This window comes from Heloderma suspectum, chromosome 9, assembly GCF_057233095.1.
Source record: "Heloderma suspectum isolate Gila_16-S chromosome 9, 16-S_ref, whole genome shotgun sequence".
Taxonomy (NCBI): Eukaryota; Metazoa; Chordata; class Lepidosauria; order Squamata; family Helodermatidae; genus Heloderma; species Heloderma suspectum.
In genome coordinates, this window is record NC_139466.1 from 42572695 (window position 1) to 42700490 (window position 127796).

A 127796-nucleotide genomic window follows, 5' to 3' on the forward strand; every position below is an offset into this window, starting at 1 on the left:
CAGGGGGTTGGACTCAATGGCCTTGTAGGCCCCTTCCAGCCCTACTATTCTATGATTCTATGATTCTAAGGTGTATCTATGTGTTCTCTCTCTCTCTCACACACACACACACACACGCACACGCACACACACCAGAGCTGCCTGCCATTTGGACTCTCTTGGGGCCGTGGCTATAGGGACTGTCAGGATGAGGGCCTGCACTTCAAAATTACCACTACACTACTGCAAAAACCACAATACCAAACCATGATTAAGGGCCTTCTCAGTAAGGGGAATGGTATACTGTCTTGACGATTTAATTGTATGTCTCCAAAGACTGTAGGTAGGTCCAGATGCAGTCAGATTCCGTGTATGTAGACTTTCAATGCAGTTTTAGATTTCTTACACATTATTTCCCAGAGAGACAAAGGCCAGCTACAATGGCCCTTACCTTATTTTAGTCTCACAGTGACCATGTGAGCTAGGTTACGCTGGGAGATGCCAACTTGGCCAAGGCTTCCCAGGAGACTCCACTGACTGAACAGGAATTAGGACATCTGCCTACCACATCCACCTCTAATCCTGACCAAGGTATCATGCTGATGTTTGCATTTTCATCATTGCTTGCTGTTATTCCAATCCAGTGGGCCCAATTCAAAGTGCTGATATTAACTTTCAAAGCCCTAAATGGGCTTGGGACCAGGTTACCTAATGGATTGTCTCTTCCCATTTATACCTGCCTGGACCCTAAGATCGCCTTCGGAAGCCATTCCCTGGCTGTTTCCACCAAATGAAGTGAGTGGCTACTAAGGACAGGGCCTTTTCCATTGTGGCACCCTAGATGTGGAAGGCCCTCCCAAAGAGACTCTCCTGGTGCCTATGTTGTGATCTCCTTATTTTCCTAGGCATTTTAGTTTTTCAGTTTCTGTTATTTTTAAATCTGTTACTGTAGTTTACACTGCAGGTGGTTTTTACTTTGGTTTTATACTGTAGTTTTAAATGTTAACATTTTTTATATTGTGTTTTGTCATGTTGTTGTATTTATGTTGCTAAATTGTTGTGAGCCGCCCAGAGAGCTTCAGCTATTGGGCAGTATAGAAATGTAATAAATGAATGAATGAATGAATGAATGAATGAATGAATGCCTGTTTCCACATCAGTTTACAATTTTTTTTAAAGTCTGCATGAAAATTCATATACATTTTTGTACACAATTTCCCTTAATATATGCATTTTTTCAAGTACTTTCCACTTATATGCCTTTTTGTTGCTACTTCCACTAATGTCTGCATTTTTCAATTGAAGAACTGCATCGCAAAAATTTGGAGAACTATAAAAATGGAAGGATTTGCATATTAGTTCACAAAATGTGAACCAAACAGATGTTGCCCCATCCATAGAGACATGACAGTAACCAAGCATCAAGAACCCAAATGATGCATACACAACTGTGTACCAGCCGCATAGCGGAGTTCCTCTTGCTATCCCCCAAATAGCAGCTAATTTATTTGCTTCTTCATGCATTCCCTCCCCCTCCTCCACACACACACACACACACACACACACACACACATCCTTGTCTATAACCATGACCACCAAATATTGACTCCTCCAGTTCACTCAGTTAGAATCATGTCAGTTTTATCTCAGTGGTCTGTTAGGAGAAAGCAGAGACAGAGAGACACACACAGAAGCCATCCTGAAGTATTTCCCTCATTTATCTTTCCTTGAGGAAAGGCAGGTGAGGTCATGAAGGCAGATCTAAGCAAGGAAAATAATTTGCTGCAGAAATACATGTCCATAGAGTATTTGCTACCCTTGCCCCCACACAACCCAGCCAAGAAGAGTCTTTCCCACATCAGCTGCTTCTCTCCAATCGGCTGAGATGTTTAGCTGGGCACACTGGGACAGGCAGAAGTTGAGCAACAGTCCGAAGCTGGCAGGAGGCGAGTCAGGTGGCCTCGCTGAGTGGTCAATTGCCCAAAGGCTTGGGGCGCAGCTGATCTAGGAGTTTTCTATCACACGGTGGCACTGGATTGGTCCTCTGGTGCCAGCTGACGCCCTAGGTGGCTGAGCCAGGAGGATTCCAGGCTGTTGTGCGGAGGTCCAAGCTGGAACTGCCTGCAGTTCTATCCTCTGATCAGCCACCACAGATAGAAGCACAGGAGCTGAGGAGCTCAATTTGAGCCCTGCGGCACCCGTCACATAAAACCATGATGTCTACAAAGGGATGACATTGGACGATAACAACACATTCAGGTGCTTGCGGGGAATGTTTCTTGTTGAACTCTTTTGCTGAGAATAATGCAATTGCTCCCATCATGATCTGACCCACCCACTCCAAAAGGTATTCTGGGATATTTCCCCCTATGCATAGCTAAAAGGCCACAAAGAGCTCCTTTCACTCCCTTCTAAAGCTCACGGTTCTTTGTAGACATCAGCTTGAATCCTTCGTCCAGTATGGACCGCCTGTTGCGTCTCAGCCTCTTTTGCCTCTGGAGATAAACGATCACACTCAGAAGGATGGCGGCAATGAGGAACAGCACAATCCCGGCAACTGCAAGAAGAATAATTGTGGCTTCTGCTTCCCCTTGTGCCAGTTTTGAGCCAAACAAAAGGATGTGATGGGAAATGTCTTCCTCTTCAGGAGATTCCTCTGAGAAACAAATGGATGATGGAAAAGTCATATTTTAGGAAAAGGAACCAAAGTTATTTAAGGAACATAAGACTTGAGGGAAACAACAACAGTAAAAACTGCTCTCCTCTCAGCGTAAAGGTCTGGTTATTTTTTAAAAGGTGAGTAAATCCTCCCAGTATTGTACAGTGTCAGATGCGGGTGAAAGATTGCATATTAAACTGGCTCAGAAATGCCCTGCATTAAAAAAAAAAAAATCTAGGTTAGGAATAAGGCTAGACTAGAACTCTTCTCCATTACATGCTAGCTTTCTACATCTGGAGAGATTTTTTTAAGTTGGAGGAGAACATTCAAACATAATTTCCCCAATGGTACAGTCCCAGGAGAATATCAAACTGTCCAAAGGGGTTGAGGAGAAAGAAAGGAAAGTGATCTTTGCAGTGCGCCATTGGCTTACATGTATATTAATGTCATTGGTAGAATTATTTGCAGTGGAAACTGCTGGCTCTGATTTCGGTGGGGCCGTGAATCCATTCCAGGTTTCAGTCAGAACCATCCAGAACTCTAAAGGAGCTATCCAAGGTGCTAATAACTAACCCTAAAATATATTCAGCACCTTGAATAGCTCCTTCAGAGTTCTGTTTGGATCTGACTGAAACCTGGAATGGATTCACAGCCCCACCGAAATCCGAGCCACCAGCCTCCACTGGTTATTTGTAGAGTTCAAGGTATATTCTCCAGAACAAGAATTTTCTGAAGTGGATGTATTTCTTAGAAACTGTGCCATCCCAACAAAGGACAGGATAGCTTGAGGTATCGGAAGACATTTCCGTTAGTGCCAATTTCTGCCAGCACGTGGCAGCCTGGCTTTTATAATGCGGTTATTCTGTCCTTGCAGCATGGATGAAGCCTTCTGCATGCAGCATCCGCACGATGCCCATCCCTACCTAAGGAACCCGTATAAGCCCGAGAGTGATGGTTGGTTCATCCTGTGCTATCCCGGGATTCTGGCAGGGGTGTCGCTGCCGCAAGACAGCGAGGCCAAAACAGACTCTCAAGAGACCACCTTGATGGATATTGCTCCTTGACTCCATGCTGACGTCTCTCATGAGCCAAGCGGCATGTCCACAAACTGGGTGGAATGTGGCACGCCCCCCAGCAGCCCCCATTTTCACCAGAACATCACACAAGCAGAATTCCAGCTTCTGCCCGGGCCAGAGCATTCACAGAACCCGCTCTGTTGGTGTTGAATGACTGCCAGCCCATGCAGCGGAGGTCTCAGGAGCGGCTTGGCGGGCACTCCGGTTGTCTCCAAGAGCCTCTTGATGTGACAACAAGCAACTCCAAGGGCCCGGAACGCCCTGTTTCAGGGCAGATGCAACACCGGCCCCCGACAAACCAGAGTTTGCGCATGTAGCAAATATTGCTCTCCTATGGAGGAAACTGCCGCTGCCGAACAGAAACAGATCCCCATGTGCCCCATATTTCTCACACTTGTGATGTAGAACTCTAATAGAGTGAAAACCTACTGGAAAGTTACAGATATGATCCATTAAGAATTTTATTTTGTAGCTCTCACTTCCTCCGTGGGGAGTGTCAAAGGAAATCTTTACTGCTTCTTGGCCAGGCAGCTTGGTTCCCTCTAGATGTTTTGGACAGCAACTCCCACAAGCTTCAGCCAGCATGGACAATGGTCAGGGATTGTGGGAATTGTAGTCCCAAACATTGGGCAGGCACAGGTCACCTACCTATTTCAAGTACTTGAAAGTTTGTCACAGAGAAGAAGGCCAGGATCTCTTCTCGATCATCCCAGGGTGCAAGACACGGAATAATGGGCTCAAGTTACAGGAAGCCAGATTCCGGCTGGACATCAGGAAAAACTTCCTGACGAAAATAGAACCAATGACCTAGGGAGGTGGTGGGCTCTCCCATACCGGAGGCATTCAAGATGAGGCTGGATAGCCACCTGTCAGGGATGCTCTGACTTGGATTCCTGCATTGAGCAGGGGGTCGGACTCGATGGCCTTGTAGGCCCCTTCCTGCCCTACTATTCTATGATTCTGATTGTACCCCGGCTCTAGACTGCACCTCTGCTCTTTCAGGCTCCTGGTCTGCTTGTGTGTCTGTTGCTCTGCATGGCCCGGTTCAGATGTAATGCTAAACCATGGAAGGGGAAGCAGGCTCCCGCATCCAGGGCGAAACTGGCTGCCCACCTGTGAGTGAGCCTGCTTGAGCCTCAGCCTTGGGTGCTTCCTCCTCAGGCCCCTGCCAGATGGGAAGCATCTCACTGCCGTTTGTCATTATGTCCTAACCAGGAGCTGTGGTGAATTTAAACTGTGGCTTATATTGGAACAAAGCAAGATCAGAAACGATGGTTTGATCTTGGCTTGTTCTAATAAGCCATATCTAAACCAGCCTTCCCCAACCGGGTGCCTTCCAGATGCTTTGGACTACAACTTCCAGCATCCCTGACCTTTGGCCATGCTAGTTGGAGGGGATGGGAATTGAAGTCCAAAACATCTGGAGGGCAGCAGCCTGGGGAAGGCTGGTTTAAACAAACCACAGCTCCTAATTAGGATGTAATTGCAAACCATGGTTAGTTTAAACCTGGAAGTGGATGCTGCCAAACATCTCCTCTGGCACAGCAAGGGGGGACTGTTTAAGCCCAAGGCTTGAGCAGGCTTATTCACGTAGCACTAACCTATAGTTTGCCACCACAGCCAAGCTGGGCCTAAGTCTGTTTCCATGAAGCTTCCAACACTAAGAGGCTTGGTGAGGAGCCTGTAATCCCAGACAAAGGATGGCCACTGACATCTCAGTGAGCGTTACATTTGCACCAATGCAAGCCATACTTAATGCTCAACTATGGCGGGAGTTAACAAGAGTTTGAAGTGGGCTTGCAAAACATGGGTAACTACAAGGGAATCTTGCTAGCATCAGCCATGGTTAGTATCAGTGCAGAGGTAACAGAAAACCACCGTTGAAGGTGACAAGGGAACTTGCACTCGATAGGAGAAAAGACCTGCAAACCACGATTTGCAAGGAGCCAGCAGTGTGTCTGCACTGGACTGTGCAGTAGGGTGAACATCACGAACATTACAAGAATAAGGATGGACAAAGGGGACACCTTACTGGGGCTCAAATCAGACATGTCCCTAACAGTATGTCAGAGGAATATGAGCCCATGGTGAAATGAAAGCCATACCTTCATCGGAATTGGTTTTCAGAAGCTCCACATCTGAAAGGAAATAAATGACACAATCAGTAGCAAGTTCTTGGGCAGCACAAAGAAGAACCTCTTGGCACCTGTGGAAGGCAGCAGGGCGATGCAGGTGTACGTCTGGGCACTCCTTTGCATCAGCATCAGGTGTCACATGCAGCCCCAGCACGTTTTTTGGATGAAGACGGGGCGGCACACCCCTATCTGGGACCCCTGTGTTATGTCTGTGAGAGAGATTTGCCTTGAAATGAGCAGAAGAGCCCTGCTAGGCTCTCACTTCAGAGGGCTTTTACTCTCCAGGTGCCTGAGTCTCTGTCCGCTCCTTACAGCCAGGGAGGCGCATCTACTCTACTGCCTCATATCTGCTGCCCCACCTGAGTCCTTCAGGCAGGCAGCAGCCGTTCCGGCATGCTGTACTGATGGAGATGACAGGGGGAAGTGGGGCCATTCCACCAGCCCTGCTGAATGACTATTTTTTCCTCTTCCCTCCCCGTTCCTTTTTCCTTGTGTGTCGTGTCTTTTTAGATTGTAAACCTGCAGGCAGGAACTGTCTCCTTTTACTGATTATACGTATGGCGCTCAAGGAGCCTCTTTGGCTGAGGAGTGGGATAAAAATACATTAAATAAATAAAAACTAAAAGGTAAGATTGCCCTGTCTCCTTGGCCCTTATCTTCCTCCACCTGTGTGGTGCCCTGTGTTCATAGTTCTGGGGTCTTTCTGCTGATGGGGCTTCCACCCTGACTGTGTTTATGGCCGATGTGGTGGGGGGTGCCCAACAGGCAGGCTGCCCTCGTCCTCGACATCTGCTGCCACCTTACCTGGCCTAGGTAAGATGGTGAAAAGCGTCTCCATGCCAGCATGGATGTGGTCAGCCACGTGACAGTGAAGCAGCCACGTGCCAGGGTTGCCAACCAGCATCTCCACCATTTCAAAGGTCCCAGGGAAGAGGTCCACCACATCTGCTCTGTAACTCTTGCCGCTCTGTCACACAAGGGATGCAGAGAGTGAGCGTTAGTCTGGAACAGTGTGTGTGCCTATAAGGCAGATCTTTAGCTACTTGCCAGCACCAAGGAAAGCTGAATTTCTGGGCCAGGAAAAAAGAATTCTGCAACCTGTCTAAATTAGGAAACTTAAGCAAACTCTTCCTTGGATTGCAAAACATTATTCTGCAGTTTTACAGGTTTGCTTGATTTATTCTGCTTCTGATAGTCATAGGTCGGGGCAAGAAATTAGGCAGAACACTGGAGCCCCCACCCCAAATCACTGGAAATCTGCTGAAAGGCTTCTTTCTTTTTCAAATTATGAAGAATGGCAGAGCACAGATGTCTTGGGGGTGGGGGTCACATATGCTCTTCTGCTCACTAATCATGTGGAAAGCTTTGCTAACTGCACCAGCTAAAATTCAAGAGGGCCACACAGGTGCTGGTCAACAGCTGGGGATTCTCACCCGGTATACGAACGTCTCAGCGTGGAAGTGAACCGTGTGCACGTCAATCTCCTGGCCCATTCCCAGCAGATACCAGTTCACCCAGTCTCCTTCATACATCGTCAGCCCAGGCAAGTTTGCATACAGCTTGCCGTTGATGGCTAAGAAAAGAAGGAAGGATGGTTTGTTCACTGAAAATCACGGACTGACTCCCCACACCCGCTTGCTCATGAAGCACCCCGAAGTGCAGTTAGGGAGCAGGGGTGGGGTTTCTGTGCTTTAATGGGCAGAAGGGCCACGCCATCAGCACCTGCGAGCCAGGCAGAAACTTCAACAGCAAATACCGTGAAGGGGAAAGCTTCACCAGCTGACTTCTGCCTGTTACACAGCTGTTAAAGGTACAGAGCCACTGTCCATAAAGATGATGGCAACCTAGCTGGAGGCTAAAAGCCACAGGTTAGGCTGAGATGTCAGTCCATCCTAATCATCTGGGGTTTTATCAGTCTTGTATTCATGGAGATGCTGTCTCCATTTCTTGGCTGGAGCTGGCAGCAGGGGGAGTTTTAGAGGAAGAATGACGGGCTGGAATAGGGTAGCGCACAGCTGGCCCTCCACACCCTCTTTGATGCAAAGTGGGGCCCGCCGAGGGTGCTTTGCAAGGAGGGTTGCAGGGACTTCGCTACGTGCAGCCATGATGCGCTGCATCGTTGGCCCCAGGCAGGCCATGATGCCACGTGATGTCCATCAGGCGAGAGTTGGGACAGGCCTTGCCATGCGAAGAGCTTTGGATCGAAAGCCATTCTGCACACGGAGGTACGGGGATCGGTTCTTCCGCCAAGAAGGCGCAGGCTCTGGCCCGCCAGCTGGAGGAAGGAGGGGAAACGCTTCCTGCGCCAAACACTGGCATGGCAGGCTGCCGAAGTGTGGGGAGGGGCATGTGGCTGGCATGGTATGTGTGGCCCCCACTGCAGCCCCCGCAGCCCACCACTACTGTTAACATGCAGGATGGTGGTAAAACACACACCAGTCGAACACAACGGCCAAATGTCGCTTGCTCTCAAGTTAAATTTGGCCATTGTCGTATTGTGCAGTGGTCTGCTGCTGCAAATCACCAGCAAAGCAGCAGGTTTTTTGGCACCGCTGCATTCCGCAGGGCGCCAGTGGCAGGAGTGCAGCCCGGGGGGGGGGGGGAGCAAAATGGCCCCTGTGTTATAGAAATTTCAGTTGTAATATGTTTATTATCCCATGGTTTTATAAGCTAGGCTATGTCTATTCTACCTCTGTGTGAAATTGTCATGCTAAACAAAGGCACAGTGCCTTATCAGAGACTCAGGAATGCCAAGAATGTATTTACGTTAGAGTACATGACTATCTCTCTGCTGCCTCTCTCTTCGCATGCCTGAGTCCCCCCAGCTAGACAAAGAAATTAGTAGAGAGCAGGCGTAAGACAGCCCCCAGAGACTTTGCCTATATAAACTACATTACTTGATTGTGATCTTTGTTGGAGCGTTAGCCCCAAAGGTTGCCTTATTCTGCAGAATAAAACTCGTTCTTGGTAAACAAATTGGATAAGTCTACCAGAGACAGAACACAATTTTTGTAACACCTGGACCTCCTGAAGTCGCCCACCCCCATGCTAAACGTACAGGAGCAAAACCAGCAACAAAGGTGGCAACCATGTTTCCTTTTGCCACATGGTCACCCCTGGGAAGAATACATCTGAAAAGGCTTTGGCAGACATTTCCAGCTTTCAGTTCCCCAAGGAATAAGACAGGTGTGGCTAGGGATGTCAGAGAATTTCGCCACGAATCTCCGGGAGGCCGAATGCCAGTGCACTCGGCCCCCTGAAATCGGTGGTGAAACGGTCTGCCCCGCCGCCCCCTCCCGGGATGGGACTTACCTTGGGCGAATCTTCCTGGCTGTGGCGGCTCCGGTGGCGGTTCGGCGGCAGTTTGGCAGCGGCGGCTGCAGCCCCTGGTTTTCCGACCGGCTGCCACCGTCACCATTTCCAGTAAAAAAAAAAAAAAAAACATGATAGGCTACGTAAATGTTTACGTAGCTTATCACGGCTAGATTTTTTAAAAATACCGTGATAGGCTACGTAAATGTTTACGTAGCCTATCATGGCTGAGTAAAAAAAACACACAAAAAACGCGCATACGCAAATGGCGGTGCCCATGGGTGCCACCATTTGCGTTCCTTATTTTGGCACGTCTAGTCTACGTAAACATTTACGTAGACTACGGCGAAAATAAGGGGAACGCAAATAGCGCAGCATCTACGCTATTTGCGTTCCCCTTATTTTTGCCATAGTCTACGTAAATGTTTACGTAGACTAGATGTGCCAAAATAAGGAACACAAATGGCGGCGCCCATGGGCACCGCCATTTGCGTATGCACGTGGGTTTTTTTTACTCAGCTGTGATAGGCTACGTAAACATTTACGTAGCCTATCACAGCTGACTGCAGGGACGCAAACGGCGACGGTGGAGCGCCTCCCCCCCACCTCGAATCAAATTTCGTGAAAAGGTAAGTGACTTTCGTACCTCCCTAGGCGTGGCTAAGTCTGCCAAGAGGCGGAGGCTTTTCTAAGGCTCTTCTCTGTGGCCTGGAGTGCAATTTTATTTATTTATTTATTTGTTTATTTATTGCATTTATATCCCGCCCTTTTTCCTCTTGCAAGGAACCCAAGGCGGCTTACATTATCCTCCTCCTCTCCATTTTATCCTCACAACAACAACCCTGTGAGGTAGGTTGGGCTGAGAGTCTGTGACTGGCCCAAAGTCACCCAGTGAGCTTCCATGGCTGAGTGAGGACTAGAACCCGGATCTCCCGGCTCCCAGCCCAACACTCTAGCCACCACACCACACCCAAGGACCCAGGCATTTATGTGGATGTAGAGACAGAGCGGACACGTGTCCTCTTTTACAGTCCTCTACTCGAAGGGCTGCCTTTCCCATTCTGGTTTAAAAACAAAGAACCCAAAGAAGGGAGAGCAACTGGGGCCCTGAAGCTGCCCATCAACAGTTCGCTCCTGGACAGCAGACTGAGCAGGCAGGCACAGCTCACCTGGCTACTGTCTTCTGAGCTAAGGTGAGGTTTACTGTATTTAAATCATAATAGTTATTTCTAAATTTGCATCTATACATATAAATCAGCATATGCAAATTTCATGCAATTGTGTGTCGTCTTTTGTCCTCTGTTTTGGGGAGCCATTTCCTCTTTCTTGGAAATTCATACGTCACCACCCCAGGTAGAGAATGTAGTACCGATATCTGCATGGCTATAGGGTGAAAGACGACATATATTGGATCTTAGGGTGCTTGCACCCTACTGCTTCTGAGGCATCAGGAACTGCTGCAACCAGCAAAAGGGTGTTGGGTGGCCTTGAATGCACCCAATTACTTTTCTCTTGGGGTGTCTGTGCGGATGGCTTTCTGCCCCTTCAAATGTGTGATCTGGCTATCCATCCTATCTGGAGCCAAAAATGAGCTTTCTCCAGGTCATGCTGGCCTGTAGCTCTGTGGTAGTGGGGGATGATTTGCCTCCTCCTGCAGCTTGGCTCATCTGTGGGCCGTTTGCCCGGGAAGCCTCCGTCCTTCGGCAGTGCGCCCACTCACTGCGTGAGGCTGGCTGCGCTTTGGGCAGCACGGATTGATTTCCAGGAGGGCTGATCCTGCCGTGCAACTGGGGGGGCAGGTGTCTGATCTCAACAACCCTTTCCTACGTTTCTCACTCCGCAACTGATTCAGCGACAGGGAATTCAAGCCACAGCCGAGAGCGTTCCCTGAGTCTTTCACAGATTCCTCTCAGGAACTAATCATGTGTAAATTGCCACCCACCAGGTTTTCATTTTGCACTTAGTGACAATTAGAGCCAAGCCCTGCCTGCAAGTGAACAAGTCAGCCTAAAGCAATAAGGGTAGATATAAGGTGGCAGCTCATCCCCAGGGAAAGGGTTCCACTGAGGTAAAGAGAACAGCGAGTCGTTGCAAAGTGGCGGATTCTGAGATCGGCCAGGGGTGTCTTTTCTGAGAAGAGGGCCTTCGTTGTGAAGTCTGAGAGACTTCCTTGTTCCTCCCTGCGCAATGTGTGTGCTCAGTGCTTCTGGAGACAGAGGGCCAACTCTCCCTTTCCCAGGTGTGCCACTGCCAGCTGTGGGAGGTTAACTGACAGGGAAGTGTTAGAAAAAGACGCCACAGTCCCCCACACTGGCAGCCCTGGGCTGCCTCTGTACAACATCTAGTACAACGCGCTACATAGCCTCACATCAGCATGTGGCATGTCTCTCCACTCGCTCTTGACAGCATTGGCTGCTGCCGGTGGAAGCAGGAAAAGTCACAGTATAATGATGGGGAGAAGGCGGTGGCTTAAGAGAGAGCACAAGCGTTGAGTGCCAAAGGACCCAGGTGCAATTCCCAGCACCTCTGGTTAAAAGGATCAGGTGGCAGAGGATGGGGAAGAAGATCCTTCTCTGCCTGAGATCTGAAGCGCCTCTGCCAGTCAGAGGAGACAATACCGGGCTAGATGGACACATAGCAGCCGTTCAGACAACACGCTAACCCACATTCAGTGGTTGAGTGTGGATTGTTGTTGAACTGTGGATTGTTTGTTGAACCGTGGGTTATCTTCTTAAGCAAGAAAGGAGAAGTATCGTCAGAAAATGGAAGTCTTGCCTAAGTGAGGAAAACAAAAGGGAGCACCAGCTTGCACAAAGGCAATGCAAGCAGACAATAAGAGATGCAAAAAAAGCATTTTGAATAGCATATCGCTAACAACATCCAGGCCAACAGTAAAGAATTCTTTAAATATATCAGAAGAAGAAAACCAGCTCGGGAGGCAGTTGGACCATTGGATGACAATGGAGTTAAAGGAGTACTGAAGGAGGACAAGGAGATTGCAGAGAAGTTGAATGAATTCTTTTCGTCCTTCTTCACTGCAGAAGATATAGGACGGATACCTGTGCCTGAACTGATGTTTTCAGAAAGGGGGTCTGAGGAACTGAGGCAAATAGTGGTGACAAAAGATGAAGTTCTCAACTGTATTGATAAATTGAAAGCGAATAAATCACCAGGCCCAGATGGTATCCATCCTAGAGTTCTCAAAGAACGCAAATATGAAATTACTGATCTTCTAACCAAAATATGCAACATGTCCCTAAAATCAGCCTCTCGGAAGATGGCCAATGTAACACCAATTTTCAAAAAGGGATCCGGGGGGGATCTGGGAAATTACAGGCCGGTTAGCTTAACGTTGTTCCGAGTAAATTGGTTGAAGGCATTATTAAAGATAAAACCAGTAAGCATATAGAAGGACAAGCCCTGCTGAAAAAGAATCAGTACAGCTTTTGCAAAGGTAAGTCCTGTCTCACTAACCTTTTAGAGTTCTTTGAGAGTGTCAGTAAACATGTAGACAGGGGTGATCTGGTAGACATTGTTTACTTGGACTTCCAAAGTCCCTCGCCAAAGACTCCTGAGCAAACTTAGCAGTCATGGAATAAGAGGAGAGGTCCTCTTACAGATCAGTAACTGGTTAAAGAACAGAAAGCAGAAAGTAGGAATAAATGGTAAATTCTCCAAATGGAGGGGAAGTAAACAGTGGGGTCCTACAGGGATCTGTATTAGGACCAATGCTTTTCAACCTGTTCATAAATGATCTGGAATTAGGAGTGAGCAGTGAAGTGATGAAATTTGCAGATGACACCAAATTATTTAGGGTGGTTAAAACAAAAAGGGATTGCGAAGAGCTCCAAAAGGATCTCTCCAAACTGGGAGAATGGGCATCTACATAGCAAATGTGGTTCAATGCAAGCAAAAAGACATGTTGCAACATACAACATGATGCATCTTGGGGCAAACCCCCCCAACTTCAAGTAAAACCTGATGGGCTCTGAGCTAGCGGTGACCAACCAGGAAAGAGACCTTGGGGTTGTGGTGGACAGCTCAATGAAGAAGTCAACCCAGTGTATGGCCACTGTAAAAAAGGCTAACTCCATGTTAGGCATAATTAGAAAAGGAATTGAGAGTAAAACTGCCAATATTATACTGCCCCTATACAAATCTATAGTGCGGCCACACTTGGAATGCTGTGTACAGTTCTGGTCACCACACCTAAAAAAAGATATTGTACAGCTGGGAAAAGTAGAAAAGGACAACTAAAATGATCAAGGGACTGGAGCATCTCCTCTATGAGAGAAGGTTACAACAGCTGGGATTGTTTATCTTGGAAAAAAGGAGGGTCAGGGGAGACATGATAGAGGTCTACAAAATTATGCATGGTTTGGAGAATGTGGATAGGGAGACATTTTTCTCCCTCTCTCAAAATACTAGAACCCAGGGTCATCCTATCAAGCTGATTGGTGGGAGATTCAGGACAGATAAAAGGAAGGACTTGATCACACAGCGCATAGTTAAACTATGGAATTCGCTACCACAGGATGTGGATGTGGTAATTTGGATGGCTTTAAAAGGAGGTTGGACAAATTCCTGGAGGAAAAAGCTATCAATGGCTACTAATCCTGATGGCTATGTGCTACCTCCAGTACCAAAGGCAGTGAGCCTATGTACACCAATTGCTGGGGAACATGGGTGGGAGAGTTCTGTTGCACTCATGCCCTGCTTGTGGGTTCCCGGTCGACAGCTGGTTGGCCACTGTGTGAACAGAATGCTGGACTGGATGGACCCTTGGTCTGATCCAGCAGGGCTCTTCTTATGTTCTTAGGGGCCATAGTTCAGTGGTAAAGTACCTGCTTTGCTCTATAAAGGTATGTTATATCCCTACATTTGCTGAGCTTTTACAGTGAGAGCCCTAAAGAAATGAATCTGAACATTTTTTTTACAGATGAAAACATCTTCACCTAGCAGAAACAGGGAAAGAGAGTGAGAAGTAACATCCTGATTTTTCATCCTGACAATTCCACACAATTCTTTTCAAACTGCAATGGCAGTAATGAATGGAGCTAATGCAGTATGTAAAGACTGAAGCCAAGTACCGTGCATTTTGTTGCTTTCTACAAATTCTTCATCCTGGCGATGGGAATGGTTCCAATCCCCTTTGGCATAATTTTTCACATTCTCCTCCAGGTACCAAGACTGATTTTCATCAAAAACCAAGAACAGGAGCGCATACTCCTTGCTTACACCTTTCCTTCTCCCATCAAGATCCAGAGTTCCTCTATGGCAGACCTTCAGGGGGCCAATGAGGCCGCTAAACATATCCTGGGGGAAAAGCACAGGGAACAGTGGAAACGCTTTCCTTGACTCTTGCATGCCACATGGGTCCTCACAGACAGTGCTGCATGCAGGAATTCTGCCCCAAAGTCTATTTCTGAGGGCCACAACCATGGATTCCCACTGAAAATCCACCCACCCTATCAGATTTTGACGGGTTCTCTTTACCACACCACCTTTATTTCTAATCGCTCACTTGCAGTTACAGGTCCAGGAGGTTTTCCTGCATGCATAGTTCTTCTCTCTAGGGGTGCTTCCAGACGAGGCTTTTATTATGCAATCACCCTGCCTCATTCACGGAATGTTACAGGGGCCCAGATAGCACCATCTTCTGTTTGTAACTCCTGATGTTCTCCCACTACTACTTCAGCCGTTTTTCTTTCCACAAAAAGATGTTAAGGAGGAAAAGACAGAATAGCTGCACAATGTATTTTGATTGGTAGCACTAGCCGTCCTCCATCTGGGAGCCACCAAAGTCACACTGCATCATGGGTTTAAACTAAGACTACAGTAGTTGATGCAGGCACACTTCCAGTTTTCATTCAAGCCCATTTCATTCAGTCACACCACAGTACACTTTTTAAGGCCGCATACACATTTGGCAGGTGCATGCAACCTTAAACAACTAAACCCATGATGTTGTACAAAATAAACATGTTTATGTTGGAACCATGCACAAGTGCAACACTGCAAATTACAAATACAGTGGTATATAAATGAGTGTGTGTGTGTGTGTGTGTGTGTGTGTGTGACAGAAGCAGGACAAAGGCAACACTCAGTCATAAAGGTGACAGATAAGCTGCATTCACCTGATCAAAGGCGAACCATGCTTAGGACACCTGTGGGGAAGGAAGTATCTTTGGAAGTAAGTATCTCACTTCTGTACTGTTCATACATAGAGTGCAATATCATTCACAAAGGGAAAGAGAAAAGCAGAAATACGTCGTCCTCTTTAAGGGAGGTTCATGCACATTCACTTCTCTCTCGTCTGCCTTCTCTTGTTGCACAGATAGTGAGTTCAGGGCTTCTGCTTACACACTGGCCACGCTGACATGCTAAAGTATGCTGGCTTATTATAGAATCATAGAATCATAAAATCATAGAATCATAGAATCATAGAATAGTAGGGTTGGAAGGGGTCTGCAAGGCCATCGAGTCCAGCCCCCTGCTCAGTGCAGGAATCCAAGTCAGAGCATCCCTGACAGATGGCTGTCCAGCCTCGTCTTGAACGCCTCCAGTGTGGGAGAGCCCACCACCTCCCTAGGGAATGGGTTCCATTATTGTATTGCTCTAACAGTCAGGAAGTGTTTCCTGATGTTCAGCCAGAAATTATGAACTAGCCAGCACACTGGTGCATGCATGCTGTTCAGTCGCTCCCACTTGGCTCCTCCTGCAAGCAGGAGTGGCTAAACAAAGCACAGATCTTCTGTCCGTAGCTTGTTTATTGTGATGTGTGAACCAGGACCTCTGACTTGTCTTTCCCCAAACAAGCCAAAGTCATAAGCCATGGTTTGTTCTTGGCATATGAATCTAGCTTGGCCAGAGAGTGACAAGTCAGAGCACCTGGTTCGCACGTCATGGTAAACCACAGATGGAGCGCCTGCAGTCTGTGTAGCCATCCCCACTTGCAGGAGGAGCCATGCAGAAGCAATCCAGCAGTGAGTGTGCACAAGCAGGCTGACTCATCCATGATACGCCAGGATTCTTGTGACGTGTGAGCCCAGCCCGCAAGTGCTTGTGCAGATATAGGCCTAATCTGAATTAACATCTTGGTGGGGAGTTTCATCCCATGGTGGCATCTCCTGCATCCAAAAGGTAATGGAAAACTGCAAACCTTTACAGGGTCCACTCTGGAGTAGTAGATCCAAGATACACAGGCAGAATCATTTGGTCCTGGACCAGATCTTTCAGGAACATCCCACCGATATGTTACAATTTCACCTGAGAAAGAAAGGAAGAGAGAGAGACTTCAGGAAATGAAGTCCTTCTCATGGGTATTTCCCCCACAAAAGAAGTGGGCAATCACCATGTAACAATTTTTAAGAGGATGTGCCGGGCCAGGAGATGGGGTGTTCAGAATTACGACAGCAACTGCATACAGTGGCAGCACCTACAAGCAGGGCAAAGTTTGTCCAAGGTTCTGGGAGCTAGTTCTGCAACACCTGCAGTTTGAGCAATAGCTTGCCTACCCTCCTGTTTGATGTACAGTTCTCTTAACAAATCGAGGCTGCATTTTATTACTTTTGGAACTGAGTTGAATTACTTTCAGCAATGCTACCCTAAGACAAATAGGGTGTCTTCCGGCCAATTTAGTATATTGTTCCCCAGTACTGTGCAATTCCTGGGCGGCTGGACCACAGACTCACCAGGCATGGCTACTTCTGAGTCGCTGTTGCTCTTTTCCAATACTCCGTGGGCATGAATGGAATAAGGCCGGGTAGCATGGTTCCTAAACACAATGTTGAGGACATCTCCCACTTCTGCCCAGATAAAAGGACCTGGAGACAGGAAGGAGGAACTTTAGGGAATTCAGATAATGTCATCAGTACAGTGGCGAGGAAAAGACAAAAAAAGATGCACTCCTGAAAGCAATTCATAAGTGACAGAATGGCTCATGATAGAAACAGTATAAATTTTGAAAATCTTGGGAGTTGTGCGTGGCTGTGCAAAGACAGCACATGAATTGCACATACTCATTCCATGCAACTGGAGGTATGCACACTTTCAGAGAATCAGTGTCATAGTCTGGATGTTCCTATACACGGGGGAAGGGCAGCGGTGCAGCAGAGCCGGGACTCGCAAAGATGCAGCTCCAACGCTTTTTTGTTAGCAGGGATGTCATGTGCTGCCCCACTCAGAATCCCCTGTTCCCTCTGAACATAGCTGCAATCCTCACAGCAGCTGGGGGAAATTAATTTTCCCAGCAAGATTATATTGTTCCCTATTGAAATGCAAAGTATTTTGGGGTGGCTTTGTCTCGAATGGGCAAGTAAGATCCATCAGCTTTACCAAAGACCTGCTCCTGGTGGAGACGAAAATGGCTAGAACGGATTTGTTGATATTGATCCACACAGCAGCCTGAATGTTTGGACTCTCCCTGGGGGTGTGGCCATGGGGGCTGTCATGGGGAGTGCTGCGCCTCCAAACTGAGCAGCACTACACCACTGGAAAAGGAGCGTGGGCAGGGAGAGCTGGGATGGACAGAACCACTCCACAATACATAGTGCATAACAACATTACATCACAACCCACACCAAAGGTTTTTTCAGAGATGTATGCCTGTGATGGAATAGAGGAGAAGCCATTGAAAAAAACAGAGCAGAGAGAGATGTCTGGACTACTGCCTAAATCTGAGCAAGCATTACAAAGACTAAAAAGACAACCCCCACCCCAGTGTCTGGATGTCCAGTCATTTAAAAATCTGGAGTCTAAGGACATAATCCTGATGATAACTTTATATTTGAGTAACCCAGCTTAAGGTCTGGTTTACACATGCAGAGAAATGAAGTGGTAACAAGGTGGCACATTTCTAATAGATTAGACTTCAAACCGCAGGTGAGGGGATCCCATTTTTAATTTTCCTAAGAAAAACACTAGTACAGCAGGAAATGAATCTTTCTCCATAATGTGTTAGATTTTACATGCAGAGACTATTTTATATGGGGAGCATTCAACAGCGGCATCCCCCACCTGCACTCCGAAATGGTGTCATCCATTCTACCACCTCAGAATCTTTAGCACTGCATTCTGCTGCATGTGTTAAAACTCAGGGCTTCAACACATGAGGCTAAAATCCCACACCCTTACCGGGACTGCTGCTTCCAGATTCTTTGTGGGATTACGGGAGTACAGTCAGCAAAGAAAGCGCTTCATACTAGGAAAAAAAATCAGACTTTCCCTGCGCTTTATACAGGGGGGATAAAGGTCATAAACCATGGGAGGGGCCCTGGAGGTTGATGACTTTGTGTAAAGGACCTGCAAACTTCCATGAGTAACCAATCTTGATCATATGATATAGCCCTGTGTGGAGAAGCCCACAATCTGTAGTGAATGAAAGCAACCCCCAACGCATGCCCATTCTTACCCAGTATCCCAAGATGCTCTTCGCCATCGGTCCTGTTCTTTAGGGTCTCGAATGTCCCATCAGTGTATTCCCTGTAAATGGCTTTCTTGTACCTGGACCCAAGGAGTCCGTTCTCACAGCTGAGAAATACTTTGCCATAGCTGCGAAAAGTTCCCTTTTGTGTTAATGATGCTCTGTTGGCATTAATAAAACAACACGCCCTCTGTGCACAAACCAGCTCATTGCTTTGGTTGGATTTTATCTTAGGCTTCCACAGATGTGAACCAAGCTGAGAAAAGGGCTGCACGGGTTGCCAGGGAGAGGTTTAGCTTATCAGGGAGACAGTAGGGATCTGCAATGCGCTGGTGGGAATGAAAATGCTAAAATTCTGAACTGTTTGTTTGCTGACTTTGGAGGAATGACTTTGGGAAACCCTTAGGCCATGGATGGGGAACCTCTTTTAGCATGAGGATCGAATTCCATTTAGGAGAAGCTCGTGGGGGCGGGGGGGGGGCATTTCAGTGGCAGGGGGGGCAAAGGCTAAAGATTAAGAGTGCAATCCTATGGATGGTTAGACAGAAAAAAGTCCTATGACTCCCGCATGCCCCAGCCTCCCTGAATCTGTGCATGCAAAACACAAAAGGACGTGCCTGTGGCTTTTCAAAGTATGGAACTTTCCTCCCTCCATTGCTTCCCAGTGCTGCAATATGGAGGCAATACTTGAGGCCTCAGCTAGGTGGACCACTTAGGCGTGATGGCCTAAGGAAAGGGGGCAGAATCAGGGGCCAAATCCTGCCTTCCAGAGCTCCCCAGAAGGCCACTCCTTTTTCCCCATTCTCCCCAACCATTCATCATTTGGTGGATTCTGGGCTCTTTTCTCCCATTCTGAAAGGTTGAATTGCCTCTCTTAAGGCACAGATACTGGCAGGAAGAGTTTGCTGGCTGGGGGATCCTGGAAGTTGCAGGGCCTTTTCTGTCTATATATACATAGAATTGCACCCTAAAACTCTTCCTGCCAGTATCTGTGCCTTAAGAGAGGCAATTCAACCTTTCAGAATGGGAGAAAAGAGCCCAGAATCCACCAAATGATGAGTGGTTGGGGAGAATGGGGAAAAAGGAGTGGCCTTCTGGGGAGCTCTGGAAGGCAGGATTTGGCCCCTGATTCTGCCCCCTTTCCTTAGGCCATCACGCCTAAGTGGTCCACCTAGCTGAGGCCTCAAGTATTGCCTCCATATTGCAGCACTGGGAAGCAATGGAGGGAGGAAAGTTCCATACTTTGAAAAGCCACAGGCACGTCCTTTTGTGTTTTGCATGCACAGATTCAGGGAGGCAGGAAAGGTATGAAACCAGGAGAACTTGGAGGCCGCATTTCAGCTGCAGCTCAGAATACCCCAGATGCTTTGCCACCAAGCAGCCAGGTAGAGTGGGGCAGGGGAAAATGTGGGAGGGGAGGAGAGACCTCACTTGCGCTGCTCCTTCGGATAGGCTGGCTTTCAACTGTGAGGGGGGATGTGGGCTTCAGGGTTAAGTATGTGATCTCGAGTGTCATCTGGCCAGCAAGGGCAGGGGGCTGTCACTCAACCTTGTCCACTGCTCCTGGCCACATGCAGTTGTTCCTTAGGAAACATCCATATTAGTCAGGGAGATGTCCCAAGTTTGAGGCTATTGGAAGGGAATTTGTTTGATGTTTTCTGACCGGCTGAATCCAAATCTGCCTGTCCTGAAGCAATGCATTCTAGCTTCGACCCTGAAACCAAGCCGGTTGATGCCAACTTCTGAGCAGCATAAATGTACTCTTGCAGCCACACAGTTTAACCCATTTTCATGAAATTTTGAGTGGACGCTAATATTAAACCTAACACTTATCCCAAAGCCTTTGAGAAGCCTAAACTGAAAAACTACAAAATGAAATGTATCGCCAATTGCAATTTATTTTGGACAACAATGCGGTAGCAGCACAATGGACATTATGAAATCACCATGTTTCCAACTAATTATGGATTCATATGGATGTTTACCATCCCCCCAACCATCTTCATTGCCCTCCTCTGAACCTGTTCCAGTTTGTCTGCATCCTTCTTAAAGTGCAGCACCCAGAATTGGATAGTCCTCACTCACTAGGCAATTTAATAAATGTGCCTTTCAGCAGAGGGCCTGGAGCAGATTTAGGGGCAGGGGGAGGCCTTGTGAGACAAGTGTTTCATTTCAAGGAGGTGAACCACAAACGACCCCTTCCGAAGCAGCCATTGTACCTTTCCTCTGCCGAAGTGTTGTGTCTTTCCAGCTCCCAGCTACGATCTTGAGCATAGTCCCACTCCAACTCCTCCGCCATGATGTAGAAGGTCCTCACCCTCTCGTACTGTTGGCCATGAAACTTGGGCGCCTTCTTCCCACACTGCTGAACTGAGTAACGTCCCCTCATCCCAGACTGGTAGTGGTTGCTGGTCTGACAGTACACCTCAAACGTCCCTAGAGGGGAGCATAAACAAAGTCACCAGCGTGGCAGACACCTTCCTTCACCAGAGTTATGCTAGGGCAGCCTTCAGCAGCCTGGTGCCCTCCAGTTGGGTTGGACTACAACTCCCATCACCACCACCCACTGGGGATAATGGGAGTTGTGGTCTGACATGTCTGGAAGGTACCAGGTTGGGGCAGGCTACACTAGTGCAAAGAGGGCATCTGTAATATCTCAAGAGAAGTCACCTGTGGAAACCTCCCTTGCTCCTGACTTTTCCATTTGCATAAGGACTGATCAACAATGCTTCCAGCAATCTGCCTTAAATGTTGTTTTCAACTGCCTCAAGTACCTTAATATGGTTATCCTTTGCCTTTTTTAAAAACAACAGCAACATTTGAAAAAAAATTGCAAAACCTCTCCAGGGTTTCTGGGGAGTTGAGAGGTATTTGGGTAACATCTTGGGCACCAGCCAGTTGGTGCCATCCACAGAGGACTTGCAGGACTGTGCCCCCCCCCCAACCCCCAGCTCAATTTTGGAGAAGAAAAGTTCTGTTTGTACCAAACATGTTGAGAGAGCTTCCAACCTGCCCCCACTGCTCTACAAATGTTATGTCTGCCTTCATCCTAAAAGTGGTATAGGAAACAGCTCCAATGTGTGAACCTTAGCGAGAGACAACCTACTATTGGAAAAGGGCATTTACCGTCATTATCAGGTTGCATGAGTGCTGTGGCGAAGGTGTGAGGGAAGAGATTGGCTCCACCTCGCCTCGTCCCGCTCATCAAGACTGTGTTTCCCTGGAAGGTGACTCCATGGACGTCAGCTTCACCCCCAAGTCCCAAGAGGTGCCAGGAAACAGTGTCTCCCTTGCATACATCCAGGAGCGGCAAATTACTGAACATGAACCCATTAATGGCTTTAACAAGAAAAAAGAAGTATTAGAAACAAAACAAACAGTTATCCATCGGCTATGAGATTCTAAGAGCTTGTCCAAATCTCGTACTACTAAGCAGCCAGGTTTTCTTGGGAACGCCAGTATCTGTGGGCTTGGCTTGAGCTCATTTCCTGAAATCATCTCTGGCTTATGCCTCTGGGCCCGAATTCTACCAGTCTCCCAGGCAGTCACCCCAACAACGGCCAAGCAAACAGTTGTTGCTTCCTCAGCACGAGGATTGGAAGTGAAGCTCATGGTTGCCAAGATGGTGTCCCTTGTTGTAAAGGTAACATCCCTTCAGAACATCATCATCCTAGACAAATGCATCAAGGCGGTGTCATGCTGTCCAGACCGCACATTACTTTTGCATAGTCAGCGCTTCTTCACACAAAACGTAACGGATTTACAGAATTTGCTACCACAAAAAACTGGTGAGGGCAGCTAGCTTAGAGGGCTTTGAAGGGGCTAGGCCCATGGCCATGCTGGCTGGTGTTGATGGGAGTTGTAGTCGAACACCTCTGGCAGGCTCCCGTTTGGGGAAGGCTGCATTAGACACAACTGTGGAGGAGGTGAGGTCCATCAGCAACTGTTAGCCATGATGACGGCAGGCAACCTTTTGGGGCTAACGGCACCTTTGGCAATCTGGGAAACTGTCCTAGGGACCAACAACCGATGGCTGTCAGGGGAGACATGGCCAGGAACAAGTAAGCTGCCCCAGAGCCTGAGCATAAGGCCCCACCCACTCAGCCACTCCTTCGAACCCCGTTCACAGCACCCACAGGAACCTATTTCACAATCCCAGCTGCTGGTAAGAAAATGTGCTCATTTTTAAAAAGGGGGCGGGGCGGGGCGGGGCACCAAGGGAGATGTTGGGAGTGCATGGATTTCTGCGGGCACCACGTTGCCTGCCCCTGCGACAGGGGGCCTCCAGGTCCAGAGGCAGCTTGCCAGTTGCCACTGAAAAGCTGCTCTGGGGAGCAACGGCAGCGAGAGCCATCACCCGGATGTCCTGCCTATGGATTGCCCAGAGGCATCTGCTTAGAGAAGCACTGTGGGAAACAGACTGCTGAACGAGATGGGCCTTTGGTCTGATTCAAATTACTTCTCGCGTTCTTATAATTTTCATCTGATCATGCCAAGGGAATGTTCAGATTGGAAAGCATCAAATACCTCTGTCAGCCCAAGGGTGGGCAGAAGGTAGATCTCCAGGCGTTCTGGACTTCGCATCCCGGCATTCCTGACCACTGGCCATGCTGGCAGCAGCGACCTGGGAGTTGAAGTTTAAAACATCTGGAGTTCTACCTCCTGCCCACCCTTGTATCAGCCTCCCCGACCTGGTGTCCTCCAGATGTTTTGGACTTCAACCCCCATCATTCCTGGCCAACATAGCCAATGGTCAGGAATGCTGGCTGTTTTTCTCCAAAACATCTGGAGGGTACCAGGTTGGGGGAGGCTGACTTGTGTAGACACTGACACACAGCCCTGATCATCTAGGCCCCATCTACATGGCACCACTTTCACCCTTCACTTCATTGCAACTGCACAGCATTGCAGCTGTGAATTAGCCTCTGCTGCGATTCACTCATGATTTACTGCGGACTTCCCCAACAGAAAACTCCACTGTGACCTTTTTTAACTATTATATTTTAATGCGCAGCTGTGCAGGCACATGAGCATGGGGGTGCAATACTTAAGTTTTTAATGGCTGTTGTGTATTTTAGGGGTTCTGTTGTGTCTGTCCATCCCTCATTCGGTGAAATGTGGGTGATCTGTGCTACTTCATTTCCACGCCAGCTGTTTGGCAGTTCCCCAGCCTGAGACTCTCGCAATGGTTGAGACTCTCGCAATGGTTCACACTCACCAGGCATGAGAGGTACGTGCCTACCCATCACTCTGAAATGGTGACTGGAGCGAAGTTGGTCCTGGACCTTCTGCTCCGCCGAGACAACCCCCCCCCTGGCCCTTGGGCACTGACTCCAAAGCAACCATTGCGAAGATACGAAGATACGAAGCTGCAAAAATGTGTGAAAGTGTGATTAAATTAAAACGCCTCTCCATGCCTCTGCAACTGCGCAGCTGCGAAGGGCCAGGGGAGTAAAGGGGTGTCACAGAGTGATGCAAGCACTACGCACACCTACAACACGCCCACCACAAAATCTGAAGTCAGTTTGGGGAAGGGACAGACAGCTTGCAACTGCAGAAAACCTGCAGCAAGCCAAAACCATCGCAGCAAAATATCTCCTTGGAAATCCGCATTTTCCAGGAGAAAACCACAGATGGTTGCGAAGTGGCAACTATGTTGTGTGTCCCGAAGGACCTTGACTTGCAGCTGCCCCAGAGTAAAAGACTCGTGTAGATGGGGCCCTAGTCCCTTTTCCAGTTCTACCAACCCCCCCACCCGTATGTGTTCAGATATTTGTATCCATCCCTACAGTGTTTGATTGCTACTATTAATATCTAAGTTATTCCATTTTTTTTTATCATTCCTTGATCTCCCAGAGTGGGTGCAGGGACATACCGTGCATCCTGTTGGACTCCTCGAAGACGTGATCCTCAAGGATATCATCTTTCCTCACAGCATATTTCAAGTATTTCAAATTTGCATCCAGATACCAGCTTAGGTTTTCATTAAACACACCGAACAAGAGATAAAACTCCTTATCAACACCTTTCTGTGACGACAACAACACACAAGATTTCAGGTTTTTGAAATATTCATATCCCCATGTGCTCAGAGATCATTTGGTTATAGGCCACACCAAATTCTTATTTTTAGCACTAAATGGTGAAATGAAGAAATTGTGTCTCCCAGCTGCTATTTGCCCATAAAGGTGCTGTTTTGTGTTCACAGTACTTTGTAGTACTGATTCCGGCTGAACATCAGGAAAAACTTCCTGACTGTTAGAGCATTACGACAATGGAACCAATTCACCTAGGGGAGTGGTGGGCTCTCCCACACTGGGGGCATTCAAGACGCGGCTGGACAGCCATCTGTCAGGGATGCTCTGACTTGGATTCCTGCATTGAGCAGGGGGTTGGACTCGATGGCCTTGTAGGCCCCTTCCAACCCTACTATTCTGTTATTCTGTTTCATAAACATTGCACACACTGTTCCAGACTAGTCATGCTCAGAGGAGACCACTGACATCAGTGGAGCAAGTGATGACTAACTTAAGTCCTGTTGATTTCAATGGGTCTACTCTAAGTATGATTAAGTCTGGAGCCAATCAATAAGTATTTAGATTTAAGCCAGTTGGTAGAACCCAAAGCATACTACATACCAGCAATGCTCATGGGATGAGCAGGGACCTCAGAAACAATTGATCTTTGATCATTATTTGATTGGCCATAGTTACCCGGTATCCAATCGCAAATAGCCGAAGAACTGTCAACTATCATTTGAATGTCTAGTAATTAACATTAGAATACTAGCTTATCATTTGCTTATATAATTTTTAAAAACTGCATAAACATCACACATTTTTCAGCAAGTATAGTTCAGTGGACCAACGTTTATGGCAGCGACTGAAGAGAAGTTCAATGTGCTTTCAAGTCCCATTGATTTCAAAACCGGACTTAAGCAAGGTGCAACTTTTTCTAGCTTGCATCATGTAAGGTACTATGTTTACTGCAAACAGCTCTTTGGGGGGGCTTCACTCAGCCACCTTTATCCCCAGCACCTTTTTCTGTCTCGCACATAGTACTTTTAAGGGTGCAATCCTATGCATGTATAGACAGCAAAAAGCCCTACAATTCCCAGCATCCCCAGCTGGCTTTTTCTGTTTAAACATCCATAGGGCTGCACCCTAAAATGCTGTTTACTGTGTTCTGTGTGTCTAGTATTATGCGACTAATTGTATAAGCACTTTGTTTTGTCTGTACTGATTCTCCTGCCTACCAATTTCATTGGGTGACCCTCGGTATGACGAGAGAGAGAGAGAGAGAGAGAGAGAGAGAGATGACTCTCTATTCACTTTCTCTATCCTCACTCTCAATTTCTCTCTATCCCTTCTCAGCAAAATGCTGGATTGACTGCACGCCAAAGGCTGGTTCCCTCATGCATCTGAGCTCAGGCAGGTGACAATTGTGGGAAAAGTATTTTCAGAGGTCTAACACACACACCTCGCAGCTGTGGAATGCTCTTTGGCACCTATTCTGATAAGTTTCATGCGCCAGGCCAAGATCTTTCTTTTTGCCCCAGTACTTGAATTTTATACGTTGTTCTGGATTTAATGGAAGATCAGAAGACGACAGAAAGCTTCCTCATGCTGAGTAAGACCCTTGATTCATCTAGCCCAGTACTGGCAACACTGACTGGCAACAGCGGCTCTCCAGGGACTCAGGCAGGATTCTTTCCCAGCCCTAACTGGAGATGCTGGTTATTGAACCTGGGACTCTCCCCAACCAAAGCAGGGGCAATACTACTGAGCTATCACCCTTTCTCACATGCTGCGGTGTTTTAAGCTGTTATTCTTAGTTGTTCCATACTGAAAACTCATATTTAAAAGCCGCTTTTACAAATACATGCACACATTTGAGTGAGTGATGTGGCGTTTCCCTGTGCTTCCAGTGTCACGTGCAAAGGGGAAGGTTTGCTGCAGCACCTTGTAGAGAGATGCAAGGGCCCTGATACAGCTTACAGCTCACTTGGTTTTCTGTTCTAATAATACAAGTGATTTAGCTTTCAGATAAACAACTCTGTGCCTGTATCTGCTCCTTCCTTATCCTCCCAGGAAAAGCGACTTGATGCCAAGGGATGAGGCAAAGACAGAAGCAGAATGAGCTCACACAACCCCACTTTCCCTCCCTGTAACCCCCTCTTTGTGGAGAGAACATTACTATGGGGTCTGGATTAAAAGAGTCCAGCATCAGATGAGAGGGAAGAATGCCAGGCCCCCGAAATAGTGTACAGTGCCTCCAGCCCCCTAATTTCCTGAAAGGGGGAAGGAAGGGGAAAACAACTTAATATAGAATAGAAACCCCCCCAAGAACTAGGATTTATTTATGGGGTGGGGGGTGGGGGGCAAGGGAATGGAGTCTTTTCTCCTATGCAAATTGCAGGTGCTGGGGCCCCGTCGGGATTTCAGTAGGAGGCAAAGGATCAAAGCCTCCTATGCCTACGCTAGGGTATGATCCAGATTGGCTCCCCCATGATTACCTTTCAGTAAGGGGAAAATACATACTTGCTAGCTATGCCCTTTAAAAGTACTGTGTGGTTTGGCCCTTACACCTGTCCCCAGCTACACAGCCGTGGGGCAAGATCCTGCTGTGGGCCACAGCCTCTCACTCCCTTGGCTGCAGAGCTGCTGCTGGATGGGTCACCGTGTGAGGTCAGGGGGAGGCTGCTGTTGCTGCTGTTCTTCCCCGCCCCCATGTCTTCTGTGGGTGGTTCTCTTTTAACTCCCATTCCTCCTGTAGTTTCCCCCACCTTCTAGCCCTATTCAGGCATTATGCCTGAACAGGGTATATCAAGGCTGTGCATAAGGGCCACCGTGGCCACTTTCTCAGCGCCCGGCCTCCCTGCAATGCTTCCTCAGGGCTTCGGACCACGCAGAGGTTTCTACTCGCATTAACGTGAACACGGGTAGAAGCCCTTGTCAGACCCTTCCCCTCAACACTGTAAGGTTGTGGGCTGAGCGGGTGGCATGCACAGGGACATTTGGGGCAGGACCAAGGCACGTGCCTGAACAAGGCTTCTTTTCTCTCTGAATCTCCTCAGAACCACCTCCCACTCTCCTCAGAGAGAACCCCTCCGTCCCCTGCAGACGGCAGCTCCCAAAGGGACTGCCCTCCAGGCATCTCCCGACTGCGCAGGGTCACACACACAGCTCCCCATTCTGTCGTCAGGAAGAATGCCTGCAAAAATGCAGCGTGAGCTTCAAAAGGAGAACTTTCCTTCATGGTGTCAGTGGACCCCCTGAATGATAGAAAGCCCTGCTGCCCTGGATTAGCCAGGCTGGAATGACACATCAGGCTCAGTTGCGTGGTGGGGACTGCCACTATGTGGGGACACAGGAGGCTGCCTTATAGAGTCCGGCCCACTGGTCCATGCTCAGGCCTGCTGCTGGCTACTCTGACCGTGGCTCTGTGAAGGTCCAGCTCCGTTAACTGAGATCCTGCAACTGGAGAGGTCAGGCTTTGAGCCTGGGCCAAGCAGGGTTTGAATTCATGCCAAGCGAGCGTCCTGCCACTGAGCTACAGCTGAATTGAGAGGAACAGCCCCGTGTCCTCTCCTCTTCCTGGGGCCTGGTATGGCAAAACACAGAATGTGTGTGATGCCCTCCCGCTGCAAGTCCTCCTGCCCACGGCAAGCCCCAGCCAATCGAGTGGAGTTGGGAAACCCAGAGCTGGGGGGGCTGGCATTTTGTCTGGCAGTCCTAACAGAGTTCAGGTCCCCGACTATTGCCCTTCTCTCCTTCCTTCTGCTGACACTGGGTCATTGGCGTAACAGAACAACAGACAGTACCTGCCGGTTTCTTTCATTGAGGGTTCCAGGCCTACAGACCAGCAAGGGGCCTGCTAAGCCAGAATTGGTGTCTCTGGTGGGATCCACTGCAGAAGAGTACATCCACGTCAGGCAAGGAGGGTCTGTGGCTGTGGGCCCGACATGCTGTGGTACCATCCAGCGGTACGTGAAATTCCCCGAGGGCTTCACAAGAGCTCCGTTCCTGGACAAGCCTTTAAAGGGCAACAGGGATTATGCCACTTGTACATCTATTCTCAAGTCTGCTTTCATGGGAACTTCAAATAATCTCAGAGGGAGGCAGTGTAAACAACGGGAACTACTGCAGTCCAGCAGGTGGAGTGGTGGACTGAGACCCAGGAGATCCAGGCTCAGTTCTGCTGGCTGATTTCAACCGAACTCTGTATTCTGTTGTTCTATTGTCATTTTAATGGTTGTTCATTTTTACTGTGTTTTGATGTGACTATAAACTTCCCTGAAATAGATTCACATAGGACAGTCTGCATGTGTGTGTGTGAGTGTGTGTGTGCGCGCGCGCGTGCACGTGCATGCATGTACGCACACAAACCTGCTCAGCTGTAAAAACTTACTGGATGACCTTGATCAACAGTACGTTCAGGCCAGTCACTACCTTTCAGCCTAACCTACCTCACAGAGCTGTTTTGATGGTAAAAGAGAGGGGGACCATATATGTTGCTCTGAGCAATTTGGAGTAACAGTGGGGTAAAAATGTAATAAATAAAGTTATTATTTTATTTTACTTTGTTGTTGTTCAGTCGTTCAGTCGTGTCCGACTCTTCGTGACCCCCTGGACCACAGCACGCCAGGCCTTCCTGTCCTGCGCTCTCTCCCGGAGCGTGCTCAAGTTCATATTCATTGCATCCGTGATGCTATCTAGCCATCTCATCCTCTGCCATTCCCTTCTCCTTTTGCCTTCAGTCTTTCCCAGCATCAGGGTCTTTTCCAGGGAGTTTTCTCTTCGCATTAGGTGGCCAAAATATTTCAGCTTCAGCTTCATTATCTGTCCTTCCACTGAGCACTCAGGGTTGATTTCCTTTAGGATGGACTGATTTGACCTCCTTGCAGTCCAGGGGACTCGTAAGAGTCTTCTCCAGCACCACAGTTCGAAAGCATCGATTCTTCGGCGCTCAGCCTTCCTTATAGTCCAGCTCTGACAGCCATACGGCCATACAGCTGTGAGAGCTGGACTATAAGGAAGGCTGAGCGCCGAAGAATTGATGCTTTCGAACTGTGGTGCTGGAGAAGACTCTGATGAGTCCCCTGGACTGCAAAGAGGTCAAATCAGTCCATCCTAAAGGAAATCAACCCTGAGTGCTCAGTGGAAGGACAGATACTGAAGCTCAAATATTTTGGCCACCTAATGCGAAGAGAAAACTCCCTGGAAAAGACCCTGATGCTGGGAAAGACTGAAGGCAAAAGGAGAAGGGGACGGCAGAGGATGAGATGGCTAGATAGCATCACCGATGCAATGAATATGAACTTGAGCACGCTCCGGGAGAGAGCGCAGGACAGGAAGGCCTGACGTGCTCTGGTCCATGGGGTCACGAAGAGTCAGACATGACTGAATGACTGAACAACAACCAAGTAAAATAAAATAATTACTTTATTTATTACATTTTTATTTTACTTAGCTGCATGTCACTCAGAAAGCTCAGAGGCTTCCAGGTAGTCTCCTATACAGGTACTCACTAATATGTGGCACACTTAACTCAAATAACTTAACTCAAATAATTTAACACTTGTGCTGCTCTCAGAGCCATTCTAGCACTTTCAAAAATGTGCAAGGGCTACTTGGCATATTATCCACCCATCATCACTGATGGGCACCTTTGGAGGTAGGCTGTGCCTTATTTCTTATTGAGCTCGGCTTCTACCCCCAATCTCTCTTTCTCCCTCTTATCCTTCCATTGAATGTAGTCTGTAAGCTACTCACCCATGATTTTCCACAATTCAGGCTGCAGTCTTACTGGGAGTAAGTGCCATTAAAAACAGTGGGGCTTACTCCCAGGTAAACATTCATGGGATTATGCTGCACACCTCCATTTTCCACTCTTTTATCCATGTGCAATGTTGCGTCCTTAGGAGGCAGCCAGCAAGAAGCAGGGCCGGCCCTATCATTAGACAGGGTGAAGTGGCTGCCTCAGGATGCAAATGCTGAGGGGTGGAGAATAGCAGTGAGGTGCTCAAGGAGCGAGCTATGTGTGCCACCCGGGCTGCCCTTGCCCCTGGCGCCAGACTCCTACCCTCAAGTGTGGTGGAGGATGTTGCCCTACCGCCAGAGTTCAGCTGTCAGCCTAGATGGCTTCTGTACATGGAGGTGGGGGGGAGACGCATCATCCTGTCCTTTGCCTCAGGCAGCAAATTGTCTTGGATTGGCCCTGACAGGGAAGGTCTCTGGCTAATAGCAACTTCCAAGGTGCAAGAAATAACCAGAGGAACTTCTGTGCCTTACACATGCCTGTCTAAGGAACCATTGACTTGAGGTGAACATTCCTACACCTTGGGGCAGTGAGATCAGATCTGTAATTCAGGGTGCAATCTTATGCATGTTTAGACAGAAAAAACTCCTGCAACTCCCAGTATTCCCCAGCTAGTGGCTGGTACTTTTTTCTGTCCAGACAAGCATAGGACAGCACCCTTAATTATGGATTGTGTTCAGAATTACTTTCTTCTGCCTGTTCTGAACTGACTGCTGATCAATTTAATTTTGTTCTAGCATTACGAGAGGGAGAGAAATATTTCTCTATCCACTTCTGTTAAATCATCCATAATTTTATAAACCTTAATTGTCCTGTTTCTAAAAAGCCCGAAACATTATACCCTCTCCAAAGGAAGGTTCTCCAACCCCTGATAATATTGGTTTCCTTTTTGTGCATCTTTTTAGTGGCATCTTATTTATTTATTTATTTATGCATGCCATGTATAGGCTGCCTTATAAATGAGTTCTTAGAGCAGCTTACAAACAAATAAAAGAAAATTAAAAATACATACAATATACTTTTTTGAGATGGGATGATCAGAAGAATTGTACACAGTATTCCAAATATTGGGTGCACCATCGATTCATATAACGGCATTATGATACTTGCCCCTTTATTTTCAATCCATTTTATAATAACTGGAAATAACCTCTGGTTTCCCAGCCCGCGTACTTCTCTTGCCCAGACCTGTGTAGCCCTAGGAAGGATCACAGTTTTTATGTGACTGTGATTTTATCACTGAGCTGACATTAAAATGAAAACACATGAGTAAGAACAAACCGTCGCGATACGGGGTTCCTTCCCACTCCTTCCCATAAAACACACCATGGGGCTGAATACTGAACGGCCAAGAGGCTTTGTTTGCGAATGTAACCTGGATGGTATCTCCTACTTCAGCTTTGATCACCGGTCCTGCGGGAAGAAAGAGGGGAGTGTGTGGGTTGCAGCAGGAAGAGGCTTGCATGGGATGAGATCCAAAATCACTGAGAAAACCATTGCCAGAGGGGTGGTAGCCATGTTGGTCTGTTGCAGCAAAAATGGCAAGGACTCTTGTGGCACCTTAAAGACTAAGTCATTTATCATGGCGTACATTTTTGTCTCCATTTTATCAGATCTAATGAAGTAGACTCTAGTCCATGAAAGCTTATGAAAAACACTTCAACCAAAGGCCACTTTGTGATACCCAGGAGTCATCAGAATAAAATGCGAACAGCCACCATTAAAGGTTTTGGCTGCTTGGCCCTTTGCTTGGTTGGTTTGGAGGACACGGAATGAAAGATGAGTTATGCAATAAAATTATTTTTTTTAAAGGCAACGCAGACTAATAAAATTTGACTCAAATTGCTGCAGGCTTTAATATCAGCCTCCCTTCTTGCTCACACAGCTGTGCACGCCCTTGCAGGCTGGGAGCTGATTCTCTGTGGGATGATCTCGCGCGGCAGAGGGGAATGTGTGACGTTAGCAGGCACAGGCCTGGGGCGTCTGCCAGGGGTGTAGTGGAGCTGGGGCTCACAAGGACTCGGCGCTGGCACTTTTTTATTAGCAGGGACACTGATGGCATCTGCCACCCCCACCCCCAGAATTCCCTGTGTCCTCTGAACTTAGTTGCAGTTCCCCAGTAGCTTGGGGGAGAAGGGGATGAGATTGTTCCCAAAGTATTTTTCCAGTGGCTTGGCCTTTAATGGTCCATCCAGACCCATTAGCTTACCCAAAGACCTGCTCCTGATGGAGATGAAAACCACTAGAATGGGTTTGTTGATATAAATCATTTTTGAACTCTCGCTGGGGGGTGGCAGCTCTGGAGACTGCCATGGTGAGCGCCTGCACTTCAGAGGATACCACTGCACCGCTGGACACTGCTTCCGCAGGGTTCCGGACTGTGCTGAGGCTTCTACAGGTGTGGAGCTGAACATGCGCAGAAGCTGCCTCTAGGCCTTGCTGCTCAGCAGTCAGGGGCAGGTCAGGGGTGGGGAGTGAGGCCGCTGCACAGGGGACATTGGGGGCAAAGCATGGTCTCATCCCCCCTACACACATGGCAATTCCCGGTTCAGACATAATGTCTGAACAGAGGTATTGTCAGCCTGTTACGCTGCAGAGTTTTCTGTGCGATCTTCCTCCCTTTTTCCCAGTCTGATCTGTGACCAATTTTGTGGTAACATTCAATTGTAGCACCAACTTATCTAGTGGACCAAAATGTCCCCCCAGAGCCAAAAATGTCCCCCCACACTTTTGTGGGCCCATTTGCAGGGCATGAAAATGGGAATGAGTGGGAGTTCAGGCACATTTTGGACGGGGCAGGGTGGAGGGCTGAACGGAAAAGCAAGGGCAGCAGAGGCTTTTCCCTACACTAAAGAACACACGACTTCTTTGCTGTGGTGGTGGTGGTCCTCTAAGCATCATGCCTCTGGACAGCACTATATTGTGAGTTAGCTTTGTTCACTGTTGGGCAGAAAACATTGTTGCCTCCTTCACCCACTACAAATTTTGCGATTTTTCTCCCATCACTGAAAATGTCTTGCTTTTTTCACCCACCCACCGACCCCTTGCATTTCACTGGGAAAATATATCTGTGGCATGTTCAGCCTAGTTCTAATGTGGGCAGGCAAAACACTATTGAGGCTTTGAAGGTCTCCTGTGCTGTTAATTTTAAAGCTTCCAGTTGCAGTTCCTGCCTTTTTCATTGGTTCCTGTTGGAAGACTAGTGATGAATTGCCCCTTAATTTTTCCTTGGTTAGCCTCTCTTAATTGCCCCAATGTTGCTTACTGTTCCTACGGGGTGAGGAGTAGGCATTTGTTACTGATTTACTCTTGAACCTTAATGAGTTACGCATTATTTTAAAAATTGATTTTCATAGTTTACTTATTGCTTTTACAGGGGTTTTACCCTATGAGGTTTGAGCTCTCAGTTTGTTATATGATGATAGATGACATTATGCTTACTGTCCATTTTAGTTCTCTTGGATTTTAGTGTTGCATTGCATCTGCTTGTATTATATGGATACATGTTTTTAAATTGTTTTAAATTGATTGATTGTACATTGCTTGGAGAAGTAACAAATATAATAAATAAATAATCAATCCCCGCTGCAACAGAAATTAAATGCTGTCATATTACCAAGTATCCCAAGATGCTTCTCTTCTTCCGTCTGTTCTTTCTCCACCCGAAAAGTTCCATCTGTATATTCAATATATTTGGCTTTCCAGTATGTCCCTCCAATCCAAATGGAACTCTGCTTAAAAAACTGCTCTGAGAAACTAAACACAAACATGCATAGGTTTCATGGATAACCTTCTGCAACATTCACATTTTGCAGCATTCTTTCACAAAGGGTCACACTATTCCTTTTGCAAATCAAGCTTTGTCAAGGACCACAGTATTTTTTCATCCTGAACTATGTAAAAGACCTTCACAAGCCAACAGGATTTTTGTGCAGAGGCTTCTTGACTTTTTACAGTGGAAGTTTGTACATAGCATTTCAATATTCTATAAAATCTATGAAAGGAAACCAAAAACAATCCTAGAGCTAGTTGAACATGCAGATCAAGATTCAAAAACCCAAATCTATAAGGTTAGGTTTAGAAACCCAAAATGTTCATATTCATCAATATTTTCATTTGACCTAAAAGAAATTTTGACCTAACAATGGGATACCTGGGCAGAAGCCAGCTCAACCTCACCAGAGCTTGCAGGTGGAGACACAGGGGAGCTGGAGCTAACTTTTCGGGGAGATGGGCAGGGCTACTGTACAGTATATAAAGGCTGACTGTGCACCTGGCCCGGGAAGGACAAAAATGCCAGCTCAAGGCCTTGAGAAGAAGGGCTGAAGTCCAGCAGCAGAGCACATGCTTTGGATGCCACAGGCTCCAGGTCCAGCCCCTGGCATCTCCAAGTAGGAGGACTGGGAAAGACTCTTGTCTGAAAAGCGGGAGAGCTCCTGCCAGCCAGGGTGAAATGTGCAATACCGAGTGATACGGACCAGAGGTCTGATATACGCGGGAGGAGGGCAGGCTGCGGTCCATTTCCCCTTTGTGCTTCGGCTCATGCATGATGCAGGACAGGAGGGCTCCCAGTAACCACAAACCAGTAACATCCTGTGATTTCCTCAAATTAGATTTGTTTAAATGATACAAAGCTGGAAACATCCGAAAGTAAAGGAAACAGCCCCTGCATAAATGGTGGCCCAGTACTTGATCCCCAAGAGCTGTTACTGCTGCTGACGTCCCATTTATTCGTTTTCCAGTTTTGCTTATTGTTTCATGGTTTGTAGTTTGAAGGGAATATATTTTAAATCATTGTTCAATTTGTTCCGAAAGCCAGCTAGAGGAGTTGTAATTATAAAGGTGGGATATATCTATTAAGAAAATAAGTAGATCATTAAGTAGGACAATTAGCTATGTATAAGGGCTTTCTTCACACAGAGCTTTTATCCTGCGATTGAGATGGCTCCTTCACAGATGTTTGCAGGCTCTTTACATGACACTGTGACCCTCCAAGGCACTAAATGCCCTTGGTTCTGTTTTTAAATCCATCGCAGATAATGAGCTGTCAAATTACCCCGCTGTGTTCCGCTTGAGTTCCCTCCATGAAAAGAGGAAAAGCGGCAAGAAGAGGAGCGAGGTCAATGAAAGATAATGGAAGACTCAGATATGGGGAGAAGGAGGGGGAAGGGGGTGGGGGGGAAGGAAGTGGGTGAAAAAGGGAAGCAGAAAGCCCCGTTTTAAATGCAGGCTTTTAGGCTGGTGTAGAGATGCCCAGGTGAGTTTGGGCAGAGTTGACAGTTCATTGAATGTCCTTAGCAACTTGAAAACAACAGGAGGCAGCAAAGAAGGTGATGTGCTAAAAAGCACCCAGGGTGGTTTGCCCATTTCTCCCAAATCAAGACCAGGGTGCTCATTCAGAATACCAACCCTGAAGGAAGATGCCCTGATAATGTTGGTGGAGCTGATGCCTGGATGCAAAAAGTGTAGCTGTTCAGTAATTGCAAAGAAACTTTGTAGAAGAAGAATTTGGGAACAGGAAGGGAAGAATAAACGAGTGAGCCGAAACTGGGATGCAGAGCCAACCACTCTGTTTCCTGCAGCTGCAAACACTAGAACTCCGGGGAACTGAGCTGCACGAACAGAATTTGGGCTGCCAGCTTTATTTGTATTCCTTGCTCACTCTGTCTGCCAGGAGACCATAAAATATTCATTAGCTGGTGTTTACAAGGATATGTGCACATGTCTCTGTGTGTACCTGCAAAGTGTTACACGAGAGCTTTCTGCCCTGATGATCTATTCCATATAAAGTTAAAAAAAATTGATTGCAATTTTGAGTTTGCATTACGGTTCTTTTCCTGTTGAACTGCCAGTCTCACCCCTCTCCTCCGTGTTTATTGGCCTTGCTTCTGTAGTGCTGTGACTAAGAGAGTAAACTGTGTGAACCAACTTGTTTAATCTTTTCCTGAACCATGAAAACGCCGGGTGGACTTAGGAAAGTCACTCTTTCCCATCTCCCCCGTCCCCATCTGAAATATGGAGAAATGAACGAATGAAATAGCGCATTTTTCAATGTTCCCAATATTTTAAACAATCCTACTTAAAAAAAATTAAAAACTAGCATAGGAGGGAGAAAGATTGTAGCCGGACCCTTTTCCTGCTGAGCTGACTATACTGCTTCCAGAAAACAGTGTTTTGTTTCTGTTTGTTTAACATTGGGAGCATTTAAAAAAGGGATCCCCTGCCTGCATCCTGCAGGGCTCCAGTCCATCCATCTCCCCTTGGGAGTCCACTACCCCATTCTGCTGCATGAGTAGATCCAGCCAACACCTGCCTTGCTGGATAAGGCCAAGCACCAAGCGCCACCTCGTCCAGCACTCTGTTTTCAGCCATGGTGCCTCTAGAAGCCCATGAGAAGACACGTAATGAGGAGCCGCCATTGGTGAATTTCCCTGCATGGGTTCTTGCTGCAGTGGCCGCCATTTTGAATATTCAAGCCACAGCAGGGGCACACCGTAGCTTCTCATTATGTGTGAACCCGGGGAGGGTGAGTTATTGGGCTGGTTGACAAGTCACCCAGAACCCATGGGCTGTTTTAGGGTTGCGAGTGGCTTGCCAACCACCCTCACCAGGTTCACACATAATGAGAAGCTACAGTGCACCCTGAATATTCAAAATGGCACCACCACCACGAGAAGCCCTGCAGGAAAATTCAAGGATGGTGGCTTCACATTTCGTGCGAACCAGGGCCCTGTTTCCATGACAACGGAAGAAGAAGGGAGGAATGGCTCACCTGCATTTTTGTAGGAGCCTCTTTTGGTCCAGGCAGGGCTCCATGAGGGTGTACATCGCACCATTCTAAGTGGCTTCACATAATTTACTTCCAGGTAGGGGAGTGGGGTTGAAATGAACATCATCTGAGTGGCAGGGGCTGCTCAACCAGTAAGCGAGGCTCCCCCCCCCCCGCTCCATAAGGAAGGTGTGAAGTAGGTACTTCCCCTTGTACACATTTGTAAGACAAGCCTCCCAATGAGCCCCAAGCTTCATTGAACACAGTGGGTGTTACTTCTGAGTAGACACTATTTGGTTTGTGCTGGGAATCACAGGGACGAGAGACAGGAAACACCCCTTGACTGGGGTCACTGTGAAAGGCACATGCCTGGGCAGGGCCAGCGTACTCAAGCTAAATGTGGAGGCTGGGGCATACAACAACTTTACCATGGAGAACCTGACTTAAGGAAAAGAATCGGACTTTAAGCAGTCTCAGGAAATCTGTTTTTTCCCTGATAAGCTCCGGGGCAGCTGCTGGATGGCCACGACGTCATCTGCCCCTATCAATCTCAATATGCAGCAGGCTCAGAGTAAATCGCTGGTGGAGGTCATTGTCACTCAGGCTAATGCTCATCATCCCATCTTGTGGAAATGAATGGAATTCTGGAAGTTAATAATTATGCACTGAAGGAAGATATAATTCGGCTTGCCAGTCCTGAAGCAGCCACCTGTTATCTTTCACTGGGTATCCCTTACAGAATCATAGAATCATAGGGTTGGTAGGGGCCTCCAAGACCATCAAGCCCAAACCCCTGCTCAGTGCAGGAAGCCTGATTCCCAGGCAGTCTCCCATCCAAGTACTAACCAGGGCTGACCCTGCTTAGCTTCCGAGATCAGATGAGATCAGGCACATCGGACTGACTGTGGCTGACCTCTTGAGTTACGAGAGAAAATAATTCTACAAGTAGCACAGCCATTCCCAACCTGGTGCCCTGCGGATGTGTCAGACTACAACTCCCATGATGGCAATTGTAGACCGACACATCTGCAGGGGACTTGCTTGGGGGAAGGCTGGTATAGTATAAGAATTGTTGGGATCCAAGCAACAAAGAAACATCAGCAGAACATGTCTGCCACCCCATGTCTGACAAGGGATTTGCTGCTCGTGAGCATAGATCCGCTCTGCTTGTTTCCGAATCAAACAGAGGCTGGCTGGAGGCCACAGGAAGTTTTTAAAGACGTTGACGGTGGTGTAACAGAGTCGCTTGTGTGGTGCACACACATTTCTTTTGCACCACCATCTCTTGTGAAGCAGGTTTTGATTGCCACATAGCGGAGCTCCCCCTTTTACTTGCCTGAGAGCAGTTGAGAGGCAGCTGCAGCATCATAGCTTTATGTGGCTGAGGAAATGGTTGTGGGCCACCCTCCCTCCTCCCTGGAAGTTGTGCCTGAGGAGGAGAAGAGCCTAGGCCCTTTAAAACGATGTAGTCCTATGGAGTCAGAGAGCATCACAAAAGATTGGGCTGCAGGGCTCCCCAAACCTTTTCAGCCACTGAGTGGATTTAGAACTTTGAAAAAGTGTCATGGGCACAGTCACAAAATGGCTGCCATGGGAGGCATGGCCATTTACAAAATAGCTGCTGTGGGGGGCAGGGGCAGTGAGATCTAGTAAATCAAAAATGGATCATCATGAATATGCATGATTTTTACATGGGGAAAATGTGTCTACAGACTGCACAGTAAAGATCAACAGCCTTACTGCACCACCATGAATATATGAAACCAAAGCATGGACCCTCGTGGCTCTTCACATGGGTTGCCAACAAAACCACCATGAAACCACACAGAGCTGTCCTAGGTTCTTTGGGGGAAGGAGGGTTGTATGACGACACATAAGGATCTGTGCCTCACTCAGACCCATGTTTTTCACCATGGCAGCACTGGAAGGTGCCAGAACTGTGATTTTTACAGTTCGGTCCATGGAGACAGATCTGATTTGATAGTGGGTGGGGTAGGGTGGGGGTCCTGTATTCAAATTATGTGAATTCAAGAGGATCTGTTTAATGGCTAGAATGCAAGTGGAGGAAAACTTGTGCCGAGTCTGACTGAACACAGGTGAGAGCTCATTATCGAGCCTACTCTGTGGCGGCAAGGGTGGCAACAAGGGATTTCTTTCCCACCACCATTGCATCTTCTCAGTGTTGTTCAATGGAGCTTTTCCGAGTGGTTCATGGCCTCCTGCAATCTGGGCCAGGAAATGGTGGAACCCTCAGTAGCAAGCTCTGATAAGTTTGCACCCAGTATAGAGATAAAGTCACTCAAATCCTTCACAAATTGGACTCCACAGTTACTGCAGTTCCAATTAGCAGAGGTGCCCAGAGCATCGTCTGGTCCAGTTTTTTGGGATGCATCAGTTGTTGAGGCCTGAGATGCAGACAAGGTGCTTGGCCAAGTCCAGTTGACCACCTGTGTCCTTGACCCTTGTCCTTCATGGCTTATTACACCTAATAGGGAGGGGATATCAGGCTGGGTCCAGGAAGTTATCAACTCCTCCTTCAGAGAGAGGGAGTGGTGCTGGCCTCTTTAAAGGATGCGGCAATTAGGCCACTCCTGAAAAGGCTTAACCTGGACCCGGATGATGTTAACAACTATAGGCCAGTAGCCAACATTCCCTTTCTAGGCAAAGTGCTTGAGTAGGTGGTTGCTGGTCAACTCCAGGCACTCTGGAATAAAACTATTTATCTAGACTTATTTCAATTGGGCTTCAGGCCTGGTTTTGGAATGGAAACTGCCTTAGTCACCCTGTGGGAGGACCTTTGGTGAGAGAGGTACAGGGGGAGTGCAACCTCGTTGATTCTCTTGGACCTCTCATGGCTTTTGATGCCATCAACCATGGTATCCTGCTAGATAGGTTGTCTGGGTCGGGAGTTGGTGGCACTGCACTGCAGTGGTTCCGATCCTACTTGGATGGCCGACTCCAGAAGGTGGTGTTGGGGGAATATTGCTCTTTGCCTTGGCAGCTATGCTATGGGGTTCCACAGGGCTCTATTTCATCCCCCATGCTGTTCATCATTTACATGAAACTGCTGGGACAGGTTATCCGGAGGTGTGGGCTGAGGTGCCGTCAACCCAGCTCTATCTCTCCTTTTCTTCAAATCCAAGTGCAGAAGTAGCTGTTCTGAATCAGTGCCTGGGCACAGTAAGGGACTGGATGAGGGCCAATAAGCTGACACTCAATCCAGAGAAGACGGAGCTCCTGTTAGCGGGTGGTTCATCTGCCCGGCTAGGTGATGTTCATCCTGTTCTGGAGGGGGTTGCACTCGCCCAAAGGATCAGGTTCATAGTTTGGGGGTGCTCCTGGACCCAGAACTGTCACTTGAGGCACAGGTGAACTCAGTGGCACGGAGCACTTTTTATCAGCTTAGGCTGGTATACCAACTACGCCCTTATCTGGACAGAGATAGCCTAGCTACAGTTACCCATGCTCTGATCACTTCTCGTCTGGATTACTGCTATGCGTTATACATGGGGCTGCCTTTGAAAACGGTCCGGAAACCTCAGTTGGATCAAAATAGGGCAGCAAGATTGCTAACAGGGACTGGCCAGCGAGCTCATATTACGCCAGTACTTTTTCAGCTGCAATGGCTGCCAGGGCACATCCAGCGCCTCAGAAGCTCTGCGGGCAGCACTGTGGCAGTGGCTGTGGCAGAACGCTGGAGGGCCACGGTGCCTGCAGATGCCCACCGTGCACTAGAGACAAGCAGCTGCTGTCTGGTGAGAAAGGCGGTTGTTTCTCTAGGTTGCTGTGACTAGGGGCAAGGTTGTTTTTTTTTTTATAAATATGTACCTAATGTTCTGTTGGCTGAGGAAGCACAACACATCAGATTAGTTCATCTTGTAACTTCTGGCTGATTTCTGCATCCAGAAAATCATAAGCCATTCACAAAATTCACAAAAGCCCTACAAAAATTGGCACACACACCCTTTGTCATATGCAAAGAGAGCCAGCATGATGCAGTGGCTAGAGTGTTGGACTGGGAGCCGAGAGATCCGGGTTCTAGTCCTCACTCAGCCATGGAAGCTCACTGGGTGACTTTGGGCCAGTCACAGACTCTCAGCCCAACCCACCTCACAGGGTTGTTGTTGTGAGGCTAAAATGGTAGGATTATGTACGCCGCCTTGGGCTCCTGAAAGAGGAAAAAAGGCGGTATATAAATGTAATAAATAAATAAATATTGTGGGTTGTATACACACCACAAGTCACAAGGCCTCTCTCATGTCACCTTCACCACCACAGTCCGTCTTGAGCCACAGTGAGGGCTGACAGATGATGGGGTTTGGGTTTGGATTGGGATTTAGATTTGTGAACCAGCCTTCTTACTCCTGGGGAGTAATGGAGTAGCTAGGGCTCGGCCGCAGGGCCAAAGTCCACCCACCCCCGCCACCCCCGCCCAAGTGACTACCCAGAAAGCAGCAGGTGATGGAGCAGCACCAAGCAGACCCCGTGTCAGCACCTGGGCTGCCATGGGGGTGCTGCCGGCCCACTGAGATTGATGCTGGTTACTGCAGCACCCTTTCTTCCTCATTTAAAAAAACAGTCCGGGTGTGGCCAGCTGGGCATGTACATGGACCTATGAGGAGAGACTGAAAGAACTGGGCACGTTTAGCCTTGAGAAGAGAAGACTGAGGGGAGATAGGATAGCGCTCTTCAAGTACTTGAAAGGTTGTCACAGAGGGGAAGGCCAGGATCTCTTCTCGCTCATCCCAGAGTGCAGGACACGGCATAATGGGCTCAAGTGAGAGGAAGCCGGATTCCGGCTGAACATCAGGAAAAACTTCCTGACTGTCAGAGCAATACGACAGTGGAACCAATGACCTAGGGAGGTGGTGGGCTCTCCCACACTGGAGGTATTCAAGATGAAGCTGGACAGCCACCTGCCAGGGATGCTCTGACTTGGATTCCTGCATTGAGCAGGGGGTTGGACTCGATGGCCTTGTAGGCCCCTTTCAGCCCTACTATTCTATGATTCTGTGGTTACAGATGTTCTTTCTATTATTTATTTTTATTTTAAAGCATATTATTTTCTACAACAAAATGGTGCTTATTCCCAAGAAAATGTGTTTGTATCTGGGCAGCAGAAGCAAACTCCATTTTATTCCTGCAGTCATGGTGTAGCTATAATTTAAGTGAGCTCAAAATGTGAACCTGCACGTGCTCAGAGTATTTCTTGTTGATCAAGGTTGGCGAGCAGTTTTTCTCCTCTGTAACATATCAGGAACGTAGACTTGGTTGTAAAGCATGGAATGGCAGTTGAGGTGGGGGGAAGAGAAATGTTGCTGGTATGCTTCACGACTGAAGTAATACACCTGGCCATCTGAAGCCGGGGGAGGCTGCAACACCATTCAGTCCAGGGCCTAAAATTGTTACCTAGCTAGACCACTGCTGGGGAGACAAGGCAGCAAAACTACATTTGGGTCAGTGGAAGGCCAGCACAGCAGCAACCCTGGGAGAAGCATCCAACACCTTTAGCCACCACCACTTACGGAGTTAGGGGCAGACCTGGACTAGAGGTCCTGATGAGCAGCAGTCCTCTGTCCCTCTTGCTCTTCTCTGGGCATCCCTACACCAGCCTGAAATCCTGCATGTAAAACAGGGCTTTTTGCTTCCGTTTTAAATGCAGGATCACAACAGACTCCTTTGACATGCTCTTCCTTCTGCCCCTCCTTTCTCCCCTCCTTTCCCCCTTATCTGAGTCTTCCATGTGTTTTGTTATACAGCCGCTAGGTGGCGCTGTGATCTAGTGCCTCTTATTGCAGGTTTTCCTCTTTTCATGAGGGAACTCAAGCGCTGTAATTGGATAACTCATTACCTCCAATCTTTAAAAAAATGGAGTAAAGGTGATTTAGTGCGGGAGATGCCCTGGAGGTTGATGAGGTCTTCTAAAGGACCCGCAGACTTCCATGAGTAATCAATCTCAACAACAGGATAAAAGCTCCTTGTGAAGAAGCCCCTGCCCCGGGAAGGAACTACAGCTCTCTGGACACATCCTCTGGGAGGACTGGGGAACTCAGGCAAAGTGCAACTGGAAGAAAAGTACTGAAGGCATGTCTGCATTGCTGTTTTAAATCTGTTCCAAACCTGTTTCAATGATCTGGATCCCAATCATGGAACTCAGGAAATTATAGTTCTGTGAAAGGGTTAGGGAGCTTTCAGCATTTGCAAAAAACAAACTCTACAACTCCCAAGATATGGCAATTAATGGCTACTAGTTGTGATGGCTATATATTACCTCCAATATTGGAGGCCGTATGCCTCGCACAGTCCCAGTTGCTGGGGACCACAAGTGAGAGAGTTCTATTGCATTCATATCCAGTTTGTGGGCTTCCCATGAGGTACCTGGCTGGCCTCTGTGGAAACAGAATGCTGGACCAGAGAGGCCCTTGGTCTGATCCAACACAGTTTTTTTGTTCTTATATTAGGCTGCTAAACTAGTCTCAAAGTGCTTTACATTTACTGCACAAGTTTCTGCTATCAGCCCCTCGTCTACCATACCACAAAGGTTCTCCCGACTGTGCTGGGCTGAGAATTGCAAACCAACCTCTGCAAGGTTTAGCAGTTAGCACAGGTGCATCAGGCAATCCACATGTTTAACTACTCAGTTGAAAACGTCAAGTCTTCTGTGAATGGCCCCTTTCCACACTATAAATGCATTCCCAACTGAAGCGTACAAGCTTTGGAAGTCACCTTACCTGTTTGGCTCCTGTAGGCTTTTCCCAGTGCTCTGGTCTCGTCCCGAGGGTCCGTAATCCCAGCGGACATCCTTAGCTGCTATATAATATTTCCGAAGTTTCCCTTGCAGGGCAGGTTCTGAATTTTTATAAGAGCAGTTCTTGACTGTATAGAGAGCCTCCATCCCCGCTGTAGAAAGCATAAAAGAGACAGTGATAGATAAAGGCTCATTTCTGATCTGTGAACTTATCAAGGGGGGGAGGGGAAGGAAGCTTGGACAGCAAGTGGAGTGGAGAGAGTTTTCTGTGCTGGTTTATAAGGCTACCTAAGTGTAAATGGGACACAGTACAACAGACTAGCAGCAATCCAGGGTCTAGGTTTTAGCAGTCCTGACATGCTTGACTTTGGTTAAAATCTTGGAGCCTGCTTATATGAATACCACAGGTGATCATTTCTGTGGAGGTTTCAAGTTTTTTCCTATATGAAAGGTGAGATCTTTGCATGTGCCATTACTGAATGCTTGTATCAGACACATTTCCACTCATGGGGTAACCAAGGCAATGCACAAAGAAGAAAGTAACAGCGCAGAATTGGCTAAAGCAATGGAAGTATCAACCTTCTCCCAGAACACCTATGCCAGGGGCAGGGAACCAGTTTGAGGTGGGGTGCCAAACTGCCCCTCGCCAGGCCCTCCAGACCAGATGACATCAGTGGGCATGGCCACAGCCACTGCTCCCCGCCCCCATCTTGCCTTTCTCCATGTTGAAAGAGGGATAGAGTTTGTTGCCTCTCAGCACGGAGAAAGGGGCTCAGCTGGACATCAGGAGAGCAGCCAAAACTCCCACCACCAGCCGACTCCCAGCTTTGCACAGGGCATGTTGAATTTCAAATGCGAAATGAGAAATTTGTTATAATGTAACATTTGTGAAATTTGAAAATATCACTGGATTTTAAATGTGACATTTGAAAATGCCAAATTTATCTGCTCAGATTTTGTCAGTTTTCTCATTTTTACCTCCACAAAAATCAACTCTGTATTTAGCCGGTTACAGTCTAATCCAGGGATAGGCAACCTCGTACCCTCTGGGTTTTTGGACTACAACTCCCACCATCCCTGACCACTGGCCATGCTGGCTGGGGCTGACAGGGTTGTAGTCCAAAATATTTGGAAGGCACCAGATTGCCTACCTGTCCACGTTCTGTGAAACAGGAAATCATGGCTCGGGCAGCTGTACGCCCACTTTCTGCAGCGGTCAAGGAAGACAGAGAAGAACCCGTGGCCAGAGTGTCAGGGGGAGGCCATTTCAGAGGCTGCCTCACCTTGCAGGTGATCGTGGACCTCGCAGCTCAGCAGCCATTTCCCGATGTTGCGGGGGATCATTTCCGCTGCCACAAATGTTGCTGGGAAGAGGCTGGCCACATCACTCCTGTGGCCCCGGACAATTAAGGTCTGTCCATGGAAGAAGGCAGTGTGGACATCAGTCTCGCTGCCCATCCCAAAGAGATGCCATGATACACGATCCCCGGCACACATGATCATCTCAGGCAGGTTCCCAAACACGTAACCATTGATCGCTGCAGAAACAAAGTTCAAAACAGCAGTCAAAGAAGCGTCAGCATCACTTCAGTATTGTTCGTGTGTGTGTGTGTGTGTGTGTGTGTGTGCGTGCACGCGGATGTATGTGCGTGTATGCATGTATGTGCTTGGTTTTATTTTTAACTACTGCTACCTCCCTGAGCCCTTGGATGGGGTGCGATAGAATTTATTTATTTATTTATTATTACATTTATATCCCGCTTTTTTTTCCTCTTGCAAGGAGCCCAAGGTAATGTACATGTTCCTCCTCTCCGCTGCATCCTCACAATAACCCTGTGAGGTAGATAAGGCTGAGAATCAATGACTGGCCCAAAGTCACTCAGTAAGCTTCATGGCCAAGTGAGGACTGGAACCCAGATCTCCCAAGTCCCAGTCTAACACTCTGACCACTACACTATACTAGTTCTTATTGTATTTCAATAAGTAAATATATGAATACAGAGCACTAGGGTTTTGCATATATCTCTGCTCTCGCATTGCTGCCTTACCTTACTGCAGCCCAGTCCCTTTGGGGACTTTGGTATGCTTTCTGAGAGGACCCTGTCCAGCTCAATCATGGAAGCCCTGGTGTGGGGCCCAGTAAAAGCTCAGTTGTGAGATAACTTACAATGTAATCAATGAAAGCTAGTACAGCACCTATTTTGAGGTTTTGAACGTATGCAAGTGATTTACATTAATTTGTTGAGGGAGATGGACTAATCCCCTAAAATTCTCTCATGGCTGGTAGCCCTACAGTTAACTCATCTCCGCCCTTTCCAATAACAGAGTTTCTGAAATGCAGAGATGACGTGAGCCACCTCTACTCGGATATCAAGGGAAGGAAGAGCTGAGCACCCACCATGCATCTTGTTGCTCTCCTTGAAGGCCTTGTCCTCCTCATCCACAGAGTCTGGCTCTCTGCAGAAGGAGGCGATGTTTTCGTCCAGGTGCCAGCTTTCATTCTCATCGATCACGCTGAACATCAGAAAGAAATCGAGATCCACATCGTGGCGGTTCTGAGAAAGGCTTTTCAGAGTTCCTGGCCCAGGAGAGGACATGGGTGAGGACAGGAATCTCCTGAATTTCCCCCAGCATGAAAGCCACCTCTCTTGCCACTGAGGTAACCCACTTCTGCTCACAAAGCTAGCCTGGTCAGGGACCCAGTTTCTGGCTTTGTACAAATGCACACAGTGTCCCTGTGGGGGAGCTTCTTTCCAACGTTCCACTGCCCTGTTCCTATGCCAGACCCAGTCTCCACGAAGTGATGGACTGAAGGGTGCTGCTGGCGTCAGCGCTAGAGCGTGGAAACTGCTGCAACGTGTGCTGCTCTAACCCAGTCTGAGCCATGTAGGAGGAGCTGACGCAGCAGCTCCGTCCTGTGCCAGCATCAGCCTGACTGGACAGTGGTGGAGCAGCAGTGGCGCTGGGAGGTGCCAGAGAGCGCTGGCTTCTCCAGTGGGGTCCGGATCTTCTGGGGCTAGCAGGTGGGGGTTGGAGAAGCGTACAGTACAGCAGCTCCCACCCCTACAGGTGATGTTAGATGGAACCTGAAATGGAAAGCGCTGGGACTGCACGGGGAAACACCATGGCTCAGTGGCAGAGTACATGTCTGGCACGCAAAGGCCCAGGTTGAACCCCCAGCATCTGGCTGGGAAAGACGTCTGTCTGAAACCCTGGAGAGCCGCTGCTGCCTGTCAGAACAAACAGTACTGAGCTAGACAGGCCAACCGTCTATCAGGCTGCTTCCTATGTTCCTTTCGGTGCCTATGACACTGCGGGTGTCATATTTTGAAAATATGGGTGTCTGTAGCTGGAATATAAGCATCTCCCTAAGCGTGCAAAAAACAACAACTGGTGTACTAGATTATTACATGCAGGCATTTTATTCTAATGTGGTTCTGCCTTTTGGCCTTGCCTCTTCCTTTTCCACCTCTGGGATTTCAGAACTAGTGGCATGTTTCCTACCTTTCTGTCCTTTGTGGGATTGCTAGAATAAACATGGACTAGAAGCTTGTTTAACTCACATTAAACCTGAACTGAGGAAGCGTTAAGGAAAGCTTTGTGGCTTATTGCGCCGCCTGTGAGACCATTTCAAAACAGGCTACAAGACCCATGCCATTGTTCCAATGGCAGCCTCACCTTCCCTGCATATCAGCAATGGTCCAATTAAGCCAGTGGCAATATCTTTTGGTGCATTGACGTGAGAATGATAGATCCATGTCAAGCAGGCTGGATCGTCAGCGGTTGGGCCGTGGTCCTTGGGAACAGTCCAAGTATATGTGTGGCTCCCTCCTGGTGGGATGGCATCATCCTTCTTAAGATCCTGTGAGGACATATCAGGATATAGGGACCCTGGAATAGTCAAGCCATTATAGTATCCATTCAGTAGCTTGTACAAGAAATCTAGTGCACAACGTATCAACTTACTCCATCCCTTTATACTATGGCATGGTACAAATCCCTGTAAACTAAACAAGTCATATTTTTATGATATGCTTCCACATTTTAGCATGATTGTCTAAAGACTATCACTCAACAATCATATTTGTGAAAAGGAGCCAGTGTGGTTCTCTGGATGGTGCAGGACTAGGGAGATGTTACCGAGAGGCTCGGCCTCGTTAGTGTTTTAACTCTCTCCCTTCAACCTTGACTCTACAACCTTCATTTTGTCCAGGAAACGCCTTAGGCCTGCAGGGCAATAAACCAGACATGCACTAGCTGTCCTCCATTAACGCAGTATCTGGGACTGGGAGTGGTTCTCACCCTCTGGCTTTAGGGATGTCTGGAATATGCAGGTGCCTTTCCCACTGGCTTGCTCCTAATGCGGTCAGGCCATCCAAGGTGCACCCGTTGGAGCTGACCACCCTAGAGCCGTGACAAGGCACAGCTCCCCGCCAAAGGCACTGCGACCATCAGGAAATGCATCAACCCCCATTAGCATCTATCAAGGCCCCACAGCGAGAAACCAACCCCTCCCTTCACCATGGCCATCCCCTTTTGATCCTGGGGGGTGGGGGGAACCTCCCGCCAAACCAAGGGTTCAGAACAGTGAGCAGAGAGTCTGCTCAAACAGTCCAAGTTTGGACTACCTCAGGTCCATAGCCCCCTCTGAAGCTAACACCATTCACCCTCCTACCCTTCTCCCCCATCGTTCCTTCCCCACCCCCCTTTTTATTATTTTGTATTCACCCTTGCCAGGGATCCAGAAGGACACACCGCCTCGTGTTCCCCTGCCAAGCCTGTATCCAAGAACGGTACGAGGCTTAAGGGACATGCCAGGGCTCTGCTTGCCCTCCGTTCCGCACTGCACAGTTGCTAGGGACAAGCTTAGCAACCCCAGTGGCCTGACACCAAGGACAACATGGGAAGCTGCCTTCCACTGAGTCAGACCATGGGGCTGGGCCCATCCAGGCCAGTATTGTCAACACTGGGTGGCAGCAATGGATCCCCAGGGTTTTAGAGCAGGGCCTTTCCTAGCCCTGCCTGGAGAGGCCAGGGATCAAACCTGAGGCCTTCTGCATGCAAAGCAGAGGCTCTGCCACTGAGCTATGGCCCTCCTGATCCACTACAGCCCCCCAACGAAGAGCTTCTTCTCCCTGCTGCTCTGGAACAGCCAATATCTGTGCTCTGACTACGCCACCCCCTTGCTTCAGTCTCATTTCCGTCTCCCTAACATTCCCATCAGGTGAGCCACGCTGCCTCTAGCAAAGCGTTGCTCACACTCTGACACCTCTAACCCCATTAGGATCTCCATGTGTCGGTCTGGCATCTGTCACCCCCTTCTCTTTATCTGGCATCATGTTCCTTCCACATCTACCTCCCCTTATAGATGTAACCACCTATCAGCCAATCCAGTCTGAGTACAGCTTGTGTAATTAATCCTTCTCTTTTGAGATCAATGGCATATTCTTTTATTCTGAACTCTGGCTTGTCTGTTGCTCTTTCCTCAACTGGGTGCCCCTATTATGGCACAGCACACCGTGCGTGACTTTTCATTAAGTCAAAGACCTTTGACAGGTGTCGCTCAGATGTATGTGCGTGGATAGTCATGCGTAGATGAGGACACCTGGTAACAGAGGCCTGGACTCAAGGCCTTGCTCAGTCGTAGTGTTCATTGAATGGCCACATTCAAAGAAGAGGGGCCCAGGAGCACCCCCCCCCTGCACGGAGGAGCTCTATATCAGTGTCCACGGAGCGCCTTCTCGCACTCACAAATGTGCAGCCAGCAGGGGAGCATTTTGCCACCTTCACTTTCCCACTCAACAAAGGACGAATGTTTCTCTTAACACCTTTCCGCTCTCGGCATAATCCGCCTCACACATCTGTTGGGAGGCTGCTCTGAGTCTGAGGTCCCTGGAAGAAGGTGGGATATAGAAGGCCTAAATGGCTTCGGGCCGGGCTACCTGAAGGAGTGTCTCCTCCCATATTTATCCGTACGTCGTCTGAGGCCCTCCTGCAGGTACCCTGCCAAATGAGGCGAGGTGGGGAGTGACAAGAGAGAGGGCCTTTCCAGTGGTGGGGCGCCCCATCAGCCGAGCGCCCTCCCCAGGGAGGCTCAGTGGTGCCTACCTTAGGATCGTTTCAGCACCAGTGAAGACCTTTTCATTACAGGAACTGCTTTTCAGTCTTTACACAGTTTTATTTCTGCTGCTCGCTTTACTTTTGGTTTTCATATGTACTGTTGCTGGTTTTATCTTGATTTTATCTGACCTCTTTTGTCATTGTTTTACTGTTATTTTGTGTTTTATATTTTTAATTTGTACACCAGAGAACTTTGATTAGCGGAGGGAATTATCCTATCTGGGGGACATTCCAAATGCTTGCTTGCTTGCTTGCTTATTTATTTATTTATTTATTATATTTCTATACCACCCTATAGCTGAAGCTCTCTGGGCACCTGCCATCTAACTGCTGGTGAAAATCTATTGCAAAACCAGAATTTCCTTTGAGGACGGGTGCTCATTTTGGGGAACAAAAAGTATTCCACAATTTCTGTTCACTGAAACTGAACAATCTTGCACGTGTATGTACACACACACTGTGAACCTTGATTAAAAACTGTTGAAAAATAATACTCTGCAATATAGGGGGAGACTTCCATTTTTCCCCCAACACTCCCTATGTGGACAATAAAGATACATATTTTTTCTGCCTTGCTTGTGTGACAAATGGTGTAAATTTCAGTCTGGACAACTCTGGGTGCTTCCAGCGCTACCAGTCACAAAGCAACGTGCAGCTACTCCTTTCTCTCCCTCCTCAACTGTGGTTTTTTTTTCCCCCTGGTGTAGCAGATTGGGTTCCCATAAGTTTGTAATGTAGTGGAGTAATATAAGCAGGAAAAGAAACCCAGAGGGCTTGATGAGAATGAATTTGTATATTCCTAGTTTAAAGTGTTGATTTATTAAAGTATAAAGAAAAATATATAATGTAAAGTAACGTTATACTATGTGGTGTTATGGTCTGGGAAGAGTTAACCTGGGTTAATTGGGAGTTAATGTGGGTGTGCTCATCCTGATCAGGTGTGCATGTAAGCAAAAGGCCTGAGGCAGTGAGGAGGGAGCATCCCTGTGGCTTCTGCTAGTTCTTGTTCAAAGGATGCGGAGAAAGAAGGAGAGAGCATGGAAGGCTTCATAAGGAAATGAGGAGAGTCGTAGGAGGAGTCTGCATGGAAATGAAAGGAGAAGCACTTCTGGTATTATCTAGATTTTCATGAAATCACTTTTGGTCTATCCCAGGCACATGAAGCAAAAAATGTGGAGTAAACACAACTTTGCCATGTGGTGTACTGAATGCACTACATTCAGCAGGAAAAGGGCATGGGGCAGGGCTGGGCTGGGGTGATAACTTTTGCTGGACAAGCCTCATTTGCTATAGGCTCATGAAAGTGGTCAAATCATGTGGGCATGTTCCTGAGGTAGAGCGGAGAAGAAGCTCATTTACCTTGGAATATGCTCTGGTATAGAGCGCAATATAAATTTGTATTATTATTATTATTATTATTATTATTATTATTATTATTATTATCACCTTCTGAATCCTTCTCGTAGAAGACACCATGTGGATGGATGGTGAATGGCCGCCTGGCAAAATTTTTCAGGTGTACGATGATGGTGTTGCTCACTTCAGCTCTTAGGATGGGCCCAAGGAATCCCAGCCAGGCAGGTTTGGGTACTTCTGACGTGTACGTGGAGTCTGAGTATTGCTTATAGACAGATTTCCTGTAGATGCTGCCTACTCTGTCCTTGGCAGGCTGGAGGAATCCAGAGGCTATCCTAAAAAGGAGGGGAGAAGAACAGTGACCACGCTGGGAGCATCAGCTTCCATGTGTGTTGAGTCCGGAGTCCAGTCCTAGTGCTGGCATGCGGAATGCCCCTTTGAGCTTCTCTCCTCCTGGTGGCATGCACCGCTGCCTGTTTTTGATGCAGGAACGGAATCCTTTTGAAAAAGAACATGTGTCAAATTCCCTGGTCTCCTCCATTCACAGTCACACACTCCAAGGCACCAGGCTTCAGACTCAGTACTTTATTAGTTAGCTACCAGGTTCTTTACAAATGCAGATCCTTGGAGACTCTCAGGTTACAAGGAAAACAGCTACTCCACGGCAATTACGAATATCCACAGAGGAGCCAAGTGGGAATCAGAGACGATGCCCGCCGGCCTTTGAACAAGAACTTGCTGGCCAGAATAACTATGGGGGGGAATACCCCTCCCTTACCATTGTGCCCCCCTACGTAGGCTAACATGCATAGCCAACAGGGTGGAATGTCTGAGCTCACCTCTAACTTTTCCCGCTTTGCTCTGCATCGGACTCTGGCACCTCTCAGGTCGTACCACGCACTCTCCTCCTCCTCTGAGACCTGGGTTCTCACAGGGGAGGAAAGAGGGGGCCCTTCAGGTCGAGCCATCTGTGAGCCAAGTTCCTGAGAAGAATGCCTATCCATATCTGAGCTCACTAGGGAGGAAGCCTCCCCCAGTTCTGGCTGTTCCCATTCTAAGCCTGAGCTGCTAACTATCTCCACACACTCAGGATAATTCCTGACAACATGCACTCTCACTCCGCCTTCCCCTACTGGTGTGCTTTCCAAATGTGTTGGACTGCAACTCACAGCATTCCCAGCCCATGTGGCCTATAGTCAGGAGTGCTAGGAATGCTGGGAGTTGCAGTCCAACACATTTGGAAGGCACCCGGTTGGGGAAGGCAGCTCAGACTAATATAGGCTTACATCCACACCACTAGCACAGGGAACATAACCCCCCAGCTCTGACTTTTATGTGAGAAATGCCTCCGGCGATGCTGCCTGGAGAATCCTCGCTGTCCTTTGATTCAGAGGGCGCTCTGGCACTAAGCCCTCCAATGGCACCAGTTGCCAGGAGAGTCCCCACAGACAAACACAAGGAATTGTTCACACCGAGTGTCACTGGTTGACAGGATTGAGCGCCACAAGATGTGTGAGGGGCTGGTAGGTTAGACGGCTTTAAAGGGGGGATCCCAGAAATTCAACAACGATCAGCCATGATAGTTACATAGAGCCCAGCTGCAGAAGCAGAAGCCCACTGGAGGCAGCTGTGAGGAAGCGTTCGTGCCCGTATGCCTTGACTGAGGGTTTCCCAAGGAGGGGAAGAGTATCTGGTGGGCCGCCATGGAAAACAGGAGGCCAGACCATATTAGGGATGGCTGAGAATTTCATTTCGGTTTGTTTTTGATCAAAACTTGCACATTTCTCCATATACAGGATGGAAAGAACCTGAGAGTTAAAAAATTATGTGAGAAAATCCTGAAGCTGACAGACTCCTCCAACCAGGCCCAGAGCATTGCGTGCTTAGCTCTTTGAAGTCTGGGTTTGAATCCCTGTGCATTCATCCATGCTGGTGGTGCTGAATTACAGTTGCCATCTCTACATTCTGACAAGCTCTTCATCTTTAACAGCTACGTGGCAGGCAGGTGCATCCTAGCTATCTCCATGTACCTACTGAATTTGGCCAGTGCAGGTGGGTGAGGATTTTGTTTCCAGCCTTACTTTAACACTGGTGATGGGACAGCACCATCCACCACACCTGAGGACAGCATGCTGACTTAGGGAGTGCAGGGCAGGGATGTTGGAGAATTCCGCCACGGATTCCAGGGAGGCCGAATTCCAGTGCATTCGGCCCCCCGGAATCCGTGATGGAACGAAGCAACCCCTCTTGCCACCCCCCAAAATGGGCCTGGAATGGAGCCTACCTGTTTGCGGCCATCCAGTGCTCTGCGAATGGCTGCCGCGCCTGCAGCCGCCATTCACCTTCCCACGAATGGCCGTGATAGGCTACGTATTTACATAGCCTATCAAGGCTAACGCAGGGACACCATTTGCATCCCTGCGGAGGCCGTGATAGTCTACGTAAATATATATGTAGCCTATCATGGCAATAGGCAGGAATGCAAATGGTGGCTGCTAGGGATGTCAGAGAATTCCGCCACGGATTCCAGTCAGTGGAATCCGTGGTGGAACGGCCTCCCACCCCCGCGGAATCCCCCCGGGACAGAACTTACCTGAGGCAGATGCGGCGGTGGTGGCGTGGCCATTTGCCACGGCCATTTGCGTGGCTGCCTTTACCTTGATAGGCTACGTAAATACTTACGTAGCCTATCACGACAAAGAGCAGGGGTGCAAATGGTGTAATGGCCGCCATTTGCGTCCCTGCTCTTTGCCATGATAGGCTACGTAAATACTTACGTAGCCTATCACGGCTGCTTGCAAATACGCAAATGGTGGCTGCTACAACGGCCGCCATTTGCAGCCGCAGCAGCCTGGCCGCGGCCGGAACTCTGGCTGTGGCCAGCCCCAGCCGGCGTCTCCATGGAGCCGCTGCGGAGCGGAGCTGGCCTGGGAGGATTCCGGGGGGAGGGACAGAGTGCCTCCCGCCCACTGCGGTTGTCCCTGGACGAAACCAGGTAAGTGTTTCGTACATCCCTAGTGCAGGGCAGGGCACGTAGCAGTTCTGTCCTCCAAAACCTCACCACTTCTACCTGTCCTCCCCCGCTTCCCCCAGCATTTGCTGCCTGAGGCAGCTGACACACTCTGCCTTATGGCAGGGCCGGCCCTGCTGCTCTTTGGCAGCACTTGGATGCGAAATTCACATGGTAAGCAGAAGAGCAGCAAAATACATCAACTATAGTCACCTAAGTTATTTTAAATGTATATACAATATATGGATAGTTTAACTCTTGATTGTACTGGCAACTAACAAAAAGAATAAATGAAAGGAACTATTTATTTTAAGCCCATTATCCCAGAATAACACCGCTTCCAGATGGATGTCTCCTAACACTGCCAGCCAAAAGGTTTTTCCATCTTTTCCTCCTTACCAGATTTTTTAATGGAAAGAAAAAAGACGGAAGAAATGGCAGGAAAACACAGGAGGATTACAAGAGGAAAACATTGTTGTCAGGACTCTCTCCCGGCTCCCTAAAATTTCATGACTGAGACAGGGGAATTGCACAATAAATTGTCTGGAAGCACCCTAGGGGACATTGCATGCTTTTCAGTGAGATCTTAGAGCAGAGATGCACTAACTTCTGTCTTTGTGGGGTATTCCCCATGGTCCACCAATGTGTTTTAAATTTGCAAATGCAAGAATGCACATTCAGAATTGCTTAAAGCTTGAGGCATAACAAATCTGTGTTTGGTAGATTCCGAGTGCACTCCTGTTGCGTAGGGACATCAGAAGTGCCTCACTGAATCTTACCAGAAGGCCACCTACTTTGCCGCTCTTTGCAAGAATCCTAGTAACCACCAAGGGGGCCTGTGTGTGTGCGCGTGCGTGCGTGTGTGTGTGTGTGGGGGGGTACACCAGAATTTGGCCAGTGGTCCAGCAGTTGGTCACCCCCTTGCCCCGCAGCGTGAAAACACCAAGGGAAACATCAGGTTCTGCAGAGAACAGTGTGACCTCGTCTGTCATTAATCCCTTTTATCAGAGTTAAAACACACACTGGAAGTCCTAAGTCCAGGCTAGCGGTGGTGTGCTTTTTATTGCTATTTGCAGGTGAGAGGTGAAGAATCAGTGTACAACCATTAATGAGTCAGACCCTGGAGTGGGCTGAGTGAGTGAGTGAGTGTGTGTGTGTAGGTTGCTAATGAACCCAGAGAAAAGAGAACCAATCTTTTACCCTTGTCAATGAGAATTGGGGTCAGGGGGATGGAATGGCAGACAGGACTGCTCAGAGGAAGAGCACCTGCTGTGCATGCAGAAAGTCCCAGGTTTGATCCCCGGCTTCTCCAGGTAGGGCTGGGAAAGAATCCTGCCTGAAACCCTGGAACGCCCTTGCTGCCAGTCCGTGTCAATACGGGGCCAGATGGACCAAAGGTCTGGCTCAGTAGAAGGCAGCTTCCTAAGTTCCTGTGACTCTGCTGTAGTTTTCACAGTGGCGCAAAAACTGGAGTTCCAGGTGATGCATCATTTCTCACCCCCACGTACAAACTTCACTGGCTAAAACTCCGTCTTACATACGGTACAGGAGCCCTGCTTCTGCTCTGTAGGTCACTGGGGATGGGCATGCATTCATAGGCCTATCTCAGCAGTGTCGGGAAGGCTCTGTCTGCAGGCCCTTTTCTGATAACTCTGCTGCCCTTTCTTCCGACGCTGCAGCATTCCTCTTGAGAGAGGACAAGCCACGCAACCCCTCCGTGGCAGAGGGCCCTCAGAAGAGGCCTGTTCAAGACGGATGGTCAACTGCAGTTCCAGAGCGATAGTGGACGGGCCTGGAATAGCATGAGAGCCCGATTCAAATCTTGTTTGCCACTGACTCGCTAGCTGGCGACGGGCAACCCATATTTCTCAGTCTGCACACACACACACTTCCTCCAAGTGCAATATTAGGAAATACTTGTTTGTTTGGGACACTGAAGGCCAAAATGAGTTGTTTTCAGCAGTTGAAGGGCCCCCCAAATGAGAGTGCAGCCACAGTGAGCAGAGTTTAACCTTTTCCCCTGCACTGTTTTCCCAATTAAAGCCACCCACTTCCCTGAAGCCATTATTTGCCGACAGGGAAAAACCACAGGTACTATTTGATATGTGTAATCTCCCCCCGCCCCAATATACACACAAGGCAAATAGCTGTTTTGGGAAAGGGGATTTTAATCAGTCAGTTGTTATGGGGGAAAGGGTTCACCTCTCCACCCAGCACTGTGGCCCAATTCCTATTCTCCCACCCTGAGGCTATTAATACAAACCATGGGCTGCAAGGGGCCCCTATCACCCTCCCAGTGCAAACCCTGCTGCCCACCAAACTTGGTGGCAAAATTTGGAGGGTGGATGAAATGGTGCTCCATAGCATCTAAGGAATGGACGCTTCTACCGAGCAAAATTTGACCCTTTAAGAGCTCCATAGCTGCTACAGAATGCTAAAAGGGTCAAATTTGACCCTTTCTGATACTTTTTTTCATGCAGAGCCCCATGGATTAGGTGGCACCCTGCGGAGTGCAGCCTGCAAAGGGGGGAGGGCAAAAATAGCCCCCGGACCACTCACACTATGATAAACGCAAGCTACCCTGATATAAACACAAACCAACAAACCCCCATGGGGGGATGCTAAACACAGCTCTCCCCCATCACATCTGAGGTCATGTTTATGAAGCTGTTTGAATGCCCAAATTGTGATACTTGTTGGAACAGAACAGCTTAGCTCCAGGATATAGAGCTGAATAATGTCACTGTGTCATATGAGTTTGACCATTCCCCCGTAACAGCCAATAAATATTTTGTAGGTTACATGATCACAATGTGGAAATTCTTCTGTTCCTGAGATAGAAAAGGTTAACCATTAAGCCAGGAAAAGTCAGACCCACGTCAATGATATATAATCCGTTTTGATAATTCGCCTCCATTTTGTGTGCGTGCGTGCAACTCTGAAGTGATCAGTGCAACTAGATGAGGGTAGGCCCTGGAAACAGAGAAATGAAACTCACGGGTCATTTGTAATGTTTTGTCCTGTGACTGTGTTCTTTCCCAAGGGAGCATAGTTCCATTCCACTTCACAGATACCCAGATAGTAGACTCTGGTGGTGCCTTCAGCCAAAACAAGTACGAGGAAGTGGACGCAGAGGATGGCGTGCAACATTTGCTGACAGGAGGCCATCTCAGCTGTTAGAAGGTCTGTTCCGGAGTCAAGAAAGGGAGGAAATAAACAACAAAAAAGCATTGTGTGAGTCATCAGAACAAGAAGTAACACAGGGAATGGCCTTATACTGACACAGACCATTGGTCCTTGTGGTTCAGTATTGTCTACACTGAACAGCAACAACTCTCCACCGTTTCGGGCAGGAGTCTTTCCCATCCATACCTGGAGATGCCATCGATTGAATCTGGGACCTTTTCCATGTAAAGCATGAGATCTACTGCTGAGCTACAGTTTTCCCTGCAAAAATGAGTGTTGACAAGACCAGCAGTACAGCTATCACACTCCCTGAACTCAGGACAATGATCCAGTGCAGAAGCTCATATAACTTGCAGATTTGGTTTTGCTCCTGGAGGAGTGAAGAATCAGAGAATGTGGAGCAGAACCATCCATTTCATAGCCCCAGGATGTAATGGCACAACTACAGGGATGCTCTTACTCTCTTGCAAGGGTGCAGGAGCTCTTTCAGTCTGAGGGCCAAATTCCATTTTGGAGAAGCTCTCAGCATGCCTCCAGCCCATCCTCTCATGGAAAAGCCATAGCACTCCAGCCAAGACCAATCTCAGGGGTTCATCACAAGGGGGAGAAATCCGCATCGATACCGGGGCTTTCTCCATCCAGTTCCATTGCAGAATTAGATCAGGCTCCTTTACACAGTTGTTTCTGTCTCATCATATTGTGTTCCTTACCCTTCATGGGTAAGGTTGTTACTTTTCCACGAAAAGCCATTACACACACTGGGCGCACCGTGAAATTTCCTCCCTGGTTCCTGCCCCTTTCCCTCCCCTCGCAGTTTACTGGTGGTTTGGTTGTGATTGACACGCAATGCGGGCGGACAGCAACCTCCACCGAACTGCCCTAACCCTGCCCCCACAGGCACCGGTTTCCCGGCAAACTGCTGGAACAATGGCATGCTGGCCATCCTGTGTTGTGTTGTGGAGTAAACAGCTGAAGTCAGGAGCAAAAGTTGGTGCATTGCATTTAGTCCTGGCATGGCGGCAAGCTGGGATGGCAGCAAGCCAGCAGGTCAGTATACTGACACGCCCTTCCCCCGCATGTCACTGCCGGCGTCATCGTGACCATGCCCCCAACAACCCCAAACAAAGCAAGTTTTTCGTGCTATAGGAGAAGTACATAGCTAGGCCATGCGACTCCTGCTGTGCGGGCTGTAAAAATACTGCATTTTTTCCCGTTTAGGGATAACACAGGATAGCTAGGGGGAAATGGTGGGAAAATCACTGGAGGATTATGACATCACGTAATGGACTGCAAACTTCCATGAGTGGCCAGTCATGATTATGTGATAAATCGTAGGTGTAGAGATGCCCTCAGTCTTGCTAGAACTTGTACCTCAAGCTGCTTGCATGCTTATGGCCCAGCACAGATGACAAGGGTGCACGTGCACACACATGTATATCTGTAACTGCCACTCTTGGTATCCACTTAACATAATAGCTACTGATGAGGGTAGAAGCTGAAACCTTTTTCTCTAAATATATTTTGAAATTACTCTGTTGTTGATCTGTCTGTCTTTCATACATATAAAAAGGTAAAGGTGTCCCCAACCAGTCGTGTCCGACTCTAGGGTGCGGTGCTCATCCCCGTTTCTAAGCCGAAGAGCCAGCGCTGTCCGAAGACGCTTCCATGGTCATGTGGCCGGCATGACTGAACACCAAGGTGCACGGAACGCTGTTACCTTTCCCGCCGAGGCGGTACCTATTTATCTACTTGCAATTTCTTGCTTTCAAACTGCTAGGTTGGCAGGAGCTGGGACTGAAGACGGGAGCTCACTCCGTCACGCAGCACTCGGGTCTCGAACTGCTGACCTGCCGACCTTCCAGTCTGCAGTTCAGTGTCTTAACCACTAGTGAGAATCTGTAGCTGAATGAATGAATTCATTAATTATGGTCACAGACCAGCAAAATCAATGTAAAACATAAAACACAGTTAAAAGTAGCACAAGAACAAAATACAATTTGTGAGGTTCTTTCTCTCAAGAAAATAACATCAATTCTTTCTAGTTTGCATTGAAATCATAAAAAAAACCTGGCAACCCTTCCAGTAACCCAAGAAGACACATCCCTTAACCAAATGGATACCAAAGTGGTGGAGCTACTTCCTAAGAAGGCTGTTAATAGTGGGGAAATTAGCTTTTCTCTGCATTCCCTATAGAGATCACAATGTAAGAGAACATGTTCAACCGATTCTGTTACTCCAGCACCACAGAAACATATCTGTTCACTAACCAGGATCTTACTAAATTGTCTGTTTAATAATGCCGATGGCAGCACATTAAAACGGGCAAGAGTAAATGCTCTTCTATGCTTTGGAATGGTTAATGTATACAGATTTGGAGCTGCAGTGATTTCATAATTATTTAAATTATTGTATTTAGTATAGAGTAATGGAGATCAGGTTTTATTTGCAACAGTTCTCATATACTGTAGATCTAAGTCTATTAGGGTGCAATCCTATCTAGATAGGCGGCCGCCTCCAAACTTGGAGGCAACAGCTTATCCTAAGAAAGGCAGGAGAAGCACGGGGGATATAATTCCCTCTGTGCCTCTCCTGCCCTGCTTTTTCTGCTAGACAGCCGTTTTCAGCTGTCTAGCCACAGGGGGGCGGGGGGAGCGGGACAGGAGGCTGCTGTATGACACATAGGATGTGTCATACAGGCAGATCCGTTCTCCCTACCCTGGAACTCCCCCAGCCCCACCCCTTTTCTGCCGCTCCGTGCTCCTGTTCCGAGCACGGAGGATGGGGCTTCTCCATGCTGCCTCATGGGGGGAGGAGGTCAGTTTTCCGGGAACTGACTTCGGAGCCTGGAAAACAGCATACCCTATGGTCGACTAGCTGCTGTCTAGCTGCCATAGGATTGCTCCCTTAGCCTTTGAACAAGAAAATGGGCCTTCTCAGGCCCATCATAGCCCACAACTTCCGCAGAGACGCCTTGCCTATGTAATTTCTTCTCTATTGCTCTCTTCCAGCAGGTAACATAGGAATCTGAGAGCAGTAAGGAGAGATAGCTACCAGGAACTGCTAAAAAATGTAAACGTAACCAACCACTTAAAGGCATCAACCCATATCTTGCATTCAACTGATCAGATACCCACTTCCAGATAGACTGCTGCATTCCCCACACAAGAAGGAAGGCCCAATAGCTTCCTAAGAAATATAGACTGGACCCTTTCCATTTGGGAATTAAATCCCAAAATCCAAATAGGAATACCATAAGTGAGTTGGGCCAGGGCTTTGTAAATTTGAATTGCAGAGGGCATAAATTGGCCACCTTGCAGAAATAAAAATTCATCTAAGGTTTGCTGAATCAGTTGCCTGCTTAGGTTGTTTGGAGGAGAATCCAGTGCTCTATATTTGTATGCCTAAGTATTTTATATGAAAGACTTGCTTGATGGTATTACCATTTAAAGTCCATTTATACTGTTTATGGGCTTTTGAGAACACTAAAACTTTAGACTTGCTTTAATTAATAGTCAAACATTTCTCAGAGCAATAAGTCCCAAATGCAGACAATAAATAAGCGATTTAACCCACTTCTGGAAAGTGACAGCATTACAGCATCATCAGCATACAAAAGTAGAGGTATCTTAGTTTAGGACAGTTTGGGAGCATGGGAATCAACATTACAGAGATAAGAGGCCAAATCATTTAAAAATAAATTGAAAAGAAAAGGGGCAAAAATACAACCCTGTCTTACGCCCCTTGTAACAGAGATTGTATTAGAAACTTGTCCCTGCTGCCCACATCTAACTTGACTAGAAGTCTGATCATACAAACATCTAATGAGGAACAGTAGGGGCTTGTGTAATTATAGAACGTTTGTGTAATTTAGACCATAGCAATTCCCTCGAGACCAAATCAAAGGCAGACTTAAGATCAATAAAAGCAGCGAAAAGCTTCCCACCAGGAATTGAGGTATATTTCTCTACCAAGTGAGCTAACACAAAACAATGATATAAAGTTGAACGGCAAGAAGAAATTTTACAATCATTAAAAATATGATGAACGGTATTTTAGAAAAGGGGGAGGTACCAGAAACATGGGAAAACAGCATATGTAACATTAATACCTAAAAAAAGACAGGATTCAACCTCGACAAAAAACTATAGACCAATCTCATTATTCAACAATGACTATAAGATATTTGCAACAATTTTGGCAGAAGGCTCAAGAAAATATTGCAGGAGTTTGTATATGAGGACCAAAGTGGTTTCCTATCAAGGAGACAGATGAGAGATAATGTAAGAATGGTCTTACATGTGGTGGAATATTTGGAAAAACACATCCAGAAAAACAAGCAGCTCTGATCTTTTTAGATGCAGAGAAAGCATTTGATAATCTCAACTGGAAATTTTTAATTAAGACTTTAGAAGAATTGGACTTTGGGGAAAACTTTATAAAAATGGGTGAAATCGGTATATACCGATCAAAAGGCTCAAATAATTATAAATGGGGACTTGACTAAACCTTGTGAGTTACAAAGAGGAAAAAGTCAAGGTTGTCACCGCTACTGTTTATATTGGTTTTAGAATTATTGAACAGAGACATAAGACAAGATGATTGAATTACAGGAATAAAGATTAAAAAGGAGAAATATAAACTGAGGGCTTTTGCAGATGACTTGGTGTTTATGTTGGAAGAACCTTTAGGGAATTGAAATTTTAATGAAAAAATTAAAAGAATTTGGAGCAGTGTTCAAAGTCAATAAACAGAAAACAATTTTTTTAACAAAGAATATGAATGTTGGAGAAAAAAAAGTTGATGGATAAGACTGGCTTCCAAATTGAAAAGAAAGTAAAACATTTGGGAGTCATTTTGACAAATATGAATTGTATGCTTTTTCAAAATAACTATGTTAAAGTGTGGAATGAAATTAAACAAGACCTATCAAAATGGGAAAAATTACAACTATCATTTTTGGGAAGAATTGCAACGATTAAAATGAATGTATTACCTAGAATGTTATTTTTGTTTCAAATGATACCCATTATTACATCGGATTTACCTTTTAAGCAGTGGCAGAGAGATATAACAAAGTTTATATGGCAAGCAAAAAAAAACAAGAGTTAAAATAAAATTTTTACAAGATGCAAAGGAAAGAGATGGCTTGGGATTACCAGATTTTCTGCCTGCTGCTTGATGTGGATGAAGGAATGGGTGACCTTGAAAAATAGAAGACTTTTAGAATTAGAAGGACATGAATTGAGATATGGGTGGCATGGTTATTTGTGGTATGATAAAACAAAAGTGAATGTAGATTTTAATAATCATTACATAAGACGGACTGTATTAAGAATTTGGAATAAATATAAATTAAGGTTTTATCAAAAAACACCACATTGGATATCATCACAAGAAGCCATGCATAGAAGAGAATTTGATAGCATGCATAAATGGATAAGATATAATGATTTACTGGAACTGTCACAAGGCGAATATAAGTTAAACTCAAGGGAAATCTTATTGGAAGAAGGTCATGTCCGCCAATGGTTTTCATATTTGCAAATTAAAGGTTTAAAATAGATGAGAAAAATTGTGGATTTGAACAAACAGAATCTGAGTTTGAAACAGCGCTGTGTACAAATGATGAACATGTTATTGCTAAACTGTATAAATTACTGTTACGGTATGAGACAGAGGATGAGCAAGTAAAAGATTGTATGATAAAATGGGCACAAAATGTTGGTCATAACATATTAATGGAAGAGTGGGAAAGTATGTGGGGAAAAGATCTAAAATTTACTTTATGTACAAATCTTAAAGAGATTTTTTATAAGATGAGTATAGATGATATATGTCACCATTTAAACTATCTAAAATGTACAAGGGTATTTCTGGAAAATGTTGGAAATGTAAAGATCAGGATGGAACATTTTATCATTTATGGTGGACTTGTAAAAAAGCTAAAATATTTTGAAAACGAATACAGTCTTTAGTTCAAAGAATATTAAAGACTACTATAAAATTAAAGCCAGAAACTTTTTTATTGGGACTAACAGATAAACACGTAAAAGAGAAGGGGGAACCCTCTTTCGCTACATGACAACGGCTACAAGGTTACTGTATGCACAAAAGAATGAAACAATAGCAACTGTGAACGAGTGGATCATGAAAACGTGGAGCTGGCAGAGATGGCAAAACTTACGATTATAATTAAAGAAAGGTCAACAACTAAATTTATGTTAGATTGGAAATCTTTTATAGAATTTGTACAAGAAATAGAGAAAAACTATATCTATGTATGTGGATTTTGAACTTTGAGATGGTTAGTTCTTTTGTTGTTGTTGTTAAAAATTAGGAGAGAAATGATATAATGTCTGTGAACAATGTATGATATACAACTAAGATAAGTAGAGAATAATAATAAGCATTTGTTGTGTAAGGGGAGCCAAAGGTAGGTATCTTACAATCTTAAGAGATATTTTAGTGTATGTGTATTGTGTGTTTATGTTGTTGTTGTTTTTTCTTTCTTTAAAAAAATAAAAAAAATAAAGTTGAATGGCCAGCTTTAAACCCAATCTGTTCCTCACCTATTATACTATTATCCTCCATCCAAGTTAATACCTTACGTTTTAAATACCTCTCATATAGTTTACCAATAACTGAGAAGAGACTGATGGGATGGTAATTACCTGGATTCATCCTGTCACCCTTCTTAAAAAGAGGGACTATAATGGCTTTACTCCAAATATTGGGGATCTTTCCAGCACTAAGGGGAAGAAGAAATTCCTGGATGAATCTTTAATTAATTGTAGAGCTGTTTGCAACGAGGTACGTTTTGGGTGGAAACCCACATCATCCGATGCTCTGCATGTGCTGTGCAGTATTAGCCTCATTAGCAGAGTTGGGTTTATGTCACAGTAAACATGCCCAAACAGGACTGGACTAAACTGAGGTGCACCTTGAACACCCTGTGGAAATTTCCCTAGCACAAGATGGGGCAGAATCTAGTCACTAGCCCTTACTGGTATAAAAGAATTACAAAAGCTTGTTCACACATACATTGTTGGCAGAGATAATTATAGTGAATGATCTAAGAACATTTGTTTGTGTATTTGTAGTGTAGAGATTAAAGAACAACAACTATCATCAATGGTTTTATATTTTTAACTATAATACATGTGATAAGACCAAAGGTGCATTTAAAAGTAAACCATTATTAATGGCCTTGGGATCTGTGAAAATCTGTTGTAGATTATTTGGGTTTGGTATGAAGTCAAGTTACAATTGGATGTGCCATTATCCAAAGGAATTTTTCTGGTGGTGGATCCTCATCCGACCCGTATTTTTATGAGCGAAGAGCCATCTGGGCCAAAAGGAAGAAATGGCTCACCAAGCAGGTTCTTGTGTCCACATGCTGGAATTGCCAATGGCCACTGGTGACCAGAACCTGGCACTTGCCTTTGGCCTATGCTTCCCTGTGGGCTCTAATGCTTCCATGCTTTACTGAAAGTGCCCCCCCCCCCCCGGCTGCAACCTGAAGTGATATTAATCATTGGCTAACCTCACCTGATGCCTTAACACAGGTGCCTTTCTGAGAATCACCTCTCTTGAGAAGTGAAAGGGAATCTAGGATAGGATGGCTTCTCACACATCGCCAGAAAAGAGGGTACGGATCTGCATAAAATGTGCATATGCTCATTTATATGGACAGATGCAAATTTAGAAATATTTACTATACTTGAAGGAAAAATACAATACATCTCACCCTAGTGAGGAAGACTGTGACAACTGACCGGGTGAGCTGTGCACCCGTGCTCTCCAGGTGCTGCCAGTGGGCACCTTTGAGGCCCCTGCTGCGCTCTCCTGTCTTAGCAGACTGGGACCAGGCAGCCCTTCAAATAGAGGCCTGTCCTCTGTGAAGAGGGGCACATGGCCACTCTCACCCAGGCATGTCAGCTGGGCTCTTCGTCGAGGAGTGTCAACCAGCTCCCAACCCCCGTTAGCCCCACCGTGCAGCTACTACCACAGGCTGAATCTGCCTGGCACAGGAACACGTCTCTGGACTCCTTGGAAGTCACTTAGCAATTGCCATAGGCCTCCAAGCCTGGGCCACTTGCCCACTGGCTGCATTGGAAGCCTTCCTGGTAGGGCCTTCATCAGAAGCTGATTCCCGCCACTACTGATTCCCGCCACTGTGATTCTCCCCAGCTGCAGGCTTTGGATTAAATGCAGCAGTGCCCAGCCCCCATCTGCCAGTGCAAGGCCACCACCGCTGTGGAGTGGAAAACATCTGGAGTTGGTTCATGTGACAAGGTCTCAAGAATGGCTTCCTGAAAATGAAGTTCTCATTTACACTCAACAGCGTTGGCTCTGCGTATCATTTGTCAGGGAGCACATTGCCCCTTGGGCCTTAGTATGGATGAACCGAACATGTACAGGTCACTCTACTTTCCACATTTGCACAGCGCCAATCTCACACGTGCTTTCTTGCCTCGATCCCACTGTGCTCAATGGGGCTGACTCCCAAGCCTTAATGTTTGACACGCCTTTGAATAAGGACATTCCCAGACCCCGGCCTGGCTGTCTCCACAGCGGGACAACGTGCACCTTGCTGCAGATTGTTAAAGTGCGCAATAACGAGATACAAGGAGAAGAAACATCTAAAATGCCATTGTTCTTTACTCTGCTTCTTTTCAGTGGCACAAAGTACAGTACAAAACCCGTAAGATACCTGTAAAAACAAATCCCCCACCCCCTACCCTGTAGAATGAACACTTCTCATCAAGGAGAACTGCTGATGGGCTTTGAGAACCACTTGCTTCTGAAATCACTCCCTCCCCTCCCGATCCACCCTGCATGATACCTTGTGCCACCCCACCCTCACCCCCAGCATTTTGGCATCCCTCCCCAAAACTTCAGGGCATTCACCAGCAGGCACCACCCCTCCATTTTGGAGCTATTTGTCATGATCTAAGCCCAATCCTGCGCATGTTAAACTTTACTTGGAAGTAACCCATTGGCATTTACGCTCCACTACGTGTGCCTGGGATTGCAGCCTTATTAGTGACCCTTCCTATCGCTGACCAAGAAATATTCAGTTAAATTAATGGATGGGTAGATTGAGTGATCCCTTACTTTGATGAAGAGGAGAGCTGGTCAGAAGCAGGTACCGTGAGTTGGGCTTGAGAAGAGTTCCCCAAGCATTTTCTTCCAGCACCTGAAGCTCCAAAGAAACCCTAAGAGAGCTACAGAAGGCAAGAGGGGGCAAAGTCTAGGGCTAGGTCATAAAACCAGCAGGCGCCTCATCTTGTGTGTTGGCTTGTCTGAAACACACCAGGAATGTACTAGGTGGAATACAGATTTTGCTAGCAGACTGGCTGGTGCACAGGAGGCCCAGCGCAGATCAGTTTGATACATCACTCTTCATCAGCATATCCATGCGCCTACATTTGTTTCAGTTTCAGCTTTGAAAGGCAAGGACAAACTGGGCGTTGTTTCACTCCTGATGAATTATGTTTGCATATTCCTTTATGGCTGGGAGGGGCGGGGGGAGAGACATAATATATTGGTGATAATTAATTGTGTGATAAGAAGGTATGAAAGACTAAGATGGAATATAGATTTGAGTATTAGGTTTCGTGCCAGCCTGGAGGCTTCTTTGCGCAGTGTATTTGTACACTGAAGATGCTTTAAAAGTGCACCTAAAATATAAAGTATGGATGTGCCAAACAGGTGAATCGTATGTGACAATGGCAAACCCAGTTTTCCTGCTGCATAATGTGTGAAGTTGTCCTGGAGGAGTGTGGGGGTTGGGGGGCTTGACAGGATAAATTCTCCTCAAGGGTCTGTTCCTTAAAATTTTGGGGTTAGGCTGTTTACCACCCAATCAGACATTACCTTTTCAGCTGTTTTGTAGAGCTCAGCTACAGTGCTGGCAGGAGCAAATGATTGTTCAGTCTGTGGATATTTAAATTAATTGACACAAACAAAGAGAAAACAGGCACACCTGGCCAAGAGGCATCACCCTTACTGGCTTTTGCTCCGCTCACTGCCCTCTATACAAAGTGACCTTTTTCGCACAACACAGCAGCCCACCATGGCTTAATTTACCCACAGGGGTTGTTATATCCAGGGGTGCCATTTTTGCATGGCACCCATGGGTGCCTGGTTTGTCATGTCATGTGAACCCAGCTGGCAGGAGTTGTTTGAGGATTAGACAACCCTCAAATAATCCATGGCTTGTTTTAGGGTTATCTGAGGGTTGTTTAATCCTCAAACAAACCCTGCTGCCCAGGTTCGGATGACATAACAAACCATGGCAACTCCCCACCGGTGGTTGAATATTCAAAATGACCACCTACACATGCTGCAACCCACCATGGCATCTCAGGGACTATAGTTTTCAGAGCCCCCCTCCCAAAGCTGTAGACAATGCTATGACTGCAGGAGGGGGACTCCAAAATCTGATCCCTCCCTCCCCCTTGCAGCTGCCATGGAAAGAACCGTGGCGCCTGCTTTCTGAAGTCCCAAAAGAATTTCAGGGTCTGAAAGTGTTTGTTCCAGTGGGTGGGGAGGAGAGAGGCTGGGATCTGCAGTATCCTACAGCCTCTCCATCCCCATCCCCATCAGTGCACCTCCTCTAGTCGAGCTCAGAGCCCCGTCTAGAAGACAAAGAAACAACAGACAATGGAGAGAAAAACATCAAATCCGTCGCTCCTCCTGCCCTGCTGGCAGCAGCCCAGCAGGGCACTGGATACTCGGACATCTCCGAGTTCAGATGCTTCTGTCTAATGGGAGAGCAACCCATAAGACTGTGCCCTAAAAGATGTCAAAACAAACATCTATGCTAGAGAAGCTGTGGCAGTAAGGCACGTACACGTGGCGGAATTGTCCAAAGGCAAAAGATTATTAGGAACTCATTTTTAAGATAAGGATGATGATTTATTACCTTTCTAAACTGCCCAATATCCAAAGCTCTCTGGGCAGTTTCCAAACCTAAAAAATACAATATAAAAATACTATTCACAAAACAATTTTAAACACTGAACAATAAAAAATCCCAGGACCATTTAATCCCAGGACCTTATCATATGCTGTCAAATGCCTGGGAGGAGAGGAAATTCTTAACGGAAAAGATGCCAATGTTGGTGCCAGGCAGAGCTTAGTGGGGAGACCATTCCAGAATTGCCCCCCCCCCCCGAGAAGGTCCTCTCCCTCTGAACCTCCCTTGGAGGAGGAACCTGGAGGAAGGCCTCATATGATGATCAATATCATCATATGAGGCCCTCCTCATATGATGATATTGATCAGGAATCATACTGATCAATATCAGTAGCACTGATTACAAAATAACAAGTCGATATAGATCCTAAAATTGCATTACTTGGTATACTTCAGAGGACAAAACCAGATTTGCTGCATAAGGGCCTAATAATTTTCCTAGTGGTTGCAGCAAGACTGGTGTTTGCTGAGCTGTGGAAGGATTGCACTGCAATAAATGTGGAAATTCAGTATCAAAAGGTGTGGTATCCAGCCCTAGCTCAGAACCTGACAAACGAAATGAGACTGATAAAAAAACACAGAGAAAGCCAAACACCTTCTTCATGGTTCTGCAAGCTTTTCTCATATAAGCAACAGAAAAAGGCTACCACCTACATTTGTAAACTTACAGACAAACTGTTAAGATGTATGGTGATGAAAGATGAAAGATTATGGAAGTAGAAAGTGCAGAGAAGGTGTGTTAAGGACAATCATCTTATGATATCATCCTGTAATAGGTAATTTTTATTTGCTGGAATGCTTATTGAAGTATATATATATATATATATGATAAAAAGATGGTTGTCACAAAGGACAATGATGCTGTGCCTTAAAGAGCTGCAAGACAGGCAGAAATAATCAGGTGAAGCTTTCCCCATCACTGCATCTTTTTGCCATGGAAAGCTTTACCTGTTGATGTTAGTCCACCATGCAGCTTTCAAAGACACATAGGGTCTTCTACAAGGCAAACATTCCAACATAGACTGTAGTCCAGTTTTCACAGCACAGTCTGTGCCTGGACTGTACCACTTCAAGCTGCAGGTGACGACTTGTGTGACTGTGAAATCTTGCCCATAAAAATCTAGCATGTCACGGAGATGGCTAGGTGAGGGATCCTTCTCCCTGACATGGTAGTAGGGAATGTTTTTGTATAGAGAAGTGGTCTTTCTGGAACAGCATAGGTTCAGGTATAGGTTGATTGCATTAGTGGGATGTAAAATAAAGTGTCCTTATTGCAGTAGTGAAAAAGGCAACTTAAAAATGTTGGCTCTGTAACAGTTTCCAGAGAGGCAACACTGTTAGTCTCTTGGAGCAAAAACAATGAAAGAGTTTTATGGCACCTTAAAGTCTTTCTATGTGAGGCTTTTATTGTGTGCTTGTGATTCCTAACTCACAGTACTTTGTGGTTCCTTTATATGAAGTTGTCATCCACCAGGCCTTCTCCCATGCTTTGTGACCATTATTGGGTTTTTTTCCTAATGAGGAAAACCTGGTATTAAAAATGGCAGAATGAGTCTGTCATGCAACTGTGCAATTCCACTATACCACAGCACCATCTAGTGGTTGTATAATGAAACATATAGAAAGGCAGAGAAGAAAGCCTGGGGGCGGGGGAGCCTGTGCAAAGGAGCCGTCCTTAATCCCCTAAAGAATTCATAAGCAGTAATCCCCTAAAGAATTCATAAGCAGAAGTCTTGGTAAAGGTGTGGGATAACAGCCGCATGTAGAAGCACCTTTAAAGGCTAACAGATTTAGCATGGCATACATTTTTGTGGACTACATTTGTTAGTATAAAGACTTAATTTGTTAGCCTAAGGCACCACAAGACTATTTTTTAATATATATGTGTGTAATCCCTTCCAAATTCCAAGCACGCAAGGAACAGAACATGCATGCAAGACTAAATAAGAAAAAAGTTTTCTCCCTAAAGCTAAGAACGGAAATAGAGAGGGCACCTTTTTTTAAACCCTCCCCCTTTAGCCATTGTCTCCAAAATGCAGTCCAAGAAAGGGTTTTTAATCACCCCGCTTGCAGGTGTTAATTTGCTTACTGATGCCAGGATGTTGTAGTCTGTTTTCCCCCTAACAAATTTTCTGGGGTAAAATAAAAGACAGAAAAAGCAGTGGGAAAACAGCGGAGGGTTATGAGCAGAAGGTGCCGCACGCCTCCGTGAATGACGCTGGGGGACGGAGCCATAAAAGCCTCTTCCGGAGCACCGGCTTTATCATACTCGTCCCATGTAATTCTTGCACTTCTCCTTGATGCTTGTGCGCACGCACCCCCCCCCCCGCGGAGGATGACACCCCACGCATTCGAAGAAGCTGGTGCTGGGCCACACGGCTTCTGTGGGAGGGAAGGGGCCGAGTCAGCCCACCAGACCAGGGCTGCCAAACCTCTTCCCTTCCAGAGCAGCTCTTGGGGGCCACATTCGGGGGGGGCAGGGCCTAAGGCAAAAAGGGGCGGGGCCAACCCCACCCCACCCCACCCCACCCCACCCCACCCCACCGAGTATCGCGGCTGACCGCTCCCCCGCCGGAGCGCGGCCTCGGGCAGGCTTCTCAACCTTCTGGGGATGGGGGACAGCTGCGCAAAGGCCGGGGAGGCCCCACGTGACTGGAGGCTAGGGCCAGGGGGCGTGGCCCTCGGGGAGCCTCCCGGGGGCCGAATTCGGCCCCCGGCCTGCGGCGCCCCACCCCTGACTGGGCCTCGCGCAGCGGCTTTGCCCGGTCCGCAGCAGGGCGGGGGGCGAGGGCGCCCGCGCAACACCGGCCGCGCCGCCTCCCAGCCGATCAGGGGCTCGGCAGGAGAAGCGGCCTTCGCCAAGCCGCCTCCGCGCAGCGCGGCGGGTGTCAGCGGCGCCGCTCTCAGAGCGCGCGCGGCGGCGACGTCACCGCCCGCGCCGGACTCCTCCCGCTCCCGAAAACGGGGCCGCGACAAGGCCGCGCGCTCCGCTCCGGGAGGGGCGGGGCGGGGCGCGGCGGGGCGGGGCCCGGGCGGCCGCGGGCAGCCAATGGGCGGCCGCGCCCCCTCGCGCGACGTCGCGTTGGCCCGGCGACGCGGACGTCGTGCGCAGCGGCCCCTGACGGACTGTTTTTTTGCGCGCGCGGCCTCGAAGCGAGCCGGGATGGAGAAGGCGGCGGCGGGCCCCGGCAGCCCCGGCGCCTCGGCCGTGCCCGGTTTCCTGGCCAAGCTTTGGGCCCTCGTGGAGGATTCTGGGAGCGACGGCGTGATCTCGTGGAGCCGGGTGAGGGCGCATGCGCAGCGCCGCCGCGCCCCTCCTCGGCCTGGCTGCCTCTGGCTGGGAGGAGGGCAGCTCCGAGCAGCGGCTCATGCAGCGGGGCAACAGGCAGCCTCCCCCGGAGCCAGGCCTTAGGCGGGTGCCTCTGTATCGGAAGAGCCCTTGGATGCCCCAGTCGCACCCAGGGCAGCACTTCTTCCCCCCACCTCGATGGGGCAGGAGGCCGCTTGTAGCAGTGACTCACGCAGTGATACAGCGGGCAACCTCCTCTGTGGCGTTAGCTTAGTTTAGCTCAGTATGTTTACAGTGCGGGGGTGGGCCGAAGGTAGCTCTCCAGAGGGCTTGGGTTTCAGTCCCCAGACGCTCCCTGCCAGGATGGTCAATAGCCAGAAATGCTGGGAGTTGAAGTCCAAAACATGTGGAGGCCTGCTTTCTGTTCCTCCCTGACTGACTCTGCGGGGCTTCAGATGGGAGTCTTCCCCAACTGAACTTTGAGATGCTGGGGGTTGAATCTGGGGTCGTGTGCATGCAAGGTAGGTGTTCTGCCACTGAGCTCTGCCCCCTCCCCAAAGAAAATAGGAAGCTCCTTATACTGTTGAGTCTGGGTCCTTCTGGTTCAGCAGCACTGCTTGGCAACAGACTTCTGGAGTTTCAGCCGGAAGTCTCCCCTAACTCTACTCGGAGTTGCTGGGGATTGAACCAGTGGCTGGCTGCATGTGCTTTCCCAATGAGCTAGTGCTGTTCTTTGGGCTCATAGGAGTCCTTTCAGCACAGTTCTATGCATGTCTACTCAGAAGTAAGTTCCACGCATTTAGGGTTGTTGCTCTAATTCATTTTACTTCTTTCAGTCTACTAACAGTTTTCTTGCACTTCTGTAATGTGGGCAGTAACCTGATGCATACGTCTTTCAGTCAAAGAATGCATAAGTATATCCAGTATGTGTATGTGCCCATGCATGTTCATGTGCAGGCATAAATGTGTTGCAAAAGTAGTTTGTGTATGGCACGTTGTGCTTGGGTGTGTCTATTCTGCTCTCTTACTACTTGATAAAGGAAATTAGGTGCATTTCCTTTACAATTTTGAAGTGAGGTTTTTGTTTTTTGTTTTTTTGCAGTAGTAAGCAAGCCAAATACCACTTCCATGGGGTCCAGTGGCATGCCAAAGGTGGTTTGAAATACTATTATTATTATTATTATTATAGAAAGTGCATATTTTTATGATCTCCCAAGACACATTTTTGTGCTTAGCAGATCTTAAGCTGGCAATAGTTTGTATAATCCTGCTCCTTACATAGTACAGTTTTTAAAGAAGTTGTGATGCACAAGTTGGTTGATTCCATTCTCAAGTCTGGCAGATGGGGCTGTGCCACCTAAAACAGCTGCCATTGTCAGATAAGTGGGTGCTAGCTGACTACACACCAGAAAGCTGTCCATACAGTGAGATAATAGGTATCATGCCGGTGAAGCAGATATAGTCAGGCAATGCCTTTATTAAGACCAATCAGCCAAAAATGCACAAGATTGTGGGCAAATTTTCAGGATCTCCACATCATTTCATCAGGCAATAAGTTATGAAAAGCAGGATAAAATCCAGTTATTAGTCAGATTTCTCTACACCCTACAACCTTCTCTACAGATGAAATGCACAGTTCCTTGGTAGATTTCATTTTTTCAGAAATGGGTAAACCTGTCATTACTTGTCTATCCAACCATCTTAGGTATAACTTGAAATCTGTATGACACCTAGCAGAGGCTATCCGCTGCAAGTCTGTGTCTCTGCCTCTATTCCATATTAAGGCTCTGACAAAGCAGACTTCATGACTTGAATCCCCCCCCCCCCCCTGCTTTTCATAACATCTTGCCTGGAGATCGCAAATGCTTATCCACAACTTTGTGCATTTTGGTTGCTCCTAATGAAGGTATTGCCTGACTCTGGATTTTGGATTTTTTCTTATGGACCAACATGACTTAAGTTTTACGTCTAAATACTGTATTTCCCTTTTCCTCTAATTATTTTCAGTGCTGCTTTTTGTATGCCTGTTGGGTATTCAAGCTTTGTTTATCTGTCCTAAAATGATGTGTGCATATGAAGTCAATTCACAAAAGTATCTCTTGTGGATGTCTGTAAAACTAGTTAGAACTTGCTAAAAGCTTCACAATTGAATCACGATTTTCCTGTCCTGTTTTCGTTGGATCATTCTGTGTGGTTAGAATGCCACGAGCTTCTTGCTTTAGGATTGCGGAATTATAAACAGAAATAACTTTTATTAGTCTGCTATGGCTTTAGATTTCCCTTGGAAGAAGAGGTTTTATAAGAATGTGCAGGGTTGTTTTTGATTATACCAGCATTGTATTTACTGGGAATACTTCTTGCTGAGCATTGCATGCAGATCTGGGCTTGTCATCCTGAGATAATGCTGATTATGTCTAATCCCATTTGGTTTTTAATCCTTGTTGCATTATAAGAGAGGCGGTCACCTGTGGCTGATGAATAGAGTCAATGTGACGTCTGTATTGTTCAGCTCAGTTTCATGTTCAGTTTGCTCACAATCTTGGACATAACTTTAAAAGGTTAAATTTAATATTTATCTCTCTCTAATATCTGAATTGGTATTTTTGTACCTCTCGCCGTATCTGTGGAATTATTCAAGTGTTTATAGCAATGACGTTCTTGACTAAGGAGTCGTTGAATCTGGTGCTGCCTGGGCTTTGTGCAGGAGCCTTCTAGTGGACCAAAGTCCTAAATGCTATGAGATTGTCATCTTTCCTTGTAGGATTCTTCCCCCATCCACCCCTTAACATGGGGGACTTCCAGATGAGGCTTTTCTCATGCAACCACCCTGCTTCTTTCATAAGATTCTATGGGGTTCCAGACAACATCATCTTCTCCTTATGACCCTCCCTTGTTTTCTCACCACTTCGATCTTTTTGCTTTCCACAAAAAATCTGTTAAGGAAGAAAAGATAGAATAAGCTGCACAAGGATTTTTGATTGGTAGCGCCAGAGGCCCCCCTGTCTGGAGAACTGATGGTCCATTCCACCTGTATGTGAATGTAGATTCCTGAACGGTTGCTGAGACACTTCTTGCTGTACTGCAACACTGAAGTATATCTCTGCTTCTGCTCCCAGGTGGCCTGTCCTCCATGTGATCCATACATCTATTTTTTGTTGCACACCCCTGATTTACAGCCATGTTTCCCAGACCGGTGTATAGTTTGGTTTTGTAGTAGTAAAATCGGGGGCACACTTCACTCTTATGCTCAGGAAGGTGCATATATATTTTTTGATCTGCTCTTTGCAGAAAGTAGGTATCCTCTGTGCAGCTGTAGGACTGGGATTGTGCAGTGAATGTTGCATCCTACCATCTAGCCTTGCCCAGTCAGTCAGGCTGACCCTTTGGGGGGGCAGGAGTGGCAGCAGGAAGCTGCCTTTGGAAGAAACTCTCTCTTGTTACGATTTTGCTTCTTAATGTTTGTTTAGTCATTAAGTCGTGTCCAACTCTTTGTGACCCCATGGACCACAGCATGCCAGGCCCTCCTGTCCTCCGCTCTCTCCCGGAGTGTGCTCAGGTTCATATTCATTGCATCGGTGATGCTATCTAACCATCTCATCCTCTGCTGTCCCCTTCTCCTTTTGCCTTCAATCTTTCCTAACATCAGGGTCCTTTCCAGGGAGTTTTCTCTTCACGTTAGGTGGCCAAAATATTTGAGCTTCTGCTTCAGTATCTGTCCTTCCAATGAGCACTCAGGGTTGATTTCCTTCAGGATGGACTGATCTGACCTCCTTGCAGTCCAGGGGACTCGTAAGAGTCTTCTCCAGCACCACAGTTCGAAAAAATCAATTCTTCGGCGCTCAGCCTTTTCTATAGTCCAGCTCTCACAGCCATACATTACTACTGGGAAAACCATAGATTTGATTATATGGACCTTTGTTGGCAAGGTGATGTCTCTGCTTCTTACTATGCTGTCTAGGTTTGCCATAGCTTTCCTCCCAAGGAGCAAGCGTCTTTTAATTTCATGGCTACAGTCACCGTCTGCGGTGATCTTGGAGCCCAAGAAAATAAAATCTGTCACTGCTTCCATTTCTTCCCCTTCCATATGCCAGGAAGTGATGGGGCCAGATGCCATGATCATCGATTTTTTGATGTTAAGTTTCAAACCAGCTTTTGCACTCTCCACTTTCACCCTCAACAAGACACTCTTTAGATCTTCTTCGCTTTCTGCCATTAGGGTGGTATCATCTGCGTATCTGAGGTTGCTGATAATTCTCCCGGCAATCTTAACTCTGACCTGTGATGCATCCAACCCGGCGTTTCTCATGATGTACTCTGCATATAAGTTAAATAAAGCAGGGCGACGATATACAGCCTTGTCGTACTCCTTTCCCAATTTTGAACCAATCGGTTGTTCCATCTCTGGTTCTTTCTGTTGCTTTTTGGCCCTCGTACAGGTTTCTCAGGAGACAGGTAAGGTGGTCTGGTACTCCCATCTCTTTCAGAATTTGCCAGAGTTTGTTGTGATCCACACAATCAAAGGCTTTAGCGTAGTCAATGAAGCAGAAATAGATGTTTTTCTGGAATTCTCTTGCTTTCTCCATGATCCAGTGAATGTTGGCGATTTGATCTCTAGTTCCTCTGCCTCTTTGAAACCCCGCTTGTACTTCTGGTAGTTCTCGGTTCACATACTGCTGAAGCCTAGCTTGTAGGATTTTGAGCATCACCTTGCTGGCATGTGAAATGAGCCCAATTGTACGGTAGTTTGAACACTCTTTGGCATTGCCCTTCTTTGGAATTGGAATGCAAACTGACCTTTTCCAGTCTTGTGGCCACTGTTGAATGTTCCAAATGTGTTGGCATATTGAATGCAGCACTTTAACAGCATCATCTTTTAGGATCTTAAATAGCTCAGCTGGAATACTGTCATCTCTGCTAGCTTTGTTGTTAGTAATGCTTCCTAAGGCCCACTTGACTTCACTCTCTAGGATGTCTGGCTCAAGTTCAGTGACTGCACTATCATGGCTATCGGGGACATTCAGATCTTTCCTGTATAGTTCTTCTGTGTATTCTTGCCACCTCTTCTTAATCTCATCTGCTTCTGTTAGGTCCCTGCCTTCTTTGTCCTTTATCATGCCCGTCTTTGCACAAAGTGTTCCCTTGAGATCTCTGATTTTCTTGAAAAGATCTCTAGTCTTTCCCATTCTGTTGTTTTCCTCGATTTCTTTGCATTGTTCATTTAAGAAGGCCTTCTTGTCTCTCCTTGCTATTCTGGGGAACTCTGCATTCAGTTGGATATATCTTCCCCTTTCTCCCTTGCTTTTCGCTTCCCTTCTTTCCTCAGCTACTTGTAAAGCCTCCTCAGACAGCCACTGTTACCCCGGTGATTTCTTGACTTCCTACTTTAGCATTCCAATCCCCTATGATGCAAAGGACATCTTTTTTTGGTGTTAGTTCTAGAAGGTGTTGTAGGTCTTCATAGAACCGATCAACCTCTGCTTCTTCGCCCTCAGTGGTTGGGCTTGAATTACTGTGATGTTGAATGGTTTGCCTTAGATTTGTACTGAGACCATTCTATCGTTTTTGAGGTTGTACCCCAGTACTGCTTTTCCCACCCTTTTATTGACTTGTGAGTGCTACTCCATTTCTTCTAAGGGATTTTTGCCCACAGTAGTAGATATAATGGTCACCTGAATTAAATTCGCCCATGCTTGTCCATTTTAGTTCGCTGATTCCCAAGATGTCGATGTTCAATCTTGCCATCTCATGTTTGACCACCTCCAGCTTACCTTGATTCATTGATCTGACATTCCAGGTTTCTAAACAATATTGTTCTTTACAGCATTCGATTTTCTTTTCAGCTCCAGACACATCCACAGCTGAGTGAGTGTCCTTTCGGCTTTGGCCCAGCCGCTTCACTCTTTCTGGCGCTACTTGGAAATACCCTCTGCTCTTCCCCAGTAGTATATTGGACACCTTCCGACCTGAGGGGCTCATCTTCCGGCATCATCTCTTTTAGCCTTGTGATACGTTCCATGGGGTTTTCTTGGCAAGAATACTGGAGTGGGTTGCCATTTCCTTCTCCAGTGGACCACATTTTGTCATAACTCTCCACCATGACCTGTCCATCTTGGGTGGCCCTGCACAGCATAGCTTATGGCTTCACTGAGTTACGCAAGCCCCTTCGCCACAACAAGGCAGTGATCCATGAAGGGGGTCATAATATTCCCCTTAGCCAAATGCTTGGAAGCCCCTAACGAGTGAGATATGAGAGTACTGTACTGAATCTGCACTGACATTTCCCATGCCTCATGCTAATCATGCTAATGCTTGTGTTTCTTTAATAAAGCTTCCACCACCTTTTTCCTGTTCTGAAAATGAGCTTGTGGCTGTGAGACTTTCAGGAGAGCAGGTGCTGCACCACCTACAATCAAGTACTGTAGAACAGTGGTCAGTTTATGTAGTTGCAGTCTTCTAGATAAAAGAAATGGGATGGAATTAAGATTCTGGGCATGCCTTACTCACTTTTTCAGTTGGTTACAACTCTGGAAATATGTTCACAGAAGTTACTAGCCTATAAATGTGTGTGCAAGGCAGCTTGCACCCATGTGCCTCTGAAATACCATTTGTAAAGCTTCCTTCTCTGCTGGCCTAAAGGTGATTCTGACTAGCCACAGGCAACTAGCTGAGTAGCTATTTACAAGCTTAGATGACTATCCACCCTAGCTAAATTGGAGTTCTTTAGGAGTATCCCTCTCAAAGCAGCAACATAAGGACTATCATAAGATGATTATTTAGCTGCTTTCCAATCTCATTCGTCTCACTGAGAGAACTGGTTTTTTCACCAGTCTTGTGTGTCTATCAGTTCTGTGGCAGAATTTAGAATAACTAAATTCTGAATGTTTGTTATTTTTTCTTATCCTGTTTACTGTGCTGCTATTTTCTGTTCTGTTTTATATTTTTACAGTAAGCTTGCTATGTAGGACTTTCTATTCTTATTTGGGCAGAGTTCCTTCTACTCTTAAGAGAACAGATGTCATTGACAGATTATTTTTAGCCATGATGGCATGTTTCGTTTGTTTGTTTATTTGTTTAAACCCTTTTTATTTAGATTTCAAATGTTTTTTGCTCCGCACACCTGCTTTTCCTAAAATAGCACTTTCTGTTTACAATACTTTTATTATTGTATCTCTTCCTTTAAAAAATTGCTCCTTTAAAGAGACTTTCTTTTTTGAAGTACTACGGTTTTTGGTTTTTGGTTTTTTTTTAAAAAAAACCTTTTACTTCTTGCAAGGGGACCAAATTCACCGGCGTGATTGACACTGCTATGCAGTGATTCTCTGACACATACAGTCATGTGAAAAAGAAAGTACACCCTCTTTGAGTTCTATGGTTTTACGTATCAGGGCATAATAAAAATAATCTGGCCCTTAGCAGGTCTTAAAATTAGGTAAATACAACCTCAGATGAACAACAACATCTGACATATTACACCGTGTCATCATTTATTTTACAGAAATAAAGCCAACATGGAGAAGCCATGTGTGAAAAACTAAGTACACCTTATGATTCAGTAGCTTGTAGAACCACCTTTAGCAGCAATAACTTGAAGTAATCGTTTTCTGTATGACTTTATCAGTCTCTCACATCATTGTGGAGGAATTTTGGCCCACTCTTCTTTACAACATTGCTTCAGTTCATTGAGGTTTGCAGGCATTTGTTTATGCACAGCTCTCTTAAGGTCCCGCCACAGCATTTCAATCTGGTTGAGGTCTGGACTTTGACTGGGCCATTGCAACACCTTGATTTTTTTCTTTTTCAGCCATTCTGTTGTAGATTTGCTGGTGTGCTTGGGATCATTGTCCTGTTGCATGACCCAATTTCGGCCAAGCTTTAGCTGTCGGACAGGTGGCCTCACATTTGACTCTAAAATACTTTGGTATACAGAGGAGGTCATGGTTGACTCAACGACTGCAAGGTGCCCAGGTCCTGTGGCTGCAAAACAAGCCCAAATCATCACCCCTCCACCACTGTGCTTGACAGTTGGTATGAGATGTTTGTGCTGGTATGCTGTGTTTGGTTTTCACCAAACATGGCGCTGTGCATTATGGCCAGACATCTCCACTTTGGTCTCGTCTGTCCAAAGGACATTGTTCCAGAAGTCTTGTGACTTGTTCAGATGCAACTTTGCAAACCTAAGCCATGCTGCCATGTTCTTTTTAGAGAGAAGAGGCTTTCTCCTGGCAGCCCTTCCAAACAAACCATACTTGTTCAGTCTTTTTCTAATTGTACTGTCATGAGCTTTAACATTTAACATGCTAACTGAGGCCTGTAGAGTCTGAGATGTAACTCTTGGATGTTATGCAATTTCTATGAGCATTGCACGGTCTGCCCTTGGGGTTGGAATTTGCTGGGACGTCCACTCCTGGGAAGATTGGTGACTGTCTTGAATGTTTTCCACTTGTGAATAATCTTCCTCACTGTAGAAACTTCCTCACAAACAACTTTAAATTGTTTGGAAATGGCCTTATAACCCTTCCCAGATTGATGGGCAGCAACAATTGCTTCTCTAAGATCATTGCTGATGTCTTTACTCATTGGCATTATGTTAATACACACCTGAATGCTCGAGACCAGCAAACTCCTGAGACTTCGGCTTTTATAGACGTGGTCACACTTGCTGATGATCAATTAATCAAGGGCATTTGATTAGCAGCACCTGGCTGCTACTTAGCTTCTTCATACCTATGGAAGTAGTAAGGGTGTACTTAGTTTTTCACACATAGCTTCTCCATGTAGGCTTTATTTCTGTAAAAGAAATAATGACACGGTGTAATATTTCAGGTGTTGTTGTTCATCTGAGGTTGTATTTACCTAATTTTAAGACCTGCTAAGGGCCAGATTATTTTTATTATGCCCTGATACGTAAAACCATAGAACTCAAAGAGGGCGTACCTTTTCACATGATTATGTCCTTCATAACATAATCTGAAGGCTTGCTGTGACAGCCCATAAGTACTTAAGTTCACCAGAGCACCATTGCAAAGCATTACAGAACACCAGTGCCACAGGCAAATTCACCTAGTGCTAATGGTCCAGATTGGGTTGCCAGACAATGTTTTGCACTCTGACAAGGGCTTGATATATATTTTCTCTTGTGGATTTCAAGGTTAGCTGTTCAAGGGCCATTTGCCAAGCAGCAAAAATGATATATTTCTACGCACTATACATACATGATATAAAATGACTTGGTTTCACATTCTCAAGCAGCATAGCTGATATAAGTGTATTTGAAATAGCTCATTTTTAGTATAACAAAATAGTTTCCATTATGATGAGTGGTTTGTGTCTCTGGAGAAGGCAGATTGGGAACACCAGCAGATTGGGAACACCGCAGGTTTATCTTATTAAAAAAATCTAATTGCTGGATTGTTTCAAAAACACCATCCTAACTCTGCTTTGGTGTGACCTATATACAGTAGCTGTAATCCTGCATTTCATTATCTCATCCTTCTCCAACCTGATGCCTTCCAGATGTTTGTTTATTTATTTAAAATATTTCTTGGCTGCCTTTGAGGGCAGAAGCCCTCCCAAGGCGGCTTACAACAATAAGTGTTGTTGGATCACAACTCCCAGCATACCTGATGATTGGCCATGCTACTTGGGGCTGATGGGAGTTGAAGTCCAAAACATCTGGAGGCCACCAGGTTTGGAAAGGCTGCATGATATCCCTTGGTATTGAGAGGCTCCATTCATTCTTATAGCTCATGATATATTTTTGTACATCCTTGTTTAGCATCAGCCACTCAGTTTCTGCGTCTTAGCATTTTAGGCTTCTGAAGTTGATGGTGAATACCAGCACGAAGTTGGTGGTCAATATCAGCATGCACATGTTATCTCGTTCAGTTTTTTCTTATTTCTTATTTATTTATTACAATAATTAATGTCCTGTTTTTCAGGATATAAGCCTTTCCAAGGCAGTTAACAACTAAGATAAATTAATAAAATCACAATAACCAATATTGAGATATAACAGTTCTAAAAGATCCTTCCCACAGGGCAGTTGGTGGTAATAGTCCTGTGTGTTGTGGGGAGGGGATGTTATTTGTTTTTACAGGGTTAAGTTTGATCATCTCTAAGTTACAATCTGCACTGTAAATTTCAGTCCTGTCCTCTTTATTAAAGTATTCTTCAGTGGCTTCTTGATAGAAATTGTGCATCTGTCCCAACAGCAAGGTCTAAACTGGATAATTTTTCTGGATTCCCCAAACTAGTTCCATTTTTCTTTTTGTGGAGCTCTGTTGTCCTCTAAAGGTAATTTCCTCTCCAAAAAGTCTTTAGGTCCTAAGATATCCATGAGATTGGAAGCCATTGTAAGGTGCATTTCAGTAATTTTTATCATACAGTGCTTTGTTTTGGAAGTGCATTAGCTATACTGTTATACTGGGTTAGGTCAGTTGACCCTTAGCATAGAGGCTTTGCACATAAGTCTACATAAGTTACTAACAACATAAATTATTATTAGCCTACTTACCACATATTACTATGAAAGCATAAAAAGGACCAATTTATCCACCAGTATATGCCTAGTCAACTGTGGAGGCTATTCTTAAGTTGTCCCAGATGAATGGCTTTTTACAAGTCCCTAAACAGTAGCATCCTGCATGTGAAATCCAGACCTATTTGTGGCTTGAACAGCACAGGGTGCCGTTAGAGCACTCTGTTCCATACAATTGGCTCTAGGATTCTAGAGAGAGGTAGTTTCAAAGTAAATGAAAATCTCTTCTCCGGAAACTGTTATTTCTTCCTCCATGTTAAAACCCCGGGTGAATTGCATGTCTCACTGAGCCTGGTGAACTATAATGGGAAATAATTCTGAGAGTGCTTCTATGGAAATCCTGAACCCATCCAAAGAATCTCCTTACATACCAGTGGCCAACCTGGATCTATGTTTCCTGTTACTTATCTGTGTTTTCCTGGTACATGCAGTTATAGACCTGGTTCCCACATAACACAAACTCGTGGGTTGTTTAACCCATTAATTGGTGGGGCCATGCCAGAGTGAGTGCGCTACCTCTTGCGTGCTTGCTCCTTCCCCTTTGCACCAGCTTTTATAAACAACCCAGGAATGCCCCATGCCTGGGTTGTTTAATATGACATCCGAACCCAGAACTGGGTTATCGAGGGGCAAACCCAGAGTTTTAACCCGTGGTTGTTGTTGTTTGCCCCTCAACAACCCAGAGTTCTGGGTTCAAATATTGCATCAGACAACCCAGGAACAGGTGTTGCAGGGTTGTTTGAGAAACTAGATGCAAAGTGGAAGTGGCAAGCGGGCAGGAGGCATGGTACTCACTTGCTCCCATGCTTGCTGCCCCGACAACCCATCATTTTAACAACCCATGGGATGTCGTTATGTGCAAACCAGGCCCCTGTGTCCAGGTAGTCTGAGTGAGCCACAAGTTTGTCACCATACAGATCCCCATTCATTGCACCCCTTTGTTTCTAGTAAACTCCACAACGTTTACTGATCTGTTCTTCTCGTTAGTTGGGCCCCCTTCCTCAGAGGGATATCCTTGGTGCATGGAAGATACCATGATACCTTGTGGCAGGTGGGTCCCATCTTCAGGATCTTGCTCCAAGACTTTTACTTCCTCCTCAGCTACTGAGATTGGAGGTGGAAGGACCTCATGCTTGTTTTCCCAAAACGTTTCTACATTCCCCCCCCCCCCCAGCAGTTCAAGCACTTTACCCTAAATGTTCCTTACATGTAGATCTTCTTTGTGCTGATCATTTCTAATGTGAGGATTAGGAGATTCAGTTTTTCGCTAATTGTGATAATCCATCCATATTTGCACTGAAATCAAACTTTCTACCTTGATGGTTGATTCTACCTAGTAGTAGGAGCCATACTCCTGAAACTTTCTATCAAAGGGGTGAAATGGGATCACTCTGCTAAAAAGGTTGATAACAAACATTCACTCTACACTGTTTATATACTAAAATAGTTATCAACATATTGTTAAATGGTTTAGATATTCAGTAATCTTCCCTTTCAAACTCCACTCCTAGTTACATAGCTTCAGTAGATTTCATATTCCTTTATTAATAGTGCAGTCCTGTGCACATCTACTGGGAAGTAAGTCCTATTGAGTTCACACATTAGGGATGTATAGGATTGCAGCCTAGGTTATTTATTTAACTATATATTTATACTTTGCCTACTAACCAAAGTTCTCAAGACAGCTTACAATATATTTAAAATACAACAAAATAGATGAGTTCGGAGGGAGGTGCAATGATGTATACAAGTCTTCCCAGAGACATTAATGCATTTTTTGAATTGTTTATGGTTGTCACTGATGTTCTGCGGTCTGCGGGGTTGTCGTTTATTCATAATTGTTTTTATCTGTTTGAGCATTTTGTATGTTTTAATTTTGTTGTAAAGTCTTGAGTCTGTTGTTGAGAAAGGCATCTAAGAAACCCATTAAATAAATAAATACATACATACATACATACATAAGTTGCAGCTGCTGCTCTGCTTGAGGATCTCTGGGCCACCGCAGATTTCAGAGAAATTACATCGGCCTGGAAATGGCTCCCCAGAGCACCCAGATAGTCCTTCCTCCCTGGGCAGAGCTTTCTCACTCGGAGTGCCACTGCTCATGTCTCATGGTTTTGCTGCCTGGTGGCACTGGGGGAGCAAAGGTGTTTACAAGCCTCCCCAGTGCTCGGATATTCTTGCTGCCATCCTGAAACTCTGGGCCATGGCAGCTCTTGAAGGAATTGCTCTGCTGAGAATCTGATCTTTCAGGTTTGGGGATCCTTATTCATAATTTTCTCTAGCACTTTTCAGTGTATAACATACTTTACAAAATTAACTCATTTATCCTCCAAGGTGGAGGAGGCTTGGACAAAAGAAGTGGGGGAGCTTACCAAAGACCTACAGTGAGCTATCTTGGTGAGAGGAGATTTGAACCTAGGAATTTCTGCATGCAAGCATAATGTCCTAGCTGTTGCACCATGTTCTCCCTCAAAGAAATGAGGCCCACTTCTCCTCTTCCCCCATGACTGTTAGAAGAACTGTCTCTATATAGTAGACTCAGAAACGTTTAGCTTCTTTTCCTTACTGTGCTGTTTTTCCCCCTTACTTCTTCTAGAATGGACAGAACTTTTGCATTCTGGATGAGCAGAGGTTTGCTAAAGAGCTGCTCCCCAAGTACTTCAAACACAACAACTTGTCCAGCTTCATTCGTCAGCTCAACATCTGTAAGTAGCAGCTCCTCTATGTGGTGTTACTGTTTTCTCCCATAATGTGCAATTAGTTAATCTGAAACAAAAATAATTCAAACGATTTGCTAAATACATATTAAATGATCATCCATTGAAGTTGAACCATCGCTCCAAATTGTCTAACAATTAATCAAATGCTCCAGTCATTTCCCCTCCCCCTAACAAGGAAATAATTTGGATTTTTTAAATTAAACTAACAAGTTTCATTCACGACAATTGAGCTATCACACAGGCCGATTAACTAAGAAATCGTTGGTCAGTCCACAGCTGCTTAGCTTCAGCAGGGTCAGCCAGAGGCCCTGGGGGCAACAGCAGCCGTCCTCTCCACGCCTCACTCAGGAGTTCTCACAGATGCTGTTTAAGCTCAGTTTCAGGAAGTGACTGGCCTTGCTGAAGTTCCTGGGCAGTTAACTGCTCCACTGCCATGCTCCGTGGGCAAAGAAGGAGGTGGGGTGTGGGGAAGAGTGAGTTTCTCCATGAAAGGAATGGCTGCTGAGGCTTTAACTAGATCAGCTGCAGCAATCGGAAGCAGCAACTGCTGCTTTTATCCACATAGCTGTGTGTTCTAGGGAACATTCAGTCCACACGAAGGGAGGATGCGGCCCCTTCTGCACACCGCATGAAGTGAGAGTGTAGCATGTTCCAGGGCCACAGTGTCTTCTGCATTGCAAAGAAGTTGATGGGCAAGTGGATGTGGAAAGAGTTCCCTGAGAGAATGGTGTTTGACGCTCCTTGCCCTAAAAACAGCTTGAAACATTTACATGTGGAGAACCTTTTTTAGTGTTAGATCCTCCAATGAGTGTTCTCATACCTAAATATTGATTTCTATCAAAACAGAACACACACACGCACACAAGATCTACAAGCTGTGTTCACTTGGGTGCAATGATTGTTTTCTGGAATAAGATAGCGATATAGCTGATGATGTCAGGAATGGGAGCAGTGACTGCAATATTTGTGATGACGCTTGTCTCTAGCCAATGATGTTAATCGCCTTCCCTTTTAAAATGTAGACTTAGGGCTAACAAAGAACAAAGGGCATGGGTGGACAGACATTTAACCGTGGGAGGATCATATGTTACTACTTAGCACTTGTCTGCATGATTGCATTAAATCAAGAATGATTTCTGAATTCATAAGCAAATAACCATTGAATTCCACATTGCAAAAACTCCAGTATTTTTCTCATGTTCTTGTACTGGAGGAGTGATCACTTTGTGATACTTGTATTAGGAATAGTTCTGGAAGGAAACATGTTTTACTGTGATAATGAGAATAAATGATGTGGTGGGTCTTTTAAAAAGAAGCAGAAGCAGAATGCTTCATGGTAATTGGATTTATTTATTTATTTACAACATTTATATACCCCTCCACATCTCGACAGATTCCGGTCTGGTGAACAATAAAATATAAAAAGATAAGATAAAAATAAAATTCCATAGTAAAAATATTATTTTTTAAAAATAATACCAATAAAAACCATGGCTGGTCACTCAAGGCATTCTGAAATAAAGATGTTTCCTGGAGGCGCCAGATCCAACACAGAGGCAGGGAGTTCCATAGGAAGGGGGGCCACCACACTGAAGGCTCTTCTCTGGGTGGACTCCAGTTGGGCCATGGGTCCATGTGGAACCACTAGGAGCATGCCCTCTGATAACCTCAGAGACCGGGCAGGTTGGTAAGGGAGAAGGCACTCTTTCGGGTATCCTGGTCCTAAGTTGTTTAGGGCTTTGTACACTAGTACCAAAACCTTAAACTTGGCCCAGTAGCAAATAGACAGCCAGTGCAGTTCCCTCAGCAAATGAGTTGCATGCTGAAAAGGGGCAGCTCCCAACAACAGCCGAACTGCTGCATTCTGCACTACCTCCAGCTCCTGGATCAGCCGTAAGGGCAGCCCCACACAGAGTAATCCAGTCCTGAGGTTACTAGCACCTTGGCCACTGTTGGCAGACTATCCCTGTCTGGGAGAGGCTATCACTGGCAAACCAGCTGAAGCTGGTAGAAGGCACTCTTGAGCTGCCACGGCTACTTGGACCTCCAGCGACAATGATAGATCTAGGAGAACCTCTAGGCTACGAACTTGATCTTTCAAAGGGAGTGCAACCCCGTCTAAACAGGCAATGAGCCTATCTCATTGCTTGCGCATGAGCTCTCGGGGGAAGCCAAAAGACGTTGTTGACCCTGGAAAATGTGAGTCATGAGAAATCAAGAGTCGGGATGCCACCAAAAGAACCTGCTGGTCACATCTTCCTATCGTTTTAAGTCATGGATGAAAATAGCACATGATCCCCCGTGCTGTTTTTAGCACAGAAGAGAGATGCTGTGTTCCTGCCAAGTGGCAAAGAACCTGGAGCATGTGCCTTACAAATCTACAGTTATTATTTTATTCTTGATGACATGAACAGACAAGACTGTCATCCCCTCTGGCCCATGTTCAACACCTGACTCACTGGCTTGTAATAAGTGTAATAAGCTTGGCAAATCTATATTTCTGATCATCCCTGATGGTTGGGGTTGCCCTTCTCATGCTTCCTAAAAATTTGCTTTGCAGATGGTTCCCTGCTCTGCTTTTATCCACAGAAGTAGGAAAAGCTTTCCTAACAGACTGCATTATAGTGAAGATCACTTGGCTACAGTGCCAGTGGTGCTTAATTTGGGGCCTGGGAAGAATGTGCATGGAGATGTAAAAGACATCCTAATAGCTTTCTTCCACCAGCAAACTGAAAGCATTATTGCAGATGTTTGTAATGCTTCAAAAAACCACAGAAACTTCTGTTTCTCCTGTTATAAATGCTGGTCAAAAGAAGGAGTGTGTACCTAGTGTGGGAAACCTGTGGCCCTTCGGATGTCATTGGACTGTAATGGGGTAGGGAACTCAGGCCAATGGGCCAAACCTGGCCCTTTGGGATTCCCCGGATGGCCACGCCCCCTTCCCCTAGCCCCAGCCCCTGATCATCCACATATTGTTTGGTGGCTTCCCAGCTTTTGCATAGTATTTTCTCATTCTAAAAGGTTGAAATGCCTCTTCTAAGGTTTAGTTACTAGCAGGAAGAGCTTTAAAGCTAAAGTCAGCAGGAATTTTTGCCCCCGCCCACCACTGGAATGCCCCCCCCCCCCCCCGAGAGCTTCTCCAAAATTGAACTTGGCCCCGAAGCCAAAAAAAGGTTCCCCACCCCAGGTCTGTTAATATCTCTGACCATTATGTTGGCTGGGGATGATGGGAATTGGAGTCCAGCAACATTGGAGGTTAAGGAAATAAGGGAAGCGAAAAGGCCCAGATTTGGGAGAGAGAAAGGCTTTAAACTTCCTTAATATCTCCACAGATGGCTTCAGGAAGGTGATTGCACTAGAGAATGGCATGATGACCTCTGACAAGAACTCTGCCATTGAGTTTCAGCACCCTTTTTTCAAACGAGGGAAAGCCAACTTGCTGGCAAACATAAAACGGAAGGTATTGTATCTCAGTTCGCACCGTAGTGAAAACTTCTGGTGTTAAATTTGACTGCTGTTACTTGCATGCACATGTAAGGAGTAGGTAGAAGGAAGGTACAGCTTTGCCAGTAAACCCTCAGTACCAGAACCGAAGCTGCTCCGTGGTTTCCTCAGTACATGAACGTATTTTCTCCTGCCTACAGGTTCTTTGGGTATAGGCTTGACCCATTGCTCACTGTTACGGCCATCCATAGTATTCATTTTATGTACCACCTTTCAGTATTCAAAGTTTGACAAATACTTCATTAGAAAGAAAATTGATTTACATTGCAGACCCTGTGTTTCTCAGAATACAGTGGGATTTGGACACAGATTACCTAGATGAGCCCTACCTAATGTGCTATGCTGAATAAAAAAATCTTCAGCTGCCAAGGTTGTTGCTTGGATGTGCACATGCAGTCAAATAAATTTCAGTTTCATTAGGTTGGTTTGTTTTTCTGTTTTGCCCCTTTACAAAGCTATTTGTCTATTAGGAGCATCTGAAGTCTCCATCTCTTTTGCCAGGCACTTGTTTTGGGTCTTCAAAGATTTTCAGCAAAGCTGTTTTCCTTGAGTGACTGGCGAGGTCTTGGGTCCCCCCCCTTTTTCTTTTTTCTTTTTTGAAAAAGTGCCTTTCAGGCCAGCAGAGCATTCTTTTAACCTTTGCTTTCAAACCTCTTTGTGATCTTTAACAATGTTAACTTTATATGAAAACTGCCAGTTTTGGCATGAACTTCTGAAAAATCCCCCACACACACTTTTGATTCTCTTCTTAGAGAGCTCCTCTTTTTTTCAGATCACAATGCTTCTGTTGCGTCCAAACCTCTAATTGATGTTTATTTGCACAAATAACACCAGCAATGCAGATATGGCAGAATGCAGTGAGTCAGTCAGGAATATCTTAACATTTGTCACTATCTTGTCACAAGAAATAGAAGTAAAATCCTGTTGTCTTTGTGAACGCAGCTTTCCTTTTGTTTATCCTTTTGTTCTATTCTAGAATGCAAAGGCTTTAAAATGGCATTGCCTTGATTTTACATATTTGCATGCTGTGGGAATTTGGGGCCAAGAAGAGTGCGACTGGTCACCTGGGGGCTCTTTGGCACAGCTACCAGCCCTTAGCTCCCTCCTCATTGTAAAATGGTAAACTTGACTCTTCCCTGGCCAGCCTAATAGGCTTTCTGGAGCTGCTGGCTTCAATGCTACTTGCGCAAAAAAAGTGTCTCCTCTGTCTGATTTTCTGAGTGGAGGCCTCAATCCTGAGAACAGAAAGTCTTGGGTGCCCACCAGGAAAGCTCTAACCCATGACGTGGGAGAAGCTGGTGAAGACGATTGTTACAGCACAGCAGTTAGGAATGTTCATAACTGCAGGGAAAATGGCCACCGGCCTTTCCTGCAGTTTCTGTGAGCTCAGTGGGGATTGAATTGGCAACTACCCACTCACTTGTAAAGTGTCTGCAGCTGCATTGCAGGCAGCAGTACAAAATGTTTCCTGACAGACTGTAAGGAAATATTTTTCTTCCATCATCTGTAGGATCTCTGCTCTTGGGAGGGGAAGGAAAACCTATCTCATCTAGACCATGAAATCCTGCTCTCTCTAGCAACTAGACTCTTCGTTGGTTAATGGTTTTAAATCAGTCTCACTATGGTTGAATTTGCATTTGCATTTTTAGAGTGTATCTGTACTTCCCTTGTATGTCCGGCAAGGTGTTGTCACCAAGGTGTCTTGTCTATGTCTTGATCTCCATTCATATTGTTGGTGTGGCTGCTGAGTGCTGATGTCAAAACTTGGCACAGTACCATAGAAATGGGGCATGACAAAACAATGCTTAGGTCATCTAATCTCACCTGGCAACTCTGTGTTGTGGCAAGAAACCTAATGATTCAACAAACCGATTGTGGAATTAACTCTGTAGACCTGGAGCCATAAGATGTTGAGTTTTTCTTCTGCATCCTCTTTGCTCTTACAGTGGTAGGGAAATGGTTTGGCCTGACAATAGATCATGTACCTATTACAGGGAAAACTGTGAGGAGAAGGCTGTTCAGATATCCTTCGAAGTGATGGTTGGTTTTTGTTATCAACTGGTCTGGAGTACTTGTACTGAAATCCTTCAGAGCTTTTTGAGGGGGTGGGGAGAGATGAAGCTTTCAATGTAGTATGGCTGGTAGGTGATGATTTTAGGTGAACAACTCGTACAGGTGTATTCTCTTGGAGAAATTATCTTTCCAAGTGTGCCTTTGCTAGGGGGTTTGTCTATTGCTTGACAGGATGAGGGGCGTCATGCTTAGTCTGAAGCCTGCGAGCTTGGGCGCAAAGTGTTGCTGTGCTGTCCATCCATGGCCTGACTTCAGTTCACCACAGGCAACTTGGGCCCTTGAAATGTTGCAGTCCAAGGCAGGTGCAAAGGCATTTTGCTAGAGGGGTTATGAATGTAGGAAGGTTCTAACCCGTCAGATACCTCTGCTCTGTGTGAGGGAAGAGCAGGCACTCCAGTAGGAAGGGTAGGGTTTTATGGCAGAACTTCATTGAGGTCATATTGCACCAAACTCCGAGGTCTCTTCAGCAGTTTTCTGGTTTCTCCATTCTGTTCCAAGGATTAACATCCTTCTTTCAGTGGTCCCAAGTGATCTTCTGTCATTAACTCCCAAGGTCCGAAAAGAAGAGCCAGAAACCACCTTGATGGAAGAGAAGGAGTGGCATTCTCGTCACTGCAGCAGCCGCACTTGGCTTGAGTTCTGTTTTGGAGTTGGGTGGCAAGAGCATCTCTCCGCAGCCCAAACCAGGAAGTCCTACGATGCAAGGCCCCCCCTCCCCCAGCACCCATGCTAGGAGTTCTACGCCCATCTGTTCACCTTGGGACTGTATCATAGCTTTTCTTCTCCAGAAGGAGCTGAATTCACATAAGAAGCTTGCACTGTTCTTCATGGGTAATTTGTGTTGGCAGTTTCACACAGTCAAGCTAGATCTTGTGAAATGGCCATTCATTGTGCTCTGAGATGGGCTCTGATTTCTTAGTCTGGGGAGCCTCTGGACTAGAAAATCCCACCCTGAATTGATGTCTCAGATGACTTGCAGATTTCTAAAGAGAGCCAAGTCCAGCCTTAGCAAGTCCACAGAGGTGTGATCCGTGTGCTTTGGTGCAGATCAGCATTTCTAATCTAAAAAGAGCAGAGCTGATCTAGTTGTAAAGCACAGTGTGTCCTTTGGCCTTGATTTATCACTTGTTTCTGACGTGAGCCCCATGTTTCCCCTAAGAACCTTTCTGCCCATTGAGATTCATGGGTGAGCCCTGCTTTGTCTTTTGTCTGACAAGAGAGTAGGACCTGAGAAGTTATGAGTCAGTTATGACTCCTGTATTCTGGAATGCCCACCCAAGGCTAACATCTGAGGCACAGAGGAGGGTAATAATCTTCCAGCAAGCTTTTTGGAGATGATCATGGTGTAATATGGGCTTAGCTGCTGCTGTTCCTGTTTAGTATAATATATTATGTGGCTTTAGAACTGGTTTAGACAACTTTGGCCCTCCAAATGAGAGACGAAAATGAAGTTTTTTATGTGTGTGTGTGTATATATGTATATATATTTATATAAAAATAAAAAATATCCCTTTTTATAGCAGCTTTTTTTGGTGCAGTTGTTGTGGTCATAGGCTGAATCATCTTTATCATCGAAATTGACATTGTGAATTTCATGAATTTAAAGCACTACAGCTACGATCTAGCAGCAGGATAGATTGATTTAATCCAGTTTCTCGTTGATACTTTATGTATTTCCTGAACAATGGTGTAAATCTAACCACTAAACTGTGTGCATTTGTAGCTGAATAGGGTATTATTTACTAGGGCTGTGCACAGACCCCCTGTTTCTCATCGGATGTCACTTCAGATACTCCTTAGCAACCCCTATCTGCCTCGGACTGATTCAGACCCCCTCCACTTCAACTCAGATCCGAATCCGTCGCGAGATTTGGATATCCAGATCACCTGTTTTTGGCATTTTCCCATTGACTTGCATGGGAAAACACAAACGGTCATAACCTTTTCAGTTGTTATGATACAGACATGAAATTTGGGGACCTCTTAGCTCCCCGGGAGGGGACTCTACCTGCCAAATTTCAGACACTTTGGACCAGTGGTTTTTGTTCTAGGTGCAGATGAAATGTGATGTTTTCCACAAAAACTCCCAAAGCAAAGAGCTATAACTTTTCCCTGTGAAACCTTGGCCTCTCCCGGCCCCCCTCGAGGGCATCCCACTCACCAAAGTCCAGGCAGGCTGGCACACTGGCTTGTGTGCTAGGGGCAGGTGAAATTTGATGTTCCCAGAAACTCAGACCAAACTCAGAAGGGATAGTTTGTTGGAGTGGAGGTTGCTATCCCTAATTGCTGCTGCAAGTTTCTTTGAAGTGCAAAACAGCCCTTATTCAGAAGAATCACCAGCTCAGCCTCTCTATGACTGAATACACATTACCTGGCAGGCAGGCTGGAAGAGGTTTTTTTTTATCTGCTTTGTTTATTTCTAGCACACACTAAATGAGTATTTTGAATGTATGTTATATTTTAATGTGGGCGGGGGGGGGGGGGTTAGCCACACGACTCCTGCCAAATTTCAAACAGGTTTTCATTAAAACCTGATTCTAGGGAACTGAAGGAACTGATGGTGTAGCAAGTGCACACAACTGTCCAGTTTATGCAGTTGGTGATCTCCAATGATCTCTGGCTTTCAGTGCGCTTCTGACAGAGGCAGGAAGACAGAGCAACTCTGCCAGGCAGGACCTGTGGCAACCTACAGCTACTACATGCCAGTGAGTGCTTCTATAGGGAACAGCTGCCTGGGGAACGGCCATGGACCTTGGGACTAATTACATTGGTTTTCTAAATGAAGGATCTACAAAAGAAAGAAAGAAAGAAAGAAAGAAAGAGGAATGAATGGACCAAAGTCCAATGCCTTGCCCACTAAGACATATTGTGTCGGGAAGAGCAGCCTGGGCCACAAACCAGACAACACCAGGGCATATTCTCTAGGGAAGAGCGGCCTGTGGCCATAAAGGCAGATACAAACTGAATCAAGCCCACCAAGAGGACATAGTTCTCTCTAGGGGATGATTGTGAGGGGTGACTTCCGCCCTGGGGTTAACAGCAACAGCAAATGAAAGACAGATACAGAAAGAAAAGTCCCAGCAGGACAGGGGGTGGGGGGAAGGGAGTAACAGTGCATCACTCTTCGCCCACCTCTGCCCCCGCCAGCATCCTGAAGATGCCTCATATTGGGCTGGCTAGTTTTGCTACACAGTTGAGTGTTATTGGAATAAGAAGTTAATTAATATAAATACTATGTCTGTAGTGCTTTAATTAATATAAATACTATGTAGTGCTTTCGACACTTTATTGCGATGTGGGCGTATTACTTTTGTGGAACAAAGCAGCAAAAGCACACTTGCGCACGCACACATATACACAAAAGACCAAAAGAAAAGCAGAACTACCTATGCAAATAAAAGGGTTAAATGTATTGTTTTATATTTAATTTTCTTTTAGGGAAGGCAGGTAAAGTTCAAGAAATACAGGAGGACGGTGGAGGTGATAAGGTAACAGCCAAGAGCAAGCAAAGAATAGAAGAAAAATCCCCTTCTTTAATTTTGTGTTTTGGGAGGATCAAGACAGAAAAGAAACAGACAGTTCACTTCAGAATGGAGCAGAGGAGCAATACTAAATGCTTTGGCTGCTATAATATGTCTTTATTTAAGAATTTAGAAAGGAACAACTAAATGGTTGAATATTAATTAAAAAGCGGGGCGGGGGAGGGGGAGATGGAGAAACATGTCCAGAAGTCAGTGTTTGTTTTTAAAAATCAAAATAAGACTGGGTTCTTAAAAATCAAGACAACACAGAGTTGAATGAAAAAATGACAAGGACTACAGCGAGCAGCAGTGAGGGTCGAACTTAAAAAACAAACACAGCCTTTTCCAGAGTCCCCAAATGAGCACCTCGACCAATGAGCAATGGAAAGGGGGGAAGCGTAGCAACGAACGAAGAAAAGCTATGTTGGTTTGAAAAAATCTTGAAAAGAGCAAGAGCTTCAAAGGCAACTCTTTCTCGCGTAAGGAGCGAAGGAACAATCCCACGACAAGCTAGCTGTTTGCTTTTAAAAATTGAAGACAGCCTGATAGCAATGGAGAACTAGCAAAGGAATCTAAGAAGGAACTGCAATGACTGCACAGACACACACACACATCAGATCTAACCATACACCAGCCCTCTCCCAAAGAAACAACTTGCACACAAAAGGCCTGCAGCCTTTCACCCAACTACCCCCCTCCTCCACCACTCTCTCTGATTGGAGACTGCTAGCGTAGGTACAGCCTGAGAGTTCCCGTTCACCAAAGCACACTCCCTCCTCCTCCTCTGCTCACCTTCCCGCCTCCCATGTCCTCTCACCTTCCCCCTCCCTCCTCCTCCTCCTCCTCTTGCCCCTCCCTGTGAGCTTACAAAAGTTGATACATTTTGGAGACAGCCTGTCTGGACTGCTCATAAGAGCTCTGAATATATGAGTTGGAGGAGGCACTTTGCCTCAGGGCGCCTCGGTTCTCCTCTGATCCGCTTTGTATCACGAGAAGGCTACTCTGAATCGGCCCGCTTCACCTCATTATTCGGGCTTCGTAACGAGGTGGTGCACAGCCCTATTATTTACACTTTCGTTTCATTCTTATAACCAGGCTTTGCATCTCTTTGTTGGACTGTGTACATTTTGCACGCTTTCCTTTTTTTACTTATAGAAGGAATGTCATATTGTCACCTATTCTCATATTGGGTTTTCTTATGCCCAGCACCCATGCCTGTTGGTGAAGTAAAGTATGCAAGTAGAGGAACCTGCCCACCGGACGACATTGGATTTTCTTCCTCTTTCCTGTGTTGCTCTTTTCTGCGTCACTCTTTCTTGGCCCAACCCTCCCCTCACCAAAACAAAGTAGCAAACAAAAATGAAATACCCATGACTGATAGGTTAAAGCAAAGCCTGGTAGTTACTGGACAAACTAGAGCAGATTATTTTCATCAGGTGAAAATGAAATGTCTGTGTTTGTTAGGGAGTGTGTGAATAACCGTATTTGAGAAATTGTTTTTTTTAATATCCAGATTATTTAATATTGACCTAGTTATTTAAGGGTAGCTTAGTATTTAAAAATTTTAATTTAAAAATCCCATTTATTTTTTTTAAGTCTGATTTTTTATTTTTTTTAAATCATCAATTTACATCCCCCCTGTATTGCAGGAATCATTACAGACGTTCTGTATGGTAATGGCTCGTGGAAGGGTGAGAGAACTGGAACTTCCCTAAACCGGCCTAGTGAGTTCTTGGGCTCAGTGGCCATTTCATTTGGAGACTTTCTGGCTCATAAGCTTCTCTCTTAGCCACTGTTGAACATTGGCTCTTGAAACATAAACCTGGATCTCATTCACTGACTGCTGGGGATGCTCTCCTAGAACGTTTCACTAGTGATAACATGGCCCGGTTCGGGCATGACAGGGAAACCATTGCTACCTGCCATGCAAATGAAATGCAGCAAGCTTTGGCCGTGTGCCCTGTTTTGTGGCTGCATGGAGAAGAGTAGATTTCCAGAGAATAGCAAGGAGAGACAAGAAGGCCTTCTTAAATTAACAATGCAAAGAAATCGAGGAAAACAGAATGGGAAAGACTAGAGATCTCTTCAAGAAAATCGGAGATATCAAGGGAACGTTTTGTGCAAAGACGGGCATGATAAAGGACAAAGAAGGCAGGAACCTAACAGAAGCAGATGAGATTAAGAAGAGGTGGAAAGAATACACGGAAGAACTATACAGGAAAGATCTGAATGTCCCTGATAGCCATGATAGTGCAGTCACTGAACTTGAGCCGGACATCCTAGAGAGTGAAGTCAAGCGGGCCTTAGGAAGCATTACTAACAACAAAGCTAGCGGAGATGACAGTATTCCAGCTGAGCTATTTAAGATCCTAAAAGATGATGCTGTTAAAGTGCTGCATTCAATATGCCAACACATTTGGAACACTCAACAGTGGCCACAAGACTGGAAAAGGTCAGTTTACATTCCAATTCCAAAGAAGGGCAACGCCAAAGAGTGTTCAAACTACCGTACAATTGCGCTCATTTCACATGCCAGTAAGGTTATGCTCAAAATCCTACAAGCTAGGCTTCAGCAGTATGTGAACCGAGAACTACTGGAAGTACAAGCTGGGTTCCGAAGAGGCAGAGGAACTAGAGATCAAATCGCCAACATTCGCTGGATCATGGAGAAAGCAAGAGAATTCCAGAAAAACGTCTATTTCTGCTTCATTGACTACGCTAAAGCCTTTGATTGTGTGGATCACAACAAACTGTGGCAAATTCTGAAAGAGATGGGAGTACCAGACCACCTTACCTGTCTCCTGAGAGACCTGTACGAGGGTCAAGAAGCAACAGAAAGAACCAGAGATGGAACAACCGATTGGTTCCAAATTGGGAAAGGAGTACGACAAGGCTGTATATTGTCACCCTGCTTATTTAATTTATATGCAGAGTACATCATGAGAAACACTGGGTTGGATGAATCACAGGTCGGAATTAAGATTGCTGGGAGAATTATCAACAACCTCAGAGACGTAGACGATACCACCCTAATGGCAGAAAGCGAAGAGGATCTAAAGAGCCTCTTGTTGGGGGTGAAAGAGGAGAGTGCAAAAGCTGGTTTGAAACTCAACATTACAAAAACGAAGATCATGGCATCTGGCCCCATCACTTCCTGGCATATAGAAGGGGAAGAAATGGAAGCAGTGACAGATTTTACTTTCTTGGGCTCCAAGATCACCGCAGTCGGTGACTGTGGCCATGAAATTAAAAGACGCTTGCTCCTTGGGAGGAAAGCTATGGCAAACCTAGACAGCATAGCAAGAAGCAGAGACATCACCTTGCCGACAATGGTCCATGTAATCAAAGCTATGGTTTTCCCAATAGCAACATATGGCTGTGAGAGCTGGACTATAAGGAAGGCTGAGCACCGAAGAATTGATGCGTTCGAACTGTGGTGCTGGAGAAGACTCTTACGAGTCCCCTGGACTGCAAGGAGGTTCAAATCAGACCATCCTAAAGGAAATCAACCCTGAGTGCTCATTGGAAGGACAGATACTGAAGCTGAAGCTCAAATATTTTGGCCACCTAATGCAAAGAGAAAACTCCCTGGAAAAGACCCTGATGCTGGGGGAGACTGAAGGCAAAAGGAGAAGGGGACGGCAGAGGATGAGATGGCTAGATAGCATCACCGATGCAATGAATATGAACTTGAGCACACTCCGGGAGAGGGCGCAGGACAGGAAGGCCTGGCGTGCTATGGTCCATGGGGTCACGAAGACGAAGAGTCGGACATGACTTAATGACTGAACAACAAAGAGAAGAGTAGAAGCTTTTGCTTCCAGATTTAAACACAGCACAGTTCCTTGTTGCATCTGAATTTGCAGTTAGAAACCATTTCCTCGTGGATGTACGTCTGTCAGACGGTGCAGCAGGGGTTGGGGCCAGGGGCCACCCTCACTCTTTCTCTCAAGATCATCACTACCCCACACCCTTTCCAGCCCAAATGTGTGTCTCTGCTGGTGGTTTTCTTACAGTGATGTTTCAGTACTATTTCTTTGTACAGTTCTGGAGCTGTAGATGCTAGTTGGCCAGCTGGCTTGACCTGAGTTGGTATAGGCATCAATGTTGGGATTTCTCCTGTGATGGATAAGGGTATGGCTGTGTATTTGGAAAGCAGTCAAAGTCCTCACTCCTGAAGAATCAGTTTTTTTAACTTACTTTTTTCCCAGTTAAAAACCTGTCTTTGCTAAATTACCAGTAACCCAATTCTGTCCTAGGTGTCTGCAATGAGACCTGAAGATGTCAAAGTCTGCCCAGAGGACTTGCACAAAGTGCTGTCCGAAGTCCAGGAAATGAGGGAACAGCAGAACAACATGGACATCAAGCTGGCGAGTATGAAAAGGTGCCAGCGTTTCTCCCGTCAAGCTGTAGCGTCTTTTAGTGAGAGCCAAGCCACAAACTATGGGTTTCGGAATCCACCTGTGTGGCTGCATTTTAGTAACTGCTTCAGCGAAGCTACATGGTGGGATTCGGGGGACTGTGTCATGATTCTGCTCGATTTCAGAATTGACACTGAGCACAAAATTGCAGCATCATGATAATTTATGTGCGGGTGCCTTTTTGCTAGATTTAAGCTGCACTCAAGTGTCGTATTCTCTGTCCCGAGAGATCTCTTTCATGCTGGGCACTGAGCCTCCTTCAGACGCCACAGCTACCCAGGGTTTAAACAAGCAGCTACCGAGGATGTAAATAAGCCATGGGTTACAAGTGTGGACTGTTCTTCCTTGAACTGTCCACCATTCTGAGTTCAGATGTCATGGGCAACAACCCAGGTACAGAGCGCCTCTGGGTTGTTTAGCTTAGTGGGAAGAGGCAGCCAGGAGCCAGCACGCTCGCTCACTCCTGCATCATTCACAACAACCCATGGTTTAACAAACCATGGGTTGTTGCATCATGTGAACCAGGCCTGTCACTTACTCTACAGCCTCTCGCAAGTTCAAACCCAGCAACAAAAGATTTTGGTGAGCAGGGCTAGGAAATACCCTTGCCTGAAATGTTAGGGAGCCACTGAACATGATATGGACTAGCTGGACCAACAGTCTGATTAATTCTAAGGCAGCCTCCTGTATTTGTGTAGCCTGATGTCTGGTGGGAACATGGGAGAGGGCCTTCTTGGTGGCTGCCCCAAGGCACTGGAACTCCCTTCCCAGGGAGGCGAGAGTGGCACCCTCCTTGATACGCTTTTGCAGGCATGTAAAAACTTCTTTGTTCCAGCAGGCCTTTGGGAATAGCTACTCTGGACCTTTGAGAATATGACGGATGGATAGTATATTTCTTGTTGTCTTTTAACGTTTTGATATTTTATACAATTTTAATACTACTTACGATTTAATTTTATTTTTAACTTTTGTATACTTCTATGTAGGGTGTATGGATTCCCCACCATCTGTTCCTATGGGGAATCCGTGGGGGGGGGGAATCCGTCCCGTCCCCCCCCCGGGAATCCACCACAGCGACTCTGCTCTGCTCGGATTCCAGGGAGCAGGGGAGGAACTGGCTTGAGGGCCACTTACCTTCCCTCCTGCCAGCCAGAGCCGTTTGCCTCCTCCCTGTCCCTGCCGATTGCCATGTCTTTAAAAAAAAAAAAAGCAATTGGGAGGATGTGCCCATAGACTTATACGCAAAATAGAGCTGTGAATATGGACACGTAGACTTAGATGCAAGATTCATGACTCTATTTGCATTTAAGTCTATGAGCACATCCTGCTGATGGCCATTTTTATTTTTAAAGAAAAGACATGGAGATCGGCAGGGGCAGGGAGGAGGCGAACGGCTCTGGCTGGCAAGAAGCAGCCGAGTGTCGTTCCGCCTCCAGTCCTCCTGGAGCGGAGGTAAGTGGTCCCGATCCGCTGCGGATTCCTGTGGCTGGATTCTTTGGAATCCACAGCGGATTTCTCTGACATCCCTACTTCTATGTATAGGTTTTAATTGTACAAGTTTTAATGTTGTAAAGCCACCTTGAGTCCCAGTATTGGAAAAAAGGCGGGATATAAATAAATATAATAATAATCATCTGAGCCATTTTATGGCAAGTGAAAGGAGGCTTGGTGTCTTTGATGCTGTGCTGGGATAAATGCCTGTGAATTTAGTAGATGCCTCAGGATACTTTAAAAGGATATCTTCTACCACAATGGCTAAATGAGTAGAAGTGGTGAGTGAGTGAGTGAGTGAGTGTGTGTGAGTGAGGGAGGGAGGGAGAAATTCCCTAGTACCAACCCAGCTGGTCCAGTGTGAAGGGCACATAACAGGCAGCAAACTGGGGCTTTCCACTGAATATACCTTTGATAGGAAGCTGTGGCCAGTTCACCTCCCTGATGGCTGTACCTGTATGAAACATGTGTGTAGCCTTCACACAACATTATTTTTAGGTGTAGGCTTGAATACATAATGTATGAAGTGAACCCAGTGTGTGACTGTGTGACCTTTAGTACCTCTAGGATATTGTAACAACTAGAAAGTCTTTGTGTAGGGCAAGCTAAGTCAGTGTGTTCCCTCTTATTCATTTGCCTCTCTTTGTGCCTTTTCTTTCAGGGAAAACGAGGCTCTCTGGAAAGAAGTGGCATTTTTGCGACAGAAGCACAATCAGCAGCAGCAACTCTTATCTAAGGTACCAGTTGTCCTGATACTCTAGAGCATTTCAGAAGTAGGCAGATAAACTACATGCAGGTGGATAGAGCTCCTTACTCCCTTCCTTGGTCTTTCCAGGCATTAATGCCTTGCATTCCAAGATAGGTTAACTTAAGGAAATTCAGAGAAGGAAATTCCAACACCTCTTCCCCCCTATAGCCGCAAAAGCTGGAGGGTAGGTGAGGTCCTACTGGCCAATGTGGCAAAGGGTATAGGGGGGTTTCGGCAGGGAGGAGGGCTTGGGAAACTTGCCTTCTGTGAAACTCTGTAAGGGAGCAATCCTATGGCTGCTAGTCAGCGGCTAGATGGCCATAGGATACATTGGTTTCCAGGAACTGACCTCAGAACTGACCTCTCCCCCCCCCACCCAACGCTGCCTCACAGGCAGCTTGGATCGGCCCTGTGCTCCGCGCTTGGAAGAAGAGTGCGGAGCGGTGAAAACAGGGCGTTCTGGGGCAGGGAAGGCAGAAATGCCGGTACGACCCGCTCCGCCTTCCTGCGGTTAGACAGCCGAAATCAGCTGAAACACGGAGGGGACGATCCCCTCTGTGCTTCTCCTGCCTTGCATTGGATAGGCAGTCGCCTCTGAGTTCGGAGGCAGCCGCCTATCCCGGTAGGATTGCTCCCTAAGTTAACTTGTCAGCATCCAAACCATTTTTTTAAAAAACAGCAACAATGTATATTCTGTTTCTGAACTTCAGGGGAAAGTGCCTGCCAGTTGGTAACCAGAACAACAGCGCGCGCATGCACGCACACACGAGGGAGGTATTGGCAGACTCATGGGAACCCCAGGCTTTGTAGAGGTAAAAAAAGTCTTCAGGAAACAAAACTTTAGGGAGTGGAGAAACTCCCCGGACAACCCCATAAGGATTCATGGTACAGAAGCTTGATAGGAAAAAAAACACGAGACAGCCAGGTGGGAAAGGCTGGAAAAAGACGAGGGAGGAAGAGTGAGCACTGTCTCATTGTCTGTTGAGGTCATTTCTGGTTCACCCTGACAAGCTATTTTGAAAATGTCCCCAGGAATGCAAGTGAAAGGGCTGCCCATAGAAGTCAGTGGAAAAGTTCAAGACTCTTATGTAGCTGCAGCTGGGCGCCAGTCTGCCTGCTGCCTTTGTGTGCTGATGGTTGAGAGGACATGTAAGTCTGAATGCTTTCTCTCTCTTCTTTAGATCGTTGAATTTATACTGAGCTTGATGAGAGGAAACTGCATTCTGGGGCTCAAAAGGAAAAGGTAATTGTTCACTGTTTTGTTCTTTTGGCACCCAAAATGAACCCATAAAAGACTTTCTCCTCTTTGGTTTCTTTCCCAAGCAAAATGTTCTTTTAAAGCATGCAGTGCTCCCACTTCTGTAAAAAGGTGGGCAGAGACAGGACAGACGGAAATGATTCAGTGACGCATTGAAACCCAAAGTATTAAAAGTTATGCTTCTCTGAAATGGTGCACTTTCTGGTTCTTTCTGATTGTTGCTGCATTGTTTGAAATGATATGTCCCTTATTGTTGCACAAGACACGTGGCTTTTGCACATTTTCCTATGCAGGTATTTTCCATGTAAGAAAATCATAATTTCTATTTTATTTCTTCCACAAGTGGGGTGGAGGGAGATTCACTTTGCCAAAAGGTGAGCCAACTAGAGTTTCAAAAGGGTTAGCAAGATGAATCTCAGGGCTTTTGAAAAATAGCTAGGATTAGCTCAGGTTTTGCCTCTCCCTCCCCCCAAAATGTACCTCTATGTATTATGCAACACAGAGAAAGAAAGGGAACAGCTGCTATTTTATTGAAATAATAGAATAAAATTCCATGCCAGCACTGGGTAGGGCCACCATCCAGATGAACCATTTCCAGTTAGGATATTTATATAGTTAGGATTTATACATACCCTCGCTTTCTTCACTGTCATTGTTTAACAACATACAATCATAATTTGTTCTGTGGTTATTTAAAAAAGTAAGCTTAAAGGGAGCTGGGAATCCCTCTATGAACTTCTCATCCTGTAAAACAGAGGCTAAAAATCAGAGAGATGTGGTATTTAGACTAGTTAATCTGTATATCTGGCTTCTGCTACCTCATTTTTTCCAGAAGTAAACACAACCAAGGATCACCTAAGATGTTATGGTCTTCTTACATAGAGGTGAATTGTTGAACCCCACATGAAGGTCATTGTATGCAACAATCTGTGGATATAATCTTTTGATCCATCATTTCCTTTTAAGCATGCCATAAGAGTCTGGCTATTTGTGTGTTCTCCCCCCACAGACCTTTGACTGAGGCTTCAGGTGCCTCACCTTCAAAATACAGCCGTCCATACGTTCGCATTCCTGTGGAGGATTGTGAAGCGGTAAGGTTTCTTTGGTTTTTCCTTTGGGTATGATAGCCATAATTAATCTCGTACCAGTTAATATTTTAGTCAGATGTGATGCTTTCTTTCCCACTGAGATTAATTACTTTTGTCCGAACTAGTAGATATTGCCATACCTTCCGCTGACCCAGTAATAGAAATCGGTGCCACTTTTATTAAGATGAAAATCATGAAAATGAAAAACGTAATAAAGAACGGAGACCATCACTGGTGCTTTTGTGTCATTAGGCGGCTATCTCAGAGCACAGTCCAGACTGTGAAGACTCTCTTATAATTCGTGACATCACAGATGCTCAGGAGGAGGAGGAGGAAGAGGAGGGTGGCACAGAGAAGCTGCTGGCCCTGGTACACACGAGCAGTGGGAATCGGTGAGGATGCAGAAATGAAAATGTTTTCACTCAGATCCTAGATTGTGCTTGTCTGTACTCGGGCAGATTTGCTGTTTCTCAGTGAGTGATTCACATGCTGAAAGCGGCATGACATCTTTTTGTTTTGCCTGCAGTGGTGCTATTTGCAAGCACAAGAATGCCATGATGTGAATTGGTGCACTTTCATTTTACAAGATATTTGTTCAGGTTCTAGTGGTCTCCACCTTAAAAGGAACTGATAGCGCTGGTGACTATAAGGAGAAGAGCAATTACAAAATTGGGGGATAGACTAGATGGATTTTTCTTGGAGAAGAAAGTCTTGGGCAATTTGGGCACTTTGGCTCGCAGGGGGGCAGTGTAGGCTGAGGGTTGTGAGGCATATGTAACAATCGTTTGCCCAGTACTGTGTATTCCAGTCTTCCCCAAGCTGGTGCCCTCTGGACATCTTGGACTGCAACTCCCATAATTCCTCTGTGCTTCACCATGCTTGTAAACTTCCCATAGGGTATTTGTTGAGCTAGCTGGACCATTAGTCTTAGATGGCACTTACTTTGTGGTTTGGTTATGGGGCTATTTTTTAATGAACTTTTAAAATAAAATCTCCAAAAGAATCGGCGATGTTTTGGTTTCACTGCATTATATACTAAAAAGCATAGAAGGACCTGTATTCTCAACCTGTCCATGGCCCGTGTTTTTCAGGGAGGCCCAGGCACCCACAAGAGAAGATATTCCTCCCTGCGAAACGCTGCGGACTTCAGAACTGGAGCTCCCAGGAAGCGACTGCCTAGTTCAGCTCGTGGATGCTCCATGCAAGACCAGTGCAGTGCAGCCAAATGCCGTGGAGTTGCATTCTGCACCAGTCAGTGCTAATGAAGACCCCGCAGCGGTGATAGACTCGATCTTGAATGAAAACCAAGCAGTGGCACAGAGTGATTCTTTGCTTGAGAGGTGCGTCTGCTTTCACATAGGCACAGCCTGGGTCAGGCCATAACGGCATTAAATTACACATTCAGCAGTAACTTCCTTAGATGAGGAAAACATTTCTTGCCCAGATACAAACTCATTGTTAATGAGAAGCTCTCTCCCTCCCCACCCCCGGCCGTCTCTATTCTCAGTCTCTATAGTCTCTTGACACGAGAGAGCCACTCCTTCCTTCAGTCATGGCCCCCCTCTTTATCTTGTCCCCACCTTGCTTTTACTAATAGGAGCTGCAAATGTGTTGCCAGACTTCCTAGAAGTCCTCAGATGTGTCTCCTCCATATTCTGGATTGAAGGGCAATGTTGTGTTGGGTTTACCTCTAGGCACATCCAGCGTTTCATGTCTGATAGGTTAATACAGGGTGAGTTGACGTCATTCTTTCATGGTCCACCCTGCCCCCTTCCAGCTAGGATATCCTTGTTCCACCAGTGTGTTAAATGTACAGGGATGCATACTTGGGGTCCTTTTACAGTGTAACCAATCTGTGTTCAGTGATCCTGCGTAAGCACTATGCTTAAGAACATCAGGAGTTTCTTGCTTGGATTATATTAAAGTCTACCTAGTCCAGTATACTTGACAAGACTTCAAGCTTCGTTGCCTGGAAGTCTTTTAAGTGGAGATTCCTGGGACCTTCGGCATCCAAAGCCTGTGTGCAACCACTGAGCTATGGCTCTTCCCATAAAAAAGATGCTCTCTACTGCACCAGTCCTGTGCTTATACTGTGTCATGCTTGCCAGAATCTTTTATCAAGGGGATGCAAGCGAGATGCGTGGGGTTCTTAGTCCATGCCAGCTTTCATTTCCGTGAAATGATCCAAGATGGCTAAATGCCTGTCCTTTTTGGCCAGACCTGGTGGGAGTGGGTCTCGAGATACTCCTTAAAAATTGTGCCAGGTCAATAAAATGAGCTCCTCTGTGCCGCTGCCATGGCCACTGCACCTACAGCGCCTGCTCCGACTGCTCTGTGCTTTCCCCAAATAATGGGCGGGTTTTGCTGAGAAAGGGGCCGGGGGCACAAAGGTTCATGTCGAGCAGAAGAAAGAGGCTTGACTGAGAAGGCCCCTTCTCTATGTATCTCCAGCCTTTAAACAAGGCCTTGAAGGCATTTAGAACAAAAAAACATTAACACATTCAGGTGCCACAGCAGGCCAAGCCTTGGCTAACAGAAACACATGAAATGCGCAGAAGGCACGCGTTTGTCTTGAATCATAGAATAGTAGGGTTGGAAGGGGCTTGCAAGGCCATCAAGTCCAACCCCCTGCTCAATGCAGGAATCCAGGTCAGAGCATCCCCGACAGCTCTGTCCATCTATCCAACTATCTTGGATAGTTTCTTTCTTCTTTGAAACTTCTCTTAAAGATACCACAAGCCTCTCCTGTACTCTCTCTGTCGACAGGTCTGCCTGGTGCCATCTTTGTTATTATTTTGGCACGAGGCAAAATCTCTCCTGTTCTCTCCTGCTTCTGGTGGTTTTTGAGTTCCTTTGATGGTTTTAAGATCTGCTGATGTCTTTGTTTGATCTTATTTATTTTTATTTTCAGCATTTATTTTATTGTTTTCATACTGTGTCTTACTGAGGCTGTTTGCAATGAGAGGTGGGGTATAAACCCTATACATAAAATGTTCCCTGTTACTTCAAATTCTGGTGGGGTTTCTTGTCTCCTGTTACTTCTCCCAAGAATGTGGTAACTGTCTCTAGCATTTTTCTTTATGTTTTCTCCTTTCTTTTATAGGGAGGAGATTCAAGACTTCTTGAACTGTATTGATGCAAGCCTTGAGGAGCTCCAAGCAATGCTGTCTGGAAAGAAATTTAATTATTCCTCGGACACGCTTAGTGACGTGAGTTCATTTTTTCATGGCAGTTTCTTAGAGGTATATGCGCACATCTCTCTCAGATACGAACAGTGGTCATAACATTATTGTATTTGTATATTATTTATTTATGTGTTTACTGTACCGCCCAATAGCCAAGGCTCCCAGAGGACAAAAGCCGCCCCCCATGGGTTAGGATTTGATTTGGATCATTCTGGCATACTAAGTCTCTGCCTGAAATCTGCATGCTGATCTTCATATTTGCATAGGGGCATACATGTTTATAGAGTCCTTTACAGATAGACGGTAGCTGAGGGATTTGTACACCTTGATTTTGTGGTGTCTGTGTTGCGCACGTAGGGTGTACGTGTGATGGGCTTGGTAGTTCCCATGCTAACATGACGTCCATTGTATGAGTATCAGGTGGATGGGTTTGATCAGCTGAAACCAAATTCTAGATGCAGTTGGAGAAATATCTTCACAGAGCTTCTGTTATCAAGAATACAAACCCAGAAAGCTTGTATAAATAAAAAAGGATCTCCTTATTCAACTAGTTAACTGTATACCCAAGAAGGTATATCATATGACTGAAGTTTATGCTCTTTATCGTTGGATCCTGCTTTAATTGTGTGTGAAATATTAATTTATTGCACTTATATCCCATCTTTCTTCCTCTTACTCAAGGTGGCTTACATGGACCTCCTCCTCTCCATTTTATCCTCACAACAGCTCTGTGGGGTAGGTTAGGCGGAGAGCCGGTGCCTGGCCCAAAGTCACCCAGTGAGCTTCATGGCTGAGTGGGGACTAGAACCCGGGTCTCCCCATTTCCAGTCCAGCACTCTCACCACTACACCACGCTGGCTCACTGTGAAGGATTGGCAGGGGCTTGCCGCCTCTCACCCGGCACCCATCAGACCCAGCACTTCATTGCCAGGGTGCCCTGCGGCCTACTGGACACTGGGCTCATTGAGACTGGCTATGCTAGGGCAGCTGCAGGCGGCGGCGCAAATGAATAGGAGCATGAGCTGGCCCACACGTGAGGCTCGTGTGAATCGCCGTGATGGGGTCCACCTGGAAGAGGGAGGGGGTGAAGAGGATGATAGGAGGAAAAGTCGGCCACCACTGGATAAAAAGGGGGGAAAGGAGATAAGCAGAGGGGAGGTGGAGAAGAGATGGGGAGACAAACTGAGACCCAGGCAGCAGGAGGGAGAGAGGCAAGGCAGGAGGGAGGGAGGGACGATTTTTTTTACATGGGAACACCAGCCTCCACTCCTCTGTATGGCTGTTGGAAGTCACTTGGCTTACTGGGGAGAGAAGAGACCTGTCCCTCTTCCTACACTGCCCTTTTACGAGCAAGCTCCACAAGGCTTCTGTAGAATAGTTGCCCAAGGCTGGAGGAGTCAGTGTTTTCTCAGAGGAAAGGTTAAATCCTTCTCCGGATGTAACAGCTTTGGGCACCATTTCTCCTCACACGTTTGGCATAGACAAACCGTGGGGGGATTATTTAGCAGCCTGTTGTCAGTCCTTGCCGTAGGTGAAGGTGGAGAGAATTCTGCTAATGAATGAGCTGTTCCCCAGTTGCTCTGTGTTCTGTTTGGAGACTGCCAGTGTTGTAACTAGGAGAGTCCTTCTTATTAAACTTTTGAGTTACAGCTTATGTCTAGCTGCTCTGTCTCTGATGGAGTCCATGGACCAAGGTGGTTTTGAGGTGCCTTTGCTGCAAGACCCGCTCACATTCCCGTAGATATGTATCAAAGTAGAATAGGTATTTACAGGACTGGAATTGGATTAAAGGCATTGTGGTCAGTTGTCTGGTTTACATAGAAGTGATTAATCCATGGAGTAAAACTATAGTTTTTAAAAGGCAGGCATATTTTCCTTGTTAGATGACAGCTTCATGTGTGATAGCAGATGGCATTGAAGAAGAGATATTTCTTCACATGTAAGAAAGCTGTGGAGGTGCGGGGAGAAATGCCTTTTCTAAGATGGCACCTGCTCTCTACATATTATAAGTACGCATATTAAAAATATTAAAAATAAATTGCCTGATTAGGGGCACTTCCTTTTAAACGATCAAAACAGTTGTAATCAACAAACAGATCAATTATTGCTACTTATTTGATAATATATCTCATGATTTCTTGTTTTTTTTCTTTCAGACCTTCAATCCTGAGCTTCCTGTAATGGATGTGAACTTGTCAGACATGCCACCCAGTTTGGAAAATGTAAGTGATGAGGGCTTCTTTACCCACTGGAAAAGAGGGCAAGATCCAGTAGTTGGCCAGTGCTGTGGGGAGCTGGCTTTGAGTTCAAAGTCATGATGATAATTTCTTTGTGAGCAGAGAAACTAACTGGATAAAGCTGTGCAGTGCTGAGTTGCATAGTCCTAGTGTCTTTGCCATAGAAACAGAGCAGCAGGAAAAGTGTGTGTGTGTGGGAGAGGCAGAGTGCTGCAAATGCAATTCCACACTGGGAGTTCCAGTCCCTTCACCCACAGGGCCTGTCTACCTTACATGGTTAACTACACATAACCCTGTTTAACTGTCATGGCTCCCAATCAAGAAACCCAAAGATCTGTAGTTTGCATGGCATTGTTAGTACCCTCCCTTGTGAGCACTTTGGGAGAGTTACAGTAGCTGAACTGATTTTGAACTTGTTTAGAAGTGGTCTAAATGCTTAATGTCATGTGAACATTAAAGCCCAATTTGTGAAAGAATTGTTGTCTGCAATTAGGGAATGCCGTTCTTGAATTTGATCAGTTGTCAGGGATTGTGAACAGCTGGAGTGGGGAACCACTGGTCTACAGTGGGTTTCACTCTGACCCACAGCTCCTTTTCTGTGGCCTCACCCCCTCCTGCCCCCTAGATACCTGCTGCAGCCCAAGCAAGCTTCCTGAAAAGCATGGAGACGGAGGTAGCTTGCTGTACTGCTGTGCTGGGTGGGGAGAAAGGGAAAACTTTTTCGCTCCCGAGAAGCCACGTGAGCTGCTGCTGGGAGAACAGAATGACTGAATGGCAACCTGCTGCGTTTCTGTGCTGGATGGGGGGAAAGATGCCTGTTCCCCTGCCCAGCAGCCAAACAGAAGTGTGTGTGTGTGTGTGTGTGTGTGTGTGTGTGTGTGTATGGGAGGCAGGGAAGGCGGGGAAGTGTGAGCGTGGGGTGGTGATCTTAACTTAAGAACTTCACCACCCCATGCTCACTCAGTCTTAAGATCTTCCTCTCAGCATTCTGAAGAGAGAAAGAGTGGTGGTGGTAATGATCTTAAGAGAAAAAGAAAGCTGGGGTAGCCCTGTCCCTGTCCCCTGCTGGCATGTGGCCCCCAAAATATTGCCCCTGAGAAAATGCAGTCCGGGCAGGGGGGCTGAGGGAGATTCCTCGCCTCTGGTGAAGGTCTGAGAGCTCGTCCCCTAGGAGCCCTTGGATGTTTCCCCTCTTTGCCTGCGGGTAGAGTCATCACAACCCTGCCACCCAGAATGGCTTCGTTCCTTCTTAAAGGCTAAACGGCTTTCTTTGGACAGTTTACTTTAGTGCCTGAAGCCTGGTTGGCAAACTAGATAGTTCACATGCAGATGAAAGATAGCTCTTTACTTTGGCCAGGAGCGCCTTCCCTCTGAGCTTAGCTGGTGCCAGGAGATGGTGGGGCGCTGTCAAAAGCAGGATCCAGGCTATTGCACCTCCTGGCGAATTTTGCACACTTGGCACTGAGCCTACCAACTGCAGCACTTCAGCTTCTTGAATGCATGTATTGATCTTTCCTCCAAATGCTCCGGGTAGTAACTCCAAGCTCCTCATTGAGTTTCGTAGCTGAGCATAGATTCAGACTCAGAGATTTCATGGCATGGTCCAGCACTTATTATTCATTACATCACGTGATTCTTCATTTGAAGTATATTCAGTTTGTTTTCTTTTTCTGTGAATCATAGAGCCTATGTGGTTTGGTGGGAGTGCTGAATTTTCTAGTACCCCACACTAGAGTGGACATTGTGTCATGAGCTGTTAAGGAGAGGGGAACCTGGGTCTGCTACGGATGTGTGTCTAAAGCCAGCTACATTCTGAGGGAGGAGTTTCCTCCCACTGCCCCTGAGATTTTGCCCAACTTCTTATGACACCTGTTGGTCTGGGGTAATCCGTGACAAGTTCAAGGCTAGCCATGAGAGGGAGTTCTACACCATTATCGCTGCTTTAAAAACACTCCAAAACTACATCATGTTTCTTGAACTCCTGACTTCTCTTCTGTTGCTCAAAGAATATTTGATGGGATCCAATTCTTTAAGCCTCTCAGATTTTTCTTTGCTACCAGTAACTGCTAAACTTCTGTTTTAAAGAATTGGGATAATAAGGTGGCTGCAAATATTTTGTGGGAGTAGGAGGGGAGAATGAAGACTCCTAAAAATACTCGAGGAGCAATAAATACCAATTGCAATGATGTGAAAGAAAACTCTTGTTTTCCAAGCCCACTGCCCATAGCAGCCTCTTAAGTGGGGGAGGAAGAGTTTGCGGATTTCAAGACAGTTTGAAATTACTGTTACAAAAGGCCTCTGCCAAAGCTGAATTCTCCTGTAGACCCAGTTTTTAGAAGAAAGTTTGTTCATTTCTTTTCTTTTAAAATAAGCTCCTTTTCCAAGATGGTTTGGATTCTGCTAAAACTCTGGCAGCTTCCTCCAGTGACCTTGGCTTTGTGAGTGTTGACCTGTTGGAAGAACACAGCAGGTTTCCCAGGGAGAGCTGTGAAGTGGGATGGGGAAGTCTGTCTCCCAAAACACAGTGTGGTCAGCTGAGCGGGAAGCATGCTCTGGTTTTGTTGTGAGAGCTTGTGCTCTGCAAGCTGTGTCCATTCTTGCTCTCTAGAGACGCCATTAGGCTTGCATTGGGCAATGGAAGCATTGTGAGCAAGGGCTACAGGTTGCAATGGAGCAGACAGAGGACTAATATATAGCAGGGTGGGGTTAGGGAAATTGCCCCTTGTCCTAATACCAGTAATACTGCTCAACCTATCTCAATTGGTTTATGTTTTTTTAATTATATCCTGCCCTCCTCCAAGGAGCTCAGGATGGGCAGGGTGTCTCTCTCCTGCCCCCCACTTTATCCCCACAAGAGCCCTGGGAGAGAGATTAGGCTGAGAGTGAGTGGCTACCCTAAGGTCACTCAGCGAGCTTCATGAGTGGGGATTTGAACTCAGGTCTCCTAGTCTGACACTCTCAAATCACTGCTGTCTTGGCTTTTAACATCCCACAAACACTTACTGCCCTACTTGTTGAGCATGTTAAAAGGAAGGACAATATTTCTGTCATCCAGAGTGGATTTGCCTTAAAATCTAAAGGCAGTGTGGTGTAGTGGATAGAATGCTAGGCAGATCCTGGTTCACTTCTCCACTTGCTGGGTAACTTCAGGGCAGTCGCCATCTCTCCGCCTGACCTGCCACACCAGGTTTGTTTTGAGGGTAGAAGGGGACGGCATGAACTCCTTGGAGAAAGGGTTCTATTAGATATGTAAGGTATTAAGCTTAATAGAATTTATTAAAAGATTTATATACCACACTACAGCAATGCAAAATCAGCAGGATAGCAGGTACTGAAGTTACTTTTAGACCATTTGATATTTTAGCTGATACGCATAGAAAACATCAGAAACCTAATTGGGTTTTTGGCAATTATTGGCAAATGCCAGCCTTCCCAAACCTGGTGCTCTCCAGATGTGTTGGACTACAGTTCCCAACATCCCCCAGCCAGCACGTGCATGCAAGAGTGCTCTGTGTGGAATACCAGAAACTACGTGGAGTGCTGGCAATCAAAGACGGCAAAAGCGAAAATGCACGAATATCCCTCTGCAGTCAAACCGATTGATTGTATAAAGAAGAGTAAACACGATTCAACAATGCACTTGTTGCATTGCACTTTAGATTTATTAATTGTTGGGGTATGCACAAATCGTGTTTTATTATGAATATTTTGGGCATAATCTAGCCAAAGTTAAGCACTATCGAGTCCCATTGATTTCAAAGGGAACGGGTTTAAGTGTTCATTCTTACTGTGTATTGCTCTGCACAGTGAATTTATACAAATATTTATTAAAGAACAAAGGAGATGATTTTAAAAAGCCTTTTAAGTGTGTTTTCCTATATGTTCACTTCTCTCTAGACAGAGGATTTGCCAGAAAGCATAGACACAATTGGGATGAATGAGCGAGAAACGTCAGGGAAGAATGGTGAGCTGCTGGGACAATTGTGAATTGCTTTGGAAACCTGATTCATTCACAGGTAGCTGATGCCGTCTGGAAAAGCTGAGCTTGAGTGCGTCAGCAGTGGAGCCCTTTGGGGAGGACAGCCTTCCTCTGCCTTTGTATTTCACACCACTAGTACCTGTATCTCTGGTTGGCATGTCAGTTTTTACACACTGAGTGACTGTTGTTGTCAATATAATTAATATAATGGGTCTATGCATTAGGGATGCTTGCCAAAGCCACAAATCCCTTGGCCTAAAAAAAGGAAAAGAAGTGTTGTCCATGATCAATATAGCAGTCTTCTCCAGTATAAAAAGTAACTTCATATGTTCTTAAATGCTTTGGGGTTGGTTGATTGGTTTAATCTTATCTTGAGTACATATGAGTGGGCCTCTAAACGTTGCTGAGAACCTTGCTTCTCACCAAATCTGAAAGGATGTCATTGCTGTCTAAAATTATACATCCATTTCTCAATTCAACCCCATTAACTTTCTACTGAATTTAGGGCAGGGCAGGAGGTAGATCTCCAGTTGTTTTGGACTTCAACTCCCAGAAGCCCCTGCCAGCATGGCCAGTGATCAGGCGTGCTGGGAGTTGAAGTCCAGAATATCTGGAGATCTACCTCCTGCCCACCTCTGATGTAGAGGAGCAAAGTCAAATGCTCCAGGAGTTGGCTTTATGATACTCCTGGGCTTAGCTGCTAATTTGGACCTTGCCATTATCTGTAGATGGCTGGGAAAGTGCAACACTCTGAATGCAGTGTTCCCTCTTCCAGAGGCTTCTCTTACTAAGCTTTGTTCTCCAGTCAGCATGGAGTGCAGGGGAGCGAAATGCTGACAGAAAAGGCACAGAGGGTGTGTCTGTTTAATGAAAGGTGATCCTGTTGCAACCATACCTAGAGAAATCAGATCTGGCCTCAGTCACACACTCCTCAGTTCCTTCCAGGCCAGACGGCCGCAATGCTCTCTGCGGGAGTGGCTTTTGAAGGTAGCTCCGAAACTACTCTTGCTGCGGAGTGTGAATGCCAGAAGGTTGGCGGTGTGTGGCGATCTCATATCAAATACACTGGTTACGGATGGGTTTCTGGGCTTCATTTAAAGCGCTAACATTCTTTGAAGCTCTTATCAGCCTGGGGCCAGCTAACCGTAGGGATTGCTGTCCCCCTTGCGAACCTGCCCAAGCCTTCGGATCAGCTTCAGAGGCCCTGCTGTGTGGCCTGTCCCCACTGGACATTCAGCTGACAGGCTTCAGTGACAGGGCCGTCTTGGCGGTGGCATTGCGATTCTGGAGTTCCTTCTGGGATGTCCAGTAACGCCCCCCCCCCCCCATTTCTGGATGGGTTTTGGATCCTTATTTAGCTAGGTATTTGGTGCTTAAGTTTCTCCGCTGCATTAATTGTTACGTTGGTTTTAGTCTGACTTTATTCTTGTGGTTTTAAATGGACTCTTTCTGTATGCTGCTTTGAATGCATTTGTAGAAAAGCAGGGTAAAAATGAAATTTTAAAAACCCCTCTTTGCGTTAAAATAATTCTGGGTTGGCCAGGTAAAATCTCCTGCATGCAGCGTGAGGTGTTTCTTTTTCTGTTCCTATTGCAAAGATCCATGAAGCAAGATCGCTTCTGTTCTGGTACGCCCACACACATCACTTGGTTTGTTAGTTATATTTGAGGCAACACAAAAGTTCTGCCTGATGGTATTGTATCAGTTATCCAGTTAGACTTGCAATAATAAATCGTTCATGTTGCTTGTTCATCCCTTGAGGAGTACACATGTGAACCAGCGTTTAGCCGTACTGTTTGTTAACGGATGGATTTTTCCCCACAGACATGCAACTGATACAGTATAGGGGGAACCCTTTGCTTTCCCTCTTCGAAGAGCCTCCTTCCAACGAAGGTGCATGCAAGACAGGAGATGCCAAAGATGTACTCCTGGCTTCATTGGAGAACCAGCCTTCCATTCCTCTTCCTTTCAGCAGCGAATCACCTCAGCAGGTCCTGGACACAGAAAACCAGGCTGATGGTACCCTCACCTTTGAGTCCCTGGATCAACACCTTCTCTCAGAAGACACAAATGGGGAATATAAACTCTTCCCTCTCCTGCTTCTCAGCCCAGTTGCAAATTTCATAGAAGAGGCCTCGGAAATAGAAACCACATCTTAAACCACATACAAAGACATGCAGGAAATGGCTTCCTAGCTGTAAAAAGACTCGGAATGGAAGGCTGATGGGCACCCTGCTTTCTCTCTGTTTCTGCAGTCTAATATCCTACATGGACGAGGGAAGCTTATTTTTACCAAAATAGTGCAGTTTGAGGAAGGCAGCTGCATGGCCAGAGCTGCGCTGCACTGATTTTTTTTTTTAAAGGCAGATAAGAGCAAACTTCACTGCTTTTAAATTATTTTATATACAAGTATTCTATCAACAGGGCAACTGTTTGTATCTCATGTAAAGTTTGCATATTAATACATTGGTTTTAAGCTATATAGTCTCATGATATCCAGTACTGCAAAACTGCATTTTTTTTCTTCTGAAATTTTGCTTAAGAGGTGGCTTGCACTCTGTTGGAATTAGTTTATTATTGGTTTTTTTAATATAAAAATGCAAAGGTTTTTTTCTCCCCTCTCTTGCCACAGTAGCCACTGTTCTGGTTTTGTCTTTGGCTACACCGTGTTCTATGTATTCTTCGATTTGCCTCTAGATATCAATGTAAGCAATTTCTGTTTCCTATGGAAAACAATGTATTTTTAACTCATCCATTTAAAATGACACCAGTATGTGGACACAATGCTGGATATTCAGATACTTTACAAAAAGCTGGTTTCTCATGCACATTGCATGCCAAACTCCTCTTCCTCCTGATGTGGCTTTTAAAGTTCACTAATCCTTAGTAAATTGGTGGAGACATTTAAAAGAGACGAAATCAAAGATTACCTTTATTCTTGTGGCTCAGTGTCCCCTACCTACAACTGTTGGGCCAAAAGCTTGGGGATTCCAGTGACCTGTCCGATCTCAGTATCTCTGGGTGGTGCATTTCGGAAGGCTGTTATGTGATGCTTGTTTGCTCCCAGACCTCTTTACAAGGTTCAAAGTCAGAGGACTTTAGGTTTTTCACCCCTCGAGTAGAAATCGGTGTCATAAAACTATTTGGCGTGTTGCTTTTTTAATCTGTAAATGGTGGCACTTTAGTCAATCACTGACTACACTCTGCTCCTATGACAGACAAAGCCAGCTGTTGCTCTTGGCAGGATCAAATTCTCTTTTCTTTGTGCCAGAGATGGATTTGACCCATGATGTTTTAAGTGTGTGTCATCCAATGCAGGAACATGTTGTTGAAGAGCACTGTGTGGAGGTAATGTAGGCCTGCTGACGAGCTCTGTCCTGCAAGGTGCATAGCAATTATGAGGTCTTCAAAAATTGCCATCAAAATAGAAATATTTTTTGTTATCAGAAGCTTGCCTCAAATGCCAAAAAATTGGCTAGCTGGCCTTTAGCCAACATAAGGTCAGATTCATTTTACACCCTTTGAAAATCTGGCCATGAAGAACAGAAGTTCTGCAAAACAAGTTGTTTTTTTTCCAAATCCTAAACTTAGTTTTCAGTCATGTTTCTCACTTCCACCTTTTGGCTTACAAAGGCCCCTCCTGCTTCTTCCTCTTCTCCTTTATGGGGAAAAGACAAATCAATTCTGCCTGCATTTTTCCTAATTGACTTCATGGATTAAGAATCCATATGATTATACAATTTAAATTCACAAGTCAAAACTCAAGCCAACTAAATTACAATGCTCATCCTAGGTTTTGTATTTCTGCCATTCTTTTATGCTTGTTTGGTCAGTTGAGTCAATCCATATTTAAGCACTTCATGTCTGGGGGCAATTTCCCCCTGTCATTTTTATTTGTAATGTGAGATTTTGTAACCTCTTTGTCACCAGTATAAGCCGGTTGTCAACACAACTAGTAAGCAGAAAGAACTTGCACAAGCAATTAAATTCCAGGCGTATGAGACCAGCAAGTCTTTGTGTTTCTCTGTCATCAGACCAAGGCAAACAAGCTGATAGGGTCAGCTGCAAGGGCTCTTGCCTCAGCCTCTCAAGGCATGTCAGGGTGTGGCGCCATTACAGTAAAACGTTCCAGAATGTCCAGAGGACATGGAGATGTGAGCAAACCTCTCCACGGTCAAAGGCACCAGTGGCCATTGCATCACAGTGCTTGTCCTACAGTGGTCTTGAGATGGGATCTGGGAGAGTGGGCCGTAATAGACGACTGGCAGACGCTTCAAGGCCTCCTCTGCTGTGATTGAAACCCCTCTACAGGCAGCCCCTCTGGCTTTACCCTGATCTGGAATACTGTTGTATAGACTAACGTGGAGCAGTGGCCCATCTCGTCCGGAGCTGCCCACTTTGACTGGTAGTGGCTCAGTCAGGGGCAGGCAACACAGGCCTCCCCCTGAGCAATTTTGCGGCCCCCACTGCCCTGCCAACAGATTGCCAAATTTGCTGCCAAAATTCAGTGGTGCAGTTGCTGGGGGAGAAAAACTGATTTTCCATTAAAACACCACACAATTTTGGCAGAAAATGCAGCAGCCGGGTGCGACCCCCTGGGTGTGGGCGGGGGGGGGGGGATTGGCCCACCGGAAGTTGCCCACCCCTGTTATAAATGGAGGTGCTGAAATCAAACCTCGGGCCTTCCCCATGCAAACCACGTGCTCTGTCTCCTTGGTATAAACCTGCAACGCTGCTGTCTCCTGATCCAGTCTGTTGATCCGGCCAGCCCACTGCAGTCGACTCTCCCAAGGCTCCAGTGGCCCTTCCACACTCTCAGGCAGTCGTCCGCCCTAGTCCTGCTGCCAGCGTTCCTTAGACTGAAGATGTCGGGGAGTGAACGCAGGCCCTTCTGCATGCAAAGAAGAGGCTCTGCCACATAGCTGCGGCCCCTCTCTGGTATGAGGAGCTTGTCATACTCGGTATTAAAACAGAGCCTCCTTCAGCTCCTCTGACGGGCGAGGGGTGCTGAACCCTTGCCAGCCTGAAGGCCAAATTCCATTTCGGGGGTCACATTCCAGTGACTGGCGGAACTGAGGCAAAAGGGGCAGGGCCAAATGCCAAATATTTTACCAGGATATTTTAGCTTGATGCTCTTACTGCCAAGGTAGTCATGACCCATGCTGCTTCAAGGCATTGCTAATATTGCTTTGCCTTATTTCACAAAAATATGTCAGAGCAACAAAGAACCTGCAGCACTAAATTGGAGTATCGGTATTGCACCAGGACAGCGAAATGTCCAGATATTGGGCTGGCGCAGTGCATGTTTCTAGCACTTTTCTTGTTTGTTTTTTCTGGCAGGGCTGTATGGAACAGGCAATATTTCAAGAGTTGGACCACTTCCTGACTCGGAGATCCAGTGATGGGAAAAGTGTGCGCCTACTGAAACTGGGTTTCTTACGCATGCGCTGGATCCCAGTCTTCGAAAACATTGACTGCTGTAGCAGCAGCTGTTGACAGTATAAGGCCCTCTGCCTTAGACGGTAATTGGAATGCTGAAAGTGGGTGCAATATTGATGCTTCTGTATGTAGGCTGCTGATCACCTCTCTCCATGCGCCACCGTTTTTCCTCCTACCAGGCAAAAAAAATTTAACAGGTGAAGCTTTTTTGATAACGTCGCTTGCAGATCCAATGAAAGGCATATTGCACAATTATTAAAGAAAATGAGGTGGCAACCTTACATGCAAGCAATTGGAGCTTTCTTAAAAGACCTGTTCATCATGCAAAAGCAGTGAACTATTATCTCACAATCTCACCTTGTTCAGTGAGATCTTTGTTTTATTTGAATTTGGTTAACTAAAATTGAGCTTATACATTAAGATACCCATGGAATTTACAGGTTCAGGGTAGAAGTATGACTTCACACGTTGAGATAGTTCACACGACATGGCAGGAACACAGGGGTTGTAGAGTTATGCGGGGGTTATTTAACTCCCAAGTAAGACTCGGCCAGGTTTGTGCAACATGGCAACCCGTAAGCGGGGGTTGCATAGTCAAAATGTCACCCGGCGCATGCTGCAGCTCATCATGGGTTAAGTAACCTCCAGTGAGCATACGAACTGAATCAATGAGCAGTTAATGAGCAATTCACTGTTGTAGAATGTGGTGATGGCCATTGGCTCAGATGGATTAATCTTAAGGAATGGGTTAGACAAATTCATATAGTAAAGGTCTGTCAGCTACTCTTCGCCATTATACCTAAGTGGAACATCTCTGTGATACCGTGAACTATTAGTCAGATGCTGAGGATGGAGGAGGGCTGATTGATTTATGCGCTGCTTGTAAGCTTTGCAGGGGCATCTGTCTTGGTTGTTGTGGGAAACTGAATGTCGGACTACATCAGACACAGCACGTGACCTGTCAGCCGCACACTGGAGTCTGTGCCTAACAATTCCCCTGGATTTGTCTGCAGTCTCTAGGCAGGTCCAAAACAGGAGACTTTGTCGAGCTGTTGGTGAGTTGCATTCGGCTGAGAGGCACATGAGTTGTGCATATCTGGAAGCGTTCAGCCATGCTATGATCCAGCAGGAGAGTGGGGTTCCCTACCCTGTGACAATGTGACGGCATTAACATAAGACTAGTTCAGTCATTCAGAAAGTGGCAGAAGAAGGCATTTTGAGCGTGCATGGGGTGACTTAACCCTACATGCAGTGACTTGTATGTGTGAATGAGGAATGTTCCAGGAGTGAGACCCCCTTGAAAATGTGGCAGGCAAGTGGGAGCCCTGGGGTGAAATAAGCTGACCCTTAGCTTAAAAAAAGGAGTAGGCAGAGCCATGGAGAGTAGGCTGATGAGCAGTAGCAAAATGTTCAGAGGCTGCGTGCCTCAGGAGTACCAGATTCTAGGATAATGGTAGCCATTCTCTAGCCACTGTTAGGGACACACAGTGCTGGCCTGGATAGTCTGTGCCAGCAACATACTTAGTACAATACCCGTATCTACAGAGATGCAAGAAGCAAAATGACATTGCAAAATGCAGTTATGCTGGAGCTAATGAAGGAGTTCTGGAAGATCACTGTGAAGTACAAATTGCTGATGTGTGTCTCTTTCCTGGTGCCAGACTGTCCAGAGCTGGAAAAAAAGAATTTCCCCATTGTATTTTGGTAAGCAAACTGGTTAAATGTTGGCTTGCTGATAACATCAGGTGCATTCAGAGCTGGTTGGAAACCATACTCTTAAGGTACTCATGAGTGGCCCCTCTTCATACAGGAGGGAAGCTTTGAGTGGGGTGCTGCAGGGCTGTCTCCTGTGCCTGGTACTCTTCAGTATTTAAGGGAGCAATCCTGTGGCTGCTAGACAGCCATAGGATATGCTGTTTTCCGGGAACCGACCTCGGAGCCCACACTCCGAGGTCAGTTCCTGGAAAACCGACCTCCCCCCTTGTCTGCGCTCCCTCCGAGGCAGTGTGGAGAAGCCCCGTTCTCCGCACTTGGAAGAGGAGCACGGAGCAGCTGAAAAGGGGTGGGGCTGGGGGTGTTCCAGGGCGGGGAGAGCAGATCTGCGTGTATGACACATCCTATGTGTCGTACAGCAGCCTCCTCTCCCGCTCGGCCCCCCTGCAGCTAGACAGCCGAAAATGGCTGTCTAGCAGAAATAGCAGGGCAGGAGAGGCGTGGAGGGAACGATCTCTCCCGTGCTTCTCCTGCCTTGCTTTGGATAGGTGGTCGTCTCAGAGTTCAGAGGCGGCCCCCTATCTAGATAGGATTGTGCCCTTAATTAAGTACTTCAATGAGAGGCTCGAGGGAATCCTCAGAATTGCAGATGATACAAAAGTGTGTGGGATACCTGGCACCCAGAAGCCAGGAATAAAACTAAAGACTACCTGGACAGAATGGAAAATGAAGTTGAAACGAACAAACTGAAATTCAAGGGAGACAAATGTGAAGTTCTGCATTTAGGCAGAAGAAAAATAATCAAATACATGGGTATAGGATGTGATGAGGATCTCGGAATTTGCTGTTAGTCACAAGCTGAACATGCGTCAGCAGTGTGATGCAACTGCAGACTTGTGTTTTGTTAGGGTAACACCCCTTATTTGGGGGTTGTGCAAATAATAGGGTTGCGGGGGGGGGGGACACCAGGTTCAACAGAAGGTTGAAAAAGAGAAATCACAGTACAGTAAATTGTTTCCTGTGTTTGCCAGCCTTGGATCTGACAAGCTCTGACACAATGTGCCACAATGCTTATAGCATCCAAATATGAAAATGTGCCTTCTAGTTTTTTAGGGCAACTTTTATTTTGGAGGTTTCTTTGCCACACTAAATATATTCCAGCCTCCCTCCAAGTTGGCTGTTGTGATTTTGGCCAGGGGGCTAACCTGTGCCACTGGCCCCTCAAACGTACAGTGGAGAGAGGGTTTTTAGCAGACTGAAGTACTGTGAGGATGGAGGAGCCCTCTTATCCTGAACTGTCTCACCTGTTAAAGAGAAATGCTGTCGGCATTGCTTTGTCATGAAGCAGCTCAATGGAGCTTGAGAAGCGTGGCTTGCGTTCTGCTCTGGCAGTCATTGTTTTCTTTAATTTAGCTGGAATGAAGGGTGTGTGTGTGTGGTGGGGGGGTGTTAATCAGTTTGGGAGGTTGCCATGTTGAGGAGGGAGAGCCATCAACTCCTTCCCAAACCTCTCCTCCCACAGGTCTTCTGCAAATCTTGATTGGTCCTGAAGGTACGAGTAGGCCCCTGCTCCGTTCTTCTTGACAACTTTGTGTAACTGAGGGCATGTTCACCTGAGTGGACTTCCATTTAAGAGTGTGTTGGGAGAGGGATGGTGAGTGTTATTTGGCCTTCAAGTGATAATTACCATGAAAGGGCTGCCTCAGAAATAAACATTATGACGTACAAGAATGAAAACCCCAAGCAGCTCTATTAAAATACACTGCTTTTTTGTAATTCAATCTTTAAAAGTTGTCTTAAGCCTAAAGTGGCTTAAGATAACTAAAATGTTGTCTTAAACTATATCTAAAAGTTGTCACCACAACTATATTGGGGTTATGCCACTTCATAATATCTCACAAAGAATCCTCGGAATTGGTAGTTTGTAGATGTGACGAGCGCACTGACCCTCCAGTCAGAACAGGGGAGGGCAACCACTACTGGTCCGGGGGCCGGATGACCGCCCCCCTCGGGCCAAGGTGGTAGACTAGATGATGTAAGGGGGTGAAGCCTCACACCTGACTCCCCCCCCATCCCGTGACATCATCCACCCTGCCCAGTTTGTTTCCCCTTTGTGCCTCTCTGGACAGAAAAAGGGACACAGTCGGAACTTGCAGCAGCTGACACTGGTAAGCCCTGGCTGAGCTGGGCTCCTCCCTGCGCCATTCAGGTCCCAGTTGGGGCATGGCAAGTGGTTCAGGGGAGCCCCCAGCTTATCTCTGTTCGGAGTCCCCCTTGCACCACTTAGCCTCAGGGTCTGGGATCTGGGGTGGGGCCCACGGAGGGAGCCAAGCCCTCTGCAGGCCGGATTGGGTGCCAGCATGGGCTCAGGGTGCCCTCCACTGCCTCAGAACTACAGCTCCCAGGGTTCCCTGGGCAGAGCAGCAAATGGCTATTGAAAGCACTTCGTAGTGTAAATATGCCCTCAATGTGCATTTATCTCAGCCTTTTTTGAAGGAACGGGTACTAAAGCAGTCTGTCTGTTGTGTAGATATGCCCTTAATAGGTGGTTTATCTCAAACATTTATATATGATAGCCCCTGCAAGAAAGAGTGAGAGTGTGCCATATCAGAGAAAACAATTCAAAATTAAAGTTATTTCTAATATATTGTACTTCCATTTTTTCATGTAGAGGCTGTTTTGTTTTACACAAACAGCTCTACACATGAAACTTGAGGGCCAAACTCCATGTTACACAGAGGGTGATGTGGATTTATATTGGGAAGATGGCTAAAACACTCCCTCAGCACCTCATCTCCTTATGTTTTTGTCCTTCCTTTTACTTTTTAAAGTGTATACAAGTGAGCTCTTCATTTGATTAGAACAGCAGTGCTGGGGAGGGACTGTTTTCGCCTTCTCCCTGTGCCATTTTCCCAATATAAATCTCCTCCTGCAAGGACTATTAGCCCCGTGGGAGAGAATATAGGAGCCTATATTAACAGCTCAGCAGAGGATGGGGGCTAGATAAGTAAAATGGCTTCTGGGGTGAGGCAACCTACTGCTCAAGCTGCTGGGGTTTGTTCTGAGGCCATTTATTTGCTCAGCCCTACTAGATAATAGACCAAAGGCAGTGCACTGTAGTTGCAAGCATGTGACATCTCGGGGAGGAATGTATTCATAGAATCATAGAATAGTAGGGTTGGAAGGGGCCTGCAAGGCCATCGAGTCCAACCCTACTATTCCTGGCATGTCTCTGGGCTACTTTGCACTGATTGTTCTCACGATTCTGACAGGTATACCAATGACAAAAGGATTCTCTAATCCTGCAGTCAAGATATATCCGATGAGAGTGGCTGTGAATAGAACTTGTGATTTCGAACTGCGGAAAGTAAAACAAATAAGCTAAAACACGAACAGTTAGTTGTATACATTGCAGCATAGTACTTCTCTGGATAATTTTTATTTGCTGATATAGCATCTCAGTGCTAACTACCCTGGTAGAGAATTGGAATTTTGCTGTCATTAGCTTACACATTTTCTTTGATGCTGCCAAATAAGACAGCTATGATGGTTTTCTCATGAAAAAAATTCCAGTTGTCATTATTCTTTAAGAAATTACTCTGAGAGGCCTATGTGTTGACTCTCCAACTATTTTACATGGAGTGAAAACAGAGCACTTGCCACAACTGTGAGTGATGCCGCTGATAGAAAAGGTGCTGGTGGGGGACAGGGGATGCGTTGCCTTTGCAATTTTATCCCAGTAGTGCATTGGCTGATTGTGTACTACTGTTCTTAAAAGTACACTACTTTGGGGGTGGGGGTTAATCTTGAACGCATCCAAGCCTTGCTGTGAAACGATGTCCTTCCCTCTGGAATCCGTAACTTACGGAAATGCCCGCCTAATGCAGCTACAGCTCCTCTTGTGCGACGTGAGTTTTGTCTCTGTCATGCTCTTTGCAGCGCAAAGGGTAATGGTTAGGGCTGTGGCAATGGCTGTTTTGAAATAACACCAAATATGTGCAAGGACAGCTAGGAACAGTGTAGACTCCTATAACTTTGCAGCCGTGTGCAGATATGCATCCCAACAAAAAGCAGAAGAGGGAGGCTTCATTCTCTAACAGGAACGTACCAGCTGAGCTGTCACAGTAGTGCGCTGGGAAGATCCTGGGTGGTTGTCATGGGGGCATGCACTGAAAAAAAATATACAGAGACATGTTGTACACCCCCCGAAGGGTCCCTGTCAGCGTGGGCCCTCCAGTGTCAGGCAGGGTGGTGGGTTTTCCTCTCACCGAACCAGTGACCCCCACTGAAGTGCTTGACTCCCCAAAGGAACAAATGGCAGGAATGAATGTTGGGAAGTATTTTTTTTTATCTAAGTCAGAATTTACTGAAATGTATCTGCCACTGCTCCACAAACACACTTGAACTAAAAGAAATAATTTAAAACAAATTAATTTAAAACAAAGTTCAACATCGTACCGAAAACACAGAATATAAATATACTTATGAAATGACACCTGTGATGTGCTCTGCAGTTTTAAAACACGTTAAGAGTTTATAAAAAGGCCCACGTGGACACACAAGGACACACAGAGCCACTAATAAAGCGGACCCTTGGGAGGGGGGTGGCTGGTGGTTTGACTTAGTGATGGAATGTGCAGCATGGTGTCAACACCCCCTATTTCTCACCTCCTAGCTTGGGGAATAGCTGGCGGAAGGCGCCTTGCCTCAAGGGGGGCTGGGCCCAAAGGACGCTCCTGCAGGAGTGCATCCAGGGAAAGGTCCTGTCATAGGTGGTGCTCACGCTCTTGCTTGTCCAGCTCCAGGGATGACCAGTGCAGAAGGCCACACTCCAGACGGGGGCACAGCTGCACCCCCATCCCTCAGGCCCACTCCAAGCCGCTCCTTCACATCCGACCATATGAGAGATCCTCCATAAGGAGTAGTCAAAGCCTGCCAAGTCGAGGGTGAACCACCTCCGCTGCGAAAGGTTCAACCACCCACAGGAGGACGCCATGCAGGAACTGCACAGAAATCCCCATAATCATTGAGGTTGTTTGAATTTTGAAACGTGTATATTGTTTGCATAGCCTGAATTGGAGAAAAGCGTGTGCAATGAACCTCTTATTACCCCTATTAACCACCAGTGGAAGGACAGTCCCACTTAAAAGGACTCCCATGTAATTATGCTGCAGAATATAACATGCATTGAAGCATTTAAATTCCCAGCTGCCTATTAGACTTTTTTCTGCTGAACTGGGCTTCTTTGAACAAAATCCTGAGTTACCAGTAAGTAAGTTACTAGCCTTTACAGAGGTACAGCTTGTTCTGCTGCTGCATGGACAACAGAGGTCACAAGTTTATCTCCTGGTGGCTGCTCTCCTGGCACCTGCAGTTGTAGGGCACCCACTTAAGGTAACTTATTTGAGCAATATGCAACAAAAATGTCCAAACTAACATTTTAAAGATAAGTAAAATAGATAATGGAAAGTGCCTGGGAGGGGGGTGACTGCTCCAGTATGACTTGGAGCACTAAAGTTACAGTGACATCAACTGCAGTTTAAAAACTCATTTCCTCTGAAGCCGCTTTGTGGGGCAGGAAGACCTCAACTTCCCCCTTTAGGAGCAGCTTCTTGCAGCCCTGGAGGGAAGGAGGGGGCAAGTTTTGCTTTAACTTTTTACATGCATGGGCATGACATGTGGGTTTTCATCACCCGGGAAAAGTGAGAGCATCCTTTTTCCTTCTTGTCAGCATCTTCCTTTTTTTACTCAAGCAGTGCTGGCTCCAGGATTTTGCAGGGCACTGTCTGTGGGTCTTCTTAAACAGGCAAGGTGTCTGTGTGTGTTTTCCATGCAAAGTGAGAAGCGTTCTGCCCTCCTGTGGGGTGGGAAGACTTTCCTGATCTTGCTGGGGCCTAGCAAATGCCTGGTCTTGACCTGCTGGAGCCAGCCTTGCTCTGGATCATGACGCCTTCAGATGTACAATTTTTAGTCACATATCCTGGCCTGGGTTCTGTGTTGTGCTGCTTCCAAAGGACACTGTACAAAATTCATGTGTACCTAACAGGGCGGGGTTCATTATTTGCTAGGTTTACAGTGAGGGTTGACAGCTTTTGATTTTGAAAGTTCCGACACATGGAAGGGGAAATCCCATTTTGGTACATGGGTGTTGGAACGTGATGGACTACGGTGGGAGCAGAATGAATGGCATCCGTGGCCACTGCCAAACCCCTGCCTCCCTCTGCGATCCCTTTGCTCCACAGAAACGGTCAGATGGCCACCCGGACCACATGCTTATGCGCAGCAGGGGGCTGGTGTGGTGGCAGGCTCCTGCAGCTTGAACTGTCTCACACTTTGCAGGGGGTGCAATAGGGGCACCACCGCGTAGCCACGACGTCCCCACTGAGCTGACCACCGTGAGGCTGCCTTGCATATGCAGAGGACGAATTGATGTGCTCCCGCTGAGAGAAGCCTGGAGGGGTGCCTGGCGCTCGGGGGCGGAGGAGATGTCGCTTCCCACACCGACGGTCTTGGGTTCCCTCCCTGGCAGCACTTCAGGCAATGCATTTCTATTTAAACCACAACCATTACTTCTAAACCTCCTTCTATACATATCGGTTAGTACAGGCAAATGCTATGCAATGGGTCTCTTCTTTGGTGGTGTGTTTCCTCGTTTTGGGCAACTCATAAATGGCCACACTGATGCTCTGTGGTTGAAGGAGACTCGAGCCTTACCTTGGCCCTCTTATGCCTAGAGTTGCCAACTGGCCAAGGAAATTCAGGCCAGGCCTGCTCCTGGGTCTTGCAAGCAACAGCTTGATCTGCAGGAATCAGGAGGCTTGGCCTTCCCATGGCCTGGAGGCGAGCGTGATCACAACGTCTGCAGATTAAGCTACTGTTAAAGGCCTTTTCCTTGGAAAGCCCCCCTACAGCGGTGTGCTGCCCGTATCCAGACCATTCTAAAAATGAACACAGAGAGGCTATTTTCCCCACTATAAGTTCCATAAGACAGTACATTTTCCCGAGAAGGCAGCGTCTTAACTGAGTGCAGGGTGGCCGTGTGTCTTCTTTTACAGTGGACAGTCCTCGCTCTGAAGGGCTCCTTTGTCCAATTCCGGTAAAAAGATAAAGAACCATCAGAACTGCTGTTGCCCATCAACAGTCAGCGCCTGCTCGAACAGGCAGGCAGGCAGTTCACAGCCTTCCATGCTGTGCGGTGAGATGGGCTGCATTTGCATGCATACGTATAAATTAGTGCACGTAAATCTTATGCGAATTGCTGTCCTTTTTCCTCCTTTTGGGTGATTCATATGTGGCCACACTACAGTGTTTGGGTCTGGATGATCACAGGGGCAAAGGAACCCATTGTGGGTTCTTCCCTCTTCCCTGTGCATGCTGCATGCGCAACTGCAATTTGCATAATTAGCTGTGATGCAGCGTGGGTTGCTGTGTTGTCTGAACCTGGCATGCAGTATGGGTGTCAGGAGGTCACCCCTTCTGCCTTCTGAAATCCTCAGGTAGCCAGAATCAACACACAGACAATAGGGCTCTTTTCCAAGGCTTTATTTCCATTCAACTTAATGACGCTTACAGATGCTAATCGCTTGATCCTACGAGTGAGACTTAAGAGAGCTGCCTACTCGGGGTTTCTAACCTTAGGAATCAGTTGATCTCCGTTTGGAGGGAAAGGCGGGAAACCTCTGAACTTATGAGCTAGGAGGAGAGAGCCCACCCCGTTCCCATGGGGCATCGGGGAGCCGCTGCTGCTGTCACGCCAAGCGGGCTGAGCACCTCCTCTCACCACCCGTCATCTCCCGCTTGATGCCGCGTGGCGCCTAGCGTCCAGACACTGCTGTTGTACCTCCCTCTCCCTGCCAGGGTCACTATCACTCTCAGGAACGTGTACCGGGAGGAGCTCTCCCCCTGGCTGCTCCTCTGAACAGCGCACGGGCTCCTCTCCCACGGTTTCTATCTCTTCCTCAGAATCAGAACTGCTTTGGGGCTCTCTGGGCTCCGATCCAACCCTGACAATGG

The 127796-nt window shown here is 46.4% G+C and overlaps 2 protein-coding genes across 6 annotated transcripts; one reads left to right on the top strand and one right to left on the bottom strand.

Moving 5' to 3' along the window:
- Nucleotides 1–1600: 1600 nt before the first annotated feature.
- HEPH (hephaestin) lies at nucleotides 1601–67051 on the bottom strand. Of its 2 annotated transcripts, XM_084813370.1 has the most exons (21): nucleotides 66712–67051; nucleotides 57407–57593; nucleotides 51489–51733; nucleotides 47601–47813; nucleotides 46321–46500; nucleotides 45206–45460; nucleotides 43906–44074; nucleotides 34022–34161; nucleotides 31687–31818; nucleotides 28409–28620; nucleotides 24461–24614; nucleotides 21712–21924; nucleotides 20805–21021; nucleotides 18574–18713; nucleotides 16856–16987; nucleotides 16324–16430; nucleotides 14252–14477; nucleotides 7283–7422; nucleotides 6654–6816; nucleotides 5820–5852; nucleotides 1601–2635 (listed from the first exon to the last, which is right to left on the bottom strand). In XM_084813370.1, exons 2-21 carry the CDS (start codon nucleotides 57574–57576, stop codon nucleotides 2391–2393), a joined length of 3486 nt encoding a protein of 1161 aa, XP_084669496.1. In that variant the 5' UTR covers nucleotides 57577–57593; nucleotides 66712–67051; the 3' UTR covers nucleotides 1601–2390. The 2 variants fall into 2 exon arrangements, with proteins under 2 accessions (XP_084669496.1, XP_084669497.1); XM_084813371.1 differs by lacking the exons at nucleotides 57407–57593; nucleotides 66712–67051 and adding an exon at nucleotides 52238–52309.
- A 4621-nt stretch (nucleotides 67052–71672) lies between these two features.
- On the top strand, nucleotides 71673–118419 carry LOC146338664 (heat shock factor protein 3-like). 4 transcript variants are annotated; one of them, XM_084814240.1, is made up of 13 exons: nucleotides 71673–71860; nucleotides 85003–85111; nucleotides 88459–88586; nucleotides 98484–98608; nucleotides 100798–100873; nucleotides 102066–102127; nucleotides 103152–103233; nucleotides 103483–103622; nucleotides 104322–104570; nucleotides 106334–106439; nucleotides 108572–108637; nucleotides 112550–112616; nucleotides 117972–118419. In XM_084814240.1, exons 1-13 carry the CDS (start codon nucleotides 71741–71743, stop codon nucleotides 118031–118033), a joined length of 1392 nt encoding a protein of 463 aa, XP_084670366.1. In that variant the 5' UTR covers nucleotides 71673–71740; the 3' UTR covers nucleotides 118034–118419. The 4 variants fall into 4 exon arrangements, with proteins under 4 accessions (XP_084670366.1, XP_084670368.1, XP_084670365.1 ...); XM_084814242.1 differs by lacking the exon at nucleotides 117972–118419 and adding an exon at nucleotides 114456–116639 and having other exon boundaries at nucleotides 112550–112668; XM_084814239.1 differs by lacking the exon at nucleotides 117972–118419 and adding an exon at nucleotides 114456–116639.
- Nucleotides 118420–127796: the final 9377 nt, after the last annotated feature.

What these genes read in the sequence shown, in the direction of transcription:
- HEPH (XM_084813370.1), bottom strand. Translation starts at nt 57,576, where the DNA reads ATGGCCTCCTGTCAGCAAATGTTGCACGCCATCCTCTGCGTCCACTTC. An exon ending in GGTCCACGATCACCTGCAAG is followed by an intron (nt 44,075 to 45,205) that starts GTGAGGCAGCCT and finishes TGCTTTCTACAG; the next exon opens with CGGGGATGGAGGCTCTCTAT. An exon ending in AGAAAGCAACAAAATGCACG is followed by an intron (nt 7,423 to 14,251) that starts GTACTTGGCTTC and finishes TTCTTTTCTTAG; the next exon opens with CCATCAACGGCAAGCTGTAT.
- LOC146338664 (XM_084814239.1), top strand. Translation starts at nt 71,741, where the DNA reads ATGGAGAAGGCGGCGGCGGGCCCCGGCAGCCCCGGCGCCTCGGCCGTG. An exon ending in CTGGGGCTCAAAAGGAAAAG is followed by an intron (nt 102,128 to 103,151) that starts GTAATTGTTCAC and finishes CTCCCCCCACAG; the next exon opens with ACCTTTGACTGAGGCTTCAG. An exon ending in AGAAACGTCAGGGAAGAATG is followed by an intron (nt 112,617 to 114,455) that starts GTGAGCTGCTGG and finishes TTTTCCCCACAG; the next exon opens with ACATGCAACTGATACAGTAT.